The sequence below is a fragment of the Girardinichthys multiradiatus genome, chromosome X, assembly GCF_021462225.1.
Source record: "Girardinichthys multiradiatus isolate DD_20200921_A chromosome X, DD_fGirMul_XY1, whole genome shotgun sequence".
NCBI classification, from domain to species: domain Eukaryota; kingdom Metazoa; phylum Chordata; class Actinopteri; order Cyprinodontiformes; family Goodeidae; genus Girardinichthys; species Girardinichthys multiradiatus.
In genome coordinates this window covers 13,436,518-13,539,607 of record NC_061817.1, presented here as the reverse complement: position 1 = coordinate 13,539,607, position 103,090 = coordinate 13,436,518, and the positions used below count along the sequence as shown (strand labels likewise).

Genomic DNA, 103,090 nt, shown 5'->3' with positions numbered 1-103,090 from the left:
TGGTCATTGAAACACTCGACTTGGAGTTCCCACGGTTCTTTTCTTCATTTGTTTTTCCCGGTTTCCAATTTAAACCCTTCCAGCTGTAAGAACATCTGTTTTAAATTCCTTTTGAACTTTATATTTTAAGTGAACATATAGGACTGGGAACTTAAAAACGTGTAGGAATGCTAAAAATCTGTGTAACGTTGACGCAGTTCTTCATTCTCAAATATACAGATCACCAGACTGCCTGGGTGGTAGGAAGAAGTTGATCATGGAGGATGTTTTAATCAATGTGTTTATTCATGACATTGTTCTTTGGCAGCATTTTAAGTCCGCCCTTCAATGTCGACACAGCGCTTACCTTTTCCAGGAAAAATTATTTCTCTGTTACAAAAATCTGGAGGATTCATCAGGAAAAACAACTGCACTAGTGTTCTACTGTGTATCCTGGTACTTTGGTGGATTATCAGTCTGTTTTTGGTGTTTGTCTCGATCAGAGACCACTTTCTTTTCTGCCCTTATCACAGGAGACGGCCCTTGCTGTTGGACACATTTGTACATCCTGAAGCCACATGTTCTGCAACCTTGTAGTTGTTGATGACCCAGAAAACTCTTCTTTCAGGTGCAGAATTACTAGCAGCGAGAGACTGGTCTGATGTAACTGAAGGTTACAACTAAAGGTTTTATTCTAAAAATAATCTAGAAATATTCAGTTTGCTAAACATAACTTGTGTTATTGTCAACCCTTTGGCCATGACTGAAGAAGGGATCTGTAATTCTTCATGGAGATGCACATTTGTCAGGATTGTGCAATAAGAATGAAAAACTAAGATGACTGAGCTGGAGAAAGCAATGGGGGACATGAAGGCATCCGGGTCCTGATGAAAGGCTGACGAGGATCCAAGGTGACGATGCAGAGAGTCTGAATAATTTACCGAGAATCAGAGTCCCGATGAATCTTTGAAGTGAGCAAGCAGGTGCAAATCACTTCTCCAATCTTTGGAAGGGAAAGATTAGGAAAACAAGGGTTAAACGGGTTGGGTGGATCTGCTTACAAAGCAAACTGAAGTGTTGGAACATACTTTTCAGACATGTCTAGCGTGAGCTAAACAGTTGACCATTCATTGCTGTGTCTTAGATGTTATTTATTTCCTATAAGCAAATGTGCACAATTTGCCTACCAAAATAGCGCCGGTTCCAACGAAGCAGCCCAGCACCACTGGTGCCTTATTGTCAGAGAAAGTTGTAATGTTCTCTCTGCAGCTCTGTTAAAAACCAAAAGTCATGAGCTCTCAACATGCTTGCATTCACATTTCTTCTGTTTTTGCTTTAATACATGAGATAATTTTGGTCTGTCTCTTCTTCTTGAAATATCTTATTTTAAGCCAAATTAGAGGGTTTATGTTAGGAAATGGCCTGTTTAAAGGTCCTGCCACAGGATCTTAATTGGATTTAAGTTTGGATTTTGACTAGGCCAACAAAAAATCTTTATTTTTTGAGCCATTCAGAGGTAGACTTGCTGGTGTGCTTTGGATAATTTTCTTGCTGAATAACTTGAGTCTGTTTGAGATTAAGATCACAAACTAATGACCAGAGCTTCTCTTTTAGTATGTTCTGCTAGAGAGCATAATTCATAGCTCAATCAATTACAGCAAGTCATCCAGGTATTGAGGAGGCGAAGTAGCCCCAGATCATCAAACTACCACCACCATGTTTAAATGCAGGTATGGTGTTTTTCTGAAATACTGTTACCGTGAAATACAAGCCTAAAAGAGGACCCAACGTCTGAGCTCAATAATCAGGCCATCATCAAATTCTACCCAAATATGTAATCTTTGATGAAAAAAAGATCCAGTTTTAAGTTTTAGTTAATTATGTTGCAAAACTAATAAAAGTGTTAGTTTTGTGACACCCCCCCCCCCCCCCCCCCCCCCCCCGAAAAAAAAAAAAAAAAAACCACAGACAAAAGATTTCGATACCTAGTAAGTCACTTTTCTTCCGTCAAAAAGAGAAAGAAAAAGAAGTATAGCATAAATTATTAGAACCAGCTGTGGTTTTCATCATTCTCAGGTAATTATGAAGTTTGGACTGGACCAAACATAATGGATTGGTTTGATTAAACACCAACTTACCTGCATATGACTGTGCTCTGCATCATACACCTTGAGGCAGGTCTTCCTAACAAAGTCGTTGGGTTGGACTCCAGTCAGTCCACAGCAGTGGAGCTGCAGAGCAGTGGATAAAACGGATAGAGGAGCACATCCAGAGATCAAAATTTAACACTATCAAGAAATTACTGTTAAACAGAAAATTTCACCATTGGAAATTTTTACTTTGCAACTATGTCAGTTGCTTTATGTGTTGTATGTTCATGCAGTCACACACACTTAAGCCCAAAGTTATTCATCCGCCTGGCTGACTTGGGTTTAAAGCCATACTTTGTGTCTTCTGACTGGAAGTAATATTAACATTTTGAAGTGGCTCAGAGTCACAACATCCATCTGCAAATGAAGCTAAAGATTTGGGTGATGTAAGGAGGCTTTCCAAATTCAAAGACAGTTTAGGTCTACTGAAAGTTCAATAAATGAAATGCACATTTAGGAATGAAATAAATAAGATGCAACACTTTGAAGACAAATAAATGAGGCTCTGCTGGTTCTTATACTGGGAAGTCCGATATAGTGGTTGCTTACCGAGCTGTGGATGAATGTCAGAAGGCCAGCAATGTCTTTGTCTTTATTCTTCACACAGAGCTTATATAGATCAGCATACAACTTTCCTAGGTTCTCTGCAATCTTATCAATGAAATCCAATCACATAATTAGAGTAAGAAGTGTCGATTCTTTACCAGTTTCTAATCACATTTTTCCAGTTACCTCATCCCAGGTGAAGTAAGCAAGCAGTCCGACAGTTATTTCTGCCATAGCCAAGAGGAATAGAAGGACAGAGAACTGGAGAGAGATGGAGGAATCAAAGGAACCATTTAAATCCCAATACAAAACAATAGAAAATTCTGTGCTTTAAAATCTAATCTGTCTATAAAACAGCTTTCATAGGAAACATAAATTTGTTCGTTTTCAGTAAAAGTCCTCCCAACAGCTACTCCAACAAAAGACAGACAGGTGTCAAGCTGTCTTTGCATCACAATACTTTTTTTTTTTTTTGTCTTCTACTACTTCAGTGTTGAGTGTTTCTTATGCAGCACATCTTTGATACCGTGTTGCAAAGGCCTCACCAGCTTCTCTCATCACTTTATATAAAACACACCATCTTTGGTTTAGAGTTAGAAGTTTGAGTCAGTTGTACCGTACCATCTGCTCCCATGTGATGTTTGAGTTCAACTTTTGATCATAATGATACATTTTTGTATTGTGGAGATATGGACCCTCAGAAATCTGAACATAGCGCACTTTTCACTTCTCTAACGAAGATTGTAGAAGAGGGCCTCCACCATGACTTTAAAATAATAAAATAATGTTTTATTCTGCAGATGATGTTATTGAGTTTGACAAACCATCCAATGTTTCATCCTGAAGCTGTCGTGGTTTATTTACATGGATCCACATGGATGGACGGCTGGAGTCCATATCCAGTGGTCACATTCTGTCATCAACCAACCTGTTGCACCTAAAACAGCTTCACCTCTTCTAATAAGGCTTCCCACAAGGTTTATCTGTGTTTTTTGGGGATATTTCTGAGGTCAGACACTGATGTTGGATGAGGAGGCTACAAGGATGTTCTGTCAGGTAGAGACCAGAACTCTATGCAGACAGGTTAAGTTCTTCCACACCAGGCTCTGTCATCCATGTGTTTATGGACCTTGCTTTGAGCACGTTGCAACAGGAAGGGGCCATCTACAAACTCTTCCCACAATGTTGGACACAGACAGGCTGCTTGCCCATAAAAACCCATTCAATGAAGCTTTCTACCCACTGTTCTCTACAGTTAGTGCCTCAGCATCCACTGGCCCCACTCTATGGCTTTACATTTCTAATCTCTTTGTGTCTGAGTTTCTGCCATTCCCAATCACGTCCACATAGTGTTAATACCACTAACATTTGACTGAAATATTTAGTAGTGATGAAATTCATATTTTTATTGTAGTGGTTCCGTGGTGGCCAAGCTGCTGGACCAAAGGTGACTCTTTTGAGGTTCATTCCTCCTTGTTCCTCTCCAAGATATTCCATTAAAGTTAGGTCAGGTATTTAGCCTTTTAGGTTATGAACAAAAAGATTGCATTTAAATTTCAGAAAGAGACTTTGGTAGAACTTTTGATCAGCAATGATACTTAAGGTAGTCATTCTCAGTACCTTTGAAATTTCTCATACAGTAGTTAGAATTCATGTTTTATGTTTCTTTTTTCTTTATTAATCATTATACTTTTTAGTTTGATCCCTAAAAAAGTAAATTCTAGATTTTATTAGGGAAGAGTTATATTAATTGTTAATTTCTAAGATGAAGTGTCAGTATTCTGATTTAAAAAATAAAATGTTTAAAGTTAAAACCTCATTCTATTTTGTAAAATATATAAGTATCTTTCTGATCAAGTAACTTTGACTATTAATAAGATATGACGGATGAGAATGTATGGTATTATGCATATCATTTCAGTTGCCTACATTTTCACATCAAAGTAAAAAAATAGTCTAGAATTGTATGAATGCAGACACAGGCATGGGTTTAAAAATTAAAAAAAGTATCTCACCACTTGTAGAGCCATTTTATTCTCACTGCAGGCAGCATAATCTCCAAAACTCCCAACAATCGCCATTACTAAGCCAAGTATTACCAAGATGTAAACGGCTGAACGGAGAGAAAACAGAGCATGATTTGAATGTAATGTGAAACTACATAGAGGTAGGAGGCTCCATGGTTACAAGTCATTTATTCACTGACCGATTTCAAAGACTTCTAAGTCAATGCCTTCCTGGTTGTTGTTGGCGGTTGATGTATCAAACATGTCCCTGGAGTTGCCATGAAAATTCAGCCACAGACCAAACACCAATGACGTGAACCCCACTATCTGCAAAATGAGGAACAAACCGGGAAATCCCAGAATTTTACTTCTTTGCTTAGTACAGGTGCTTCTCAAGAAATTAGACCATCAAAAGTTTAAAGTGAAACTTACGTATAGAATATTTACTCATAGAGTAATAGATTTTAAGCATTAATTTTATATATAGATATAGCTGATGAAAACCTAAAACTCTGTTTATAAGAATAATTTAAAAATAAATAAAGGATTTTTAAAAGAGAATGGGGAAATACTGCTGAGTTGGCAGTTATCCTGCAGAAAGTTATTGACACGTAAAGGTCATTCCTAAGGAAATTGGGCTGTTCACACAGTTCTGCATCCAAGCATATTAATAGAAAGTTAAGTGGAAGGAACAAGAAAAGCAACAGCAATTACCACAGCCTTGGGTGGATTATGTAGAAGATCCACAATGTGTGGACTGCAGCTGAAATCAGATCTCCATGAACTGAAAGTGCAACAGGTGAAGAAATGAATGAAGATAAGATGATTTTGGAGTCAGAGAGAAAGAAAGAAGACAGTGCAGAGGAAACTGATAAAGAACAGAAGGAATGCACAGTCAGGGAATCAAACCTGTCCAGCTGGACCACCTGGTATGGATTTGTTTTTGGTATAAATTCCAGGGCAGAGATATTAGATGTTTCAATGAATAACATATCTGCACAAGTCTACATGTGTGTTATGAAGCTAGATAGGCTTTACAAGATGTAATTATTTTATGTTGTTATAAAAGCAAATCCTACACAGAAATGCATTGAAAACTGTATTAGATCATTATAATTGTCACTATATATATTTTTGTTTTAGCCGCCTCAGGAGTCCCAAAAGCCAACCACAGCCAATAGGCCTCCTTCTTCAGCTTGACAGCATCCCTTACTGCAGGTGTCCACTACCGGGTTTGGGGATTGCCACCGCGACAGGGACCGCAAGTCTTATGGCCGCAGCTACGGGTGACAGCAGAGACAATAGAGACTCTATGTCTCCAACCTCCCCTGGAATCTGGTCACAGCTATCCCGGAGGTGGAAGTTGAATACATCCCTGGCCGAGGGCTTCGCCAGACATTTCCGGCTTCCTCTTCTTCCAGCGGATCCAGTTTATCACTAGGTAGTGATCGGTGGACAGTTCAGCCCCTCTCTTCACCCAAGCGTCCAAGACATGCGGCCGAAGGTCCGAGGCCACGACAACAAAGTCTATAATTGACCTCCTGCCTAGGGTGTCCTGGGGCTAAGTGAACTGATTAACACCCTTATGCTTGAACATGGTGTTTATTATGGACAATCTGTGATTGGCACAGAAGTCCAATAATGAAACACCACTCAGATTCAGATTGGGGAGGCCATTCCTCCCGATCACGCCTCTCCAGGTGTCACTGTCATTTCCCACAGGGGCGTAGAAGTCCCTCAGCCGAATGACGGAGTGCCCCGACAGGGATGCCAAGAAGGCCGGGTAATCTGCACCACCGCTCGGCCCATAGGCCAAAACGTCTGAGAACAGTTCCCCAAACCAAAGGTGCAGGGATGAGACCGTTTCATCCACCAGGGTAAACCCCAACACAAGATGGCTGAGCTGGGGGGCGACAAGCAAACCCACCCCAGCCCGCCGCCTCTCCCTGAGGGCCACTCCAGAGTAGAAGAGAGTCCAACCTTTCTCGAGGAGCTGGGTTTAAGAACCCACGCTGTGCGTGGAGATAAGCCCGACTATTTCTAGCAGATATTTCTCGAGCTCCTGCACAAGCTCAGGCTCCTTCTCCCCTAGCGTGGTGACATTCCACATCCCTAGAGCCAGTTTAAGCATCCAGAGTTCGGGTCGTCGAGGTCTCCACTTTCGTCTGCTGCCCGATCCTCTTTGCACCGGTCCCTCGTGGTTCACCCTGCAGGTGGTGAGCCCACTAGGAAATGGCATCACGTCTCTCATTCGGGCTTGGCCCGGCCAGGTCCCGCGAGGAGTAACCCGGCCACCAGGCGCTCGCAGACAAGTCCCAACCGCAGGCCTGGCTCCAGGGTGGGACCCGCCATATCAGGCAAGGGTGCATGCCTCATTCTAGTCGTCCTCATGAAGGCGGGTAAGGCTCTTTGTCTGACCCGTCACCCAGAGCCTGTTTTCCATGGGAGACTCTATCAGGGGCATTTAAGCCCGGGACAACATAGCCTCTAGGATCATTCGAGCACTCAAACCCCTCCACCACATTAAGGTGGCGGTTCAAGGAGGAGCAAAGTACATAGTTTTTCTATAAAATCAATACATGGTTGGGCCTCCTTTTGCATCAATAACCGTATCAATGCAGCGTGGCATGGAGGAGATCAGCCTGCGGTTTTGCTGAGGTGCAATGGAACCCCAGATTGCTTTGATAGCAGCCCTCGGGTCATCTATATCGTTGGGCCTAGTGTCTCATGTTCCCCCCTGACAATATTCCATAGATTCTCTATAAGGTTCTGGTCAGGCCAGTTTAATGGCCAATCAAGGACAGTAACACCATGGTCATTAAACCAGCTTTTGGTACTTTTGGCACATTGAGCTGGTGCCAAGTCCTGCTGGAAAATAAAATCAGCATCTCCATACAACTTGTCAGTGGAGGGAAGCATGAAGTGCTCTAATATTTACTGGTAGATGGCTGCATTGACTGTGGACTTCAGAAAACCGAGTGGATCAACACCAGCAGGTTACATGGCACCCCAAATCATTGCTGACTGTGAAAACTTTACACTGGACTTCAAGCAACATGGATTATGTGCCTCTCCACTCTTCCTCCAGACTCTGGGACCTTGATTTCCACATGAAATGCTAACTTTACTTTAATCTGAAAAGAGGACTTTGGACCATTGAGCCACAGTCCAGTTCTTTTTTTACTTAGCTCAGGTAAGACACTTCTGGCATCTCTGATTCAGTAGTGGCTTGACACAAGAAATTTGACATCTATACCCCATGGGTATAATTCATCTGCGCGTAGTGTTTCTTGATGCGCTGATTCCAGCTTCAGGCAGCTCCTTGTTAAGCTCCCCAAATTTTTGAATGGGTTTTCCTTGACAATCCTGTCAAGGCTGCAGTTATCCCTGTTGCTGATGTACCTTATACCTACCACACTTTTTCCTTCAACTTAACTTTCTACGGATGTGCTTTGATACAGCACTCTATGAATAACCAGCTTCTTTACCAATGGCCTTTTCTGGTTTACCCTCCTTGTGGAGGATGTCAGTGACTGTCTTCTGGACACCTATCCAAGCAGCAGTCTTCCATATGATTGTGCAGCCTACTGACTTAGAGACAATTTAGAGCAGGGTCTCAAACTCCAGTACTCAAGGGCCGGTGTCCTCAAACTATTAGATGTATCCCTGCTTCAACACACCCTAATCAAATGGCTGAATTACCACCTAAGTATGCAGTCAAGTTATCCAGAGTCCTGCTAATTGCCTAATTATTAGATTATCAGGTGTGTGAAGGAGAGGCAAAGGTTGCAAGACACAGACCCTCGAGGACTGGAATTTGACAACTTTGAGTTAGAGGCTCAGGAAACCTATTCAGGTGTTTTGGGTAAATTAGTCAATAATGGTGTGACACCATAAGTTTCCAATTTTTTACTTTTTCACAATATTCCTATTTTTTGAGACACTGAATTTTAAGGTCTTCGTTATCTGTAAGCCATAATCATTAAAATTACACGAAATAAAGGCTTGAAATGTTTTACTATATGAGGAATGAATTCATAAAATAATGACTTTCATTTTCTGAAATGAGTGACAAAAAATGTTGAACTTTTTCCTTATATTCCAAATCTTGTAGATTAACCTGTAAAAAACCATAATCGTGCAAATCAGTATTATAAGTTTAACATTTTGAATTTAATTACTTTAATAAATTCATTTTTTTTTATATTATATTATCTATTGAGATGCACCTGTATAATCCAGTCAGTGGTGTGTGCTTCACACATTTAAGCCTCATATTTATGCCCCCCATCCCGGTTTTCATAACTGTTTATATGATGACTCAGACTTACCGCAAAGATGATGTTGAAAACGATGAGGATATATTTGCAGACATGCCCGCGTTTATCCAGAGCAATGATAAACTCTGATCTGATCTCAGCAACTGGCTTCATCGCTCCGAGACTAAACAGATATCAAAATAACAAATATTGTAGAATTCAAACTAAGCAAGGGTAGATGTTTTTTTGCGGGGGGTAAATCTGACTAATTAAGCTGCTTGCATCGTCCTCCTGTTGATAAAAGACTCGAACGGTTACTGAAGAGTGACGGCTGTAAAAGTATTAGCCATAAATGAAATAGTTTATGTGAAACAGCTTATTCAGCTGCTGGGCTTTTCTTTCTTCAACAGGTAGCACGCTCCGCCCTCTGCTCCATTCCGGGCTTCTCATTGGCCAGGAGGCGTAGGAAGTGCAGACAGTAACATCACCTGATAGGAGGATGAACTGAAAATAATAATAGGCCGTTTCCCTTAATGTAGTAGACATTTTCTACTACATTTTATAAAAAAAAACATTGTGAGGTGTAGCCATATTTTTGCATGATGAAAATGTGCATGTAAAACCAGAGTATTACCCGAGTTGTACCCTTAGTGCTAAGCTGGGAGCCATATTTAGTAGGGAAGGAAAGAACCTATATGGTTACTAAAGGAATGCACCTTCCTGGAGTGGCCTAAAGTGATCTAAGGGCCATTTAAAGCATGAGTTACCCAATTTCTCCTGTTCTTTAAAACAACCCACTAAAATAAAACAAAATAATTTCATGGCAGATATATATAGTACCTGGTCAAGATGAGTGGCTATAGTAACTTAAAACAGAATTTCAATTATAGTCATTTTAACAAATAAATACTAATGTTCAGCAGGGATACTCTTCAAATCCTCACTGGTGGCTGAAAAGTTTGATTTATTATGCCTATTTTAAGAAGCACATGGGTTTTAATGTTCAAAATGACTGCATGCTCCCACAGCCTGATACAAACATCAGAAGGTACGTCTTGGTGCAGCCCCCATTCTATAGAAGCTGATGGGTCCGAACACTTTTGATCCACATTGTTATACTATATCCTGCCTTCAAACAGAATCATGAGTTTAGCTTCACTGGGAATCGTATCTTTAAGAAACTGTTCAAGTAAACTTTGAGATAACAGGAAAATAGACATTACCTTATTTTTCTGCTTAATCTTAAAACTTTTTTGCAGTTCAGAGCCATTTATTTCTTTTTTCCCAAAGTTTTATTTACTTTAGGGCATGTGATGTTTTAAAAAAGTGATATTCTCAGATTTACCATTTGTTGCTTTGAAATGTCTAAAAATGAGCTGAAGATCATTGTTTCCATCTGTCATCTCCTATTGCTGGCCTTAGGATATTTTACAAGTAACAAAATGGAACAATATCATCAATGCTGTCAATAATACAGTCTTTACCGCCTGTGCAACATGCAACAGTGGCATACTATTTTCCAGTTTACAGCGCAGCTTGTATTAATAATATACTGCTTATACTTTCCTATAAAATTAGGCTACTTCAACCAGCTTCCTAACTGCATAAATCACACAATATAGTAAAAATAATCCTATTATTTTTACTTTCATTTATTTTTAAAGGTCCCAAAAGTGATGTGAAAAGCAAATAAAGGAACTTTCACAGATGCACATTCTTCTGTTATTTTATGGAAACATACAAAGCCACAACCCATAAGAAAATATTTAGTTTAAACATAATACAATGCAGTAGTCAGGCATACACGATACAATGTGAAAAATATGAGGCATTCAGCTTCTAAAAACTTAAATTTATACAAATGTAACTGTTTTGATTTACAGACACCATCAAAATGTTTGGTTTTTTTCGAGATCATAGGTGCTGGCACATACCCAAGGACTTTATTCAACGTTCTGGCTAATCCTGTGGTCCTTAAAAGAAATGCAGTTTTTAATACAAAAACGACAAAATACAAATACAAAAACGACAGCATTGCACATGACAAAAACTTAATTGCTGCTGTGATTGGTTAGGTTAACAAACAAAGGATCAGCTAAAATTAAAGGTTTGATTTTATAATTTCACTTCAATGAAATCAAAACTTCTGAAGGTTTGAGTTCATCAACATGATTCCCTTTTTACCTTTTACATTTCTGACAGTGATGTTCATCAGTGTCTCAGTTCTAAAACAGTTACCTAAAACAATCTCACCTAAAAGCATAAAAACTGTGAACAGAAAGAATAGAGCTAACATTTAACATGGTTCCATGCATTCCTGTTTTATAAAAAAGGCTCCGTGTGGTTTTGCTTGTAAGGTTTGCAGATAAATCTTTGTGTTTGCATTGTCAGATTGATAGCCTGCAGGCTTGTTTTGCTGGTTTGGAATACCTTTTAAGTTCTCAGCGATGGTCACTGAAGATGAAGCAGAGGAGGGTGAGGGTCAACATGCCTCCCCCCCCCCTCTTAGTACACAGTCGAATAGTAAGTGTTGATCTGCTGATGTGCTTTCTTGATCTGCTCCAGGAGGTAACCAGCGCAGACCAGGGCAGTAATCTGTCATGCAGACACAGAAGGAGGGAAGTAAAGAACAGCAAAAGGATGGAGGCCCCACCCATCCCTCCTGGGTGGTCTGATCTAGCCAGCTCTAAACACACTCAAGACTGGCTGAAAACGGGCTTCAATCAGACCCCCTACAGGCGTGGATGTTCTGGGAGCCCTTTTTCTGCCTTAGTCCAGCTGTTTTATGTGTTTGTTGCACCGTGGCTGAGATCTGATTGTTCAGGAAGGATTTTAATGCCAGGCTCCTACATTTATGCATAAAGGCCAGGGTGCTGTGAACAACCTGCTTCCACCTTTGCGACATCACACAATTTAAACCAGCTGTCTGATTACTTAAGAATTAATGATAAAGTTTCAAGCCTGCTGCTGATGATTTGCCCACAAATCACAAAAAAGCATATATGAAGCTGAAATGGGAGCGTGTTCTGTGACAACAAAGAAAACATTTGAAGGACAAAATCTAGACCTGTTATATTAACATCTGTTAGATAAAAAGAGAAAAAGGTTTTAGATGTAGATTTGGGGAAATAAAGGTGAATGCTGCCTGTATTTGTGAAACAGCAGTCATTCATTTTTGATTCCTAAACCAATTGGATCCAAGAGTTTGAAAATAATATGGATCTTCTCTAATCCACAGAGGGTCAGAAATATAAACCAACAACGTCGCCAATATCTGGTTAACTGTCCCTTAACAGGTTGCAGAGAAGCCACCAACAAGCTTCTGACATGCAAATATTTCATAAATCTTATCAGAAATGGCAGAGTTCATTAACACATTCCTGGCACAAACTGGACTTTAAGCATAGTCCATAAATGTTCAAAGTCAGGACCTTTAGAGATGCCTAATGTTAGCCTGCTTTTCTTTTAACCTCTCCAAAAGCTGTCCTGCTAGACTCAACTATGTCTAGGGTTCCACTTGCTAACTGTTGATTTGAGGTGACGCTGGAACATTTCTATCCAGTCTGTATTCCTCAACAGACCAACAGCATGATGCTGCCACCACTATGCTGTACAGTTGGTTCAGTGTTTTTAGGTTCGAAAGGCCCCCTTGAATCTTTGAAACATTCCAAACAGCTACATCTTTGCTTTATCTGACCATAAAACCATTTCGTCGGCACTCTCTGTACAAGCAGACTGTGGAAAGTGACACTGGTTCTCTTTCATCCTGGTGGTTCCAGGACTTGTCCTGCTCATCCTTACTAATTTCCTTTCCTCTGAGGGAGACAGTTTGTGTCAGATGGTTTGAACTTGGACATAATTCTTTTACTTCGTCAATGATCCCGAACATATGAAAGTGCCTTTGATATAGGTAAAGCAGGAAAAAAATAAGCATGACCACATTCCCTTTCATAATTTATGGACTGTACTCCCAAACCAGGTTATTTCCAGGAAATAAACCAATTTAGATGAGCTGTATCAATTCTGATAAGAGGATTGGTCAAATATCCAGCCAGAATCATGCCAGGAGCTTGCTTATGTGTGTGGTTTCTCTGCAAAGTGTTAAAGGATAACTAACCAGATGTTAGGTGAAGTGTTTATGTATAATTTAGACCCTGGTAAATTGAAGGAAATCCCAGATGAATTCAAACTTGTGCACCCAATTCTTGTTCTGAAAAAGTAATGAAGTTCTATGTTCTAACCTTTCTTTGAGAATGACTTCCCAAAACTGGGAAGGATGTTTTAACTGTTCGATATCTAAGGGAGTATAAAGATCATGTGTGATAATGCTGGGAGAAGCAAAGGGTTTGTCACGTCCGAGCATTGTGGAATAGCATAAATCGCAGAAGCGAGACTGAAATCTGACGAGAAGCCACCTAAGCCTGAGCTAAGGGAATGTTGACCGCAGGCAGGGGTGTGAAGACCACGGGGTCCTGATCAGGGAAGGAGTTGTTGGACACAGTGACATGCGGAGGATACGGCTGAGGGGCCGCCAGGGAGGGAGTGCTTGGACTCAGGATAATGTACTGAGGAGATGAGGAGACTCGGTGAATCTGTGAACTGAGCACTCCGCTGCAAATCACAGCTACAATCTTTTGGAAGCAACGATAGAGAAAAGTAGAAAAAAATGAAATAAAATGACAAACAAAAGTGGGGGTGGGTGGGGTAGGAGAAGAAAGATGATCAGACTCACAGACATGAGCAAAACAAAACACAAACTGAAGCTTGTTGACAGTGTTTAGAGGAGTCTCACTGTATTTTAAATAGTTGTAGTTTACAGCAAAATGAAATACCAAACTAACCAAACAAATATTTCACACTTTTGTCAGTATAAAGATGCTAAGTTTGTCTGTTTTCTGTTTTTTGAATGAACCTTGACTTCCTACTTTTAACAAACAAATATCCAGCATTTGCCTACCAGAAGAGCTCCAGTTCCGATGAATATGCCCATCACTAGTGGTGCCCTGCTGTCAAAGACCGTTACAATGGTAATGGGACAGCTCTGTGGGAGGACAGAAGAAGCTGTGAGCACTCAACATACAACACCGAACCCAGATGTTACAGAACAAGTCCATGAGCAGCAACCACCGTTGGTTTTTCCACTGGTGAGAGCTCTACAAGCAATCCTACATGTCAGCGCTGTCATCAGTTTACAAGAATAAAAATACATTTCTAATAAGCATTAAGGTCATTATATACATTTCTGATGGTAATTACAGATCCCTCCTCTTTTACAGTGTAAAAAGCCTTCAAATACTCTTATTTGTTTTGTCAATAATACAATCAAACAAAAGTTTTGAGTGCTTTTTTTCAAGTGGTGGGAAAAACTCCATCCTAACAAACTATTCTTAACAAAATCAGCAGTGGCACAATGATTGGCATCTGATACTTTTTTAAGATGACCAGAATGTCTATAAACTTTAACTAGTCATCCATGACTTCCAGTTTCCTTGGGCTAGAATCATGATGTGACACAGAAACCTATTTCTCATTGCCCCTCTTCACAATAGTAAAAAACAAGAGTACAAGTCATTTAGGAAGTCAGATATGTGTGGACATTCTTGCAAGAAACACTCCTTTTAACAATTTTCACATTTCGTCGTGTTGCAAACATGACCGTTAATGTGTTTCATTGGGATTTTATGAGATAGACCAAGGCTGAGTAGAACAGAATTGTGAGTCGATACTTTCTGGAACTAACTTAACTGCAACAACCTCTTCAAATCTTTTGGGTTGCATCTCTACAGGTCCTTCTCAAAATATTAGCATATTGTGATAAAGTTCATTATTTTCCATAATGTAATGATGAAAATTTAACATTCATATATTTTAGATTCATTGCACACTAACTGAAATATTTCAGGTCTTTTATTGTCTTAATACGGATGATTTTGGCATACAGCTCATGAAAACCCAAATTTCCTATCTCACAAAATTAGCATATTTCATCCGACCAATAAAAGAAAAGTGTTTTTAATACAAAAAACGTCAACCTTCAAATAATCATGTACAGTTATGCACTCAATACTTGGTCGGGAATCCTTTGGCAGAAATGACTGCTTCAATGCGGCGTGGCATGGAGGCAATCAGCCTGTGGCACTGCTGAGGTCTTATGGAGGCCCAGGATGCTTCGATAGCGGCCTTTACCTCATCCAGAGTGTTGGGTCTTGAGTCTCTCAACGTTCTCTTCACAATATCCCACAGATTCTCTTTGGGGTTCAGGTCAGGAGAGTTGGCAGGCCAATTGAGCACAGTGATACCATGGTCAGTAAACCATTTACCAGTGGTTTTGGCACTGTAAGCAGGTGCCAGGTCGTGCTGAAAAATGAAATCTTCATCTCCATAAAGCTTTTCAGCAGATGGAAGCATGAAGTGCTCCAAAATCTCCTGATAGCTAGCTGCATTGACCCTGCCCTTGATAAAACACAGTGGACCAACACCAGCAGCTGACACGGCACCCCAGACCATCACTGACTGTGGGTACTTGACACTGGACTTCTGGCATTTTGGCATTTCCTTCTCCCCAGTCTTCCTCCAGACTCTGGCACCTTGATTTCCGAATGACATGCAGAATTTGCTTTCATCTGAAAAAAGTACTTTGGACCACTGAGCAACAGTCCAGTGCTGCTTCTCTGTAGCTCAGGTCAGGCGCTTCTGCCGCTGTTTCTGGTTCAAAAGTGGCTTGACCTGGGGAATGCGGCACCTGTAGCCCATTTCCTGCACACGCCTGTGCACGGTGGCTCTGGATGTTTCTACTCCAGACTCAGTCCACTGCTTCCGCAGGTCCCCCAAGGTCTGGAATCGGCCCTTCTCCACAATCTTCCTCAGGGTCCTGTCACCTCTTCTCGTTGTGCAGCGTTTTCTGCCACACTTTTTCCTTCCCACAGACTTCCCACTGAGGTGCCTTGATACAGCACTCTGGGAACAACCTATTCGTTCAGAAATGTCTTTCTGTGTCTTACCCTCTTGCTTGAGGGTGTCAATAGTGGCCTTCTGGACAGCAGTCAGGTCGGCAGTCTTACCCATGATTGGGGTTTTGAGTGATGAACCAGGCTGGGAGTTTTAAAGGCCTCAGGAATCTTTTGCAGGTGTTTAGAGTTAACTCGTTGATTCAGATGATTAGGTTCATAGCTCGTTTAGAGACCCTTTTAATGATATGCTAATTTTGTGAAATAGGAATTTTGGGTTTTCATGAGCTGTATGCCAAAATCATCTGTATTAAGACAATGAAAGACCTGAAATATTTCAGTTAGTGTGCAATGAATCTAAAATATATGAATGTTAAATTTTCATCATGACATTATGGAAAATAATGAACTTTATCACAATATACTAATATTTTGAGAAGGACCTGTAGATGCTTTGCATATCTAGCAACCAAACCTTTTGCCCATTCGCCTTGCAAAATATCTCAAGCTCTGTCAGATTGGATGGAGATTGTCTGTAAAAATCAGTTGTCCAGTCTTGCTCTAGATTCTCTAGAATTTAGATCTGGACTTTAACTGGGCCATGGGAACCATTCCAGTATAGTTGAACATTCACCCGAGTCAGCTTGTATTCCAGGATCATTCTGTATCTCGCTCCATCCATCTTCCCCTTAAATTCAGATTATCTTCCCTGCTTGTGAAAAAGAGCACCCACACATGATCCCGCCATCACCGTGTTTTACCACAGGTATGGGAATGTAGGCCAAAAAGTTCAATGTTTAATGTGTCCCATAAGTGCAGGAGCTGAAAAGGAGGAGTGGGTGTGGGCAAAGTGTTGAGGAGCAACTGCATGGGCCCGACCACAAATACGTTCAGCCCTTCTGGTTTGTAGTTCCAAAAAGTCCGAAAAGCGTGAATCCTTTACTTTTTTTAGTCACAATTATGCACTACTTTGTGCTTCTCTAAAACACAAAATTCCATTAAAATACTCCATTAAAATACTTTAAAGGTTATGGTTGTGGAGTGCCAAGATTTTTTTGAAAGACACTAAACATCAAGACTAAGTTATTTGGCAATCAGTGTGATCATGATCATTAAAAAAAGCCCGACTCCATGGACCCCACTTACATCCATTTTGATGTGCTCAAAGAAACCAGATGGTTTAGGGCAGGTCTGCTGCCCGATCTCAATTACTGAGACTCCAGTTATTCCACAGCAATGCAGCTTCAGAGCAGAGGACAACAAAGAAAACAGAGGTTAGTGAGAACTCCCAGAAAAAGACATATATTCCCAAAGAAATAATCCTTACATTTTAAACTGCATCAGCATAATAACACAAATACATATCAAAGAATTTTATATTGAAAACAAGGGAATAGTGCCCACTTACTGAGTTTTGGATGAATGTGAGAATGACACCGATTGCTGGGTCCTGGCTCATCACGTAGCGTTCATATAAACTAACATAGAACTTGCCTAGGTGCAGTCCAGCCTTGGGGAGGAAAATCCAAACACATAATTAGAATCAGAAATATTTGGTTTCTAAAAGATGTATGTAAGCCAAAAGTATTTTGCTTTTACCTCCATGCGGTTAGACCAAGCAAGTCCTCCGACAGCAAATTCAGCTATGGCCAGAAGGAAGACCAGAACAGAGAACTGAAGGGAAACGAAGAAACTGATTAATATACCACACTGAATGAAGCTGCTTGGTAATTTAGCACCAGAGGAACCAAAAGAGGACTTTCTTTTTTTTCATTTGGTGTGGTTCGCTCTCACGTTGTACTTTTTGAACTATAACTCGTAAACAAAGCCACGCATATGATGATCGTTGCTCCCATTGGACAGAAATGATGGGGCCGGACAGAGCACAGTCCCAGAAACAGAGGAAAACTATCATGGAAGCAATGCTTGCTACATTTCTGCTCTGCATATTTAGCAGTTATTACAGCAGCAAAACCATTGTGAGGGTCAAGAACTGCTCAATCATTGCAGGTTTTGCAACTTTCTAGTTGTGTGAATGCTGAGGCTTTCACACAACTAGAAAGAGATCCTGTTTCTCTTTATTATTATCTATATCTAACATTTTTTTGGCACCTATCTCCTCCTTCATACTTTGTGCTATTTCAGCCATTCAATTTTTAAAATGTTCAGCTCATTTAGGACATTACGGCTATGACTTTTGGTATTAATACTTTTTAAAATATTCAGCTTTTTGTGCCGATTTTTGGTCCATTGAAATGAATAAAAAATCCTAAAAATTCTGCATAATTCAGCTAAAACTTTGTGCTCTTTAACAGCTTACTACTTCTGCATACTTTCAGCAAGAAACACCATTCAACTTTTAACATGTTCACAAGACAATAGGCTATCTTCAAATGATTCAGCTTTTTGATATCTATTACGGTTCTTCTACAATTGCGATTCAAATTTTAGGCAAGATTTTTGATGTTTTTCATTTTATAATGTAATCCTATGGCGGAATTCGTCAGTTGGTAGAGTGTACGCTTTAGGTTGTTGAATAACCTGAGTAAGAACAAACAAACTCTCCTCACTCGCTCAATTTTCACTCTACTGGCACAAATTATGTATCAACGTGTAGGATGCTCTTTTGCGATTCAGAAAATGTCACCCTCATTAATGTGGGACTAACAGATTTCATGCACGACGCCCGGGAGCAACGCAAAGTCAACACAGCCTGAATGGAAAACCTATAGGAATTTCAGAAAAAATCTGAGCAAAAAAGTCCTTAAACTCACATGTTTTCGAATCGCCGCCGCTCCTAAACCGTTCAAGTTAGAGACATGAGCTTTGCACCAATTAATCTTCAGACTTTGCTGGCACAATCAGTGAAGGAATTATTTTTGATACATTTTATCATTTTGTCATAAAAAAGGTTTGTTTAGGAGTACCAAAACTGTCCTTCCCAAAATCGCATGAAATTTCAAAATTATCCACTATATCATTGCATGATTGGGCATTACACTACTGTTGGAGTTCACCCAGTGTTGGAAATGGGACTATGCTAGTCCTTTGAAATAAGTCTTACTGAAACTTTCAAAATAAAAGCCTCAGCGTTCCATAGTTTGTATTGATTTTTTAAGCTGATAATAGCATACACAATGATTTTAGAATAGCAAGCAGGTTCTTTATATTTAGTGGAAGTACGCCAGACCTAAAACGACAACTATACTGGACTTTCAAAACAACACCTAGACATACCCTACAAAATAAACGTTTTCATATTTCACACAGCGATAATTACAGCATTGGTCTTAACACTATTGCTGGGACTCTGTGATGGAAATGGATCTACTTTATCCTTTCAAAATAAACTCACTGATATTTACAAAATAAAAGTCTCAACATTCCTTAGTTGGGGCCTGCCATAGCAATGAAGGGAGAACAGTGAGTGGCCTGACTCCCGTGCCATTGCCTGGTGGCACCTATTACTACACATCTCTAAACTGGACTCTTTATTTATAGGCGACTGCCAAAGCAATGCAGTGAATAATTTTAAACGGCAATTTCATAGACTTTTGAATATATGCTGTAGTAAGCATTAGCATTTTAGCTCATTTTAGCTTATACATTGCTTTTTGCATGGTAGGTGGTTTAAATTAATATCAGCCTCCATGCTAGTAATAGCCAATATGCTAATGTTATCATTTTAGCTTCTCTTTCTCCTCTCTTGTCTCTTAGCTGAAGAACACGTGTGTTTTTTAGGCAATTTCTTGTTTGTTTTTGTGTTTCTTCAGAGTATTTGTTGTTAGATCCTTTTTTTCTGAACTTTCTGCAATTTGTTATGTTTTTTACCACTGACTTCAACTTCTTAGGCTATATTTTTGCTTCAGTCTATGCTTTTTCAGCTCATCTATGGCAGCTCTTTCCTGCTTTTTTAAAGTTTTTGTCAGTTCTTGCATTTCAACAACTCTTTCAACAAGTAGTTTTGAGGTAACTTTACATTGTTAAGCTGTTTTATAGATAATAGTCTTTCTGCTCAAAGAGATCAGATGACAGTTTGTCTTTGCTGTTTCTGCTATTTCTACTAATTTATCAGATTTCAGCAGATTTTCTGCTGTCAATTTCAGCTTGTTTCTGCCAGCTTTCAGCTAAAAAAAAAATTCAGCTTACAGCATTCACACTGCATTTGGAACGCCATCTGCGAATGTGTGCCGAAGGACAAGATGTGCTCTGTGTGCCCTGACCCACACCATCGTGGTAGCAACATTGCTAAGGAACAGACGTCTGATCAGGTATGATTTCAGAGATGTATATTTTCTGTAGTTGGGTTGGATCGGGGCCGGTTCATATTCTCACCATAAGCGAACCACACTAGAGTCCGTTTGAAAGCTGACCGAGACCCACTACGGTTGTTTGGTTCAGTCCAGGGTTCGAGTGTATTCACACCTGCACAAAAGGTCCTGACCAAGGGCGGAAACAAACTCTGGTCCATTTGAAGTGGACCAGAGTCCTCATGTACAGCGCTTTGAGTGCCTTGTTGCTGAAAAGCAGTATATAAATAAACTTGACTTGACTTGGACCATTAGTGGCAGGTGTGAAACACTCCGAGTCTGACAGTAACGAAATAACTGAAAAAGAAAACTTTAAGGCTACGAGTCAAAGCAAGTCCAAGGTTCAGAATCCCAAAACCCCTGTTTAATGCAAAACCATTGTATTTTTGGTTTTTATACATGCTGAAGATTTGATCATTCTGAGTCTGCTTTCAATATAATTCTCCGTTGTTCTGACGCATCACAGTGCGGCTCCTTCACTGACCGTCGCCTCTGAATCACTGGCACATAAATTAGTCTTACAGGTGTAATAGAAACATCTTTGAGTCTGTTTACAAGGGTAGCGTGTTGAGCCTTCCGGTCCCTGTATATGTCTTATCTTTGCCATAACAATGATGTAATGTAGATAAAGTCGAAAAGATGCAAAACTCCTTTTGTAGCGTTTTTTTATTTATTTTTTTCCCACTGGACCATCTAGATTTTTTTATGTGTGTGTGCTGGATGCATTTTCTCACCACTTGCAGAGCACATCTTTTTTCATTGCAGGCGCCATAGTCTCCGAACAACACCACGATCAGCATGACTATGCCAAGAGCGATCATTACAGTCACACCTGATTACAAAGGAAACAGAGACAGCGTTTATTAAACAAGGATGTGAAAACATACTCTCTATTAAAAGATCGTGGCCGTGCACAAACCTGTGACAAAAGTGCTGGAGTCGGGTTCACCTATTGTAAAGATTCCACGGGTGTTCTCGCTGCATCTGAGCCACAGGCCAAGGCCCAAAAAAGCAAACCCCACCACCTGCCAAGAAGAAGCAACACCAGGTTAAAGCATAAAATCATCTCATGGTTTTTCTTAGAAAAATAAGAAACAACCACAGCCGGAAATAACTTTTCTTTTACAGGGGAACCATTTTGTGAAGGATTGCAACGCAACTCCCTCCTCTGTGTAAAATGTTGTCTGACGCTAAGAAATGAAACTAAATGCAGAGTTTTTAATATACATGGACTTTTAAAGGCTGCCCAATATATGATTATTGTGGTATCAACTCATGCAATATATTTATTTACCCATGTCAAAGGTAACAAGTTGAACAATTCCATCTGCAATTACAATTATCTCACTAAACATCCAGTAAAATACACGAACTTGCATATTTTACTGTATTTGGTCATTGTTCTCCCAACAATTATGTATAGTAGTAAGATAAGTTCCTGTTTTTGGTATGAGGTGTCTAGCTGTAATGACTAGTCTTACTATCAGCCAACTGAAACAGATAAAAAAGCAAGTTTAAAGTTTATTGCTTTTTTTTGTTTTAACTAAATCAAATTTAATCATGGTAGTCTTTGGGGAAATAAACTGTTCACACTAAGTGTAAAACATAAACATAACTGTTGGGTGCAGATGCCACGTAGTAGAAGGAATAATCTCTCCCAAAACACTAAGTATTAACTTTGAAAAAGGAAGCAGGCATTTGAGAAAAAACGAAACCTAACTCTCGCATCATGTGGTCTCAACTGTATCAAACATACGCAGCAGAGTGCGCTTTCGCTCCCTGCATCTTTTAATAAACCACCCATACGCTGTTCCGCCTCTTAGTCTAGCGGCTTTTTAATTACACTTACAGCAAAGATGATGTTGAAAATGATGAGCATATATTTGCAGACGACTCCACACCCGTCGAGAGCCATGATGAGCAGTGGTTTGGTAAACTGCGCCCTTGAGAAGTCTGGAGAAAAATGGGAATAATGGAGCTCTTTCAGCAGCACAGGCCTGTTCAGGTAGAGTATATTAAAACAACGCGTTAGCTAATGTCGGCACAACTTATAATCAGCACACAGTCATAACGAAAAGTATTTTGTAACGTTAAACAAACATTTTACACGAAAATTACATTGTTAGAAACTACCGAGACAATTCTCGAATTAAAATGAGCTGTAAACAAAAGTGGCAACAGCGGACATTAAATTACCTTTTATTGTTTTCAGCTTTGGTTTAACACTGCAGGAATTTTTCCAGAGCAGCACTCTTCTCAGCCACACAACATCTGATTAAAATGTGTGTTAATTCTGCTACTTCAATGTGCAACAAGCCCCGCCTCCTCAACCTCGTCCAGTCCTCCTATTGGTCGAACGGTTTGAGCGTTGAGGCATGGCGCCTATGAGCAGAAAGAAGGAGGCTGCTGCTTACAAGGGCTGCCAACAGAGAGAAAAATGAAACAGCTCCTTCCTGTCTTACGCAACCAAACCAAACAGCACAGGCAATTAAACACATTTAGCTGGAATACTCTCTGAAACACATTGCTTACTTCAAAGTAAAGAAAAAGAAATAAAGAATAGTCATAAGATTCTTCTTAATAATGTTCACCCTGATAAGGTCTGATAGGGTTGAAATCCGGGTATTTCAACATTGGAAAGGGAAACACAACCACCTGAATTCATTAGTAGATTCCTGTGTAACACAGTCAGAGAAGATACAAAAAGATGCTGAACAGAGGAGCCTAGAAGAAAAACTAAGGCCTTTAGTCTCTCCCTATCTTCCCTCTGACTAAAACCACACAACAGATGTATTTATTGTGTTACAGTGTTAACAAAACCTGCAATAACCTTAATGTACTTTGAAAGTGATCATGATTGACCTACATGCATAAACATAGTCTTAAAGAACTAATTATCAATCACATTTAAAATCCATCCATCCACTTTCTATACAGAAACACACAAGATAAGCAACCATGTACACACCCATTCACACCTAATGGATAGTATTTCATGTGAGAGCCTTGTTTAGTTTGTTGCTGGGAACACTGAGTAAGCAGATCTCTGTAAACCTGAGCACACCATTCCTACTGTGGAACATAGGGGTGGCAGCATCATGGTATAGAGATGCTTTTCTTCAGTAGGTACAGGGAAGCTGGACAGCATCAATGGGAAGATGGGTGGAGCTAAATACGGGGCAATTCTGGAAGAAAATCAATCAGAAGCAACAAAACACTGGAGATATACTGTAGGTGGAGTTTCATCTTCCAGTAAGACATTGACATAAAAACTACAGCCAGAGCCAAAATGAAATGCGTTAGTTTAGTGTACTATTGATGTGTTAGAATGGCCAAGTCAAAGTCCAGGCTTAAATCCATTTGAGAATCTGTGGCAGGGCTTGAAAATTAAACTGAGTTTGAGCTATTTTACAAAGAAGAAAGGAGAAAAATAATCTTTATGTGCAAATATTTGCAGCTGTAATAACAGCAAAAGGTGGTTCTGCAAAGTATTGGCTCAGGGGGGCTGAATACAAATGCATGACACACTTTTCAAATTTTGTGTTGGTTCATCACATAAAACCTGTCTAAAATACATTGAGGTTTGTGCTTATGTGACAAAATGTAAAAAAGTTAAACCATCATGAATATATTTGGAAGGCCCTGTATCATACGGGGTCCACAGGTCCTTCTCAAAATATTAGCATATTGTGATAAAGTTCATTATTTTCCATAATGTCATGATGAAAATTTAACATTCATATATTTTAGATTCATTGCACAATAACTGAAATATTTCAGGTCTTTTATTGTCTTAATACGGATGATTTTGGCATACAGCTCATGAAAACCCAAAATTCCTATCTCACTAAATTAGCATATCATTAAAAGGGTCTCTAAACGAGCTATGAACCTAATCATCTGAATCAACGAGTTAACTCTAAACACCTGCAAAAGATTCCTGAGGCCTTTAAAACTCCCAGCCTGGTTCATCACTCAAAACCCCAATCATGGGTAAGACTGCCGACCTGACTGCTGTCCAGAAGGCCACTATTGACACCCTCAAGCAAGAGGGTAAGACACAGAAAGAAATTTCTGAACGAATAGGCTGTTCCCAGAGTGCTGTATCAAGGCACCTCAGTGGGAAGTCTGTGGGAAGGAAAAAGTGTGGCAGAAAACGCTGCACAACGAGAAGAGGTGACCGGACCCTGAGGAAGATTGTGGAGAAGGGCCGATTCCAGACCTTGGGGGACCTATGGAAGCAGTGGACTGAGTCTGGAGTAGAAACAACCAGAGCCACCGTGCACAGGCGTGTGCAGGAAATGGGCTACAGGTGCCGCATTCCCCAGGTCAAGCCACTTTTGAACCAGAAACAGCGGCAGAAGCGCCTGACCTGGGCTACAGAGAAGCAGCACTGGACTGTTGCTCAGTGGTCCAAAGTACTTTTTTCGGATGAAAGCAAATTCTGCATGTCATTCGGAAATCAAGGTGCCAGAGTCTGGAGGAAGACTGGGGAGAAGGAAATGCCAAAATGCCAGAAGTCCAGTGTCAAGTACCCACAGTCAGTGATGGTCTGGGGTGCCGTGTCAGCTGCTGGTGTTGGTCCACTGTGTTTTATCAAGGGCAGGGTCAATGCAGCTAGCTATCAGGAGATTTTGGAGCACTTCATGCTTCCATCTGCTGAAAAGCTTTATGGAGATGAAGATTTCATTTTTCAGCACGACCTGGCACCTGCTCACAGTGCCAAAACCACTGGTAAATGGTTTATTGACCATGGTATCACTGTGCTCAATTGGCCTGCCAACTCTCCTGACCTGAACCCCATAGAGAATCTGTGGGATATTGTGAAGAGAACGTTGAGAGACTCAAGACCCAACACTCTGGATGAGCTAAAGGCCGCTATCGAAGCATCCTGGGCCTCCATAAGACCTCAGCAGTGCCACAGGCTGATTGCCTCCATGCCACGCCGCATTGAAGCAGTCATTTCTGCCAAAGGATTCCCGACCAAATATTGAGTGCATAACTGTACATGATTATTTGAAGGTTGACGTTTTTTGTATTAAAAACACTTTTCTTTTATTGGTCGGATGAAATATGCTAATTTTGTGAGATAGGAATTTTGGGTTTTCATGAGCTGTATGCCAAAATCATCCGTATTAAGACAATAAAAGACCTGAAATATTTCAGTTAGTGTGCAATGAATCTAAAATATATGAATGTTAAATTTTCATCATTACATTATGGAAAATAATGAACTTCATCACAATATGCTAATATTTTGAGAAGGACCTGTAAATATACTTAAAAACACCCCCCCAAAAATAGATCGAGTACCAGCTTCTTCAGCAATGCTCTTTTGTGGCTCACCCTCCTTGTGAAGGGTGTTGATGACTGTCGTCTGAACATCCTGTCAGGTCAGCAGTCTTTCCCATGACTGTGTCGGCTATGACCCAGAGTGAGAGACCGTTTAAAGGCTCAGGAAACCTTTGCAGGTGTTTTGAGTTAATTAGCTGATTAGCAATCTTACCTTTTTGTTTGTTTGTTTTGTTTTGTGACAAGAGAAACACAGCACAAAGTTACGGCACCCAGATAAACAAATCTAAAATAAAGAGAATTCCATTTTGGACGTTGTCACTTTTATCTCCCACTAGAGGGCGCTAAAGCACTAAAAACTGTGAAAAAAGTGATAAGTGATAATCCTGTCATGATACGATGTGTCCAAATATTTATTAATGCACATCTATCACATAATAAATGCACCGTATATATATTAAGACATATAAAATTACTATTGCCTAAAACGTGGCTGTAAAAAAGTAAATCCTGTATATTTGTGTATTTTTTTCTGTTTCATGTTTGTCCAGTGTAGATGACAAACAACTAACTAACAGTAAATATTGAATGTTTGATTTATCGTATTAAACATCATATGTATGTCCATTCTTTAAATTTCAAGGTCCATCTTCTGTCATCATCTTTATTTTATTTCTTTAATAGCTTAAAGACACTATACTATGCTGTGTTTTTTTTTTGTAGCAAATATACAGTCGCAATAAAAACACAAGTCGGTAATGATGCGTGACTTCCACTCCTGGCTTTTGAAAAATACAAACTGTTTAAAAAGCTGCTAGTTTTGTTTTGTGTTTACTTCGCTCGATGACATCATAGGAGGCAAAACAATAGGGACATCACTGCAGTGCCTCACTTCCAGTCTGCTATCTTGGGTGTCTCCATATCGCTTCATGCATTTTACAACATTGCAACATTGTAAACTTTTTTGACCATGGATAAGTATCTAAAAAAAAAAAATGCGATCAGCAAGGTGGATCCATATGTTGGTTTGTTTAGCGCAAATCCCGACGATTGGACATAATTTTTAGACAAGTAAATATGCAACTATTTTTTATAGCCACAACATAGTCAAAAATTCATGGTAAGTTCAATATTGCCTTTTATACGATAATGACTTAATAGTTATATTACTAGATAATACATTTACAGCATAACAGTAAAGGTAAATTGCAGCCTACATCTAGCTGGTCAAGGCGTGAGACCACAGTTTACTGAAGTAGGTCACAGTGCTGAGTGCACTTTTCAGTTCAGTCAGTTTTAAAAACATGTCACTGAGGTATGCAAGTTTCATCAGGAACTTGTTACAGGAAAATGTGTGGGCAAGTCCACAGCCTTCTTCCTTCAAAAAGATGCGGATCTCATCTCGCAGATCAAAGACCGTGGACAGCACCTTCCCACGTGACAACCATCGGGACTCGCTGTGAAACAACATGGCTTTGTGCTCAGAGCCCATTTCCTCACACAGTGCCGAAAAGAGACAGGCTTTGACAGGTCGTGTTTTGATGTAGTTGACTGTGGCGATGACATCGGTCATTACTTCATTAAGCTCGAAACTTAGCTGTTTAGACGCCAGTGCTTCGCGGTGTGTCATGCAGTGTGTCCACTGCACATTAGGGGAGACGCGCTTGATGAGCGCTTGCAGCCCTCCTCGTTTCCCAGCCATAGCCTGCGCCCCGTCAGTGCAGATCCCCACACAGTCCTCCCATTTCAGATTGGCCTCTTTCAAGTATGAGTCAATGATTTTAAACAGTTCCTCTGCCGGGAACTTGTTTGCAGAAAAGTAACTCCTCCCTCATGTCATCTCCATCTATGAATCTGACGTAAGTTATCAGTAAGCAGTCTTTGTTACTGTCGGTGGCTTCATCCATCTGCAGAGCAAAGCGGCTGTCACGCACCTTGTCATTAAGTTGCTCCTCTATGTCCTTTGAAATGTCATTAGTGCGCCTACCTATAGTATTATTAGACAGAGGAATAGCCCGTAGTTTGCTGGTTGCTGTGTCATCAATCATAGTTGAAACTATGTCCATAGCACAAGGAAGTATTAATTCCTCCGCGATTGTGTGCGGCTTTTTACACTTTGCCACCCGGTAGGCAACTTTACAGGTCCTTCTCAAAAAATTAGCATATTGTGATAAAGTTCATTATTTTCTATAATGTAATGATGAAAATTTAACATTCATATATTTTAGATTCATTGCACACTAACTGAAATATTTCAGGTCTTTTATTGTCTTAATATGGATGATTTTGGCATACAGCTCATGAAAACCCAAAATTCCTATCTCACAAAATTAGCATATTTCATCCGACCAATAAAAGAAAAGTGTTTTTAATACAAAAAACATCAACCTTCAAATAATCATGTACAGTTATGCACTCAATACTTGGTCGGGAATCCTTTGGCAGAAATGACTGCTTCAATGCGGCGTGGCATGGAGGCAATCAGCCTGTGGCACTGCTGAGGTCTTATGGAGGCCCAGGATGCTTCGCTAGTGGCCTTTAGTTCATCCAGAGTGTTGGGTGTTGAGTCTCTCAACGTTCTCTTCACAATATCCCACAGATTCTCTATGGGGTTCAGGTCAGGAGAGTTGGCAGGCCAATTGAGCACAGTGATACCATGGTCAGTAAACCATTTACCAGTGGTTTTGGCACTGTGAGCAGGTGCCAGGTCGTGCTGAAAAATGAAATCTTCATCTCCATAAAGCTTTTCAGCTGATGGAAGCATGAAGTGCTCCAAAATCTCCTGATAGCTAGCTGCATTGACCCTGCCCTTGATAAAACACAGTGGACCAACACCAGCAGCTGACACGGCACCCCAGACCATCACTGACTGTGGGTACTTGACACTGGACTTCTGGCATTTTGGCATTTCCTTCTCCCCAGTCTTCCTCCAGACTCTGGCACCTTGATTTCTGAATGACATGCAGAATTTGCTTTCATCCGAAAAAAGTACTTTGGACCACTGAGCAACAGTCCAGTGCTGCTTCTCTGTAGCCCAGGTCAGGCGCTTCTGCCGCTGTTTCTGGTTCAAAAGTGGCTTGACCTGGGGAATGCGGCACCTGTAGCCCATTTCCTGCACACGCCTGTGCACGGTGGCTCTGGATGTTTCTACTCCAGACTCAGTCCACTGCTTCCGCAGGTCTCCCAAGGTCTGGAATCGGCCCTTCTCCACAATCTTCCTCAGGGTCCGGTCACCTCTTCTCGTTGTGCAGCGTTTTCTGCCACACTTTTTCCTTCCCACAGACTTCCCACTGAGGTGCCTTGATACAGCACTCTGGGAACAGCCTATTCGTTCAGAAATGTCTTTCTGTGTCTTACCCTCTTGCTTGAGGGTGTCAATAGTGGCCTTCTGGACAGCAGTCAGGTCGGCAGTCTTACCCATGATTGGGGTTTTGAGTGATGAACCAGGCTGGGAGTTTTAAAGGCCTCAGGAATCTTTTGCAGGTGTTTAGAGTTAACTCGTTGATTCAGATGATTAGGTTCATAACTCGTTTAGAAACCCTTTTAATGATATGCTAATTTTGTGAGATAGGAATTTTGGGTTTTCATGAGCTGTATGCCAAAATCATCCGTATTAAGACAATAAAAGACCTGAAATATTTCAGTTAGTGTGCAATGAATCTAAAATATATGAATGTTAAATTTTCATCATTACATAATGGAAAATAATGAACTTTATCACAATATGCTAATTTTTTGAGAAGGACCTGTATATGAGCTGAGTTGAGCGTTTGCCGGTACATTTGCAGCTTTAGTAAAGAGATTGCTGGGCACGGCAGTTTACGAGTTTTTGTCAAAAAAAATCAACTGCCTTATCTTTGTGCTCTGGATGTTTTGTCTCCAAGTGGCGTCTGAGCTTGTTAGGCTTCAAACTGTCACAAGCTAGCACTTTAAGACAGACAACACACTGCGGTCTCTCCTCATTACCCACCATCACCAGGTGAATCCCAAGGCAAGATATGATTTGTCATATTTTCTAACCTTTGGCTTTGAAGAAAGTTGTTTTGGAAGCAAATTTGGTGATTCTTCATCTTCTTTTTTACGTTTTTGTGGGAGTCCCGCCAGAATCCTGTCCATTATGCTAACAGTGTCCAAGCATTCTTTTTTTCAGTTATTTATACTGCGCCCCCCCCCCTGCAATGATGCTGAGCCCCCCCTAGGGGGCGCGCCCCCAACTTTGGGAACCTCTGGTCTAGACCATGGAGGGTTGAGGAAACTGAATCGATGTAGATGATGTCTCCGAATCCCAGCACATTCACAAAAGTTGTTTGTACGAGGATCTTCCTTCAGACAGGATTTGTGTCGATACCAAAAGCCAAGGACATCTTTTAGCTGTTTTAACAGATGTTCCACATGGGGTGAAAATTAATCATCAATCCACATATATTACAATATTTGCAAGATGAATGAGATAGAAAACATTTTTTAACCAATTTGAATAATAAACTGAATTTGACTGCATTGATTGATGATTAGGATCAATTGGAACATACAGGGGTTGGACAATGAAACTGAAACACCTGGTTTTAGACCACAATAATTTATTAGTATGGTGTAGGGCCTCCTTTTGCGGCCAATACAGCGTCAATTCATCTTGGGAATGACATATACAAGTCCTGCACAGTGGTCAGAGGGATTTTAAGCCATTCTTCTTGCAGGATAGTGGCCAGATCACTACAAGATGCTGGTGGAGGAAAACGTTTCCTGACTCGCTCCTCCAAAACACCCCAAAGTGGCTCAATAATATTTAGATCTGGTGACTGTGCAGGCCATGGGAGATGTTCAACTTCACTTTCATGTTCATCAAACCAATCTTTCACCAGTCTTGCTGTGTGTATTGGTGCATTGTCATCCTGATACACGGCACCGCCTTCAGGATACAATGCTTGAACCATTGGATGCACATGGTCCTCAAGAATGGTTCGGTAGTCCTTGGCAGTGACGCGCCCATCTAGCACAAGTATTGGGCCAAGGGAATGCCATGATATGGCAGCCCAAACCATCACTGATCCACCCCCATGCTTCACTCTGGGCATGCAACAGTTTGGGTGGTACGCTTCTTTGGGGCTTCTCCACACCGTAACTCTCCCGGATGTGGGGAAAACAGTAAAGGTGGACTCATCAGAGAACAATACATATTTCACATTGTCCACAGCCCAAGATTTGCGCTCCTTGCACCATTGAAACCGACGTTTGGCATTGGCATGAGTGACCAAAGGTTTGGCTATAGCAGCCCGGCCGTGTATATTGACCCTGTGGAGCTCCTGATGGACAGTTCTGGTGGAAACAGGAGAGTTGAGGTGCACATTTAATTCTGCCGTTATTTGGGCAGCCGTGGTTTTATGTTTTTTGGATACAATCCGGGTTAGCACCCGAACATCCCTTTCAGACAGCTTCCTCTTGCGTCCACAGTTAATCCTGTTGGATGTGGTTCGTCCTTCTTGGTGGTATGCTGACATTACCCTGGATACCGTGGCTCTTGATACATCACAAAGATTTGCTGTCTTGGTCACAGATGCGCCAGCAAGACGTGCACCAACAATTTGTCCTCTTTTGAACTCTGGTATGTCACCCATAATGTTGTGTGCATTTCAATATTTTGAGCAAAACTGTGCTCTTACCCTGCTAATTGAACCTTCACACTCTGCTCTTACTGGTGCAATGTGCAATCAATGAAGACTGGCTACCAGGCTGGTCCAATTTAGCCATGAAACCTCCCACACTAAAATGACAGGTGTTTCAGTTTCATTGTCCAACCCCTGTATGTACCTGACTTGAAATCTGTATGATTGAATTGACTTTGTAAAGTGCCTTTAGACATGACGTGTTGTGAATTGGCACTATATAAATAAACTGAATTGAATTGAATGTTAGACAACAGAACAGAAAGTTATGTGTGTTTGTATACAGCGTGTGTAAATACTTAGTTTCAACTGTGTTTCTGAAGTGAGTGAAGTATATGTAGTAAGTGAACATGTATGGAGGAGGGAGCCAGGAGGTGGCAACTGGTGATTAAGAGAGCAGAGGGGTTGGGGAAATGAAGGAGAAAATGGCCAGGGAAACATAAATATCAGACCCAGTGTTTTAAGCCTATTGTTGATTATTTCAAAATGAATTTAACCAAAAAATGAAAAAACAAAGAGTCAATCAAATGGTTTGATCTTTAAAACCCCTAATCAAGTCCGATTTCTAATTCAACATACAAATATGTAATACTTTTGCAGGGGGAAATAATTATTCTCCTTAATTTAGCCCAGGCGGTAAGCATGGCTAGAGTAAGCAGTAAGCGGTTCAGACACGAACGCTAAGAAAAAAGATTTCCTTTGGTACTTTACCATTTCACCACCACTAGGGGGTGCAAGAATGTCAACCCCTTAAAAGTAAAAGTCAAAAGTGGTCAATCTGGTTAATTTATTTTCAGTAGTGAGGTTTGAAAATTGACTAAAGTACATGTAAAAATACGAATAATACTATAAAATTAACAATACTAAACGAATTTAAGTCAAGAAGCAGGGTCGGTCTGGTTTATTTATTCGTTCTGAAAACATAAAGATACTAAATATACAAAAAAATATGATCAGAAAACAGCAGACAGTCTGATTACTTATGTATTTATTAAATGTGATTAAAATAGAGTATACATTACAATATTAAGTATAGAAAATAAACCAAATAGCGGCAGTTAAACTGCTTTTTTTTAAATTTACTTAGTGAACATATTGAAATATTAAATGTTATCATAAAACAAATCAAAGACCAGGGGCCAGTCGGATTTTGTATTTATTTAAACTATAATTTAAAATACGAATTGTTGAAAAGTCAATTAAAAAAGCTGCCGCCAACCGAATTTATTTAGGCTCTTTATTTGAGTCTGAAACCTGCATCGAGTAATGATAAAATAAACAGAAAAAACTGGTACATATATAAAGCGTGTAGGAGATATGTGGATATGTTGCATGTGTACATTTATTATTTAAACAGAAAAAAATGCAGAAACTTTAAGTAGTTTTGATACTTTGTAATTCCATCTTGTTAAGACAATGTATGTATTTGCTCCAGCCACATCAATATAATAAATCCATTGTAGTTATATTAGACATACAGTTGTAGTCTAAGACACGTCTGCATCCCTATGTAATTGGTTTTACTTTTAATATATACATAAAAGTATTTATATTATTATTATTATTATTATATTAATATATATTAATGTGGTATTTAATCTATTTTAAATAGATTTTTTGTGGGTTTCACGACATGTAAAACAAAATACAACCATCTTTGTTTTATTTCCTATAACAATTCATAACATTCATGGCGGAGGAGGGAGCCATAAGGAGGAGGTGACGGTGAGCTGGGAGGGGAGGTGGAGGATTTAGGGAAAAAGGTGGAGAAGGAGACTAGAGGAAAACCCGGACCTCAGACCAGCCCATCTTGCCTTACAGCCTCCTTCCTTTTATGCCAGTGTCCGCGGAGAAATCTGATCTCAGATCGGCGGACCGCGTCTCCCCACCACACTACGAGCTTTGGGACTCAGACCAGAGGAAATCGTGCTCCGTCGGCAACCAGGTCGTCACGCCAATACTCAACCACAGCAGACCACGGCGAGGAAACGGACAAGGAGGCGGCGGACGCGAAGAGAGCTGGTAGGACTCACGGAGGAGTTTGATGCAGAAGCACATCCGGCGGAGGGATAGAGCAAAGAGGACTGGCGGCGCATACGGAGTAGTATTACGCTCAGCTAATTTCCAACATTTTCCATTGGCAACGACAGTGTGCTCTCAGAGCCACATTTATAAAGAGAGCTAGCGGAATGTAATGCTAGCGAGCTAGCTAATGGTAGCTAGCTAATTAGCTTGTCAGGCACCCTAGAGTCGGACGTGTGATCTTTATTAAAATAGGTCACTGGTGTCATTTCACATTTTTCTCTCTTTAGAAAAGCTAGTCTTTCTGTTGTTGTTTGGGCTAGATTCTAGTATGGTCATTATGGTCTGTCTCTAATAGCCAACGCGAAGTTAGACAATAAACAGTGCGGGCTTTCCATATTGATGAAAATCTGCTCAATATTATTCGCCCGAGTCTTTTGTGAATATCAAGCTGTGAAGGAGAAAACAAAGGAATAACGGAAAAGCAGAGAAGAGAACCAGACTTCTGCTCCGTGACTTTCCCCCGTCCAATGTTAATGTCGACCGACGTTGCATCTCTAATGCTGCCCGTTAATCGGGAAATAATGGATCACGAGAGGGATATTGATACAGGGGCCACCGGAGCGCATCCGAACGCGGCCGCGGGTGCAGCGGTTGTCCGGGGGATGAAGCGCGGAGACCCGGAGCCTGACGCTCAGACCGCCGCTGCCCTGACTGACCTGGCCGGGGCGGAATGCAAGAGACCGAGGATAGACGGCTCCGGGAGCGTGGTCGGTGACATCGGACAGGTATGTAAGCAGCGTAAACACAAAGGATCAGTCAGTCACATCTGTAGTTTTTTTTTTTTTTTTTTTGCAACAATTTACCAATTTAACATCTGTCTCAGCCTCCCTGAGCAACACTACAGAATATTTTCAAAAGGCCATTTCCTCTGGTTCATAATATGATCATTTTTGCAACAAAATGAAAATTTCATTATTCAAAATGACTTTAAACCAGACATTTTACTAAGCAAGTGGTGCAATAACTAGAGGTTTTTTTGCGATCCTGTGGCTGAGCTTAGTGAGGCCAGACAAAGGTAATATGATACAGGCTCCATTGCTATGACAGACAGCAGCACAGCAAAGACCAGAGCCATTCATCATGCCTGTCTCACAGAGTAAGCCAGTGCTTTATCACATGTTGCAAGGTACTGTAAATATTTTTTTTTATTCTCATAGAAAGTAAATAACTGCAATCATGATCCTGATTGGGATAGCATTTGCCATTAATCACTTCATACCCCCCCCCCCCCCCCCCCTTTTAAGGTGTTAAGAGACAGACAGCATTGGGGGAGGGGTCACCCCAGTGAAAGACAAAGAACAGTCTTTTTTTGCTGGAGGCTTGAAGGAGCACAAGGGGGCTCCAGGGGGGGTGGCTCCTTAACACGGGTCTTCCCTGCTTTCGTGACTCCACAGCTCAGACAGCAGAGCATCAGCCGCCTCTCTGGAATATTTTGCTGTTGTTACAGCAAACCAGAGGGCTTCATGATGCGCTTAACACTTGTTTTTGCTCGATCTGTTGCTATTTATTCCTAATGCACGGCGCATGTATTTTTTTTTATTTTTAACACACCTACACATTCGTGCTTTGAAGTGCCTCTAATCCAATGGGATGAGGGGGGCGTTAGTTGAAAGAAACCAACCTGAGAGTAGTGGAAGGTCTGAGGTCATCTTGTAAATGGATCTGAAGAAGTTGGTAAAGTCCTTTAACATGAAAGCAACGCGGGCATAGGCTGGTTGCTGGTATTAAACTACAGTCAAGGTACTTTAAATGTCACCCCTCTCCCACTTATTGCTGCACACTGCTGGTCAGCTGTTTCGAAAGAATGCTAATACTCTTTGCCAAGACAGTGACATATAAAGTTGCGGTAACAAAACTGCAAACATTTTCTGTCTTATTTGTCCTGCTGTTGATGCCAGAGAAAGTGCCTCAATGAGGAGAGTTTTCACAAGCTGCATGGAGCATAGTATAACAGAGCTGCCTCTCGATTCCCTATTGCTGCGCACTGCCATTCAGGTGGCTTTTCCCTGGCCTAAAATAGAAATAAATTTGGATGTCTGGAAGCCTTTCCACCTGCCGAAAACGCGGACCTTCGCAGCTTGGAAGCTTAAGCATCATCCTCTCATATTTAAGTTAACCCTGTTTTAGAACTGCAGTTGGAAAGCTATTAGAAGCTTGTCTGTTAACCAACTAAATGCAGGCAGGATGCTTGAGCAGAAAGCCTGATGAATTAAACATCTAATACCTGCTTGTTATGCTTTTTCACCCATGGAGAGTAGAACAGGAAAAAGTTATGCTATTCTGCTCAGTAAACACTGTTAAGCTGCTACAACCTTTTGCATCTGTTCATTCTAAGTTTTCACTCGTATCAGTGTATCGAAATCAAAAGAACAAATAAATGTAGAGATGCTCTAATCATTCAGAGATCAAAATCTGGCAATTTTGCCTGATTGACTTCGATGATCAGCGGCTTAAATATCGAACATTTTCAAAATAAGACCACTCCAACCCGTCTTTTAACTTTTTCATTTCCCTTTGCATTCACAGCTTTTACCTCTATTACTAAACATGAAGCATCTTTTTTAAATCACGTTTCTATTATAATCTTTAGAATAAAAAAAAAATTGGAACCTGTTAAAATGGAATTGGCCGGCCGGACGGCAAAGAAAACTGGTATCTGCTGGGAACGGGAACCTGTGCGTCTCCAGTAACATGATATGCATGCTGCCTGTGGGATATATTGACTGGGGCTGGGGAGGGCAAATTAAAGGAAAAATGACTGAATAAACATCTTGAAGGAATGATGAACAGATGCATAGATGATATGCAATGGACATAATGATCTGTATATGGATAATGTTTCAGAGATGGATTAAAGTCTGAAGTGCAGGGGGGGATGGATCCATGTGGTTGAAATGCTCCAAATATGGAGAGGAAAAGCGACTCGAAGGGATGTGTTTGGGAGTGAGTAGATATTGGAGAGGCCAAATAAAGGCTGGGAGAAAGTGAGCCGAAAGAAAACCAGAGCCATTAGCTCACATCCATCAGGGATCGTGGTAAGAGGATGAGGGGAAAGTGAGGGATGACAGGAACGCCGTCGGTTGAGGGAGAGATAAGCAGTGGGGATCTGAATAAAAATGAGAGGCACTTTACGGAGGATAAACAAAAAATGGAAAATGACATTGAGGGAGTTATGCTGGCGATTCAGGCATGAACTCTCAGTCAGGGTGGAGGAGATGAGTTCTGAGTGCGTGATGGGCTACAGGAGCCAAATGCCCCCAAACAATTACTGCAGGATTCCCACTGAGGCATCCAGGAGACTGCTGACCTTCCAGGCTGCCTGTAAATCAGCACTGTAATAATAAATGAGAATGCAGCCTCGTCCCTTTTGTTGCTCTTGCTTTCCTCCCCTAGCTTTGCAGCTTCCCCCACCCCCCTGCATGTCCTCTGATTTGTCCCTCTTGCCCCCCCCAGGCGTATTTGCAGAGTGCTAATTGACTCCCTGCTCTCAGTGTGCCAATGAGGTGGAGCCCCCCACCCCCGCACTTTCTCTTAGCTGTCCCATCCCCCCCCCCCTGCAATTTTTTGATTATCTACCCCCTATGATGGCTATATTGATGTTTACCCTTGAGGCAGTGCTGTGGTCCACGCGGATGCAGCAGGAGTACAGTTTACTAACTCTCCCTCTCTGCTTATGTTGCTCCCTCTGATTCGGAGAGCCGATTTGTCCTATCGTTGGCAGTAAAGAGGCTTTGTGTCGCGCTAACGTGATCAAAGCTTATTTAGGCGTGGGCATTAACCAGACTGATCGCTGTGACGGGGCAGTACAAGGAAAGGGGCTGTGGGTAGGAATGGATGACATAGTAGAACAGATTACAGATAAATGTTAGGTACCATACATTAAAGGTTGCTCAGCACACCTTGGATTCGTGTTTGCTTCGAATGCAAAATGTAACTTAATACTTTAGGTTCTTAATTCTGAAATGAAAAAAATGATTTTAAGTAACTTTTAAAACCACCAAAATATAAAAAGCCTTAAAGATAGAGCTGCACAATATCAGATAGTAGTCGTCTTCATAGTATCAGTTAGAGCAAAACTTGCAACCATTAAGGACTCCTTGAATGCTCCTTAAACTCTGCATGCCAATGATATATTTGGCCAATTGGGTGCTGATTTTGTGCCCATCAATATGAGAAGCACACGTATTTTTGCTGATCCTTTGTGATTGCAATATCCCACACACTGATGTTTTGATAACAACTGCAGTTTTAAATATTGTGCAGTTGGAGTTTTTACACTACTATAATAATCTTTGTTCCACCATAAAACCGTATTCATTAGTTTCACTGGATTTTTAAGAAAAATGTCCAAAGCATGCATAAAGAGTCTTGAAATATTATCCAACACTCCAGGGTTAGAAATGTAATTTGTAATTATTGTACTGGATGTCCTTTAAAGCTGTTAAGGATGCCTGCTCTGCCATCCTGGTGTCAGGTCAACATGTGCTTAATGACAATTGTTAAGAAATATTCAAAGAAAGGAACTGAAAGATGAAAGGAAAGTTGCATAAAAATGTTGCTTTTTTTTTTTTTTTTGGGAAAATGGAACAAAATTTGATCTTGACATCTGTTGTCTAATCCACCGTCTAGAAACAAAAAGCATCAGTGTTACATCCATGTGGTGTGCACTGCTTATCCACATCTACTACAAACTGGAGGTCGATTTAGCAGATTATAATACACTGATGACTTACTGTCTCAGTCTTTTGTAGGCACAATAATAGATCTAAAATTTCCCGTTTGAGACACTTTTTCTTCCTTTTTTAATTAACATTAAAACTCACAACATTTTAAAGGGTTTTCTACCTTTTCTATTTCCATTCATTTTGTTTTAAATAGTTCAAATGTAATCTGCAGATTTCTAGTAAATCTTTTATCTTAACTTTTTCCCTGAAAATGTGGAGCCGTGCTAATTTTGTGTTAATGTGGGCTGCTTTGATTAGCAGGAGGTCAAATATAATCCTATGTGGTTTGACTTGAGGCTCCCCGCTGCCGTTTAATGATTGCCGTTAAACTTTGAGCCAGAGCACAGTGAAGTAACCCTTGACTTTCGAACCGGCTATGATAAGCTAAAAATTCCCCAGACTAAGTTGCTCAACTCCTATTCTCACTCTCTCTCTCTGTCTCTCTCTCTGTTCAGCTTACTTTGCCGTGCTTTGTTTACATAAGTGCAGCAATTGTATTGCCAAAGTGTGGAGGAAGAATTAGATAAAAAAAAGAGGGAGGAGAATGGCAGAGTTTGTACGATTACAAGAATAGATCAGAATCTCTTCATTCTCTCCTATAAAACGACACTCGGGTATGCTCCTTAGCATGCCACTTGCATGTTCCACCACCCTTTATGGTCATCGTGACACTGCTTCTCCCTCCCCACATGTCTCCTCCCCAAGGCTGCCCCCAAACTGTCACATGTGCTCCCATCTCCACCCACCCACACAGCCAAATGTCAATTTGGTGTTACCCTTACATGGGGTCATCTGTGATGCACTGCCACTGTATTGTCTTTGCAGCCTGAATGTCACGAATGATGCATATTCAGTCATGCAATTACACCTTTTATCGGAGGAATATATGAGTAGTACATGGAATGCAATCGCACTTCTTCTGGGAGTAGCTTTAAATGATACTGAAATGGAAGCTCCAACACACCCCAAAATGTTCGATATATGCCAGTATGCGAGCCTCATGTGATTCCTGAATTAGTGCTGTTTTTTGATCATTTGTTTTTGAAAATAACTATTGAGTTGACATTTTTACTGGGCATCCAGTTAAAATGGACATCTCACATTTACCCTTACCTTAACCCTGACGTTCCCAGAAGGCTGCAAACATTTCCAGATACGTTATGCTCCATAACAGAGGTTGAAAAGATTAAAAGGATGAGAGAGTAACCCCGCTGCAAAATGTTCAGCCATCCTGTTAGCAGTTGTAAGTCTTGCTCTCTCACACAGCTTGTGAGAGAGCAAGCAAACGAGACAAATGGTGATACAAAGAGGGCACTGAGGAGAGGTGTGAGGTCAATAATGTGTTGTACGTGGGAAACTGTTTGACAAACCAGAGAGGGCTAATCATTGACTGCTCGACTAATCTGACAACTCATTCCTACAAATACTGCAGAAAATCTACTTTTATTTACTGTGTACCAAAATCCATATTTCAGTCTTTGTCTGTCCATAAACTGACAGACACAATGTGGTCTTATGCAGTTTTATAATGCCAATTATAAGTCAAAAGAAATTAGCAACACTGGAAATGAACATGACATTTTACTCATTGTATAATAAAAAAGTAACCATTGAAATTGCCAGAATATTTGCATCAAATATCGCAATCCATCTATTCAACTAATTTCAAGATAAAACCAATCAATCGTTAAAATAAAAGTGGACAGGGACCAATACAAACAAACAGTCTGCTTCCACAGGAACCTGTTTGCAGACATGTTCAAAGATCTGTTATTAGCAGGCCACACAGGCAGCAGAGAAGTAAACAGTCATCAATAAGTCCATCCTGCAAGTGCCCTAAAGCTACATCCTGTTGTTTAGTCATGGGTCTAGGACTCCCACTCTCTTAGAAAATGCATCAACTAAAACTTCAAAGAAAGAGACTTGAGAGGCTGTGACCGTCTCATTTTGCTCATGCATTTGGTTTTTCAAGGCCTGACAGAGACATAAAAATAATCCATCAAAGCTTGAGAAAACTAGTTTGTTTATACATTATTCTTCCTCTTTATGCCTTTAGGTATGTGTCAATAAACTGTACCCCATGATCTTATTGCTTTACTTTAAACAACAGGAGAGCTGCAACTAACGACTGTTTTGCTAATCGATTAGTATGTGGATTATTTTTTCGATTAATCAATTAATTGGAAGCAAAAAGTGCTTAATAGGAGATTTTTTTTTTTACAGAACTTGAACTAGGTGATGCTAAAACTATGCCACTTGAGGAGCTCTGGATAGAGACAAAGAAGGGTTTTCATCTTAAATGCAAAGTGTATATATTTTTTGTACACTTTTGGCCTAATTCTCTGAGTGCGTACATTCACCAAATGGCACGCTTTAGAGTCTATACTCTAGTCAAGGATTATTCGATTACTAAATTAGTTGAATGTTATTTAAAAAATTGATTAATTACGATTAATCAGATTGTTTCAGCCCTAAACAGAAGCAATAATTATTCCTCCTGCTGCTACAATAATACAATACCTACATTTTTAATATTAGACCATATTCAACATTAACGTATTGTTTATCAGCAGCCATCTTTTAGCCAGCTGACTGGCAATGCACTATGATTTGTGAGGTGGGAAAGTGCTCCCTTACTCTATATGTTCCTTAAAGGTAGGACAAACTCCGCCACTTTCTCTCCTTTCGTGTCACCAAGACTTTAAACCATAGCCAGGATATGACTGAAAATTGTTAAATCTTTCTGAAAGTCCCAGGTAAACCCAGGTATCCCTGGATATCGGTAACTGGCCCGGGCCTATTAGCAGCCTGCAATGGTATATATAACATTGAGAGCGTCTCTATGGATGGATCAACTATAAGCGTTCTTTAAATGCACCAGGTTTCCTTTTGCTGGAGAGAAAAAATGCACCAATTTCTCCTTTATAATCTGGCTTTCCTTTTGGGAAAGATGGCACAACAGTCTTTCTCTAGTTGTTCTACATCTCTCTCCTACAATAACTGCAGTGAGGGTCGTCACCTTCTGGTCAGATTGATTTATATGTAGTATTTTTCTCTGCAGTTGTTACTTAGTTACTTTATAGGGTTTTGATGTTTCTGATGATATGGAGCCAGGGGCAGCTGAGGGTCTTGCAGAAATCTGTGGTGAATAATTGACATCTAAACAGTATGTTCTTGTTGGAATCTATATCTCAGATATAGCTTAGAATCGATATATAGCTTAGTTGGAGAGTATAACATATACGATTTTGAAGGAAAAAAAACAGCAGAAAGTATGAATCTCCCTTCCAATGCATTTCTTGCAATCTGAGTTCTCCTGTTCTAATTTGTAACATCCGGTTTCCAGGATTTGACTCAAACATCAACATTATTGCAAAAGCACAATTTCTACAGCCATTTTGAGTCGCATTCAGATGATGGGAATAAGATCGCGTAAACTCAAGTTTACCTCGAAGAAGACTGTGTTGAAGGCTGTGAATGTTTTTGATCTAGCTTGATGTAATATCAAAGATATCTCCAGAGATGACAGTTTTGAAGAGCTTCTCATTTTCTTTTCATTCATCCCCACTGCAGATGTTCTTCTGCAAAGCAAGCTCCTGGTATCTGAGTCCCTGACTAAACCCAACTCCCAATACCTACTATATAAAATTTCGCTCTATGTCAGATGCTCCCCCAGCATCTGACATAGTTTACATATCCGTATTTTAGGTGGTAGACATTAGTTTGCCCTAACAAATCTGGCATTTACCTTAACAATCAAAATGTTTTTTAGTACAACAGAGAAAAAGAGAGACTGTATTGACTGTTGTAGCTTTCCCTCTGCCCAGACAGTTGTCGTGTTAGGCAAAGCTATGCAGAGTCATTCAGTTTTAGGCTGTTTAAAGCAAACTTTTTTTGTGCGTTTTATCAGTGCAGGTTTAAATTGTATTACAATGAATCATTTTCAAAACAAAGCGTGAACTTGCTAGCCATAGCCTGGTCATTGAGGAAACAGCTCCCTGGGAGAACAGCAGGAGCAGGGTGTGAATTTATTGAAGACTGTAGCTGTAGTCAGATAAATATTTAAAAACAGCCGACAAGGCTCTGCACATTTTCAGGTGACACGAATCTTATTATAGCTTTCCAACCAAGTTAACCAGTGTTGGAGCTGCTTATTCAGGCTGTCCGGCATGAATACGGGTTCGTATATACAGGGGTTGGACAATGAAACTGAAACACATGGTTTTAGACCACAATAATTTATTAGTATGGTGTAGGGCCTCCTTTTGCGGCCAATACAGCGTCAATTCATCTTGGGAATGACATATACAAGTCCTGCACAGTGGTCAGAGGGATTTTAAGCCATTCTTCTTGCAGGATAGTGGCCAGGTCACTACATGATACTGGTGGAGGAAAACGTTTCCTGACTCGCTCCTCCAAAACATCCCAAAGTGGCTCAATAATATTTAGATCTGGTGACTGTGCAGGCCATGGGAGATGTTCAACTTCACTTTCATGTTCATCAAACCAATCTTTCACCAGTCTTGCTGTGTGTATTGGTGAATTGTCATCCTGATACACGGCACCGCCTTCAGGATGCAATGTTTGAACCATTGGATGCACATGGTCCTCAAGAATGGTTCGGTAGTCCTTGGCAGTGACGCGCTCATCTAGTACAAGTATTGGGCCAAGGGAATGCCATGATATGGCAGCCCAAACCATCACTGATCCACCCCCATGCTTCACTCTGGGCATGCAACAGTCTGGGTGGTACGCTTCTTTGGGGCTTCTCCACACCGTAACTCTCCCGGATGTGGGGAAAATAGTAAAGGTGGACTCATCAGAGAACAATACATGTTTCACATTGTCCACAGCCCAAGATTTGCGCTCCTTGCACCATTGAAACCGACGTTTGGCATTGGCATGAGTGACCAAAGGTTTGGCTATAGGAGCCTGGCCGTGTATATTGACCATGTGGAGCTCCTGATGGACAGTTCTGGTGGAAACAGGAGAGTTGAGGTGCACATTTAATTCTGCCGTGATTTGGACAGCCATGGTTTTATGTTTTTTGGATACAATCCGGGTTAGCACCCAAACATCCCTTTCAGACAGCTTCCTCTTGCGTCCACAGTTAATCCTGTTGGATGTGGTTCATCCTTCTTGGTGGTATGCTGACATTACCCTGGATACCGTGGCTCTTGATACATCACAAAGACTTGTTGTCTTGGTCACAGATGTGCCTGCAAGACGTGCACCAACAATTTGTCCTCTTTTGAACTCTGGTATGTCACCCGTAATGTTGTATGCATTTCAATATTTTGAGCAAAACTGTGCTCTTACCCTGATAATTGAACCTTCACACTCTGCTCTTACTGGTGCAATGTGCAATCAATGAAGACTGGCTACCAGGCTGGTCCAATTTAGCCATGAAACCTCCCACACTAAAATGACAGGTGTTTCAGATTAATTGTCCAACCCCTGTATATCTATATATATAAGGTATCTGGTGCCTTCAAGAAAAAAACAACACAACAATAGTCCAAAACATATTTCTTTAGGTGAGTTATGCGGAACACATTCCTACTAATAATGTGGATCACGTAGTACTGATGAAATGTGGTCTGTTACTTTACTTAATTTTAAGGCATTCCCAAGCATATATAGTTCTTTACTTAACATGCTGTTGCACTCAGATTGGTGTCTGTTATCCAAATCTATAGCGTATGCTGTCGCTACAGCCTAAATTATTTGATACACAAGTTTTTTTGCTACTGTCTCTAAGCATTTCTCCCCATTTGCTGTACCTGGTAGTTGCGACCCCTTCATCTGACTTCATGTCATCATGACCAGCGTTGAAATGTACTGCTGCTAAAGGGTTTACCTTGAAGGGTGAAAACTCCATTATTCTTTAAATTCTTTATCATTTTAGTTCAGTGTAGGCATGCTTTAGCTTGGCCTCAAATAAAAACCTGCGGGTCTTTTGTGTAACTATCTGTATGTGGCAGCAGGTGGGGTTTCCTTAGATCCGACGGTGTTCTTAACACCATGAAAGCAGCCTCAGGCAGAGTCTTTCTCCGCAGGCTGTTCTGTTAGGTGCCTCCGGATGCCTGCAGCAGCCTGGCTAATTACCCCCTCCTTCTCCCCCACCTCTCTCTCACCATCTGTTGACCTCATGTCATTCTGGCTTCCTTCACCAGCGCTGCGACACCCCCACCCACCCTACTCTTCGCAGTTTGCTCCAGCTACTCCCAACTTTTTCCTTCTGTTCGTCCTAAAATAGCAGGCGGGAGATAAAGAAAATAAATAAGCCAGGCGCCCTTTTTCAGGTTTGCCCTCGCTTTAAGAGACGAGGACAGAGAGACGGAGGCTGTGTTTATAAGCGAGTGACTGGTTGTCTGTGCTTTTTTTGATTTCTGCCAGCACACTCTGAAACCAACGGCTTCGAAGCCTCCTTCCTGCTCACCAAGCTGCATAGACTGGAACTTAATGGAAACTTGGGTGGCGGGAGGGGAGCGCTGCAATTTCTTTTCTTCATTTGTTTAAAGCAGTACAGCAGAAATGGGCGTGCGTCTTTTCCCAAAGACATGCCTGCCCTCATTTAATAAACTTCAAAAACGTACGTGTGTGAATAAAGAGGCAAGGATCAAGTTCAGACCCCTACTGCCTTCCCCGCTTTCTTAAGAAAATACAAATCACATGACATTTTTTACTTGTGACCCATTGTTTTCATTTCGCCCATGTTTTTTGTAATATTTTACTCCCCTTTCTTTACTTTGGCCATCTTTTTACCCACATTCCTTTTCTTTCTTTCTCATCTTTCCTTCCCCCATCGCCTTCCTTCTTCTGCCAACAGATTGATTCCAGATGTTGCTAAACTCCCCCTTCTCTCCCTCCTTGTGTTTTTCTTCCCTCCATAAACTCCTCCTCTTGGCTCTTTTCTTTTTACTGTAAGACCCACAGAGACTCTACAATTTGATGGTCTAGGATAATTTTGGCTTTCATTTTTGTGGTGCACCAAGGTTTTCTCTCATTTCTCATCACTAGTGCATCAAATGAACACTCACATTGACTGTGAGGAACACACATTCAGAGCCCTTAAGTTAACAGTAAATAACAAATAGGGAATGAATACAGAAGAAATGCTGGAAAGTGATGCTCCAGATGTTCGGAGTATCTTTGCACTCCATAAAACGTGACCCAGGCTTTGAAGAGCCGAGATTCTAGGCCCCCCACTTACGGCCTTCACATCACCGACAATCCCCCTCGGTTCAGTATGAGCCTGTCTGTTCTCCTGTAAATGCAGCGCTCTGAGGAGAGAGTTCCCCCTGGGGACGAGGCACGAGGGGGAAATTGGTTCCAGATGAAACAGGAAGTGGAGGGAAAAGACAAAGAGAGAGCTGTTTCAAGAGGAGAAGATGGAGGTTGGGCCCCAATTCCCGTTACTCTGACATCTGAGTATACTGCTCATATTCCAAAATGATTTTCCTCTGTCAATTTATTTAAGTTTGGCTCATTTAAAAAAAAAAAAAAAGACATCTTGTTTCTGTTTTTATGTGGCTCCCGGCTCGCACACCCGGTCTTCAATGGATCATGCATTAGAATTGGGAGTACCCTTCAAAAGTATTCGCACCACTTGAGATTTTTAAAATATTTTGTCAAAATTCAATGTGTTTATTTGTGATTTTATGGTAGACAAACAGGGTAGTCTAAATTTGTGAGTTGTAGAGAAAACAAGACATAGACATCTGAAAAGTGTGGCTTGCATGTATATTCAGCTCCCTTTCCTCTAATGCTTGTAAATAAAATTAAATGCAGCCAGTTGCGTTCAGAAGCCACCTAACTAGTAGATAGAAAACCATTTTATGTGATATAAATCCCACTGTTCTGTGAAAGTCTCAAAGTTTTTTTTGTTTTTTGAGAACATCAGGGAACAAACATCATGAACACCAAGGAACACAGCAGAAGGATCAGGGAAAAGTTGTGGAGGAGTTTAAAGCAGGGTTAGGTTATGAAATATTATCCACTTCTCTGAATTAAAACCATGTAATACTTTCTTTCACTTCACAATTACACACTACCTTGTGTTGGACTGTCGCATAAAATCCCAGAGAAATCAGAGGAAGTTTGTTTGTAACAAGACGATGTAGAAAAGCAGTATGGATTCCTCCACAGGGCTCTGTACATCTGTGTTTGATGTTGGCCTCTCTCTCTCCCAGCCCCAGTTTTACAGAGAGCTCTTCTGAATTAATAGCCTTTTCTCTGTCTGTTTATATAAACTTTGTGTCAGCACAGCCCTCCGTCTCATACACTTGGCCTTGATTGGCTGGCTGAAAGCAATTAGGAAGCGATTCCTGCAGCGGGCAGCTTGAGGTCGGTGCTAGGAGGTTAAATCTGTTGACAGTCCTCAGAGACGATATTGGCCTTTTTTTTGTTAGTTCGTCCCGCAGCTCATGGATTTCGACTGTTCCCTGATAAAATGTACCTAAAGCTAGAGCATATAGTTATTCACAGACACACACATATTTCTTTCTGTTGCCCCTCCAGACCTTCCTCGTAGCCCTCCTCCTCCTCCTCCCTCTTGCTCCGTAAGACTCACGCCTCAGCTTTTTTTCGAGTGCAGAAACATGAATCTCACCAGGCGGTCATGTTTTCTCTGCGAGGTATACCAGCAGGCCCGACCATGCTAGAGTCATCACTCCCTCCCTCCCTCTTGCTCTCTCTTACTGCTGTCAAAATATCATCGTTTAGTTAACTAAAGCCCCAACACCACCTATCCGACCACTCACTCACCCATCACCTACTGTGGCGCTGAGGCAGACGATGGCTCCTCTTGCCGGGTCAGAAATGGCACAGAGCAGGACAATAAAAGGGGAGAAGAGGGGCGAGAGAGACAGAAATAATCTAATTAAAAGTAATTGTAGAGCAATTAACCACAACAGTGGTTTTCAGAGGAGAGTCGTTGAGGAAACCGGTACTGCTGGTTGCTTTTGATTGGTTGGTTCAGCTGGACGTCAGACCAGAGACTTTTGACTTAATTTACTTAATCCTTTTGCTTCAGAGGGAGTCTCTTTTAGTCTTTCAAGCATTTTGACTTACAGAGCCTGTTAGAGGTTTACATACACTAAGCATGGGTGTGAATGGTAATTAACATTAATTTTGGACTTTTAAAGAAACGTTTGAAATGTTTTCATTTTAGAGTGGAATAATTGTACAACAATCAACTTTGATATTTAATTTAAAAAAACTAAATACGCTACTTTAAATTTATTGTTTATTGTGTCTAATCCATTTAGTGGACAAGAAATATTTACAGGCTCCAGTAATATTTGGACATGTGTCCTTTAGCAAGTTGCAGAGGAACCACACACTTTCTATAGCCCTCATCAAGCTCCTGACGTGGTTCCGGCTGGAAAATCTGACCGGTTGTCAGATTTGGTAGAATTCATTTAAATTCGTTGGTTTCCTGACACAGACCATGCTTTTAAACATAGTCCATATAATTTCAACACGGTTGAGCTCAGGACCATTCCAGAAGCTTGATGTTAGCCTGTTTTACCCACTCCAAAACCAGATCTAGTGTGTGTTTGGGTGTTCCAACAGGACAATGATCCCAAACAGTCTCCCTCGGATTCAATGGCGCTGTTTAAAATGATCAAGAACAACCAAGGTTCAAGCCCGCTGTTAACTGGGAGATGCTGGAACACCAGTGTAACTTTTCACTTTGAAGGTAGTTGACAACCAAGAAAGGACGCCCACCCCTTCATCACTTTAAAACTGTCGCCCACATGGACAAGCCAGATACCTGACAAACTTTTATCACATGAAACAAAGATTGAGCTCTTTGAATCTTCCAGCATGGTGGTGGCAGCATCATGGTGAGGGTCTGTTTCACTGCCAGTGGGACTGAATGATGGAAGAATATCACCTCTAAATCTTTTCAACTTCCCCTCAACAATTAGATATTTGAAACCTGGGTACATTTGAGTGTACCAACAGGACAATAATCCCAAACATAAAACAAATTTTGGAATGAATAAAACAGACCAACATTTAGCTTCTTGAACGCTTCGACTCTGCTGAATTTTTGGGCTTTAAAGCACTTTCTGTATCAGAATTGGTCGCCCTCGTTTAAAAAGGTCAAATATTAAGGAAGAGTTATACCTGAACCTTGTTGATGACTCCGAAAGGGTGTTTGATAAAGGGGCAACATGCAGGTAAATCTATATTTTTGAAGGGTTTTTTATAATTATGACCCTATGTAACTTAGAGAAAATACACTCATCTAAGTCTTGTTTTCAGAAATCCCTGAAGTTGTTTGCTGTATAATAATTACACCATAGAAAAAGATAAAATGCATCTTTGTTAGCCTAAATTAATGATGTTCATGCCTATAATGTTCAACGTTTCACCATCACCCTGAGACAGTAATATTTGGAATTTTCCCTTTTAGATTTTAGAAATGAAGTATTGTATGTCATGTAGAGGAATAATTCAGCCTTGAAAGATTCTTCTTTGCTGGTCAGCCTGAATATATTTTGCTTTTGTTTTTACCTGAGCACATTTCAAGTTTTGCTCCATCATGCTGCATCCACTCATTTGCAGAAGCCTAGCAACTTAACGCTGCTTTCATCCCTCCTGTTGTCTCTTTTCAGAACAATGAGCCTTTAAACCCCGGTTTCCATGGATACGCACCTCACAGTCAGGTAAGAGATTATTATTTGCTTGCAGATCTCTGCAACACTAAACTTAGAGAATCCGTGACTCACGTAAACGATGCTGGTTTCATCATCTAGCTGGTTTTGAAAGCTGGAAATGGGCAGAACAGACATCATGTGTTGGATGCAGAAGGTTCCTCTAAAAGTGTATGTGTGGAGGCCATTCTTGGTTGGACATAGATGAAATCATTAACTGCATTTTGTATTTCCTCAGGTTACCCTCATCAGATATTTAGAGTATTTTAAAGTTTTTTAAGATCTGAAACTTTTAAGCTTTTAAGTTCAGTTTAATTTTAGATACTAAATCATTGTTTTCAGAAACCCTCCTAATTCTTCGTCAGCGTTGTTGGAGATCTGCCTTATTGCCTTGACAGTTGTGATGTTTTGGAGCTCATATGTGTTGTCTCCTGAGAAGCACTGAATGGAAGCAGAGCTGCTTGTGACAAAGCTTCCCTTTCAAACACTCGATCCTCGGAAAGTGGGGTGAAATTATCCTATCACCCGCTTCGAGCCGAGCTCTGCGCGTTCCGCACGCGGGGGCCTTTTCACACGGCTGTTCCCATCCTTTCACTCTTCAGCTCCTCTCATCCTTTCCTCATTTTCTCTGTTTCTCTCCACACATATTGCTCTCAGTAATCACGGCCTTATGTGTGCAGAGGAGAGGAAGAGGAGGAGTATTTTGTTATCTGCCTTCCAGCAGCAGAACACAGAACGGCTCAAACCGTGTCAGGACTTGTGTGTGTGTGTATTAGAGGGGTGTGTTCAGTTATTCTAATATGCTGGAATACGTGAATCTTTGTCCTGGTGTCTGTGTGTGTGTGTCTCCAGTCTGTGTTTGGGATGTGCAGCTCTCTGGGAGTGCCACAGGGGGGGGTTATTGGTCTGTGTGCCTTTGCACCCCCCTGCCTCCTCCTTCTCCACACAAGATGGAAGATTCTCCTAAACCTGAGCTCTTTCTTGTATATTCTGCTCTTCTTCTCTTACCTCGCCTTTTTTTTAGAAATACAGTTCTAAAATGTGATTGAACACGAGGTTTAGAAAATAATGTTATTTAGATTGCTTGTTCACGTCCCTGCTGACTTACAGTTCAGTTATTTTTGGTTGGATGCTCACTTAACACAAGAAGATGGGGAGATTAAAGACAAAAAAACAAGAAGAGGATGAGACGATGCTGGAAGAGACGCATGTGATTTCTCTAGGATAGTTTGGCTGCAGGGCGCAAAGTCTCACAGACATGCAGTACCTTGCAGATGTGTTCATACTCCTTGAAGCTTTTCATATTTTGTCTCCTTACAACCAATAACTGGGATTTATATGTGAGAAATCAGCACAAAGTTGTGCATAACTAAAGTAGAAGGAAAGTGATATGTGGTTTAAGGATTTGTTTTATAATTACAAATCTTAAATAAAAACCCTTTACTCTGATTCTCAGAGTAAATAAAATAAAGTGCAACCAATGGTCCTAACACATCATCGCCTTGGTGAAACACGATGGTGGCAGCATCATGCGGTGGGAATGCTTTTTTTTTAATAGTTGAAGCAAAATGCAGAGCAATCCTGGGATGAAAAGTAAGTAGAAACCGGAAAGGATTTGCTACTGGGGCTCTTGACTTGCCTACAAAAATGTTTGAAAACCATGACTCGTTTTCCTACCACTTCACAATTAAACACTAATTTATGTTTGTCTGCCGCATTAAAATGTCATTGAAGCATATTTAGGTAATTTGCTAAAATGTGGAAACAGACACATCACTGGAGCTCTGTCTGCATGCAAATCAAATACCTGGTCACACACACTAACCAACCTGCAACATATTTAAACTCCATCACTCATCTTTCACATTCAGAACCAAAACACAGTCCTGGATTTGCTTTATAAATGATTTAGGAAGTAATTGCTGCTAATATATTCTGCCCTTGAGCACACTGCCTGCCAGTTATCATGCAAATGGAGTTAGCCGAGCCTAGCTTTGGGAGATTGGTTCAGTTTCATGGCGGCAGTACATTTGTCTTCGTAGAGCTCCTGTCCTATAATATTTATGCATGTTTAAACTGCCTGTAGGTCTGCCTGTGTCACTATGAGTGTGTTAAATGGTGACAAGCCTCTCTGGGTCCCTGCTGCTGCCTCTGTGGGTGTGTGTTGTGCATTCATTCACCTGGCTCATTGTAGTGTTTTATAGATTGAAGTCATTTTATCTCACATGCAGTACTTCTAAAAATGAATTAGTTTTTTACCTCAGAATGGTCATGCTTGGGTTCCTGGTCATAGGTACTGTAATGTTAACAAATATTTTCCCCCTTGGAGAATTGTCCTATTTTTGTTTTTATTTCTCACACTTAAGTTATTCCTTAAACCTAATAACTAGTTGTGTCGCCAATCAAGTGTTTGCAATAACTGGCAATGAGGCTCTTATATGAATGTGGAGGAATTTTGGCCCACTTATCTTTGCTGAATTATTTTAATTCCTCCACAAAGGAAGCTTTTCAGGCATTAACAACCTGTTCAAGGTCATGTCACAGCATCTCGGTCTGGACTTTGACTAGGCCATCTCAAACTTTTTTTTTAATCCATTCAGAGGTTTACTTGCTGGTGTGCTTTTGATCAATGTCCTGATCCATAGCCCAAGTGTGCTTGAGCTTAAGGTCACAAACTGATGATCAGAAAGTTTTGTCGGGTAGAGAGCAGAATTCATGGTTCCATCAGTTAAGACAAGCTATCCAAGTTCTTCAACAGGAAAGCAAACCAGACCATTACGCTACCAACACCATGCTTGACTGTCAGTTTCCTTTTTTTCTGAAATTCGGTCAGCTTTACACTAGATCAGTGACCCTAACTGAGGCCTTTGGTGTGTTAGGTATTGGCCTGGGTTCTTGTGTGACATCCTAGAAGAGTCATTGATGTGCTCCTGGAATAAGTTTGGTAGGCCTGCCATTACTAGGAAGGTTCACCACTGTTCCATGTTTTCTCCATTTGTGGATAAGGGCTCAGAGTGCTTCACTGGGGTCTTAAAGCCCTAGAGGTAACTTTGTCACCCATTCCAGACAATACTTGCTACAAGTTTTGAAACTTAGTATTTTTGTGTTTGTATTTGTTCTTTTATCAGTGTACAGCACTTTGGTCAACGGTGTTGTTTTTAGAGTGCTGTACAAATAAAGTTGTATTGCATAGTTGTTCGGTATAAGTTTCAGTGACATTGTTTCTCATGAGTCTTGGATTGTTTTAGATCGGGGCATGATGTGGTGCTTTTTGAGATCTTTATGTTGTCAGTCAGGTACTATTAAGGTACTATTAAGGTTTTTTTTTATGATATTACAAGCCTTCTCTACATAGGGCCAGATTGGTACAGATAGCTTTCTGTAAACTGCATTTTGTATTTACCTTGGTTGTCTAATAATACAATTGGTTTGACAATCCGAACCACTGTGGCAAGAAAACAAAGACTGAAGAAAGCTGTACAGGGGAACTACTTTTTAAGAGAACTGCAGATGTATTTAATGAATGTGTTCTTTGCTTTGATTAGCTGGTGACTCTCAGATAGATGTAGCCTTGGTTGGTCAGCCAAGGTACACCAGCCTGATTCCAATTAAAGCACATCTGTGTGTACATTGCATGCATGTGTTTATTGCTGTGTCCAGCTTGTTGACTTAATCCTGGGATCATCCCCCATTCATCCTCTCGTCCTTCTCACTTACAGCCCTAATCCTGTCATCCATCAGCCTTTTTTTCAACCAGCTCTTTATCCATTTATCTCCCTATCCTGTTATCTCTTGCTCACATCCACTGCACCCAGACTGTAGTCAAGCTAGCCTTTTTTACCCCCTCTACCCTTCCAGCTCCACTTATCTTTCCCTTCCCTCTCATCCCTTCATCTCTCTGGACCCAGTTTCTAGCCAGACTCAGCAGATGTCTGAATGCTTGGCATCAGGGCTTTTTTTCCCCCACAGAGTTCAGTCCCTCCCATATGAAAATGCAGTGCAAGGAACTGCACTCCCATCTCTGCAAATTAAGCGCCTCCTAACAATGCAGTGTTGGAAAGTGGCGGAACTGAGCCAGAAGGGGGGAAAAAAGGCGCAATGCAGCGAAATACAGATTCTCGTTTGGCTTGAAGCACCAGGTTCTGGAATTGGAGCTCAGTTGGACAGCTGCAGGAGAGAGATGATGATCTAGGAGCCTACCCACGCAACTAGCTACTTTTCTGGCCTACCTACCACTGCTTATTACAGCTGACAGCCTGCCATGCAATAAATAAATCATCCAAAAAAGCTGCAATGCAGTGGGGGTCGCATTCTGTACTTTCAGGCAGCCAGCGTGTGGATTGAAGGCATCATCTTCTTCCTTTCATGTTTCTTCTCCCTGCAGAGGCTTGAAGACTCACCAAAAACAGCTGTCTGACTCCATCCGGAGACAGGGTTAGTTGGCTACATGGAGGGATGGATGCTTTGTTGGATAGGAGGCACTGAGTCCGAAAAGGAGGGAACGATTTTAAAAGAGGGGCGGGAACAAGAGGAAGCAAGGGGGTAGCAGCAAGACGTGAATGACATTCTCGGAGCAAAGAGGAGGAGAGAAGAGACTCAGGCTGGCAGGAGGAGAGAGACGAATAGGCCCAAGGGGGATCAGAGCGGTCGGGCCGAGTCAAGTAGAAGAGAGGTTGAGAGTGACAGACAGACGGAGCTTGTGTGCCGGAGAAGTGGGAAGAGGGGGGACGCCATCTAAGTGAAAGGGGGGGGGGGGTACAAGGGAGAGTTTGAACGTCTGAGACAGACGTGGACTGAAGCCATCTTCAGCTCATGGTCCTGGGGCACAGGCGCAGGAGAGGTGGAGGAATACGAGGAGGACAAGAGACACAAAGGGAAGGAGAGGGGGAAAGTACTGGGATAGTGGAGAGCTGGTCAGCAGTTGTTCCTCTAGATCAGACAATGATGGGGCTGTACTACCCAGCTCTGCTTCCGGTAAGTTTACTTCTTCAGCAGAGCGTGTTTTTAAAAACTACCTCGTGCATGTGTCCGTTGATGTAAGGCAGAGTTGCAGAAACTATACCAGTTATTTCTTATGAGTTTAGTTTGGCCTTATGTGAGTAATTGGTGTGCTGTTTATGGTACTGCCCTGTTCTGCTTTGCTTTGTCTTGGCCCAGGTGAGGCCTTTGTCAGATAGTTGGCAGACTTTCAGACCAGCAGCAGGGCTTGTCCCAGCAGCTCTGCTGTTCTCTCCTTGTATAACACTCTGCAACCAATATTTGCCGATTGTATTGCTTGTTTTGTTGAAGTTCAAAATGCAGTAATTAGGATTTTGTGGCCGATGGTCCTGATTTCATTGATCTGTCTTTAAAGATTTTAACTGATTCAGATTTTTCTTTATGAAATATAATATGGGCAGCTATACAAATAGTATTACATATTTATATTATGAGCGGAGGCCATTTCACATGGCTGTCTGAAAGAGCAGTCACAGTAAAACAGTATTGCTATTTTTAAAATACACACAAAGTGATTAAGGAGTTGATATTTCAAACTGCGTATGGCATCATATATCACCGATTAGTGCAGCCAGTGCAGCTGGCATTGCTGAAACGGAGACCTTTCTTTATATATGCTTTCCTTTTCCTAACTCTGAGATTTCCAAAAGACATTTTCACAACCCAGCTTGACGCGGTCGTCCTTGGTTCGATTCCCGGTATAACTATGAAAGAGATAAAATGGAGCAACTTTGGAGTGTATTCAGACTTCATGTTAGCTGCTGATAGTCTTGCTCTCACATTCTCTGACAGCCAGAAAGAACTGCAGACAATGTCTTGGCATGTTGTAAGACGAGCTTAGTTTGAACAGCTTCTGCCTGTGTCTTCTGGCTTCCCCTCATTGATACTGAAAATAGATAAAATTGAGTTATCTTCCCTTAGGAGTGGCATTCACTCTGAAGAGTCATGTTCTTAGCGCCACCTGTTAGCAGCTGGGATGGGATTCTCTAATTGGAAAACTTGTGAGTTTCACCACCGATCAAGCTGGCCAGATCCATTCATCGATTAAGTTCTTGGTGCATTTTAAATCTTTGCTGATGGTTGTTTTATTATAATATAGATTATTTTCTTGTCGTGTTACTCCAGCAGAGGCAAAGGACGGGCAAAAACTGTATTTGCATTACGCTTGCTGAGTAAAACCTTTCACTGAAAACTTAAAATCCTAATTTACAATACAGTTTATGTTAGGTACTAGGGGTGTTTTTAGCATACGGTGGGTGTGTCTGTGCTACTTTAGCTAAGAGACAGCCTGCGGATGAGAACTGCTCTCTGGCTCTGTTCTAGCACGTCCTGCTCTCTGCTCGTGGTTCCCTCTGAGCCCGAAGGCGGCTGTTGGGAGCGGATCGAGATCATAAAGAGGAGAATGCACACAGACGCGAGGTAGCAACTGCTAAAACCTCATGTGTAGACATGCACATTTACATTTGATACTGCAGTCTTTCTACAGGATAGCTGCACACAGTGTCACGTTATGTTTCATACGCATGTGTTTGTGTGTGTGTGCCACATGTCATGTGGAGAGAGGATAGAGGCAAAGGCTTTGTCGAGCAGTTTTTACCGTTGTCATCCAAGCTGTCCATGCAGTTTAAACTTCATCTGTCCACTGGATTGAAAGAGGCAGGTGCTGAGGCAAACTTGTTTCTGTGCACAAAATCACCACTTTTTTTGTCTCTTTTACAAGTCTGAAACACACATTTTGTATGTTAACAAATATACAAGAACATGTCAGATTTACATTATTAATCTGTTTGGTGTAGACATGCACCGATCTGTGATTTATGGTTGATTGCTGATCTTGGGTTTTTGTAAAGCTTTGACCTGCTGATAATTTAAAAGTTTTTTTTTTTTAGGAACTATAATTCACACCTCTCAAAATGTATTTTGGCTGGCCTTCCTGTTGGGAGCGGTCATTAATTACTATTTATCACAGGAAGAAGTGACGTGAGAGAACATTTGAACCCTGGAGATAAATGTATTTGCCTGACAGTTAAGCCCACAATTATTCATAACCCTGGCAGATTTAGATTTGAAATAATCTTTTAATTTTACTAACAAATTCTTTTTGATGAAAGTAAATTTAACATTTTAAGGTGGCAATTATAAAAAGGGTTTGATTGGGGTAATGCCAATAAAGAAGCATGAACAGTGGTGCGCAAAACTAACCAAAAAGTTTGCTTTGCTAGCCCATATTTTGGTAACTAAAATATTATCTTTGCTAATGCTAAACCGCTCAACAGATTAAAAACATCAGCTGAAACTAGCACTGCTAACTGCCAGGGCGACTAACTTGAAGAATAACACTTCGTAACTGCAATAGAAAACTGCCAGCAGCTGCGTCACATAATGATACCTGCATGTTTACCTGCATAGTTATTTTAGTAGTGATAGTAAATATTTTGAACAGGCTTTAGCATCTTATATTAGCAATTTGTTCATACTGGTCTATTCTCACCTGTTAAATGTCACAATTTAAATGCATCTCTTGTGGAGAAGCAATCGTCTCTCTGTTTTCTTCTGCCCTTTGTTGTTTTCCCTGTTTTGCTTTCAATTTTCCTGCAAACATGTGCATCTTGAAGCTACAAACATTATTCATCTTCAACAAGAATGACGCCAAATAGAGGATATAACTCGTAACGAGGGATGGATGGGTTGTTCCGTGTGGGAATGCACTGTGAAGGTGACACTCCACCAGCCAGATCTTTCCTCTGCAAAATTTATCTCACCGCTTTCTATTTTTGGCAGCCTATCTCTCTAGAATGTTGTAGATAAGTTATTTAGAGTACAGGAGTAACTGAGTTTGTCTGTGTAAGATTTAGGACACTGTTCTACAGTTATATTTTAGGTTTAAATAAGGAGGAAAGAGAACATTTTTTGATTCGCCTCTCCTTAAGAGAAGGTTGAATCCATCAGACTTTACTCGATGATCTTGCTTTGTCTGAAAGTCTGAAAAAGTATATCTGGATAAATATGGAAAGCATGGAAAAATATCTGTCTTCCCAACTTTATTCAAAATCTCAATCATTCCATTCCACATTTATCCATCTGTCCATTTACACCTCCATCCATCCTTCCATTTATGCATCCATCTTTTTATCAATCTGTTAATTCATTTGTCCATCTATTTATTTGATTGTCCATCTATCCGTCCGTCCGTACAGGCATCTGGACAGCCGTTCTTCTGTTTGTTCATTCTGTTTGTCCTTCCTCTCTCCCATCGTCCTTCTGTCCAATAGTTAAAGCATGACTACTGTAGAAATATCTACCATATATGTATATCTTTCTTCAGTGTTCACAAAACATTGATTGAAAGTTTGCATGAAAAATGGATAGAAATTCTCTCCTCTTAGGCTTGTGGCTGTAACTTTGTGCACACGCCCATACCTGCTGGGCTGTAATGGCTACCTGCCCTGCTGTCAGCACATATCAGGCTGATGCCAGCAAACACAAACTGCAGGTAGCACATGAATTAGACAGCACTGCTCTGAAGGCTGAACCTGAATGTTCATATTTTGGTAGTGACCATCTAAAGGCGGATGTGCCTGACTTCCAACTTTTTAGTATAGTTAATATTTTAAATTTTCACGAGTACATCTAAAACTACCAGACTGAGCTCATTTTCATTGGAAAAATTAGAAAATAAATGTAAATACTTCTGTCATGGAGATTGGGATTTTTGTTGTAGCCATATGATCCAACTGTGCTGCACATTTATCAAAGCAATAAGTTGGTTTAGTCAGGGATTTAATAAGGAGCACTTTAATGCTTAGCCACATTATCTACTGCACTGGACAGAACCACAGGGTGGGAATAATGGTATTTGTACTTTATAACCCTTAGAGAAAGTTCCAGACTAAAGTAAAGCCAGTTAAAACTGAGCTCTCTGTACAGCTGGCCTAATGTACTGTGTGAAGCCACTCCACCTCAGAGTTAACTGTTTCCTCACCGCCCCTAAAGCTGCAAAGATATTGTCTGACACTAATGCTGCTCTAAGTGTCCGCTGCCTCGGGCTCCGAGGCCGTATGCAGTTGGGGTGAGGTGTGAACGTCCTCCACATGACACCTCACAGCGCGCATTCATGATCGTACACAGGCTGAGCGCACATGATGTGGAACACAGATGCGAATGCAGTACAGCCTAGAATTGAATTGCAGATATCAGTTTTAGTGGTCCCTGATTTCTCTTTACGGACTATGATATAAGGAGATAAAGGAACAGCATTTTAGAATCTTTTTTGGTCATTATGTATATTAGGAGCAAAGGCGACGTCACACCAAGTATGACAGAGCAGTTGCTGTAAAATGTTTTTTTGCTGTTAAATTACAGACAAAATGATTACGAAGTTCTTATTTTGAGCTGTTTTTAGCATCTAATATTAGGTATTAGCACAGAAGGTGACGTTAGCCTTACTGAATCAGCAATCTGCATGGGTGTTTTCTGGAGAATGCAGACACCTACCTTGACTTTATATAAAATTCTGAACCCCTCCCAGTGTTTGCACAATTAACACAGACATTATGAACAAAAACTAAAAGCTAAAATGGATAAAAACAGCACGCATTTGCTGCACTGTTCAGCCTTCCTGTTACCTGCGTTAAGCCTCGCTCTTCCTCATAGCCTGAATGAACCGCGGACATGTCTCAACATGCTACAGGAAATGGTTTCCTTTTAAATAGCTTCTTACTTTAACTTCGTTCTTATTAGCATTACCTGTTCCAGATGTCTAATATATCAGGATTGCTGTAGATTGATTGATTTGATCGTTGACTCATTGTTTAATTGATTTATTCATTGATGAATTCATTTGCTCTTTTCATCCCTTCTTATCATTCCTTCTACAGTGTTTACCATGTTTAAAAATTGACATTTTCATGTTTGTATTGTTCAGAACATTTTTAAAATTTGCGAAGTAGGCTGGATTTTTCCATCCATCCAACAAGATAAATCCCATTTCTCTGACATGATACAGCTGTTTGCATGATAATAAAGAATAATGAAAAATAGCATGTAAAACTTTACATATATATATATATTTCAAATTAAATTGTTACATAATGTCATTTTTATGGTTAAATGTTAACATTTGTTTTGGTAGAAATGCGATAATCTAAATACTGCATAGCTGTATATTTTTGGCCTTTGTTGCCCAAGTTGGAATGAACAAAAGCCTGTCCCTCTCATTATGATAATGATGCTGACACTGATGATGATCAGAGCTGTCGATAAACATGCTACATGTGACAGATCTCAGCAGGCCTATAAAGCCACTGGCAATGACAGACAGCAGACTGTTTGTTTGAGTCATGAGATTGCAGTTGCATGGCAAAACGTCTCCGTTCCACCTGTCAGGTCACGCTTTCAGTTTTTTAACTCAACTGAAAGCTGAGGAAGTCCCACTAGCTACATAATGCATGTGTGTCAGATCATGAGAATCTGCAGGAGTTCTTTGGGGTCCAAGTGAGTTATTTGTTTTCACCAGAGGGAGAACACGAGGCTCGAATGAACAGTTCTAATAAGAACAATTATCGGTCTGCCGGGGCGACTGCAGCAGAGTGTAACCTGGAGGAAAACACAGCATGGCATAATGTACTACACTGTAAAGTGACCCCTCTGTAGCACATTAAAACCCTGACTCTGCATTTTCTAGTTTTCATTGTTCTGTGTATTGTAAGGAAAAATACCTTTTTTATGGCAGTGATCCCAGCTGTGCTATGCTGATTTAAAACTACACCTAATATGTTTTACAATGCCTTGCAAAAGTATTCATACCTCTTGGACTTCATGATTTGTCAAGAACACAAACTTCAATATGTGTTATAGGTATTTTATGTAGACTAAAACAAAAAAGTGCAAAGTAATGAAGTGTAAAATCTAAAAGTGTGTTGGGCATTTCTATTCAGCTCTCCTCCTCCTTAGGAAATGACCTCAGGCTTCATCAAATGGGATGAAGAGCATTAAGTGCCATGCATTTACACTCTTCATGCCATGATATCTTTAACCATTTGGAAAGACGCATAGATATAACGTGAAATAGAACTTAGTTACCCAGACTCTAAAGCTTACAGAAGATATCATAATGATCAATGATCATAATGATGTCTTGGTTGATCAAAACCGATATCTTCATTGCCGTTATTTAGAAAAGCATTACCACAGCTTGATGCTCCCAAAACCATGTTTCACTATAGGAATGGTGTGTTTAGGGGGATTTGGAGTATTAGATTATTGCCAAATTTTGTGTTTTGCATGTAGGGCAAAACATTTACATTGGATCTTCCCCTAGCCGAACACCTGCTCAGATCAGACTAAAAGGGTGAATATAAATACACACCACACTCTTCAGATTTTTTTAAATTTGGAAAACATTTTGAAAACAATGTCTTTTTCTTTCATGTCACAAATATACACTCTATAGTATTGGTCTCTTCCAGTATACAAAAAGGAAAATACATTGAAATTTGTGGTTTAAACACAACAAAGTTCAAAGGGTATGAATACTTTAGCATGGCATTGCAAATCCAAATATTCACCGATGCGTCTTAATAATAAAATCGGCCAATTTTGAATGGACCAAAGCCAGGAGTTAGAGGCGGGGGGGTTTCCATACTTACATGACCATGTAAGGAGAAAGGCTGTGTCTTCTCCACAGTTCAGACTAGGATTAAAGCAACCTCAATGGTGTGTGGTGGTGGTTTAAAGGAGAAATTTAATGGATGGGGCTGGTTGTTAGGAAGGTGGGAGATGAAGGTAAGCACTACTTACTAGAACCACAGGGAAAGAAAGGGGATGGTTTGCAGCAGTAGGGGAACCTATAAGTAGAGCAGCTCTTTCTGCAGCGAGACAACTTTGCAGACACTTAGACAAATGATCATGAATTGGTTTGATTTGCCCTGCGATGGACTGGCGACCTGTCCAGGGTGTGCCCCACCTCTCGCCCATTGACTGCTGGAGATAGGCACCAGCTCCCCGTGACCCACTATGGAATAAGCGGTAGAAAATGACTGACTGACTGGTTTGATTGATGAGCTTCAGTAGCTTCACTACGTGGCTGTCAGTTCTGTCCGCGAGGCTCATTTGTGCTTTCCTCGGAGAGTTGGAGGCTACAGTTGGAGACGCTGGCATGATAAGCTTGAAAGGAGCCTCCCCTCCCCCTCACTTCTTTTGGGTGTATGGAAAACCATATGGTGTTGCAGGTAGCTCAGCTGCTGCAGATTTCTCTGGGTGCATGAGTTCAGTGCTCTAATGAATAAGCCTTCCTCCCACTGTGTTTTTTTTGATTAGGGTTGTGTCGTGACCTTCTCTGTCACTTCTGCTCAGCTTGATTTCCGTGCCGTTTCAACTTGAAGCCTGGTCTGTTTAAATCATATCTCAGAGTGTCAGAATTCACTGTGGAAAGTTTTCAGGCCAGCTCTAACGTAATTTGAATTCCTCATAATTTCCTCTACGACGCCACTCCTAGGCCTCATTTTTATTTTTCCATCATCCCTTTATTTTCCATTTCCCTCCTTCCTCTGCTTGACTAAATAATCCTGCCATATAGGAGTGAGCAGCTCCATGGTATGGAGGACCAGTTCTGCCAATTAGGAATAATTTCTAAAATAAATCAGTAGCTTAATAAATGAATTACTTGCCTGATAAATAGTTTAGCTGATAAATTAATGTGGCATTAAACTCAACAACAAAAAGGAAAGAATCTATTCAATAACTCACCATTTTAATCTTTAGCTGTTATGTGTCTGTCATTATTTTCATTTAATTTTTTAACACCTCTCTATTTTTGCTTTAATTTTTGACAGATGTGAATTTATATATAATTTTCCCAGCCCAGGAAGGATGACTCCTTCCTGGTCCCTCCTTTATTTGTTACTGTACACTTCTATCAGTCTCATTTCTGTTGGTCAGAAGCAAGACAGTCGGCTGTTTGGAAAGTTGGAAAGTCACGGCATGGAAACTAGGATCACTGCTCATTACTGTTATTAAGATGTAGCTGCTGGCTGGCCTTAACTATTCAAGCAGCGAATATGAGCTTCATAGAATTCAAATTTTCCTCCAGAATTAATATATTAGCAGCAGAAATTTTGTTTTTTTGCTTTAATTAACACCAGGTAGATCATGTTTTACAGTGTTGTTTGAAATCTTTTTGTTAATTTAGTAAAACTGTAATGGTTTTTTTTTTTTTAAGGGTAATAGGCACCCCTCAAATTTGGCCAATATAAACACAAAAACCCTGCAGTAAAACATCATCATGACATGGGGATGCTTTTCTTCAGCAGGGACAGTGAAGAGGGTCAGAGTGATGGGAAGGTTGATACAGCTAAATAACAGGGCAATCCTGGAAGACAACTTGCTAGAGACTGCAGAAGACTTGAGACTGGGGTAGAGGTCCATGGTCCTGCAGGACAACGGCCCAAAACAGATCAAAATATACTAGTGGTTTAGTATGACCCAGCAGGTCTGGACCTAATTCCAACTGAGAATCTGTGGCAAGACTTAAAACTTGATGATCAGAGACAGACTCCATCCAGTCTGACTGAACTTGAGCAGTTCTGCAACGAGGAAAATTTCGGTCCAGCTGTAGAAAGCTGGCAGCCCCAGAAGTCTTGTAGCTGGAACCACAACAAAAGATTCTTCTGCAAATTATTGAGTATGCGTCCTTTCCACTTCACAATCATAAGCTACTTTCTGGTTGAATTTTCTAACAAGGTCCCAACAAGGGGTGTTTAGATATATTCAAGACAGTGAAGATATTTAACCCCGCACTACTGAATCAGTCTCAGAATAAAACTAGATAATCAAGAGTTAAGATTGCAGCATTCAGTCAATAACGTCTTCTCTCCCTGCACTCCGCCTCCTGCATTTGCTGCTCGATATTTCATTCATCCTGTTTTCCTTCCTTCTGCCCAGCACCCAGTGTCCTGAAAGAAATGAACCCCTGAGCTGGGCTATGCCTGTAAGACACACCCTTTGGTGGCTTCATACAGGTCACTGCATGTTCATGGGCTCACATGCCTTAACAAGTGCACACATCCAGGGAAGGCAGAAACCTAACCAGTGAATTTCTGTTGCTTTGATTTGTTGGTCCCTTTTCTGTCGATAGGTGACATTAAACTTGTACTCGGCCTTGGCACAATAGGAATGGCAGCAACATGAGTTTTCCAGTGCTTTCTATCTCTTCCTCGCCTGGATTGTGCAACATCCGCTATCTGCCAGGCTCAGTCCCCAGAAGCTGTCTGTGCTGCAATGGGCCTTTCAGCCTGTTTCAGTTGCCTGTTATACTGCCCATCGCTGCAGCAGAGCAGTGAGCTGTCAAGCTATATGATTAGAGGGAGAGCCCATTCACGTTGCGGCATCTTAGTAACTCCGGCTAATTAAAAAGGCTGTCTGGAGACAGAGTGTCTCCGGGCGTCAGCCAGCCCAGGTTCAGCTCACGGCAGAGGGCCAACCACTGAGTCACGTCATTACCATGGGATCATCCAGAATGGTACAAAATCTGATTCTGGATATATTAATTGAACACATCATATATATTATGTTCATTTTCAATGATTACTCAGCTAAAAATTATATTTATAATAAGAAGTATAAGTTAAACGCATTTGAGATCCACTCAGTGTCAGCATTTTGCATAAGTTTTGCTTGCCTGTTATTACTGAGTTCACACGACAGTACATGTTAGCTGCATCCCCATTAAAGCCTCACTCATTTACATTTTGACTGTTTTGTAGTGATTTTTTTTGTATGAATGGCACCCTTGGTGAGTCCCTTTTACAGCCACCTCACTGTAAAGTCATAGCAATCCAGCAATATATATAATTTTGCAGTATTAAAAAATGTATAATATAAATTGACCAACTATAAAATGTAATTTAAAGCATCTGCGATCAGTTGTGAATAATTCAAGCCAGGGTTTTGACCATTGTCTATGTTGTGCTGTTCATGTTTGTCTCAGCCTAAGGTGGTCTGAAGGCAATAGAAAGGCTATTTTATGTTTTACAAAGGATGCTTTAGAAATATCCCGACTAGTCTAGACTAGTGTAAAATCTTGATAAGGGGTGGGCATTTATCATATCATTTATTGTTATTGTGAAAATATTTCTTATCATGATAAGAATTTTGATTATTGTAACAACAGAAATTCTAAATAATGATTTAAAACTCCCAAAAACTAGCTGTATTGTCGAAATTTTTATTTTCACAATTTTCTCCACTGTTTGTTCCATGAGAGCATCAATAAATATCAATAAATTCAAGAAAATGATTAAATGCAGTTACTGTGAGCACTGGTGTCCTCATGAAGCCTGTTTAAAAATTGGTATAGTTTTTAAGAGCAGCACTTGTGTTTGTAAGGGGCTATGATTGCTCTAACATGCAGTTACAGCCACACGGTTCCCTAAAAAAGACTGAAAAGAAATTGTAAATTGTTTTTATTATCACTTTTATCATTAGCACAATAAATACCACAAAATACCATGATAAAATATTACGTTCATATCGCCCACCCCTTATCTTGATCACTGGTCAAATTCCAGCCCTTGCTTCCTTAAACACAAAAATGGCCCTTTCATTTAGCACTGAATTGTTTCTTACCACCACACCAACTTTGTATACAGTAATATTTGCTTTCAGTGCCACCGCCATACCATGCCCCACCTTGGGCAGAAAGCCATATTTAAACACTCCCACTGCCGTTATCAGACAGTAAAATCAGAAGAAAAGCAGCTTATTAAGACCACATATTGAACAGAAAGTATGATGCTGTCTGGTGGAAATGACACTTTGGTTAAAGATAGCTGTATTTTCGTCTTAAGCTATCTGCTCACCAGTTTAAGAAAAAGAAAACAACATCAACCTATATGTCTATTTTTGTCATGTCCTGTCCAATTTGCTGCCTTAACCAGATGTAGTTTGTCAAGCGATTTCCCCCCACACTGCATGGCAACCAGACCCACCATACTGTTTGTCTCAGCTGGCAGGGCAGAGCACAAAATGGGAATAAAGGATCAAAATGCATGGCTGACTGCTCTGAAGTCAAGTTTCTTTCTCCTGTGGATAAAAGACTGTTTGCTCATAAAGTTGCTATATTTACCACTATGATTGTATAACACAGTGTTGAACCTTTACTGATAAAAAGAGTTTCGGTTTATCTGGTTTGAAAAGGTTTTTTTCCTCTTTTTCTATTATCCATCTTTTCATTTCTTTTACTTCCTTTGTTGTAAAGCTGTTTCTTATACAGCTCAGTCCAAGATGCCCTTGGGTGCAAAAAAGGATTTAGACTAGCTGTAGTGCAGAGTCACCACACATGAAAAATGCAAGAATATGCTGGCATATTGGTTTTGCTAAAATATGCTGCACATCCAGCTGCAGATACATGTATATTTAGCCTGCAGTATTATTTCCAGCTTTAAAGGTGAAGGGAAAAGACAGAAACAAGCAATCACTGGGCATTGCAGCAGCTTTGAATGTGTCACAGTTAATATGTCGCAGTATTTCTCTCCTCACCTCCATCCATCCCCGAAAACATCTCTGTATCTCAAACTGTGTATCAATTTTTGTGACTCTTAATAATAGATGGGTTTGCTGTAAATATTTCATGGTTGGCTGACTGAAAACACATGCCTGTCGGAGATATGGAGGTAGAGCGAGGGGGAGGGGATTATTCACAGGGAATAAAGGAGGGAGTGGGACAGAGTGAAATTTGATAGGAGGAATATTACCCTTCTCGTTTCGGCTCCGTTCTGTCGTAGAAGATTCACAGAGAGAATAAACGTTAATGTGTTTCAATTCATCCACCCCCACCCCCCCATTCCTGATCCCACAGGGCTCCCAGGACTCAACCGGAGGACAGGAAGGTTTAGTGGCCCCACCCTTTGCAACCTTCCCTCCTCCACCCCCTCCTCAAAACGGCCTACCGGGAGCAGAGTTTGGCCCAGGGGCCATGTTTGGTGCTGTGGGCCAAGGTGCAGCAGAGGTCGGAGTCGGCGCTAACGGAGCCACAGCTACAACCAACAACAACAATGTAAGGACTTCTGTTTTATTATGTGAGATATTACAGGGCTTTGCAAATGTTTTTATACCCCTTACAGGTACATCTCAAAAAATAAAAATATAAGAAAAATAAGAATATTTTTTGTCAATGATTTTGGAAAGTCATTTATTACACAGATTCATAACACAGAGAGGGACATTTTACAAGCCTTTGCTACTTATAATTTTGACGGTTATGGCTTACATATAATGAAGACCCCAAATACAGTGTCTCAGGAAATTATAATATTACATAAGATTAATTTAAAAGAGGCCTTTTTAATCTAAAAAGTTATGTAATGGCCATATTATGGGAAGACTGCTGACTGGATAGATGTCCAGAAGACATTTATTGACACCCTCCAGGAGGAGGGTAAGCCACCTAAGTCCATTGCTAAGGAAGCTGGTTGTTTAGAGTGCTGTATCCAAGCATATTTATTAGAAAGTTGAATGGAAGGTAACGGTGCACCAGCAACAGGGATAGCTGCAGCCTTGCGAGGATTGTCAAGCCAAATCCATTCAAGAATTTGGGGGGCTCGATGAGGAGTGGAGTGAGGCTGTAGTCAGCGTATCAAGAGCTTCCACACTCAGATGAATCCTTCACATGGGCTACAAATGCTGGATTGTTCGTGTCAAGCCACTCCTGAACCAGACGTCAGAAGCATCTTACCTGGGCTAAGGAGAAAAGTGGGCTGGGGCTTATCGGTCAAAAGTCCACTTTTCATTTAAAAGTAAAGTTAGCATTTTATGTGGAAATCAATATCTTCAGAGAAGAATGGAGAGGCTCAGAATCCATGTGTCCAGTCCAACTCCAGTGTGACGTTTCCACAGTCAGTGATGATTTGGTTTTCTGTAGTCTACGATTAATGCAGTCATCTACCAGGAAATATTAGAGCACCTCATGTTTCCCTTTGCTGATGAGCTGTATGGAGATGCTGATTTTAGTTTCCAGCAGGACTTGCTACCGACCCACACTGATGTTACTGTGCAGTAAACAGACCTGACCTAAAGGTTTAGGTCAGGAGGAAGATGAGAGAGAGAGAGACACCAAAGCCACTAATGCAGATGACCTGAAGGTCACTATCAAAGCAACCTGGGCTTTCATTACACCTCAGCAGAACCACAGGCTGATCTTCTCCATGCCACGCTGCATTGATGCAGTAATTGATGCAGAAGGAGTATTGAGGGCATAGAAATTAACATACCGTATTTTCCGCACTATAAGGCGCACCGGATTATAAGGCGCACCTTCAATGAATGGCCTATTTTAGAACTGTTTTCATATATAGGGCACACCGGATTATAAGGCGCATAGAATAGAAGCTACTGCAGTCAAACATTTGACTGGGGTTGCGTTATGCATCCACTAGATGGAGCTGTGCTAAAGAGAATGTCAACAAAACAGTCAGATAAGTCAGTCAGTCAAACTTTATTAATACACTACAAACCAGCGTTCTGATAACTCCATTCACTCTCATGGTAAGGTCTCCTCTACATAGAAATCTATTGAATAGAGCCAACCGCACGTTAGGAATGCATTGGAGTCTATGAAGTTGAAGTTGAAATCAAACGTTAGTTAAAACGTGAAAGGGAACTTTTCCCCGATTCAGTAAACACGTAAAAGAAACAGTTTGATGCACTAAATCAAACGTTAGTACTGTTAACCTTTCCTGTTTCTGTCCCCTGACCGTAGTCTGATGACACAGGGGAGACGCTTTCTCCAGGGCCGAAGTTACTAGTTTCCTCGGGGTTAACTCCCTCACTCATACGTTGCTGAGTTGAGCATGAAGAAACAGCATCAAAACACTGAATTGTTGACGAGATTCGGGGTTCTTTTTAATGACTTTGCAGCACGTAAAAACACAGGGCTTACAGACTCATACATCGCTGCTCCGGTCGCCGTCTCTACCCACCCCACACACACAATAATACCGACGTCACTCCTTCACTCTTGATTCTCAGCTACAGCAGCACACAGCGCCACCTCTGTCTGGAGGAGTAATGTCAGCATCTTCCATACACACACACGAAACATACACCCCACACACTGAGCTTCTAATCACATATAGTTCAGGCAATTCCTGCAACAGTACATTCAAACGTTATACACACACAAGTGGTGTTGGACTAGGAGTAAGCACAGTACAGGTGTTTACCGCTATTACTTCGGCGACACCCCTGACTACGGTAGCCGTAATGCTGCAAGCGGTGCGGCTTTGTAGTTTACCAGTCGTACTGAAACATTTTGACAGAGCGCCGTGTACAACCAGTATGGATCAACCAATTAACCAATTGATCCATATATAAGGCGCTCCGGATTACAAGGCGCACTGTCATTTTTTGAAAAAATTAAAGGTTTTGAAGTGCGCCTTATAGTGCGGAAAATATGGTACTTTTTAGAAGCCTGACATTCCTGTTTTTAAAATATAATTTTTTTTGACATATGTAATATTCAAATTTTCTAAGACACCTTGAAACCCATAGTCATCAAAATTACAAGAAATAACGGCTCGAATCATTTTACTCTGTGTAATAAATCTATATAACATATGAGTTTCACTTTCTGAAATGAGTTAAATAATATTCAACCTTTTCACGATATTCAAATGTTTTATGTGTACCTGCATACTTTACTGCATTTAGATCTGGACTTTGACTGGGCCATTCTAACACATGAATATACTTTGATCCAAACCATTCCAGTAGAAGCTGTGGCTGCATGTTTAGGCTCATTGTCCTGCTGGGTGGTGAACCTCTGCCCCAGTCTTAAGTCTTTTGCAGCCTCTAACAAATTGTCCTCCAGTAATGACTTTTATTTATCTCCATTTATCTTCTCATTAACTCTGACTAGCTTCCCTGTCGCTGCTGGAGAAGAACATCCCCACAGCATGATGCTGCCACCACCATGTTTTAACTGTGGAAATGGAATGATGTGTTCAGGGAAATGTCCAGTATTAGTTTTCTATAACACATGGTGTTTTGTATGTTGATCCAGAAGTCCCGTTTTGGTTTCATCTGACTATAGCAGCATCTTTAGATTATCTAGTCCCCAACATTCCTTGGTGCAAACCTTTAACAGGACTTTGTATCTCTTTCTTCTTGCCACTATTCCATAAACACCAAATTTGTAGAGTACAGATCTAATAGTTGTCTTGTTGACAGATAGTTCCACCTAAACTGTGGACCTCTGCAGCTCCCCCAGATTTACCATGAGCTTCCTTGCTGCTTCTTTTATTAAAACTCTACTTGCCTGGTTTAGGTATAAAAGGAAATGTAATTTTATACCAGTCATTACAATTGAATTACTTATTTTGGCTGATTGTCCAATCAGACCAGCATCAGTTTTTCTACCCCTCATTCAAGCTGACTTGCAGTGAGGATTTTAGTTTTATTGCCAAGAACCCCAAATCTAATAACAATCCCATCAGCATGAGCTGAGCTTTGTTTTAATGACATAAATTAGCTATTAGAATGCTAACAGCAGATGACAGTAATATGGCAAAAACGGTTCAGGTTACAACAGCAGCATCTTAGCGTTGTATTTCTGAGCATATTAACATGCTGACATGAGCAAATGGCTCAGCGCTCTGCTGCTTCGCCTCGGAAAGCTGCAGTTCCAGCTGAGAGCTCTCACTGTGTCTACCACAGGAGGAATCCAAACGCTTTCCTTCACTCATATCAGGATTTCTATTTTAATCTCTCCACAGCTGTCTGCGCATACCACTTTTTATTTGCGAGGCGCACAGTTTACATAAAGTCAGCATTCAGTTGCCGCCTTTTTTTTTTTTTTTTCTTGTAGCAATTTGAGCTGCATGAAATATTTTTATGTAGCACACTGCATGTCAGCACATCCTGTACACACAGATAAAGATCTAAAGCAGCTCGGGTTTATGCTGCGCTTCAGTGTCAAAATTGTTTGCTGTTTAAATAAACACTTCATTCATGCTTGATGGTTTGAAGATTATCTGTTTCTTCAGATGCTAAACAAGATCTTGAGAAGTGAATGGTCTCCAGTTAGAAAGAGAGCTTTGCAAAGTTATTCACAGCCTTTGACCTTTTTCATATTTTGTGACGTTATCACAAACCTCAGTGTATGATGCTGTGATTTTATGATGGACCTATACTAGCACACACTAAAAAAATAGCAGATGGTTTTCACTTTTTCCTTATTTTAATTTCCAAATTAAATATTCAACGTGTGCATTAATCAGAAAACCAGTAGGCCAATGGTAACTCAGGAGGAGCTGCAGAGATTCGCAGCTCAAGTGGGAAGATTTGTCGATAGGACTATTAGTTACGTCTTCCACAAATCTTACCTTTTTACGGACCAAACGCCCATGTTGTCCCAGTTATAGTTCACCACATGTAGAGGACACTGGAAACAGGTAGAAGAAGGTGCTCTGGTCAGATGAGACCGAGATTTTTATGTTTCGCCCTACATGAAAAACTTTGTGGCAAAAAATATCACTGCACTAACAGTGAAGTCCAAACTTGTTTATACCTCTAGCGGATTTATAATAGAAATAATTTTTCACTACACCATGAAGTTTGTTACAGACAAGAAATGACACTCGCTTCCCCTTAAAAGATAATAAAATAATGAGAAAGGAGGATCAGTTTTGAAAAAATTGTTTGTTTTTATTTATATTTTATATTTATGTTGAAAATTATTTATACCTTTCTCAACAATCAGTGGCAAAATCTTTATTGCCATAATGGGAATCAATTGTCTGAGCAGCTTTTTGCATCTTTTTGATGTTGAAAAGCCTCCTTGCCATTACTCTAATCTTTAGCTTCCTCCATAGATTATCTTATCAGATTCAAGCCAGGTTTCTGGTTGGGCCACATCAAAACAATAATGATACATTCATTCAGAAGAAGCATGTTGGTAAAATGAAAAAGATTAAACCTAAATAAGGCAGAGGTTTTAATAATATCAGATTAACTGTAACCCTAAACGCACCACTCACAAAACGAAACATAGAGGTGGCAGTATTGTGCTGTGGGTGATGTCTATCTTCAGCAGGGACAGGATACCTTGTCAGAGCTGATGAGAAATTTCATGGTGCTAAATGCAGAGCAAGCTTGGAAGAAAGTCTGTAAGAGGCTGCAAAAGACTGGGGCCTGAGGTGAAAGTTAACCCTCCAGCAGGACAACTACCCTAAACATACATCCGGAGCTAAGGATGGTCCAGGCCTAAATCCAGAGGGAAATCTGTGATTCAAAATCATGCTGTCCATCTAATCTGAACTGTATTTCTACTTCACAATTCTGCTCGTCTTTGTTTTGGCCTTTCACATTAAATCCCTAAAAAACTTCTATCATCCTCCTCAGGGGAAGGTGGAGGAGACGTCTCAGGGTGAGGCGGGTGCACAGTGTTCCGCTGGAGGGACAGGAGCAGGAGGTTCAACAGGAGACTCTGCAGAGGCCAAAGGCACCCCCAAGCGCCTCCACGTCTCAAACATCCCTTTCCGCTTTCGGGACCCAGACCTCAGGCAGATGTTTGGGGTGAGAATCTTAGAATAGTGTGCGGGGACCTCATTTTAGGCAGGATCAATAAATCAGTCTAGACGCATGGAGTACCGAGGCAAATAGCCTGCTTTTTAAGGGTGGGCTGTTAGAGGCGGACAAAAGAGTCAACGTAGGACGAAGGGAATACACCCATGTGGGTCCTTCTATTGTGTGCAGTGGGCAAGTCTATAACTGTGTAAGTGTGTTAATGTGAGTACAAATCTTGGTGGGGGAATGGGACAGAGCAAAGTGCAAGTCTAAGCAACAGATAAACACAATTCAAGGCTGAAAATTGTCTTTGGTGTAATACTGACCCCTAGTGTACATTAGCTGCAAGTGTCAGTTCCCAACAGGCTTAAAGCAAAAGATTCAGAGGCTTTAAGATGTAATTTAGCTCAGTTATTTGTCTGTATTTTTGCTAAATTCTGCCTTTTGATGTTTTTGCAGCAATTTGGGAAGATTCTGGATGTAGAGATCATTTTCAATGAGAGGGGTTCAAAGGTAAGTTTAAATAAATTATTCAAGTTTCTGAAAGGACGCAAGATTCAACTTGATGCATTGTTTTAATGAGATCAGAGTGATTGTGTCCTATAGCCACGGAGCGGCACGAGATTCTCACTGTATGATAACCTTGAATAAGAAATAGCTTCACAGTATTCACACAAAAAAAAATTATAAAATGTTTTACATGATCTAATCACTTCCATTTAAAGGAGAAAAGCAATAATAACTCCAACTGCTGCAAAAATAATGAGACATATTGAGTGGTAGCTCCATTGCACTAAATGACCTCTGATCGCTGCTCAAACCATGTGCCTGAACCATGTGCATGTGTACTTAGGGCAACTAAAGGCTCTTGTTGCTTTATATATATATATATATATTGTCAGTGTTGTGAAAGGGCTATCTATTGTATTTACAGCTACATCTCAAAAATAAAATTATGGAAAGGTAATTCTTTAAGAAATTCAGTTCAATGAGAGAAATGTTAAGTTATGGCCTACACAATCATGGGGAAGACTACTGACTGGACAGATATCCGGGGGACAGTCTCCGACATCCTCCACAAGGAGGGTAAACCTCAAAAGGTCATTGCTAAATGAGTTTCAGAGTTTGAGTGCTGTATCCAAGGAATATTTAGTGGAAGGAAAAGGCGTAAGTGCAAAAGTTGCACAAGCAGTAAAGATAGCCGCATGCTTGAGAGAATTGCGGAGCAAAGCCCCGTTCAAGATTTGTTGGGGTGATTCACAAGTTGTGGACTGGAGCCAGAGCTTCAAAAACCACCACTTGCAGATGCATTCCTTGTGTTAAGCCGCTCCAGAGCAGGAGAAAAAGGTCTGAGCTGTTGCTTGGTTGTCTAAAATCTTCTTTTCAGATAAAAGTAAGTTTAGCATCTTATTTCTAAATTAAGGTGTGGACATGTGACATTTTCACAGTCTGTGATGATTTGGGATGCCACGTAATCTACTGGTGTTGGTACACTGTGTTTTGTCAAGTCCAAAGGGAGCACTTCAGGCTTCCTTCTGCTGACTAGCATTATGCAGACGCTTATTTTAATTTTTGAAGAGCTGCAGTTAAAGCAACTTGGTCTTCTATTACACCTCAGCAGAACCACAGGCTCCATGCTACACTGGACTGATGAAGTAATTCAGTCAAAAGGAGACCCAACCCAGTACTGAATGGATAATACTGTACAGTACATGACTATACCTTGCGTTAGGCCCAGAGTTTTGTATTTATATTATATATATTATATTTTTTTGTTGGTCTAATGTAATGTTTGAGTTCTATAAGAAACTGAATTTTGGGTTTTCATTACTTCCAAGCCATTACCATCAAAATTAACAGGAATAAATGCTTTAAATAAATAAGTGTGTAATGGATCACATAAAGAGTTTTTCAGTCAGTCATTTTCTACCGCTTATTCCATAGTGGGTCACGGGGGAGCTGGTGCCTATCTCCAGCAGTCTATGGGCGAGAGGCGGGGTACACCATGGACAGGTCGTCAGTCCATCGCAGGGCAACACACAAACAACCACACACACACTCATTCATACCCCTAAGGGCAATTTATAGTGACCGGTTAACCTAACAGGCATGTCTTTGGACTGTGGGAGGAAGCCGGAGTACCCGGTGAGAACCCACGCATGCACGGGGAGAACATGCAAACTCCATGCAGAGAGACCCCAGGCCAGGAATTGAACCCAGGACCTTCTTGCTGCAAGGCAACAGTGCTACCAACTGCGCCACCGTGCAGCCCCAAGAGTTTTTATGATATTAAAATGTATTGAGAAGCAACTATATTTATTATTCTGGATAGTTTAATGTTCAGCCATAGGTAGGGTTAGGGCCATTCTTCATTACTCTACGCTCCATATAGCTGGAGAAAAGTCTGGTCACTCCAGCATGTTCTCTGACATCTCACTGAAGAGGTGACTGGTAAATCCTAGCTGTAAAAACGATACCAGTAACCAGGTTTGGTCTCCTACCACACACACCGGTCCATTATGATGTACCTCATTCTCTCTCCAACCACCTCTAACCTCTGCTGTGTACTGCAGGGTTTTGGCTTTGTGACATTTGAAACCAGCGCAGATGCAGAGAAAGCCAGAGAAAAGCTCCACGGCACGCTGGTGGAAGGACGTAAGATCGAGGTAATTTCCTTCCCTCTCTCCTCTGTCTTCTCTCCGCTCTTTCATCAATACTGCTTGATCACCGACTGCCTAGCTAGATCCATCCCATCATCCCTTATGTGATATGCTCTGATGCAGCCCAATGGTATCCCACTTCCCCCAGTCCTCTGCAATCTGTTTCCTGTTTGTTTATATCCAAAGAGACTCACTTTCTTTTTCTTGTTTTGTAATGGTTTTTTTATGTGCTGGGATTGATTTGGGGGTGGTGCAAGAACACAACGAGAGCAAAGCATGCATGTGACTTGTCCTCCGCAGCCTTGTTTTCACATTAACCTGTTGGTCTCCCTAGCTTTGTTTTTTTTTTTTCTTCAATGATGCTGACTTTGTAGTCACAATGATGTTACAATTTTCCATGCAACAGCTGCAATGATGTTTGTGTAGCTGCCACCGGAGGGTATGAGAGGAGCCCAGTGAAAGTGAAAGTATGATGCATGGCAGATTGCAGTCGGATGCACTTATTTATTTATTTATTTTTTTTTCATAGTGTGGATTTACCTCTGTATCTCTCTCTTTCTGGTGCTAATGGCTCCTGGTGCAGCAGCGGCATGCTGGGATTCACAGCAACACTGATGCATGTTCACTTTATGCAAATCTGGATTTTTTTTCCCCCAATAGTTACATGTTTGTCTGTGTGTTGTGAGGTTATTTGTATCTAATTAAACATTTTGTGTTTTTAAGTTCAACTGAAGCATGTGCTGAGTGTTGAATGCAGATTTTCTTTTCTAATTAGGGATTCCAGCAAGGTATCCATACTCGATCCATTGTTTTAAGCCACTTTAAGCTGGGATTTCTGCATGGGCTTACTTCTGGGGTTTTTTCTCTCTGTGGTGGATGCGGGGCGTGTGTGAGTCACTTCCTGCATGATGGATGAGGCTGGAAGCTTTTAGTGTTTTTTTTTTACTCTGAGTTCCTGCTGCAGTATGATTGAGAAAGAGAAACAGCCACCTGCATCGTACAACATATTCCCTCCACCTTCAGTCAATCAGCAAGCAGAGCGGATGCTGCTGGAGCCAGTTCACCCTGCATCAGTCTCACCCATGTTCAGAGTCTGCAAGCCAAGGTGTCAGTTTAACCCATAGGGTCTGCATGAAATTGGAGAGAGGCGCGGGTTTGTGTTTCAGTTGTCCCATTGCATGTGTTCTGTGGTGCTGCAGTAGTGGTGATGGTCTGTAGCGTTGTTAGGCATCAACAGCATGTTGGGCCAGCAGCAGGAGTCTGCAGCGTCTGTCTCTTTCTGTCTGTTTATGGTGCATGAGCTTGCAGAGACCAAAGCGCTGGTGCAGGACATAAACCTGTGTTTATTACATTCTTCCAACCAGAAAGAAAAAGCTGGACCTTTCTATTTGAGGCAACATCCTTCTTCTCTTGCAGATGTTGCTCCATTTATTCTTTCTGTGATTGGTCCTGCTTTCAGAGTTTATTGAAGCATGTTTTAGATGGAACAAATTAGATATTTGTCTTGCAGTTCAGGAGCTCTGAAATGAAGGCCTACATACAGTGTCTTGCAATAGTACTCATACCTCTTCCATGTATTTTATTTGAATTTTATGTAAAAGAGGAAATTTGACCCTGATGCCTACTAAAAAATGTTGTCTTGAGCTGCAAGCTACGTTATCCTTCAGAAATGGAAAGCTTGCAGTTTTTAGAACCATGAAAAACTTAAAAAAAAAGATTTAATAAATGTTCTTTAAAAGAAAGCTTCATAATTACAGAGAATTAAAGGGGAAAAAAATTTATTTTAGGTGTAATGAGAAAAAAAAAATTGTTTTGGACATTTTTTATGGAAATGTTTAGCTGATTTTTGTTATGAAAACAGAAAACAAGACAGTCAGAGACTGTATACCTCCGCTACCCAATGTAGGGTCACTGACTACAGAAAGCAAAAATTCCCACCATATTTTAATGGATTTTTTTCTTGGTTTAAGACACACCTCTGAAAACACAACCTCCTTGGCAGAGGTAAAAATGTCTAAATCAACATTTCCTGTGTTCAGTTCTTTATCATTTAAGCTAGGGACAGTATTTTCTAATCTAACCCTGCTTAGACCTTTCCTGCTACATTCTCCCTGACCAGTTTCCTGCTTTCTTTGGTCACCATGGTTGTGTTTCTTCATTAATGTTCTCTAACAAACCTCTGCGACCTTTACAGCTGGGTTTATAATGAGTTTGACTTACACACAGGCGGACCTCGGAAGGCAGTTGGTTTGACTAAAGTTTATAGGGGCTGGGTACAACTGCATCCTCACTATTTAGATTCATAGCTGTAAAAAATCTAGAAAAATCCAATCGGTATAAATTCTTTTGCAAGACACTGTATAGTGATATAGATATATGGCATTTTGACATTACTTTGTCCAACTGGGCAGTTTTTAACTATCCACTGGCATGGTGTTAGCTGAAGATGTCTTGGTGTGCATGGTTTATGTTTTAACATGGGTAACTGATCTAATGAAGGCTATAGTGTTGACACGGAATTTTTTCTTGCATGTTTTCTTTTGTTTTGGTGGATTAGTTTCAATAATGAGGCATCATTATCAGTGACTTTGTTTAGTCAGCATGACCGCAGTTGTTTCTGAGGGCCTCATACCCTTTAAAGAGATTGAATAGCCTATGGTTTCCAAAGGAATGCTGTACTTGATTCAGTTGCTAACCTGTTTTATCTCTTTGGTGCATGTCAGTTGAAGTTGGCTAGTTCTCTTTGTGGTAGCTTCCCACTGGATGCATGTATGTAGCTTAAACGAGCAAGAATAGAAATGTATTTGTTGTGTTTAAAGTCACAATGTACTTTTCTTTGTCTGGGATAAAACTCTGCGCTTTGAAGAAGTCAGTTTCCTGAATGCTTCCAATGTGTCCATGTAAGTGGCCCAACTACAGTTCACTACCCGCTTTTCTGTCACCCCATCACACCATCAACCAATATATATAGACTATATACATTCAGTCCTTTGTGTGTGTGTGTGTGTGTGTGTGTGTGTGTGTGTGTGTGTGTGTGTGTGTGTGTGTGTGTGTGTGTGTGTGTATGTGTGTGTATATATATACACACACACATACACATCCTTGTGTAATTAATGGCTAACAAACAATGAGGATTTCTATTATACCTATAACAGTTGATTGGGAGGATTTATGAAATAGATGGACACAAAAAGGCAAAACATATTAAATAAGTGCAACAATATAAACTACCATCTTTCTTATGGCAGCAAAAAGTTAAATGAGAAGGTGTGATGAGTCTGACCATGTTCAAAGCCCTGTTCTGCACTGGTCCTTGCTGCCCTGTGCAGTGCCTGCATGTCTGTCCTATAGCTAGAGTCCTATGCTGAGATCAAGGACATTAAAACAGCCACCACTTTCTGAGGATGATCCTTTATCTGTCTGCTGTACAGTTGTTGATACTAAGGGGTTCGTGCTGAGGTTGCAACCTCTGTACTTCTGATCTTCTCTTTATTTCTTCCACTTTGAGCATTAGCCTGTTGTCTCTGCACCAGACCATTAGCTGTTTGACTTGATGTCTGGACTTGGATCATTAGTTTCCAATACTGTAGTGGTATCATCCACATATTTAATAATCAGGTTTTCCTGAAGTATGAACAGCAGCAAGCCGATCACACAGCCTTAAAGGACCCCAGTGCTCAGCAGGTTAGAGTTGGGGACTAACTGTAGCCACCAGTGGGAAGTGGGAGTGCTCAGGTAATTTCTCTATGGGGGGAATAATGATTTTAGGCTCTGAGCTAATATCTGCTTACAGGATTCTAGCATGGATGTTTTAATGTCCAGATGAGTGTGAGCGTTGTGCTGGGTGGTGGATATTGCATCTTTGCTGCTAGGGTTACCACAATAACAACAAGAAGCTAAATAAGCAACGTTTGTTTTAAAATATCATCAATATGAATCATCATTGTGTCCTGTTCAGCAGCACTAATTCCTGTAATCGGTGTGCTCATCTTGCATATTTGATAAGAAGAAAGTTTTATTTTTAAGAGTTTTGTCTGTGTGGTCTTTTTGTCCTAAAACTGTTATAATAAATAGTAATTTTTTAAAAGATCACTCCCATCATCATTGCAATTACTACCAGAAAATATTGTGACTAAGATTTAAGACCAAAATGCCCATGTTAACGTAGTTTAACAATAAGACACAGAAACAGTAATTTTTGATTTGTGGAATTTTGGCGGAGGGTGGGAATGTAACAACCAAAGGAGATAATGTCCATGTTGACCCTAAAGACCGGCCCATGTTACAAGCTGATATGTTTGTGGTCCGTCTGTGTTGCTTGAGTGTTAAGGAAAGTACTGGTTTCTCCGCAGCGCAGAGTTTTAGTCAGATATCACCGCACTAAAGGGTAGGAACGCTGAGTTGTGTATGTGTGCAGAAGTAGTAATGTAGCTCTGCATGCAAACTGATGGTTTTGGGGCATCAGTGAATAGGACTTGTCATCATCACTGCATGGATGTTTGTGATGAAAATGGATGGGAAGTAGTTCTGGAAGTGATTCTGCATGCCTGACCCTGCATATTTTGTCCAACCAAATCAAACTCCTCAATGGGACACAGTCTTGAGCTCACTGCGGTCCAGTCTTCCAGTTGATTTCTTCCTGATGGCCATTTTAAATTAATCAAACATAAATTAATCTTGATTGAGCATCTTTGTACTCCGAGCTTAAGGCTTACCTCTTGCTTTTTTCCCATTTTGGCAGATGAGCTCCATCCCGGCCACACTTTATAATCTGGCCAGTCTAAATTTTCTTTCCTGCATGATTTTCCCCTGGAATGATAAATGACTGAAGTGTGAACTGATTTTTGTGTTTTTGTCTGTGTGTAAAATAGCAGAAATGGTTGAGAAAAGGGAGAAAGTGTCTGACTTTGTCCTTTTCAACCCTCTGTCTTTTTTTTAATCTATTTTGACTCATTCTGTCTCTTTCACATATACCTTTGTGTTCTTTTTGTCAGTCAAGTTAGTATTTTTTTAAAATGTAGCTTTTTTATTTTTATTTTTGCTTTTATTTTTGCTTAATTTTACACACACACACACAAACACACACATATATATATACAGGGGTTGGACAATGAAACTGAAACACCCGTCATTTTAGTGTGGGAGGTTTCATGGCTAAATTGGACCAGCCTGGTAGCCAGTCTTCATTGATTGCACATTGCACCAGTAAGAGCAGAGTGTGAAGGTTCAATTATCAGGGTAAGAGCACAGTTTTGCTCAAAATATTGAAATGCACACAACATTATGGGTGACATACCAGAGTTCAAAAGAGGACAAATTGTTGGTGCATGTCTTGCTGGCGCATCTGTGACCAAGACAGCAAATCTTTGTGATGTATCAAGAGCCACAGTATCCAGGGTAATGTCAGCATACCACCAAGAAGGACCAACCACATCCAACAGGATTAACTGGACGCAAGAGGAAGCTGTCTGAAAGAGATGTTCGGGTGCTAACCTGGATTGTATCCAAAAAACATAAAACCATGGCTGCCCAAATCACGTCAGAATTAAATATGTACCTCAACTCTCCTGTTTCCACCAGAACTGTCCGTCGGGAGCTCCACAGGGTCAATATACACGGCCGGGCTGCTATAGCCAAACCTTTGGTCACTCATGCCAATGCCAAACGTCGGTTTCAATGGTGCAAGGAGCGCAAATCTTGGGCTGTGGACAATGTGAAACATGTATTGTTCTCTGATGAGTCCACCTTTACTGTTTTCCTCACATCCGGGAGAGTTACGGTGTGGAGAAGCCCCAAAGAAGCGTACCACCCAGACTGTTGCATGCCCAGAGTGAAGCATGGGGGTGGATCAGTGATGGTTTGGGCTGCCATATCATGGCATTCCCTTGGCCCAATACTTGTGCTAGATGGGCGCGTCACTGCCAAGGACTACCGAACCATTCTTGAGGACCATGTGCATCCAATGGTTCAAACATTGTATCCTGAAGGCGGTGCCGTGTATCAGGATGACAATTCACCAATACACACAGCAAGACTGGTGAAAGATTGGTTTGATGAACATGAAAGTGAAGTTGAACATCTCCCATGGCCTGTATTCCTGTATACAGGGGTTGGACAATGAAACTGAAACACCTGGTTTTAGACCACAATAATTTATTAGTATGGTGTAGGGCCTCCTTTTGCGGCCAATACAGCATCAATTCGTCTTGAGAATGACATATACAAGTCCTGCACAGTGGTCAGAGGGATTTTAAGCCATTCTTCTTGCAGGATAGTGGCCAGGTCACTACGTGATACTGGTGGAGGAAAACGTTTCCTGACTCGCTCCTCCAAAACACCCCAAAGTGGCTCAATAATATTTAGATCTGGTGACTGTGCAGGTCATGGGAGATGTTCAACAATAAATCACACGGAGACAGCTGTATGTTATTCAAAGTACCTGGACCAGGGAAGCTCTCATGTGATCAGGACAAACACCGAGACGACTTCAGAGCTTCTCACTGGGCACATTGCTTTTATTAAAACACACATGAAAATGGGCAGCGCCCTTGATTACAATATTTTCTCACATGTAGTCACGTATACACTTTTCCGGCTTTACCATATTTAGACAGTCATTGTACCAGCACCTGCACTCGTATCTACTGATATAAGCAGGGAGTAAGTCAGTCTCTACTTTTCACACACTCCTTCAGCTCTCAGTATTTTCTGCTTCATCACACTCAAGGCCAAGTTTGTGCAATAACAATTCTGCAGGCCACAATGTCTTATACTCACACAGGTTATACATTTCATTTCCCACACTGGTTATGAACATAATAATAATGATGCACACACATAATATATGTCCACAATTGTCATCCTGATACACGGCACCGCCTTCAGGATACAATGTTTGAACCATTGGATGCACATGGTCCTCAAGAATGGTTCGGTAGTCCTTGGCAGTGACGCCCATCTAGCACAAGTATTGGGCCAAGGGAATGCCATGATATGGCAGCCCAAACCATCACTGATCCACCCCCATGCTTCACTCTGGGCATGCAACAGTCTGGGTGGTACGCTTCTTTGGGGCTTCTCCACACAGTAACTCTCCTGGATGTGGGGAAAACAGTAAAGATGGAATCATCAGAGAACAATACATGTTTCACATTGTCCACAGCCCAAGATTTGCGCTCCTTGCACCATTGAAACCGACGATTGACATTGGCATGAGTGACCAAAGGTTTGGCTATAGCAGCCCGGCCGTGTATATTGACCCTGTGGAGCTCCTGTTGACAGTTCTGGTGGAAACAGGAGAGTTGAGGTGCACATTTGATTCTGCCGTGATTTGGGCAGCCGTGGTTTTATGTTTTTTGGATACAATCCGGGTTAGCACCCGAACATCCCTTTCAGACGGCTTCCTCTTGCGTCCACAGTTAATCCTGTTGGATGTGGTTCGTCCTTCTTGGTGGTATGCTGACATTACCCTGGATACCGTGGCTCTTGATACATCACAAAGACTTGCTGTCTTGGTCACAGATGCGCCAGCAAGACGTGCACCAACAATTTGTCCTCTTTTGAACTCTGGTATGTCACCGATAATGTTGTGTGCATTTCAATATTTTGAGCAAAACTGTGCTCTTACCCTGATAATTGAACCTTCACACTCTGCTCTTACTGGTGCAATGTGCAATCAATGAAGACTGGCTACCAGGCTGGTCCAATTTAGCCATGAAACCTCCCACACTAAAATGACACGTGTTTCAGTTTCATTGTCCAACCCCTGCATGCATGTGTGTGTGTGTATATTTTATATATATATATATATATATATATATATATATATAAATAAAACAGTGTTTTTTTTTTTTTTTTTACTGTAATGACTGCCTTCGTGGTGACTGGTAAAAATCAGGAAGTTTAGCCACTCTACCTATTCCCAGTGTCAGCACTTTCCCCTTTGTGTCATAACTTTACCACAAAAAAAAGAACCGTTTTCTGCAACATCTAAATTAAATGGCTCTCCTTTTAAACAGACAGCAACAAACAAATTTTGCTGTTCCTGTTTTACGATGAAGAATGTTTGTTGATCTGAAACATGGTGTACATGGTTTTGAAAAACCTTTTTCTTTTTACAGAACAGGATCAAAGATGGTTCATATAAGGGCTGCTTAATATTAGTGAAAACATGCAATATGGGGTTTGTGAATTTTGTGATGATATAACTTACGGTAAATAAAACAAAAAAACTTAACAAACAGTGTTAATGTCATTATGCTTTGGGTTCATTGTAAACACAGAGCCCACATGATAAATAGCTCCTGGGAAAAACATGAAATTCATGCCTTCTATCTCAACAACGAAAAATAAAGGCATGTAGTGCTGCAAAAAACCCCATAAAAAAACAGTGTAATAGCCTTTTACCAAACAGCTCCATCAGAAGCCAATTTCAGTATTTTTAATTTCATGATTTTTTTTATTTTTTTTGACATTTCACTACTGTACAGCCATTGTAAAGGTTAGTATTTTGTGTTCAGTGTTATCAGAACCCTAAAAATCATCAATAAATGTGAGTCTGGCAAAGTGTGGAGCTTTGAAATTGGAAAAGCGTTGGAAGCCTGTATAGAGGAATGCTATTCGTATAGGCTCATTAAATTGCTTTAAGATGAACCCCTGTCCCACTCTGAAGTCTTACACTGCTTCTAACAGGTTGCTATTTACAATCTGGCACACTTTTCAGGTGTTTTTGAAAAATATTTTAAAGACCATGAATCATTCTCCATTGACTTAACAAATATGCAATGCACTACTTTGTGTTGATTTATAACATAGCATTCTATTAATTACATGCAATTTAGGGGCATGAATATGTTTGCAAGGCACTGCATTGGTAAAGGTGGTTTAGTATCGGGTAAGAACGCTGTCAAAAACAACGTGTATGTAAAGACGGAAATGTGTGCATATTAGTCAATAGTTGTGCATAAGTAAAATCCAAAATAGGTATTGTATATTTTCTCTATAAGAATACAAAATAAAATATTACAGCTTCAAGAAATTACAAACACAATTACAAACAAGTTCAAGTTTACAGTTGTGGTTTATTCTTTATGAATACAATATGCTATAGCAGTTTGTGAATACGATTTCTTTTCTATGAGAATACAAATTTACATCAGCGACTTGGCGACACGTGATCTCAGGCTGGTTAGTGGAGCACAGAGTTAGTCGATTCGCGTTGCGCATGTGCTGTCACACTCCTCACCGCCAGTAAACGTAGTGCTGGGATTGGATGACGGAAAAAGGTAATAGGAGATAATTCAGTCTAAAAGGAATATTAGGAACAGAGGGGAGATAGGGAGGAAATCAAGAGTATTATAAATAAAGTATTGTTCTTATTTTTATGAAATACAAAACTAAAACATAGAATATAGTGGGTGGAGTTATACAATGATGTACAGTAGGTGGCAGTATGCACTTCTGAATTAGTTGCGTACCGCCAGCAGAAGAAGCAGTAGCACTAGCGCCAAGATGACGGACCAAGAGCATATAGTAACGACATTAAGACATATAAACTTTTTAACATTGCCTGGCTTTGTACCGTAGTTTCTTAGTCAGTCATCTTGGCGCTAGTGCTGCTGCTTCTTCTACTTTTACTTCTGTTCCTAATATTCCTTTTAGACTGAATTATCTCCTATTACCTTTTTCCGTTATCCAATCCCGGCACTGCGTTTACTGGCGGTGAGGAGTGTGACAGCGCATGCGCAACGCGAATCGACTAACTCTGTGCTCCACTAACCAGCCTGAGATCACGTGTCGCCAAGTCGCTGATGTAAATTTGTATTCTCAAAGAAAATAAATTGTATTCTGAAACTGTTGTAGCATATTGTATTCATAAAGAAAAAAAACACAACTGTAAACTTGAACTTTGTGTTTGTAATTTCTTGAAGCTGTAACTTTTTATTTTGTATTCTTATAGAGAAAATATACAATACCTCTTTTGGATTTTATTAATGCACAACTATTGACTAATATGCACACATTTCCGTCTTTACATACACGTTGTTTTTGACAGCGTTCTTACCCCATAGTTTAGGCTGTTATTTACCATGGTCTTCTCTAGTGCACCACATCTGCTACTGGTCAGACTGGTGGTTTGAGTGTAGAGAGTTTGCATCCCCTCTCCCTTTTCTCTCCTCTCTTCTCCTCTTCCTCAGTCTGTTCTAGGCTGACACTGATGCAGTCAGGGTTTTTTTAATTTACATGGGGGCAAGCAGGGGGACAATTAGGTTTCTTTTGTTCCTAGGATTATTTGTTCCTTTATTTATTATATTTTTTCTGTTTCCCTGACGACTTCTGTGTGTTGTTGTCAGTCTCCACGGTAACCACTCGCTGTTTCCTCGGCAACGGTAAGTTGTGTACGAACATCTATCACTGATTTGATCCCTTGAAAGAAGCATTTGACAGTATTTTCTTCAGTCTAGTGCAGAGTTACAGCAAGCGCCACGTGTGATTTCAGTGTGACAGGCCCATGTAGTTTGCTACGCCTTTAAGACTTAACACAGCACACATACAGATAGGTGGACATATTTAACTACGTGTAATACCCTGTTCACACTACGTCATTAACACCTCACTGGGAATGACTGAATGTAATCACCTTCTTCTATACAATGACACATTAATTCTCCATTGGACTCAACATGTGTAGCATTCATCTTCTCGTATAATAAGACCCATCAGAAAGGATGTGAAGCTTTGCTCCCTGTTGCTGCCTACAGTTTGTTTCAGCGAATGCAAAGCTGCAGGGCAAATAAGGCTGCTCTCATTTCCTTTTTTTCCTTTTATTCAACTGGCCTGTTTGCTTTTGGCAAAGATATTTCAAAATGTTTGGCAATTGGAGCCATTGTGCATTTGAGATTTGAGACACAGCTGATAAAGGAAAGGATTTCATACAAGCATATGATTAATGTCCTAACATGAGGCCAGACTCAGCTCTTGGCACACCATGTTGGCAAGCAAGGCGGCGACACCCCTGCCTGACTTTATAGCCAAAGCAAAGAGTTTATACATTTATACACTGACCTCACTGAGAGGAAAATTTTTAGGAGCTACAGTGCCTGGCAAAAAAATTCATACCCCTTGAATCTCCCCCCTTTTCCCTTTATTTCACATGAGAACCACAAACTTTAATGTTTTTCATTGTGAAATGGAAAGAAAATGAAATGTGGTTTTCCTATGATCAAATAAACAATATTTTGTTTGGCGAAAACATGGTGATGGCTGCATCATGCTGTTGCAATAGACTACAAATAGAGGTCACGTTAAATTAAAAACGTAATGAAACATAAATATGGTTAAATGTTCTGAAATGTGGAAGAATTCAATTGTTCTGAGTCTTTTTTGCTAGGCACTGTAGATTTTAATAGTTTTCATTTCACTTTGAATACGCATTGAAATTATAATGCCCCAGATCTCTGCAGACTTGCACCAGTTTTTCATAAATCTGTACATATAGTATGCCATTTTTATTGTTGGGTTGCACCACATTAATTTATTAATGTACTTTTTGGTTTCTCTAAAAAATTGTCAATTATTTGCAGGCCATCTGCTGCATTGTGTAACATCAGCTGGCAGCTGGTGCAGTGGGTAGTGCTTTTGCCTCACAAACACATGTTGAGCTGGGGCTGTTGAGCATGAAGTCTAAATATATTACAGTACTGCATGGCATTTTTTCAAGGGTTTGTGGTTTCCCTACTTTCTTCAGATATGTCTGTGTTTAGGTATTAGTAGAAAATAAATTGGCTGGAGGCATAATTATGTTCATGCCTTGTTGCCTGGTGATGTGTCTATGCTTTGTCATGCATTAGGTTTATTCTTGACTAAGATGAGCTTCATTCCTATGCAGTTGTGTACAAGCTAAAGCTGTTTTATAAAATGGAAAATTGCTTTCAAAATTAGTTTAGTTACCAATGATTTTTTAAGTACTAATTGTGTCAGGTTTGGTCAGAACCTTCAGATAAAATGTAAATCATTTGCTGTTGCTTTAATTAGTACTAGGACTGTAAATGTTACATTTAACCCACATGATGAGATAATACCTTATATTTTCAATACTGCATTTTTTCAATATTTCTTTGAAAACTAAAAATTACCACTTCTTGTTTGCACTGAATAAAGGTTTTTAAAGATCACAAACGGTGTTTTGTGTTCAAAACCTGTAATTAATATTTGAATATTCCAGTCCATTTTTGCAGTCCACAAATTGCAGAATTTATTGTTGTCTAATGCTGACTTGATCCTAATGCAGTAAAAGCATTAATGATACAAACTTTTTTTTTTTTTTACAAGAGTAAAGGTTTATAATTAGCAACTAATTGTCTGTGTTGAAGTGTAGAATTATCCGTTACATGTTTGATTTTCTATGCATAAGCCTAACACCAGTAGAAAGCTCCAAAGCAGATGCTAACTTTAGCGTTGTTGGTGGCTAATGCTTAGCCGATGACGTATTCTCACAGCACTTACAAATCATTGTCACCGTTTCTTTTTTGCACCTGCAACTCAAAATGCTTTTACATAAATAATTTAAAGGCCTCTTTAGCACTTTTGTAACTTAGCGTTCCAAGGCTCATAATAATAGCTTGGGCTTACTTTACGAGATGTAGTCACATACTGACAACAACTGGACACCGTTCCACAAGACAGACTCTACTGTGGTGTTTTAATGCTGTACCACAAAATGACATTGTACCTTTTGTTGTTACACCTACCTTTTTGTTTTATCCTATTTGGTAATATTAGGTCCGTGGAAGAAGCCCATCGTTTTGAAATCTTTTTTAAGCAACTCATCAAAAATATTCAAAGAATGAAGAGCTGGTGCAACTGACTTCTGGGTACTCACCCAATGAAGCTAGTGTTTTTTTAACCATATGCATCTCTAAACCGATATGGGGTTTACCTCGCTGTTTTGGGTCTTTCTTATGCTGCCATTTTCTTTTCTTTTGGTTTGGTTTTCTTGTAGTGGACTGTCTGTGTATTAGTAGTTGTAGTAGTAGCTAAAGTGTACTGGTCCTAAGTTTGTGACACAAAGTTTTAATGCCTGGCAAAGTGTCTCGTGTTTATTTTAATTTCCTCTTTTTTTGGGAATGAGAATTGCTTTCTCTCTCTCTAGTTCTCTCTCTCTGCCTCTGCTGGACCTCTCCCTCTGTATCTCTCCGTCTCTCGGTTCCCTCCATCCTTTGGTGCTCTGTTTCTCAACCCACCACATATAATGAGATTTTTCAGGAGAATGGTCACCAAATGTAATTGCTTTATTTGAATGATGCACTTTGGTATATATATGTTTTATACAGTCATTCATTTATTTATTTATTATTTTCTTGTTTTGCTTGTGTAAACTTCTTTTCCCTCTTTTCATCTTTATGTTTCCCTGTTTCTGAATACGGACTGGCTCTGTCTCTACCTCTCACTTGCATCCCTCACCCCTAACGTACCCGTCTCATCTTTGTCTCATATGTGTTTGATGTGGGAGTGCTCCAATTGTTTTGATTGGTCTCTATTCTGCATCCGAAGCTTGCTGATTGGCAGATTTATTTATTTATTTGATATATGTTACTTTGTAACTCACTCTGGGTCATGCGATGCGCCCCGTATATGGCTGTGTCATGTTTTTTGTTAGATGATTATTAATTTTGTCAACAAATGTTTTTGCACCCCCTCTTTCTCTCCCTCTCTTTTGTATTTCATTTAAAACTGCATTTATTCTTTTAGGTACGTAAACCCCACAAGTTTGGTTTCATATGGAAATGTGATTTGATTTTTATCTGGATTTATCGGCCAGGCTGGACTGGGAGGGCAAAAGTGGGATGAGAAAGGATGAATGTTTAATAAATCATTAACACTTTGCCTTCCATACTGGTCTCTGTTGATTTGCATGTATTCGTGTCCCATTTCATTGATCACGCATGACCTCAATACACTTATTACTGTGTATATCTATAGTACCTTGTGATAGTAATTATACATTTATGCATTTCGATGTGTCGCAGCCACCAACAACAATGCATTTTATTTGGATTGTATGTGATAGATCAACACAAAGTAGAACTAGATTGTGATAATTAAAATTATATCTGGTCTCCTTTACTAATAGAAATCTGACATGTGTGACATGCATTTGTATTCAACCTTCCTGAGTCAATACTGTGTTGAATCACATTTCACTGCAGTTAAAGCCGAGAGTCTTTTGGGGCATGTCTCTCCCAGCCTTTCATATCTAGGGACTGAAATGTTGCGCTCATTCTTCTTTACAAAACAGCTCAACCTCTGTCAGATTGGATAGAGAGCATCTGTGGAGATTACCCAGCTTTGACTGGGTCTTTCAACACATAGATATACTTTGAGCTAAAAGGTAGCACTGCATGTATTTTTTAGGATCATTTCTCCTGTTCTCAAGTCTTTTGCTGCCTCTAATTGGTTTTCTTCTAGAATTGTCCTGTACTTAGGCCCCTCAATTCTTGGTTATCTCCATAGCACCACCATGTTTTATGGGTGAAGTGCAGCATTGGTTTTCCACCACAACAAAGCATTTTGGATGCAGGCGAAATATTTTGGCTTTTGTTGGACATGACCAAAGCACCCTTTTCCACAGCCACAAACTTGCAATGTACTTATTTGGGATTTTAGTTGATGGAGAAAGAGAAAGCAGTGCTGAAACGTGGTTGGGAAATGATACATGATTTTCAATATTTATCTTAAAAATAAAAATCTGTATAAAAAGTGTTATGCATTTTGCATGTAAAATCAGAACACCTTCTTGCTGTGTTCTCTACGTGGCTTGTGGTAAACAACAAACAGGACCACATACGGCTTTCTTTTTTCCACTTCTCTAAAAATGGCCAAGTTTGTGGATTGCACAGATAATAGTTCTGTTGACAGATTCTTCCACCTGAGCTGTGAAAATAGAAATGCAGTTTCACATGTTCCAGATTATTTTTAAATAGTTTACTTTTTTGTGTTGGTCTATTACATGAAGATAGTGGTGGTCACAATGTCACAAAATGAGGAAGAGTTCAAAGGGTGTGTAAAAACATTTGGAAGACGCTGTACACAGACCCAACATTTACAAACTAAACTACAAACTGGTAGACCAAACTAAGCTCAATTAGTAGTACCTTCTGAACATCTATGGACCAAATGTGCCCTCATTTGAAAGAATTTTGATCAATTTAATTCACGCTTTGGAACATTTACATTCTGCAACATCTGTCCAGCTGTGTCAGACAGGCTTGCTAGGCTATGCTAATTGAATCATTTGCCAATGACCTTGTCAAATGCAATGGGGGAAAAATGAGGTAAACCTCATTTCCATTTGAATGAAAGGTTGCAGATAAAGAACATGACTCACCAGGAGAGGCAATGCGAACAACAGCCGAGGCTTTAATGGTCCCCTAAATAGGAGAGTGGTGTGTGTGCATGCACGAACTCTCTTTCCTCGGCCTGCCTCTCACACTCTCTTTCTTTGTCACATGCAAGCACACCCTCTCTTTGAGTCCTGCCAAAAGGTCATTAATCTTTTGCTTTCCAAACGTGCAACTTCGGCAGCACTCTCAGACAGGGTGGGTTATTATGGAGAGCTACAGCCTCCCTCTCTTAAAGCCCATCAAAGCAAGTTGAGGATACATCAAGGGACCAAAGTGGAAGCCTTTGAAGCACAGAGAGGAAGGAGATTATCAGCCATCTTGGATAGAAAGGCTTTAAATTTGGACTGAAATAACAGCAAGCATGCACAGAACATACACACACCATCAATAAAAGCCCCAATATGTTCATCTGTGCATGCTGAACATACAGCTCAGTTCCCTTTGCTGTGCCACCCTCCCACATCTCTTATTAGCAAACCACCAAAAATCTACTGCACAGCTTGCTTTTTGTTGCATGACTGAAAATCACCTTAACCTCCATCCACGTTTCCCCTCCAACATAAACACAGACACAGAGTTAAGTCATCACTGGTAAAATATAGTTTTACTTCACATAGGTGATGTTTCACTTTTAAGAAGCTGCTCAGACATGATCTCCGAAAACTGACACAATAACACTCGACTGACAGATTTACTCTCGTTTTAAGTGTTTTTGAAACAATTTCTCCTACAACCTCAATCTTTCACAAGTTATATGTTAAACTGGCAAAGGTTTTTTAATCCTTGACTGCAGATAGTTACTGAAATAACAAAACAGCAGGCATTATCTTCTGTTATAAACACAGGGCTTCACTGGTGGTAACTTCCTCAGTTTTAAATATTAACCTTTTAATGTTTCTATATGGGCACATTTTAAACAATGTTTATTAGTATTGCACCATACCCTCTGACTACTAATGTTCTAATGGTGAATTAAAAACCAAATGAAATTTTTAATTATTGCTAAGGGAAAACAAATGACAGTGATTAGTTAGTTTCTGGTCATTATCTAAAACGTTAGAAAAGATGTAGAGTATTACTGACTTGTTACTTTCTGCAGCTATCTGAAGTACATTTGTATGATCTGGAGATGCAACGATCAGAAATTTGTTGCCAAGTTCCAGTTTAATATCTTCTTTTTAAGAACTGTAATTAGCAGCTATATTTTAGCCTTCCTGTCAGGATTTTGTTTTATTAGATTAACCAATGAAAATTCTTTATAATTTAACATATTTATTATACATTAGAAGCTGGGGCAAAACTAAACAAAATGCTTACAGAGTTTAGGATTTAGAACAAATAGCATGGTTAGCACAGTAAACCACAGTCTGTGCTAATTTTCTACCCAATATGGACCCCTACTTTAAATCTGAGATTTCCAAAAGACTGCCATCATTTCCAGATCCCGAATTGTCTAAGTCAGACGAAGCTGAAAGCTCAAAAAATAAAACGGAGCAACTTAGCTGTAAAATGTTTAGCCTTCCTGTGATCTGCTGAAAGTCTCACTTGTTTTTTTTAGCAGCTTTAATGCAGGGTGGTACTTAGTACAGTTCCTTTCTAGAAGCTTCTTACACATTTAAAGGTTTCTTTGACTTCATTGAATAGCTAACTTTGAAGTCTGCTCCCATCAGTAAAACTTCTACCCAGAAAACTCTTCTTTTTCTCATGACCTGTTGGTGCTTAGGTAGGGTATGTTCAATAATAGAAAAAAGATCTGATTTTTGGGTTTCTAAACAGTCCAGTCATGCTGGTCAAGCTGAAGATCTTATGTTAAAGTGCTTCAAATGGTAAAGCCAAAAAACGGCTTGGGAAATCTTAAATCTTTTTTACTTAGAAAGAAGATGTTAACATTTGTCAATATTTTTTTTAATATGTGATGCCCCACCTGACCCAAAATAAAGATTAAGTAGAAATAATGTAATGTTTTTCTTAAGGTCAGTTAAGAATGTGCCTCATGTCATCATTGATGTTAAGGTGTGAAACTAGCTTCGTAGAGCAATATTAATGAAAATGAAAAGTAGATGTTTACACAAGGAAATCCACCAGTACTCTAAATGTCCCCAGTAATCATTTCCAATAACAGACCAAATAAAATAGTCAAAGACAGGCATCACATGAATTATATTGTTAATGTTATAGCAAACATATACATCAGCCTTGGCCTAAATTTGGAGTGTGTGTGCTAATTTTCTCTTCCTCTGTTGTCTGTGCGCTTGACTGTCTGCTCCTCCACCCCCCCCCCAGGTGAATAATGCCACCGCCAGGGTGATGACTAACAAGAAAATCGTCAGCCCTTACCCTAATGGAGAGGCTCTCAGCACGCTGCCCTATGGTAACAACCGCAGTGACGCACGCTAACATTGAAGCTAAAAGCCCAACCAGCACACAGGGAGAGGCAGTTGGACCCAAATGCCCTCATTGTCCTAGCTGCTTGCTCGAAATGTTTAATTATACACATACACATGCTTTCATATTAAAAATATGTGCTGAAATTTGTTAAGCAGCCATAACAGAAAGCCTCACAACTTCATCAACTAGAAAAAAATAGCATTTCCTTCGAAAATGCTGTAAGCTGAGTTGCTAAACTAAACTGAAGAAGCTGAACAGAAGCAGAAGACTTTGGTAAAGAGTACAAAGTAAAGAGCAAAATTCTGTAGAGAAACTTGTTGAAAAAATCAACTGTAGACGATCTGTTAGAAGTAATCTTAAAACCAAAGAATCAAAAGAACAGCACGAGAGACATTACCCGGATTAACTAAAAGTATAGAAGGTTGTACCATAATATGCTAACATACTTCCAATAGCATGTTAGCTAACAGTAGCTAACATGCTCTGTAGTGCTAAAATTTTGAATTATGCAATCAGTTAGTGATAGGCTAGCATTAGCTAACATGCTACTAATATCCTTCTAGCTAACATTAGTTAACCCTGTATGCTATATTAAAATTTTGAAAACTATCATCATGTAATATGTTACCATGCCCACATGCTACTAACACCATTATAGTTACAGTAGCTAACATTGTCTTTTGTGCTGAAGCTACATAGCATGCCAGCCAGCATTAGCTCACTTGCTACTGATAGCCTATTGGCTATACGTAGCCAAAAGTATCTGCAAAGTTAAATTTTGTAGTACGATCATTTGGTAATATGTTTGCATTTATCTAAGATCCTGGTAATATAATTTAAGCTAACAGTAGCTAACACTCTCTGCTATGTTAATGTATGAGAGAATGCAAGCCTAAGCTGATATACAGTCACACAATTACATGGTGAGCCATTATTTGTTGTAATAAATACAAACTGTATAACATATTACAAAGTGAAAGCTATGTATCAAACAAATCATATTTTCTAATATGTTAAGTAGCTTAATCCTTTTTTAAAACAGCCTTGTTTTATTCTTTGCCTTTTTCTGTCTCTGTAACTATCAGCAGGGTGGAAACTAAGTCCAATGGTGGGAGCTGTATATGGACCAGAGATCTACGCAGGTAAGGGTGACCTCCATCTGTGAACTGATCGCAGTAACATTCTAATCTTTTTCTCAATGCAGTGCACACCAGAGTCCTCAACAACCAATTTTATATTCTTTTATTCCAGTCCCAGGGTTTCCCTATCCAACTGCAGCAGCTGCGGCAGCAGCCACTACAGCAGCAGCTTTCCGCGGCGCCCACCTAAGGGGCCGAGGTCGTCCCGTTTACAGCACCGTAAGGGCTGCTGTGCCTCAGCCTGCAATCCCTGCCTACCCTGGGTAATGAAAATCGGCCTCTTTTGTCAACAGCTGTTGACTTCACATGTGTAGCTATCCAGGATATCTGGATTTTAAATTAAACATTTTAGAAATGTTTAAATATAGTCTGTTTTATGTAGTGCTTGAATAAATCTGTTTGCCCAGGTCTCTGTCTGACTGAAGTGCTCATTCATTTGTCATGCTCAACAATATTCAGGTTCTTTTCAGCCATCCAGTTAGCGGATTTTCAGTCTGTTCACAAGCAATCAAGGGCTGACTTACACTCTGATTGGATTGCACCACTGAGCGTGATTTGAATAAACAGACACCGCCGTCAGCAGATTTGCATAAGCACACACAAAGCACATTTAGTCACAATACAAATTGAGTCACCTTGTACACAGGTTTGCTACTGATGAACCAGTTTTGCCTCAGTCTGTTTTCTGTTTACTGTGCATGTCATTGCGCTGTGATGATGGGGTAATGGGGTTTTGGCTGTATTTACTCTCCGATCAAAGGGGATTTAAATGATTTATGACCTAACTGTTACTTGCTGTGATATGATTAAACTCCGCTCACGAAGATGAAATTTGAGGATGCAGGAAATACCCTGTCCATTTCAGCTCTACCTCTAGACATCATTCCCTCTAAAATGTCTCCATCAAAGTGGCCTTTTTATTGCTTTTGTTGGTTTCCTTGTAGCAGGGGAACAATCACACTTTATGGTCACATTTTAGTTCATTAAACTTAACATATTAGCCCCCTGGAGTGAAATGTTTATACTTTCAAGCTACTCTTGTGGAGCTTAAATAGAAGTTGTATTTCCTCTGCATGCTGCATGGGTGTGAAATAACACTTTTTTTCTCTGTTTTTCTCCTCTCTGTTCCCTTCCTTGTTTATGCTGTGCTGTGGTCCTTGTTCACCTTGGGTTCTTTGCAACTGTGCACCACTCCGTTTGCACCCCTCCCCTCCCTCCCTCCCTCCACCACACCCTCCCTCCTGTACCTTCCTACTCCACCTCCCTCGTCCTCTCTGTACATCTGCTATGTTCCCCTGCTCTCAGCGTGGTGTATCAGGATGGGTTTTACGGAGCTGCAGACTTATATGTAAGTAAATTCACTTCCAGACAACACGTCATCTCTGTTCCTGCCCTCACAGCCTTCTTTCTGCTCTGTTTGTTGTTTCCCTCTGGGGGTGATTCTACATGTGCATCCAGTCATGCGCCACACAGAGTTGCCTGTATAATGGTGGAACTGGTTAAATGCGTCACTAATTTGTACAACATGCAAGATGATTCAGGCCCAAGGGCTTTTATTGTTTGTCTTAAAAATAGTGGCACAAACAGATCTGTGCTTAAAAAAATATGTGCTGAGTAAAAAAAGAACATCTCAGTGGTAGGATAGAGGATCTGAAACACCACTACAAAGGCTGCTTTGTGGACGGATGATGCAGAGTGCATCAGTGTTTGAGAGTGTGTGTGAGTGAGTGTGTATCCAGGTTGACAACAGCTGTTTCTGTTTTCTCTATAGACTAGTGTTACAGGACTCAGTCCTTAGTCCCAGATTGCTTCAGGTAGGGTCACCTCACCATCGAACCTACAGTGTGCATTGTTTGGCTTTACTACCTCCTCTGATCTTAAGAATCATCTTGTGATCTGATCTGGAACATGTCGTCTTTTAATTGTTAAGAAAATGATTTGGAGTTTGCTTAATTTTTCTACTAACTCACCGAATCTTTGCAGCTGTGGAAAAGGGGAACTGTTTGTTTATTCACTAAACTACTACTAAAAATGATTGCTTATATTCTCCCTCCCAGTCTATTCAAAACGGAAACTGGTTTCTTTTGTATGGTTGGCTGTTCTGGAGATAATAAGCCTTCTTGCCAAAAATTATTCAGTCCTGTATTTATGGTCATTAGAGTTCCAGTGCTGGTCTCATTTGTTGGCACCCCTGGTAACAATCTGTAAAATCACCTTTTACTGCAAACATTTAAACAAGCCAAAAAAGTCAATGAAAAAATGGTCTGTTATGAAACATTTTGATAAAATCACCATTTGCACAATTATTGGTACCTCTGGGGTACAGCTAGCTTTTCCCAATAGCATTTCACAGGCTTGGAGCATACGGAGAGAGAGAGATCTGTGATCATCCCTTTTTGCATCTCCATCAAGAGTCATGGTTGGTTTTATGTCTGAGGAAACAATTTTTGGTTGATTTGTGCATATTTTCTGTGTCATTATCCAGTTGAAAGACACTATGATGACCCATTTTGCATCTACTGGCTGAGTCCACCAGATTTTTATTTAAAATTTTATATTTTAAATAGTTAAAGCTAACTTTTCACACTGTCATGGTTCCCAGAACGTTTAGAAGTGAAAGGGCCCACACCATTAAGGATCCTCCACCTTACTTAACCATGGGCATGAGGTGGTTTTCCACACGTTCATCCTTTTTGTGCCCAACCTACCTAAAATGTCTGTTGCTGAAAAGCTAAATCTTAGTCCCATCCAACAAAAGCACACACTTACTCTACAGAAAATTATTTTTTCTGGGGTCAGTCCCAGTTTTTGTAGAGATCTAATGACTCTCTGCTAAAGTTCACTAACCCTGGGGTTTGAAGATTTTTTTACCTCCATTACCGTCCTGCTTACTGTGAGTGGTGGGTCATTATCCAGCCTAGTCGCTGCTGGCTAAAAGAAATGGGCCTCTGTGTCACATCTTTTTTATATCCCAAGGAAACACTAGGCTAAGTATTAGAAGTAACTAAACACCTTCAGCAAGAAAATGTTTTTTAAAATGATTATTTACATGGATTGTTTCAGTTACCAATAATCTGGCCTCCAATTATTTTGTTGAAAACAATTATTTAATTATTACATTGTTTTTTGTTCCCCTTTAAATAAATGTGCTCAAATTTAAACGATGTTGCTGCAATAAAACTTCAATTGTTTAAATTATTTTCGACAGCTCTTTGCCAGAAGTGCCAGTAAAATGTGGCCACATCTGTACTTATAAAGTTGTAAATGTGTATTTTTTGAACCAGTTGGACGTTTACATTCTTGCTGTCTCTATGTAATAATAAATTGCTTTATTTGGTGACTTTGATAACATCTGTACCATCAAAATGGCTGAGTTCAACACAGACAACAAAAAACCTCTGTGTAAATGGAGTAAAACTATCTGGCTGACCAAAGTTGACCAACACGGTGCTTCAACAGGTGCCGTCTGAAGGAACGCCACACTGAGAAAATTCTGACACTTCCCATTAAAGGAAGTTTAAAACAAACTGGACTATTTTAGTAGTATTAACACCGTAAAACTGCAAACTTTACGCTAAGTGATAGGCAGTAGGCAAGAATGTACAGATTTTTGTCAAATTGAGCATTCACGGCCCTCTACTTAAATAAGTCAGCTAGACTGCTGTAGACCTGGGCCAAATTAGTTTAAATTGATGTGCATTTAGTGTGACTTAAATAGAACTTGTTTACTTTATTCTTTGTAATTACGCTAAGTCAGAGACTACCCTACTGACTGCACCAGCCAATGCAGTTAGTAATAAACAAGAAAACTGATGGAAAGAAGCAAAGATCTGTGATGTTTCACACCTTCCTCTCATTGAGGAGAGTGTGTTTCTGGTGTTTATTTGCATTATTACCCCCAAGGTTAAAGGTGCATTTAGGTAAGGGTAACCAGATTGGAAAAATAAGCACGTCTCAATCAAAGCCACAGCCTCTCTGGAAGAATGCAGTCTGCTTACAGTTCTTGGTCACAGAAACAGTTGTAGAAATAATTTTTCCAATGCCACTGTTGCAAATGCAGTTCAGTCATACCTTTTTTTTTCAGCATTCAAAACCTTTGTTCTTGATGGACCTGTTTTAATTTTAACTAGTCAAATCTAATCCCTTAGAGATCTGTGGTTTGGTTTAACAACACTGGCTGGTGAGTGCTGCAAGATGCTCTTAAATCCTTCTGCCTTCTGGGAGTATGTTCTCTTCCTGAATTTCTTCACCCCCAACCGATAGGTGAAGCATGTTCTGATCAGCTGCATGCGAGCCTACTACAATACTGCAACCCCCTCCACCCACCCGGAGAGCCCTGCGCCCTCCCAATAGTAACCCGCTCTTTCTGCCCCACCCATCTGCTTCTGCTGCTGCTTCGTGTCCTGCAGGGGGCTGAGAAAATGCTCTGGTGTTTTTTTTTTTCGGCTTAGCTGATCTCACATTCCCGTCAGGTTCAAATGCAGTGGGATGTTTGTTTTTTGTTTTTTTTTGTTAAGGTCTGAATTGTAATTTTGGGTCATTCATGGAGTCTCTGTGCAAGGAGTTATTTTAGTGTCTGTCTGGGCTTGTGTGAGTGTGTCTGACTTTGTTTTCCATCTTTTCATCTCTTATTTGTCCTAAATCCATCTGACAGAACACCAACAGAATTAGTAACATCACTCTGATCAACATGGTCTTCACTGTATTGTTTAGCATCAATTAGACTCTTTTTCTCTTCATTATTTGAATCCTCTGTCTCATCCAGACAGAGTTTTTCTTGTTCCCTGAACTGATTCTGTCTTCCACTTTTTTTCCCTCCCTCTTCCCTTTAGTGGTAATACAGTAACTTTGACACTCCACTGTCCTTTGTCTCTTCCTCTGTCTCACACTGACACATTCTGCTTTCTATTCCTTCCAAATTTTGATTTGATAGCCATTTTTAGGATAAAATGAAGCTAAGTGATAAAATCTAACATAGCCTATATACATTTTTAAATGATATCTGTCAAATATACCATAGTCCTAAGTATTTAATCACATGCTGTCGCTGTTTCCTCCCTGGAGCCATGCCAGTTAGTTGTATGTGTGTGTCTCCAGGGAGGCTACCCTGCTGCTGCTGCCGCCGCCGCCGCTGCATATCGCTACGCCCAGCCTACTGCTGTAACCGGAGCAACCGCCGCTGCTGCCGCCTACAGTGACAGGTGAGGCCGACCCAGACAGTTATACACATGCCTCACACAACACTGAGGGACATTGGGCTACAGCTGAGGACTGAATATTGTTAACATTCTAATCTTTGTTTTTTGTTTTGTTTTACTAGTTATGGCCGGGTATACACTACAGATCCGTACCACGCTTTAACTCCAGCTGCTGCAGCTTATGGAGTGGGAGCCATGGTAAGAAGTCTGACTGACACTTGAACTTGAATTTAAAACACTTTCTGATAACCAGTTTTTGTAAAGCTATGACCTGCAGATTTCTCTTTAAAACCTTTTTCTTTGTTCCAGCCCTAAGTGGTTTTTGTTAATATTTCAACCAGAGGTGACGTCCTGCTGTGTGGGCCAGCAGTCTTAAAAACATCATTACAGAGTTCAGATTTTCTTTTTTAGCATCTTATATTAGCAATTAGCACGGTTAACACAGTGATTACACTGTAAACATCAGCCTCTCTGTCTATCCTCTTGAGAATGTTGATCCATACTTTGACTCTCAGATTTCTAAAGGTTGACAACATTTAAAAACTAGCATGTTCCATAACCGAGGTGAAAAATTCAAAAGAACAAAAAAAGCTAATTTGCTGCAATTTGTTCAGTCTTCTTGGTATCATCTGAATTCTGGTCCTGGTCAGTTTGCTCCTTTGCTAGTTTGATGGAACGTTACTATCACAGGCACAGCCTGAATAAACAGCTGACAGGCCTAAATAAAAAAACTTTGTACCCCAGCACTTTGTATGACTTCACTTTAAAAACCTCACTAATACTAAACATGGCTCGCTGTTCAGTACCAACTCACTTTTAGTGATCTTCACACAGTAACAACTTTTACGCTGAAGAGTGTTACGTTTAGTCCACCTAGTTGCATTTAGGTATCAAGCTCTCACAGAATGGGCTGATTCTTGTCACATACCTGGTCAGAACTACGTAATGAGAGGACAGCATTAGGTGGACCAGCTAGTTTCTGTTTTATGCTTTGATTCAAAGTCCCCTTGACTATATCCTCGGCAAGACAAGCATGAGAACTAAATGCAGGGTTCATCCGCACACTGGGAAAGTTTGGAATTTTATTTTCACATTTTCCAAGATAAGATAAGTTTGGAAAAAAATTGGAAGTGTGGAAAAATGTTTGAGTCTCCAAACTTTATTTCTTTTTCCAATATCTGAAAGATAAAAATTAGAATTTCTAAAAATAAGGGACTCATTGCAAAGATGTATATTTAGAAGATAATCTTTGGTTTTGCTCATCACAACTTGGATTTTTGTTCAGCTTATCCAACGTTTAGATTTGTGACTTCCTATCAGACCCGACCTTTATTCAGAAATGAAATGAGGGATCAATTCACTTATTATTATTTGCAATTCAGATTCGCTTACTACTGGGTTTAAAACAAGACCTAAGCTCATAGTTTACATGAATATCATGTAAACCATTGTAATTCCAATTTTTTTAGTTTGTAAAATGAAGGTATAGCTGATGAGACTATGTGTTTTAGAGGACTTGTATTTGACCTGGAATAGTCAAATCCATCATTTTTCTAATTATTATAGATTTGAACTGATCTTAGTTTTTCCAAATGACTGTTTTCCAAAAACAGTGAAATAGCCCTTTACCACAAGACTGAATCGGCACTGTCATTAAAATCTTACAGAAAAATGTAGCGAATTCAGAACATTTTCAGAAACCTTGTGAAGAGTAAAATAAATGTAAACATTTTTATAAAGGTTTAATTTTCTCTCTTTGTCTTTCAGGCTAGTTTATACCGGGCAGGATACAGTAGGTTTGCTCCTTACTAAAGCCACAAATCCCATCCAAGGAAAGCCACTTGGCTCCCAAACTCCCTCTGAACTCTGTGTTTGGCAGGAGCCTCCCCTCCATTTTATCTGCAGGCAGACTATAATAGCGACAGCTCACTTCTTACTTTTTTCCCCTCTCTTCTTCTCTTTCTTTTTGTGGTCATTGCCACTTCACCGAAACCAAACTCACTCTGTACTTTTTCTGTCGCCGACACGGAACCAGCGGGGGAAAAAAACCAAGTATAAAACCTGCCATGAGTGTCTCCCACGTATGAAGCTGGAGCCTGCTGATTTGACCTTCAGAGCAGGATTTGGGATTGTTTTAAAAAAAAAAAAAAAAAAAACACACACACATACACTACGGGACCCAGGCGGAGAGAGGACATCGGTTCCGGTTCGACCCGACCCGAAACACTACAAACCCTTTTTTCCCTACGAGCTCCCCTTTAAATTTAGCCCGACTCATTTAAACTCACAGCTACATTGAGCACCATGTATAATGTTTTCTCAGAGTGTTGGACGGAACTGAAAGGCTGAACTGCCACAGCGCTAATGTACAAAGGTACTTTTGTTTTTAAACACTACATTGACATTTACACGGAGCATAGACTCGCTGCAGTCATCTCTCTGGCCTAACATTTATACAATAATGATTTAAAAAAAAATGGATAAAACCAAGTACTTGATTAAGGATTTTATTTGTCTTATTCTTTATTTCATTTCAATGATGGAAACCACTGCTTTGAACTATATTCCACTGCATTCTTTGTCATTTTCATTTAATGTTAAAACAAAACGCTAAAGAATGAGATAATCAGTGCTCCAAAACATTTAAAAGTGACAAGGAGAGATCATTTTTCTGCATTACCCCAATTCTTTGGTTTACAACCATTAATAAGAAGCTGAATAGAGACACCGTGATTAAAAAAAAAAGAGTTATTTTCAGTAATTGCTCATCAGTACACATTCTTATTCCAACTGTGTTCATTTTGAAAGTTCAGCGCACCCACCCCCTCAGCGCCTCCCCCATGACGTTTATTTTTGGCTTCTTCCAACAATAAATTGGGCCCTGTACATTTTCGTGTCCTAGACTGTCAAGATATTCCAGCTGCAGCGAATGAGTGGACCCGATGGACAAAATCCGTCAAAATTCAAAGGAAAAAGATGCAGCAAAGCAGGCGCAAAGACAAGGCAAATGAACTAGTTCTCTCTCTTTTTATGCTGCGGAAAGATCTGCAGCACAGTCCAGCAGCAAGTAGAGATCCCGGTAATATAATGAAGTAGGATTTCATCACTAGTTTTCAGTAGTTTAAAGCTCCTCATCATGTTGTTGTTTTAAGTTTTACTTCCGGTGACTCTGAAGGCATCATGAAAACAACTGACTTCCAGTTTCAGCTGAATCTCGCTATATTACTGCTATTATTACTGCTATTATTTGCCTTTTTTTGGGTTCCAAAGATTTTCTTTAAAGACATATTTTGTTGTCCTCTTGTATTTCTGCTTTCATGTTTTTTTTGTTTTTTCTTTTACTGTTGCAATATTTTATCAAGTGGGTTGAAGCTGATTTGTGTTGCAGCCGCACCTCCGGGAAATGTCACTGAAGCTTAAAAAAAAGGAAAGTGTTAAAAGGTTGCAGTGAATTGCAGACATGAATTCAATTTGCTTCTCACCCTTAATTTATTGAGGCTATTGCTTTTTTTTTTCTTGCACACGAACGCATAGTAGATGTGCAGACAAAGGAAATCAGAGCAGAAAGACAGTAGAAATGAGAGGACGCAGGGTCTAAGGCTGTCCACCTTTAGTGAGTGATGAAACAGCATGTGGGTGGTGAAGGTGAGAAGCGGAGCCCATTAATCATTAGCTGACAGAATAACAACGTCCCCCTGCTGTCTTCCAGGGGTACGGCACGCTCAGGGCGGAAGGGACCAGCATGTTGAAGGGTGTGCCGTTTTTTAAATTTTTTGTTTGTTTTTCTCGTATGATTGTGAACCTGTGTGCAGTAGGTCCAATGAGTATTTTCGACGAGCATTACCTCTTTTTCTTTTTATTGGTCTTACTGTTCCTTACGAGTATTATCAGAAGTGTTGCTATGCATGCTCTTGCAAGCGAGGAAGGGTGTCAGTCTTTTTTTTTTTCCATTTGTGCATGAATTCTAATCCTAGTGCTGGAGGACAGGAGTGTTTACGGCTGCAGGAAGAAGGGAGAGCTTTTGCGATGTGATGCGCGGCGACAGGAGTGACGGGGAATGTTAGGAAAGGCCCGGCGTGAAGTGTTTAAGGCGGAACAGGAGAAGACAGGATGGCTGGTTCAGTCCTCTGCAGTAATCTGGGGGTTCTCTCCCCTGTGCCTCTGTCATTGTCATGGTAAACTCCAGTCGCTTTGGATGTATAGTTAAATTTGGTTTTAGCTCATCTGAGGCAGTTAATCTAGCTGCTGTATGATTAGAGCCTGGCTCTCAGAGAGATCCTTGTATAGAATCCAGCTCCCTCACTCAGCTGGCAGATGCTTGTTTCGAGGTGCTGTAAAGGGCAGCTGCAGTAACACGATGTGCTTGCATGTTCTCATATCTGCTAATTGGGGCGACTTGCTTTTAGAAAGCAGCAAAAACACAAACAAACAAAAGCACACAGATTGATTTGGAGTGACACAGAAGCAAAAGTTCTCCTATCCATCCATCCAGCCAGTCCAGTGGGAGTCTGTGTACAGCAGTTAATAAATGGATTTGAATTGCATGTGAAGGTTTCTTTTCTATTTCACATGCTCTTAAAAGCTCATTTATCCAAGTGATTTTTTTTTAATAAGTGAAAGTAAATACGTGTATTTTCTCATGATGTTTTATTTTGACATCCTTGTGTCTGCCTTCTGTTTATTATCTTCATTATTATTGAATGTATATAATAAATAAACTGTTTGGTTTTTATTCTGGTCTTTGAATGCTTTCGTTTTTTTTTTCTCACAGGTAATTTTGGTTGTTTAAGCTTTTCCTTCCCATGACTGTGTCAGGCTAACAGTGCCTTGCAGAAATATTCACACCTCCTTGAACTTTTTTACATTTTGTCAAATCGCAATTAGAATCTACTTTATTGGGATTGTACTAGACCAAAGTAGCACATGGTTTTAAAGTGAAAGGAAAATGATGTGCTGTCTTTAAAATCTGTTGTGGCATGGTTCAGCCGCCTTTACTTTGATACCTCTAAATTAAATTCAAATGGCCCAATGGTCCACAGCTCAGGTGGGAGAACGTTTCGACCGGACAGCTATGGAGGCTGTAAAAGACAAGACTGGACAAAGACTCTAAACGTAC

The 103,090-nt window shown here is 40.4% G+C and overlaps 3 protein-coding genes across 10 annotated transcripts; 1 reads left to right on the top strand and 2 right to left on the bottom strand.

Annotated features, from left to right (window-relative positions):
* Nucleotides 1-264: 264 nt before the first annotated feature.
* LOC124863395 (CD9 antigen-like) lies at nucleotides 265-9,170 on the bottom strand. The gene is made up of 8 exons (XM_047357755.1): nucleotides 9,013-9,170; nucleotides 4,882-5,008; nucleotides 4,691-4,788; nucleotides 2,862-2,936; nucleotides 2,679-2,780; nucleotides 2,118-2,210; nucleotides 1,167-1,250; nucleotides 265-982 (listed from the first exon to the last, which is right to left on the bottom strand). The coding sequence occupies exons 1-8, from the start codon at nucleotides 9,112-9,114 to the stop codon at nucleotides 917-919; spliced, it is 747 nt and encodes a 248-aa protein (XP_047213711.1). The 5' UTR covers nucleotides 9,115-9,170; the 3' UTR covers nucleotides 265-916.
* A 1,480-nt stretch (nucleotides 9,171-10,650) lies between these two features.
* On the bottom strand, nucleotides 10,651-22,553 carry LOC124863424 (CD81 antigen-like). Of its 3 annotated transcripts, none has more exons than XM_047357789.1 (9): nucleotides 22,394-22,553; nucleotides 22,047-22,194; nucleotides 21,117-21,222; nucleotides 20,932-21,029; nucleotides 17,487-17,561; nucleotides 17,296-17,397; nucleotides 17,034-17,129; nucleotides 13,898-13,981; nucleotides 10,651-13,571 (listed from the first exon to the last, which is right to left on the bottom strand). In XM_047357789.1, the coding sequence occupies exons 2-9, from the start codon at nucleotides 22,110-22,112 to the stop codon at nucleotides 13,356-13,358; spliced, it is 843 nt and encodes a 280-aa protein (XP_047213745.1). In that variant the 5' UTR covers nucleotides 22,113-22,194; nucleotides 22,394-22,553; the 3' UTR covers nucleotides 10,651-13,355. The 3 variants fall into 3 exon arrangements, with proteins under 3 accessions (XP_047213745.1, XP_047213747.1, XP_047213746.1); XM_047357791.1 differs by having other exon boundaries at nucleotides 10,651-11,535; nucleotides 22,394-22,552; XM_047357790.1 differs by having other exon boundaries at nucleotides 22,047-22,150; nucleotides 22,394-22,526.
* Nucleotides 22,554-32,902: 10,349 nt separating this feature from the next.
* Nucleotides 32,903-102,706, top strand: LOC124863579 (RNA binding protein fox-1 homolog 2-like). Of its 6 annotated transcripts, none has more exons than XM_047358025.1 (13): nucleotides 32,903-33,962; nucleotides 48,593-48,643; nucleotides 65,484-65,681; nucleotides 71,024-71,197; nucleotides 71,648-71,701; nucleotides 73,762-73,854; nucleotides 91,533-91,620; nucleotides 92,726-92,779; nucleotides 92,889-93,039; nucleotides 94,548-94,590; nucleotides 97,874-97,977; nucleotides 98,097-98,172; nucleotides 99,742-102,706. In XM_047358025.1, exons 1-13 carry the CDS (start codon nucleotides 33,705-33,707, stop codon nucleotides 99,784-99,786), a joined length of 1,389 nt encoding a protein of 462 aa, XP_047213981.1. In that variant the 5' UTR covers nucleotides 32,903-33,704; the 3' UTR covers nucleotides 99,787-102,706. The 6 variants fall into 6 exon arrangements, with proteins under 6 accessions (XP_047213981.1, XP_047213978.1, XP_047213977.1 ...); XM_047358022.1 differs by lacking the exon at nucleotides 94,548-94,590 and adding an exon at nucleotides 94,082-94,124 and having other exon boundaries at nucleotides 32,907-33,962; XM_047358021.1 differs by having other exon boundaries at nucleotides 32,907-33,962; nucleotides 92,723-92,779.
* The last annotated feature ends 384 nt before the right edge of the window (nucleotides 102,707-103,090 follow it).

Excerpts from the sequence above, each read along its gene's own strand:
- LOC124863395 (XM_047357755.1), bottom strand. The coding sequence starts at position 9,114 with ATGAAGCCAGTTGCTGAGATCAGATCAGAGTTTATCATTGCTCTGGAT. Across the intron at positions 2,781-2,861 it reads CTTACTTCACCTGGGATGAG|ATTGCAGAGAACCTAGGAAA; the intron begins GTAACTGGAAAA and ends TTCATTGATAAG. Across the intron at positions 983-1,166 it reads TTGGAACCGGCGCTATTTTG|ATTGGAGAAGTGATTTGCAC; the intron begins GTAGGCAAATTG and ends TCCCTTCCAAAG.
- LOC124863424 (XM_047357789.1), bottom strand. The coding sequence starts at position 22,112 with ATGGCTCTCGACGGGTGTGGAGTCGTCTGCAAATATATGCTCATCATT. Across the intron at positions 17,562-20,931 it reads AAAGATGTGCTCTGCAAGTG|TTCTCTGTTCTGGTCTTCCT; the intron begins GTGAGAAAATGC and ends GTTTCCCTTCAG. Across the intron at positions 17,130-17,295 it reads TCACATTCATCCAAAACTCA|CTGCATTGCTGTGGAATAAC; the intron begins GTAAGTGGGCAC and ends TCTGCTCTGAAG.
- LOC124863579 (XM_047358021.1), top strand. The coding sequence starts at position 33,705 with ATGTTAATGTCGACCGACGTTGCATCTCTAATGCTGCCCGTTAATCGG. Across the intron at positions 94,591-97,873 it reads TTAGTCCCAGATTGCTTCAG|GGAGGCTACCCTGCTGCTGC; the intron begins GTAGGGTCACCT and ends GTGTGTCTCCAG. Across the intron at positions 97,978-98,096 it reads GCTGCCGCCTACAGTGACAG|TTATGGCCGGGTATACACTA; the intron begins GTGAGGCCGACC and ends TTGTTTTACTAG.